Source organism: Chiloscyllium punctatum, chromosome 11 (assembly GCF_047496795.1).
Source record: "Chiloscyllium punctatum isolate Juve2018m chromosome 11, sChiPun1.3, whole genome shotgun sequence".
Lineage (NCBI taxonomy): Eukaryota > Metazoa > Chordata > Chondrichthyes > Orectolobiformes > Hemiscylliidae > Chiloscyllium > Chiloscyllium punctatum.
In genome coordinates, this window is record NC_092749.1 from 68,720,811 (window position 1) to 68,849,417 (window position 128,607).

Consider the following 128,607-nt stretch of genomic DNA (forward strand, 5'->3'; position numbering starts at 1 on the left):
TCCCTCCTTGCCTCAGTGTGTACAGTTATGTACATAGTCTACCAGGATTGGTAAAAGCAAGGAAGGAACACTGACCTGTCCCACAAGGGTCATCCACAGATTGGCATGGTCATTAAGGGACACCCCGTCTCTGACTACAGTCTGCGCTCCTCCGCAGGAGTGTCTCCCTGTAAGTCACATATCTCACCCAGATCTGCCATACCCATCCACATGTTTCGTAACTAGGTGTTGCTGTGAACCCGATGTGACCAGGAAAGTGGGGTGTAAGGCTGCCTGCTTGGTGGCGGTGTCTACCTGCGCGCTGCCCTTGAAGACCCTGTCAGTTGCACCAGCGTGAGCTGAACATTTGATGACCGCTAGGTTGGACTGTCACTGCAAAGCCTGCAAGAGATTATATTCAAATACAGCATTACTGATGGGTTGTCCCGTGGAAGTTAAAAATCCCCTATGCTCCCATAAAGTGCCATAATCATGAGCGACCCTGAATGCATAACGAGAGTCTGTTTAAATATTGGTTGATTTCCCGTCTGCAAAAATGCAAACTCGAGTCAGGGCAAATAACTCAGCCTTCTATGCTGATGTAAGGTTATAGTTGAGGCTGCCTGCACGAGGACACGTATAGCAGGAAAGTGGGGTGTAAGGCTGCCTGCTTGGTGGCGGTGTCTACCTGCGCGCTGCCCTTGAAGACCCTGTCAGTTGCACGGTGGGATGCCAGAGGCCACTGGATCCAGTCTTGTTGAGTAATGTGCCACCAGTCGCTTCCTGTCACTCTGCGTTTGGGCGAGGATGGCGGTGGCACATCCACCTTTGATGGTGACATACAGCTGGAATGGTCAGCTGTATAGGGGTCAACCGAGGGCCAGTACTTGCAGAAGGCTGTTTCTTAGCTCCGGAAACACTGTCAGCTGATCTGCTGCAAATGTAAAGGTGGGAGGAGCATTGGTGGATGCCAGTGGGGTTTGTAGGTGAGTATACAGGGCAATGTCCAGTACCCATTCCCTACAAACATTCAGAGGCCCGAGGAAAGCCTGCATTTGGCTGCACGGTGGCTCAGCGGTTAGCACTGCAGCCTCTAACAGGGTCAGTATGCCAGACCTGAGCTCAGGATCCCACGAAGTGCTGAGATGCTCTGTAGCATGCAGATGTTTTGACCCTTCCTGTTTATCATTGAGCACTTACGCTTCCTGTTCCCGCTGCCTTTTTTGTCTCCTATCTACCCACTCACATTCTGCCTTCCACACCTCCCAAGTCATGGGAGTGCCCTCCTTTGTCAATACCTCTACTCCCCTGTCACAAGCATTATTTCTCCAGCTGGCTAGTAAGGTGTCATGCCATTTACTATCAACCCGCACCATCCATCCCTTTATAAGGGACTTCCAACTCTTCCCACAATTTTTACTCCATATCAGGTTCATTGCCTGCTCGCAGGAGTCCACATCCCATGTCCCACCTGGGGTCAGATGCTATCCCCTAATCATTTGTGTAGTGCTGCACTTAATGCTCATAAAGCATGTTCCTGATCAGGCAGTCTCTTGCACATGCTCTGAAAAGGTGGGGGTGGGTGTCCTTCCCAGCCATATCCAGCAATTGTCCCATGGTATCTTCATGCTTGAACAAATTTCCACGGGCCATATTAGGTCTGCTGGGTGAGAAATTTCAGTGAGCCCAACGTCTTGCCTTTCCCTGCTTTAATTTCCACCGGCCATATTGGTAAGAGGCAGCTCCTGTTTCCGACTCCATCAAGTAGCGGCAACTCTGACTGACATTCCCAGTCCCGACCGACATTCCCAGTCCCGACCTTTTCCTCAGGAATAATACAGAGTAGCCAATATCAGCATGCAGCAATTTAGAGCAATGGGACAAGCTATTCCAACCTTACACGCTAAGTCCGGGTGGTCCATTCAGCCTCTTCAAGGTACCAGTTCCACCAGGCGAGGGGCAGACTGTCGGGCTGAACACCAGGAGTGGCCTGGGGTAAAATACCCCGGGGCGCCCTGACCACTCTGTTCTGTCCGATGCAAACTTTTGAGCTGCTTACTCAGCCCAGTGTGATGTTCCCTATATTGAGGGATGAGTCACGGCACCAAATGTTAAAGTAAATTATGGACAACACCAGTTTCAGATCCTGGATACTTTATTTCTGAAAACCGCAGGAGAGATCCAGAGTGCCACCAAAGGAATCTGGCAGCTTTCTTATGGAGGCACTCCCCGATGAATCGCTGAACATTACAAGTAAATAGCATTTTTTAATATTTGTTTGAGTATTATTGATACTTTGAAATATCTTTGAAAGTTGCCACCCAGGTAAATAGTGCTGTGAAGAAGGCATATGGTGTACTGGGCTTTATTGTAGAGGAATTGAGTTCCGGAGTCCTGAGGTCATGTTGCAGTTGTATAAGACTCTGGTGCAGCCTCATCTGGAGTACTGTGTGCAGTTTTCGTCGCCATACTATAGGAAGGATGTGGAGGCATTGGAACGATTGCAGAGGAGGTTTACCAGGATGTTGCCTGGCATGGTAGGAAGATCGTATGAGGAAAGGCTAAGGCACTTGGGGCTTTTCTCATTGGAGAAAAGAAGGTTTAGGGGAGATTTGATAGAGGTGTACAAGATGATTAGGGGTTTAGATAGAGTTGACAGTGAGAACCTTTTTCCGCTAATGAAGTCAGCTGTTACTAGGGGACACAGCTTTAAATTAAGAGGTGGTTGGTATAGGACAAATGTTAGGGGTAGATTTTTTACTCAGCGGGTTGTGAGTTCATGGAATGCCCTGCCAGTAGCAGTGGTGGACTCTCCCTCTTTATGGCCATTTAAGCGGGCATTGGACAAGCATATGGAGGTTATTGGGCTAGTGTAGGTTAGGTCGGCTTTGGTCGGCGCAACATCGAGGGCCGAAGAGCCTGTACTGCGCTGTATTTTTCTATATAAAAAAAGGATTCTGACATCACAGGGCGGAATGCAAATCTCTTGAACAATACGTGTTTTTCACTCTGACAACAGTTGGAGATCGCTGCCTTTCTGTGATAATATTAAACCATTCACAGAAACTTGTGACTGTACGGTTCTTAACCTCATGCTAATTGATAACGAGGTAGATAATAGGTTTTAGTATCAGTAGTGTGGTGAGGAACAGAAAAAGGCAACACATGGTCTATGCAGGAGAGAGGGAGAAAGAAAGCCCCACTGCTAACTGACACAGCAGTGAGCCTGCGCAGTTACTGCCTTTGCTGTTTGAATTGATGCATTGCTGGACATCGGAATGCATCCGGGAAAATTAATAAACAGTGAAATTCACATTTGATCTTGGAGGAATCTGTTCGGGAGAGGTCACAGCACAGAAACAGGTAAGTGAATAATTTTAGGTATGGCCTTACTGTAAGTCTGCAGTAGTGAGCAGAGTGGGCTCTTTCTTGATTATATATTTTATTGAGCTAAGCCTTTTGATTAAATTAAAAAATTTAAGCCATAAGTATTAAGTTAGCCTAGAGCAGTTTTTTTTAAAAGAATAAGGCAGTGCTATTTTCTGGTTCTAAAGATTGGAAGAAGCAAAAATGGCCCTTAGTTGCGTGACATGCTCTTCTTGTCAAATGTGGGAGTTTAGGGAGAGGTTATGTTACTGAAGATTATATCTGCAATAAATGCCGTTGGTTGCAAATCCTATCAGATTGAATGGATCGGTTGGAGAGACCGTTAGAGGCAATGAGGAATTTACATGAGCAAGGGGGTGTGATGATGGCAGTTATAGGAAGGGAGAAAAGTTGCAGACATAGTCACATAGATGGGTTAACTCCAGGAAAGGTAAGAGAGGTAGGCAGGAGTCTTCTGTGGCTATCCCCATTTCAAACAAGTATGCTGTTATGGAAAATTAGGGGGTGATGGATTCTCAGAGGAATGTAGCATGAACAGCCAAATTTCTGGCATTGAGACTGGCTCTAACGCAGTGAGGGTACGTTGGGTTCCAATAGATCGATTATGTCAGGGGACTCTCTAGTCTGAGGCACTGACAGACGTTTCTTTGGTCAGCAGCGAAAAATCAGAATGGTGTGTTACCTCCCTGGTGCCAGGATCAAGGTTGTCTCAGAGAGGATGCAGAATGTTCTCAGGGGGGAGAGGGCCCAGCAGGAGCTCATTGTACACATTGGAACAAAAGACATAGGAATGGAAAAGGATGAGATTCTGAAGGGAGAATATACAGACTTCGACAAGAATTTAAAAAGGAGGTCCTTGAGGGTAGTGATACCTGGATTACTCCCGGTGCTAGGAGGATAGAGCAAATGAATACATGACTGAGGTGTTGGCATATGAGAGAAGGATTCACATTTTTGGATCACTGAAATCTTTTCTTGGGCAGAAGTGACCTGTACAAGAAGGACAGATTGCACGTGAATTGGAAGGGGACTAATATACTGGCAGGGAGGTCTGAGAGCTGCTTGGGAGGATTTAAACTAGTAAGGTGGGACCCAGGAAGATAGTGAGGAAAGATTTCAATCGGAGACTGGTACAGTTCAGAAAAGCAGTGAGCCAAACAGTCAGGGCAGGCAAGGACAAAGCAGAGAACAAGATAAATTAAACTGAATTTATTTCAATGCAAGAGGCTTAACAGGGAAGTCAGATGAACTCAGGGCATGGTTAGGAACATGGGACAGGGAAATCATAGCAATTTCACAAACATGGCTTAGGGATGGACAGGACTGGCAGCTTAATGTTCCAGCATACAAATGCTACAGGAAGGACAGAAAGGGAGGCTAGAGAGAAGGGGGAGTGGCATTTTTGATAATGGATAGCATTACAGCTGTACTCAGGGAGGATATTCGTGGAAATACATCCAGGGATGTTAGTTGGATGGAACTGAGACATAAGAAAGGGATGATCACCTTATTAGGATTGTATTGTAGACCCCTAATTGTCAGTGGGAAATTGAGAAACAAAATTGTAAGGAAATCTCAGTTATCTGTAAGAATAATAGGGTGGTTATGGTAGGAGATTTTAACTTTCCAAGCATAGACTGGGATGGCCATAGTGTTAAGAATTTAGATGGAGAGGAATTTGTTAAGCATGTACGATAACATTTTCTTATTCAGTATGTGGATGTACCTACTAGAGAAGGTGCAAAACTTGACCTACTCTTGGGAAATAAGGCAGGGCAGGTAAGTGAGATATCAGTGGGGGAGCACTTTGGGGCCAGCGACCATAATTCTACTAGTTTTAAAATAATGATGGAAAAGGATAGACCAGGTCTAAACGTTGAAGTTCTAAATTGGAGAAAGGCCAATTTGACAGTATTAGACAAGAACTTAACGTTATAGAGGTTTACAAAATTATGAGGGGCATGAATAGGATAAATAGGCAAAGTCTTTTCCTCAGGGTCGGGGAGTCCAGAACTAGAGGGCATAGGTTTAGTGTGAGAGGGGAAAGATATAAAAGAGACCTAAGGGGCAACGTTTTCACACAGAGGGTGGTCCATGTATGGAATGAGCTGCCAGAGGAAGTGGTGGAGCTGGTACAATTGCAACATTTAAAAGGCATTTGGATGGGGATACGAATAGGAAGGGCTTGGAGGGATATGAGCCGGATGCTGGCAGGTGGAACTAGATTGGGTTGGGATGTCTGGTTGGCATGGACGGGTTGGACTGAAGGGTCTGTTTCCATGCTGTGCATCTCTATGGCTCTATAACTTTCAAAAGCTGACTGGGGACAGATGTTTGCAGGTAAAGGAACGGCTGGAAAATGGAAAGCCTCCAAAAATGAGATAACGAGAGTCCAGAGACAGCATATTCCTCTTAGGGTGAAACGAAAGGCTGGTAGGTATAGGGAATGCTGGAAGACTAAAGAAATTGAAGGTTGGGTTAAGAAAAAGAAGGAAGCATATATCAGTATGGACAGGATAGATTGAGTGAATCCTTAGAAGAGTATAAAGGCAGTAGGAGTATACTTAAGAGGGAAATTAGGAGATCAAAAAAGGGGACATGGGACAGCTTTGGCAAATTGGGTTAAGGAGAATCCAAAGGACACAAAGATAACTATGGAGAGAATAGGGCCACTCAAAGATCAGCAAGGCGACCTTTGTGTGGAGCTGCAGGAGATAGGAGAAATACTAAACAAGTGTTTACTGTGGAGAAGCATATGGAAGATATTGAATGGAGGAAAATAGATGGTAACATCTTGAAAAACGTCATATTACAGAGGAGGACGTGCTGGAAGTCTTGAAATACATAAAGGTGGGTAAATCCACAGGACCTGATCAGGTATACCCTGGAACTCTGTGGGAAGTTTTGGAAGTGATTGCTGGGCCTCTTGCTGAGATATTTGTATCAGCAATAGTCACAGGTGAGGTGCCGGAAGACTGGAGGTTGGCTAACGTGGTGCCACTATTTAAGAAAGGTGGTAAAGAAAAGTCAGGGAACAATAGCCCGGTGAGCCTGACATTGGTGGTGGGCAAGTTGTTGGAGGGAATCCTGAGGGACAGGATTTATGCGTATTTAGAAAGACAAGGACTGATTAGGGAGAGTCAACACAGCTTTGTGCATGGGAAATCATGTCTCACGAACTTGATTGAGGTTTTTGAAGAACCGAGAGGATTATTGAGGGCAGATTTTTGGATGTGATCTACATGGACTTCAATAAGGCATTTGATAAGGCTCCCCATCAAAGACTGGTTAGCAAGGTTGGATCTCATGGAATATAGGGAGATCTAGCCATTTGGATACAGAACTGGCTCAAAAGTAGAAGACAGAGATTGGTGGTGGAGGGTTGTTTTCCAGACTGGAGTCCCGTGACCGGTGGGAAGACACCAGAATCAGTGTTGGGTCTACTACTTTTCCTCAGTTATTTAAATGATTTGGATGTGAACATAGGATGTATAGTTAGTAAGTTTGCAGAAGACACCAAAATTGGAGGTGTGATGGACAGCAAAGAAGGTTACAATAGGATCTTGATCAGATGGGCCAATGGGCTGAAGAGTGGCAAATGGAGTTTAATTTAGATAAACGCGAGGTGCTTCATTTTGAGAAAGCAAATCTTAGCAGGACCTATACACTTAATGGTAAGGTCCTGGGGAATTTTGCTAAACAAAGAGACCTTGGAGTGCAGGTTCATAGCTCCTTGAAAGTAGAGTTGCAGGTACATAGGATAGTGAAGACGACATTTGGAATGCTTTCCTTTATTGGTCAGAGTTTTGACTATAGGGGTTGGGAGATCATATTGTGGCTGTACAGGATATTGGTTAGGCCACTTTTGGAATATAGCATGCAATTCTGGTCTCCTTCCTATTGGAGAGATGCTGTGAAACTTGAAAGGGTTCAAAAAACATTCACAACAATGTTGCCAGGGTTGGAGGATATGAGCTATAGGGAGAGGCTGAACAGGCTGGGGCTGTTTTCCCTGGAACGTCGGAGGCTGAGGGGTGACCTGATAAAAGGATTATAAAATCATGAGGGGCATGGATAGGGTAAATAGGGTAAATGAGGTGGGGCAGTCCATAACTAGAGGGCATAGGTTTAGGGTGAACAAGGAAAAATATAGAAGGCACCTAAGGGGCAACTTTTACACGCAGAGGGTGGTGCATGTGTGGAATGAGCTGCCAGAGAAAGTGGAGGAGACTGGTACAATTACAACATTTAAAAGGCATCTGGATGGGTATATCAATAAGGAGGGTTTGGACAGCTATGGGCCAAGTGCTGGCAAATGGCACTAGATGAGGTTGGGATATCTGGGCAGCATGGACGAGTTGGACCAAAGGGTCTGTTTCCGTGCTGTACATCTCTATGACAAAGTTAATAATGGTGACAAAGGGCATTCAGCAAGCCAGTGAAATGATTCACCAGACCTCTACCAGCAGGTGGAACAGTCAAATAGAATTTTGCTGGAAGAAAAGGGGTGTTTGGTAGAAAGAGGGCTGAAGAACTAGATACAATATTCCAGTCGGAGCTAAACTTGTGCTCGCAATCAGTTTAGCTTCCTGTTTTTGCACTCTATACCTCAAATTAAAAAGCCCAGAATCCCATAAGTTTTACCAACTACTTTATTAACTTGTCCTGTTATTTTCCAAGGCATTAAGATTTCTCCTCTTGCTCTCTTTTTAAAAATTGTATTGTTCTCCATTCTTCCTACTAAAATGTATCATCTCACCTCTATAACAGAAACAGTCCAGGAACTGAAATCTGACAAACTTCAGTGTGACTTTAATTTTTATCTTTTAGCACTGTTGCATCCAGGTTTCTGCTTCCTCTTATATATCCTGAGTTTCAATTTTGTTAACAAGCTTAATGTATATGGTACACTGTCAAATGTCTCCTGAAACTGTATATATAACATCAGCTGCACTGCTCTCATTCACCCTTTATGTAATGGTAACAAGAAAATTAAATCCAGTTAGTCATGCACAGCTGGTGCATCACAAATTTGTGCTGGCTCTCCTTTACTACTCCTTGCTGTTGAGTGACTATTAATGTTCTACCAGATCACTGTTCCTAATAGTTTCCTCACTGCCAAAATTAAAAACACAGTCTGTAACGACCAGATTATCCTTCCCCCTTTTTTGAGTTAATGTGTAATACCTGAAATGGAAGATTGAGACCAAGAGCGCTTCAATTTCTAGTCTGGCTTCCCTTAATCACTGATCAAATCAATATGGGACAGTTACAAACTTTCATTATTACAACTATCGTTCTATAATCAGACAGGTTCGATTGGCTTATCCAGTTTGGGCAATACCAATCTTTCTGATACTTTTTAATCTTTGCTACCTTCGCTTCTACTGCAGAGTTAACAAAGTTCTCTCCCTTGGTGAACACCAATATAAACTACTGATTCAGGATAGTCAACATGGCTTTGTGTGTGGGAAATCATGTCTCACAAACTTGATTGAGTTTTTTGAAGAAGTAACAAAGAAGTTTGATGAGGGCAGAGCAGTAGATGTGATCTATATGGACTTCAGTAAGGCATTCAACAAGGTTCCCCATGGGAGACTGATTAGCAAGGTTAGGTCTCATGGAATACAGGGAGAACTAGCCATTTGGATACAAAACTGGATCTGAGCTACAGAGAGAGGCTGAACAGGCTGGGGCTGTTTTCTCTGGAGTGTCGGAGGCTGAGGGGTGATCTTATAGAGGTTTACAAAATTATGAGGGGCATGGATAGGATAAATAGGCAAAGTCTTTTCCCTGGGGTCAGGGAGTCCAGAACTAGAGGGCATAGGTTTAAGGTGAGAGGGCAAAGATATAAAAGAGACCTAAGGGGCAACCTTTTCACGCAGAGAGTGGTACATGTATGGAATGAGCTACCAGAGGATGTGGTGGAGGCTGGTACAATTGCAACATTTAAGAGGCATTTGGATGGTATATGAATAGGAAGGGTTTGGAGGAATATGGGCAGGGTGCTGGCAGGTGGGACAAGATTGGTTTGGGATATCTGGTCGGCGTGGCCGGGTTGGACCAAAGGGTCTGTTTCCATGCTGTACATCTCTATGACTCGACTCATTTTGTACCTCAGCATGACCGGTGCCTGCACCAATAGATCTTAATTCTCGTCAGGAACTGGCTTTTCTGACATCCCTCTCATTGTTTTGATATTTTCAGAAGACATTTGGATCCCCTTTAATCTTGGACTCCAAGCTATTCTCATACTGTCCCCCCTTATTTCTTTTTCCACTTCTCTATATATTTTATATTCAATTTGATTCTCCCATAGAGTCAAATTGACATTTGTCATGCACCCCTTTGTATGCTTCAACCTTTTTCTAAAAATATCACCACCCCAAGCAAATGATCAACCTAATTTTTTTTTACCAAAACAAAGAGATCATTAAACACACAAAAATAATTAGATATACACTCAATTATCTAGATATGCACCTTCATTCCACAGGTGCAAATCTTCTGAGTTGGGCATGAGAAAATACCTTTCTTCTGTTTCAACAAATTCCTACATTGACCAAATTCCCAGCCTCCATTCTGCTTGTGATGCACGCGGGTTTGTCTCCAAGCCTTTGTACTGTGCTTGCTGACACTTTATTTATAAAATGCCCGAGCTGGACAACTCACCATGTGGGGAACTGTGGAATAAAACTATGCCCTCAATTGTTTCTAGTACCAACATTCTGCATTCAACCTAAATTAAATTAGTTTAATAATATGACATTTGGATTAAATAAATAGTCTCCATTTGAGAAGCTTCCTAATTTATTTGCAAAACATACAATAAAGTAAATTGCACTGAAATGTATTATTGCACCATTTTTGCAAAATACCATTATCCTTGCTTTTTTGGCTCATTTCTATCTACAAACTAAAACCTGGAAATTGATTTGAGCAAGTCTACTGTACAAGCTCTTAACAAATTTCATTCTTTACTAATTCATTGGAAACATGAGCCCATTTAAAATAAGTGGGCTAATGCCCTTGTCAGATAACATTATGTTACAGTTATTTCCAGACTTAAAATAGGCTTGCTAAACATTGTCCCAAAGATAATGCCCTAAATGATTATCATTACTTATATTGTTGACAGATTTTTTTTTGGTTTTAGGGTGTAACCTCTTCTTGTTCCATCTATATATTGTTTGCATAAAGCAATTCCACCAAATAGAATTGGTAGGAAGATTGCTGGTTCTTTAGATATCATAATTGCTAATCTAAAATGATGCACTGTACAGCTTTACTATTACCATTTTAGTAATTAGCAAAAAACACATTTGAAAACAATACTGCAGTTATTTAATTCAGTCTGTGAACACTGACATATTTGCAGTCATGTGCAAGTACAACTGTTATCTATACCTCATTAATTGTTTGACAAATTCATATAATTGTACATGTAATCAGAATTAAACTTTGTAACAAATACTCATACTTGTACACACATTCAGAATTAAATTTTGTAACACTTTATAGCTTTCCAGAAAAGGTAATAGGTTTTTGGAATGGTGGCATATATTAAAACTCAATTTATAATATGCTCCAGCCTAAGCAATTCCCCTCCAGGAACAGAGTTTTACACAATCACACATTACGTCTGGTGCACATTTAAAGTTTTGTTCAATTCATTACATTAGATTAGATTACATTACATTACAATGTGGAAACAGGCCCTTTGGCCCAACAAGTCCACACCGACCCGCCGAAGCGCAACCCATCCATACCCCTACATTTACCCCTTACCTAACACTACGGGCAATTTAGCATGGCCAATTCACCTGACCTGCACATCTTTGGATTGTGGGAGGAAACCGGAGCACCCGGAGGAAACCCACGCAGACACGGGGAGAATGTGCAAACTCCACACGGTCAGTCGCCTGAGGCGGGAATTGAACCCGAGTCTCTAGCGCTGTGAGGCAGCAGTGCTAACCACTGTGCCACCGTGCCGCCCCAATACATTGTCTATTTTCATGTTTGGCATTTAACATGGCAAGAATTCATAAAGTTAATTAAAATGCACCAAATTTTCTCTTCAACTTTCTGGAAATATCTTTCTGCTGACTGAACCAATCAAAACTAACAAAGAAAGAGGTAATTCAAGTCATTGTTGTCGCACCAGCTAAGAAAGGAAAAGAACTGGCTGACTGTTCTAATCTGAGCTTCTAGCACTTGGTCCATAGCCTTATAGATTACAGCATTTCAGGTGCAGAGTCGGGTACCTTTTAAACAAGTTGAATATTTCTAATTCAATCACTAAACTGGGTAGCAAATTTCAAACACACTGTGTTAAGATTTTACTTCATGACATTTCCTAACCCTTTGACCATTTTAAATCTGTTTTCCTTGGTAAATGACCTCTCCACTCGGTGAAACAGATCTCTCCTGTCTCCTCTAACTAGGTCCCTCACAATTTTGTACCCCTCAGTTTCCTGTCCCAAGACATTCTAATCTTTTCAAACTAGCTCCAGAGCAATTAAAGGTAAAGTCACCAGAGGACAATAAGACAATGGTGAGTTTAACATGAGGATCACCTCATCTCAAGCAAGGGTTAAGGTTGAGAAGGTTGGATCTTCATGGAAACCTCAGCCAGTACAAGAACTGAACCTGTGCTTTTGGTGACACTCTGGATCATAAACCAGCTCTTCAACCATTGTGCTCTACCTCTAATACAGTGCAGAACTGTACACAGAACTACAGCTGTGATCTAACCAGTGTTTATATAATTCCAGCATTTCATCCTATTTTTGTATTCTGTATTTTGTCAAATAAAGAACAGATGCACATTTCGCACCTTACTACCTGTCCTGCCACCTTGAATAACCTGTGGACTTGCACTCCAAGGTCTCACATCCTCTACCTCTTTCAGTATCATTCCATTTGATGTGGTTCTGTTCGCCGAGCTGGGTATTTGTGTTGCAGACGTTTCGTCCCCTGTCTAGGTGACATCCTCAGTGCTTGGGAGCCTCCTGTGAAGCGCTTCTGTGATCTTTTCTCCAGCATTTATAGTGGTTTGAATCTGTCAACTTGCAACACAAATTCCCAGCTTGGCGAACAGAACCACAACAACGAGCACCCGACCTACAAATCTTCGTACAAACTTTGATCATCCCATTTATTGTGTATTCACAGCTTTGTTTACCCTCTCCACGCACATTTCCTCACACTTCTCCAAATTTCACTATTAATCACTTTTTCACCCATTCAACCAAACCAGTGAGTGACATCATTCTGAAGTTGATAGTTATCCTCTTCAGTATCAACTTCATGACCAGTTTTTGTCAATTTTCCAATCATGCTTCTTGCATTTAACTACAAATGATTAATATATCCAACAATCAGCAAGGGTCCCAACACTGAGCTCTGTGGAAAATCAGTGGAATAACAAAAGTAGGAACTGGAGCAATTCTGCAGGTTGGCAGCATCTGTGGAGAGAAAAACAGAGTTAACAATTTGAGTTGAATAACTTCTTCAGAACAGCACTTCAAACTGCCTTCCAGTTGCAGAAACATCTATTGACTATTCCCTGTATTTTCTGTCTCTAAGTAATTTTTCAATTCACATTCGCCTCTATCTAATGGACTTTTAATTTTCTGACCAGTCTGCCTTGTAGAACTTAGTCAAATGCCTTATTAAAATCCATGTGGACAATATCCACTACATTAACCAAATCAATCATTCTTGTATTTCCTCAGAAAATTCAATTAGGTTAGTAAGAACAACACTGACTATCCCTGATACTCCATGCTGAGAGTTTATCTCATATCTCAGAATTGATGTTAATAATTTTCTCACCACCAAAATCAAACTTGACTGGCTTATAATTATTTGGCTTATCCCCTGCATCCTTTTTAAATAGTGGTACATGTTCACAGGCCTCCAATCCTCTGGTATTTTAACAGCGCCTAGTGCCGACTGGAAATGATATTCAGAGCATCTGGTATTTCCATTGTGGTTTCCTTTAACAGTCTGGGATACAAACCAACTGGCCCGAGTGATTCATTCACCTCAAAAGGATATGAGGTCCTCTAATACTTTTCCTCACATTGCGTTTATTATATGTGATACTAAACACTCCTCCTCATCCTTAGCTTTACATCAGCCCTCTATCTTGTGAAGACAGAAACAAAGTAGTCATTAAGAACCTTGCCTACATCATCTGCATCATGTATTTGTTGCCTTGTACATTTCTGGTGGACCTTACTCTTTCCTTGATTATCTCCTTATTCTTAATGTGGTTTTCCTTAACTTTACAGCCCATTTTTTTTCATATTCTCTCTTTGCTTTCCGAATTTCTGATATTACTTCACTGCTGCACTTTCTATGCTTCTCTATTTCTTTCTTTGTGACTGTCATAAACTTTCTTGATCTGTTTTCTTATTTATACTTTTGCTCCTGCTTCTAGATAATCGGGGGCTTTAAATACATGTATGACATGTTACATGTTTGACATGTACAAGGTGCCCGCAGAATCTTGTTTTTGAATGACTCCCACTGATTTATCCCTTATCTTCCTTCAAATAGCTGTCTCTAGTCCATTTTGCCAGATCATTTCTCAGCTTTGTAAAACTTGTAGCCCCCAACTTAGGATTCTTGCTCCTGTTCTACCTTTGTTCTTTTCCATAATGATGCGTTATTAGGGTCACTGTATCACACACTGCTACTTCATCCACTTGCCCAGCTTCCATTCCTAAACTAAATATGGAAATGCATGCCCTTTAACTGGGCCTGTTATATGCTTACTAAATAAATTATCTTGAAAGTAGAGTCGAAGAGATGTGTAACAAGGAATCAGACCCTTTCGTCCAACTTGCCCATGCTGACCAAGTACCCTAAGTAAATATAGTTCTATTTGCCAGCATTTGGCCATATCCCTCTAAACCCTTTCTGTTCATATACCCATCCAGATGCCTTTTAAATGTTGTAATTGTACCAGCTTCCACCACTTCCTGTGGCAGCTCATTCCATACACACACCATCCTTTGCATGAAAAGGCTGCCTCTTACATATCCTTTAAATCTTTCCCTTCACACCTTAAACTGTGAAAAGACTGTGTCTATTTACCCAATTGATGCCCCTCATGATTTTATAAAACTCTTTAAGATCACCCCTCAGCCTCCAACACTCCATGGTGGATAGCCCAGCCTACTCAGCCTCTCCCTATAACTCAAACCCTCTAATGCTGGCAATATCCTGGTAAAGATTTTCTGAACCCTTTCAAGTTTCGCAATATCTTCCTATATCAGGGAGACCAGAATTACACACAGTACTCCAAAGTAGCCTAATCAATGTCCTGTATAGCTACAACATGACATCCCAACTCCTATACTCAATGCATGGTTCCATAAAGGCAAGTATACCAAATGCCTTCTTCACTATCCTGTCTACCTGTGACTCTACTTTCAAGGCACTATGAATCTGCGCTCCAAGGTCTCTTTGTCCAGCAACACTCCCCAGGACCTTACAATTAAGTGTATAAGTCCTGCTCTGATTCACCTTTCCAAAATTCAGCACCTCATATTTATCTAAATTAAAGTCTATCAACCACTCCTCAGCCCAATGGCCATTGTACTCTGAGGGAACCTTCTTCGCTGTCCATGACAACTCCAACTTTGGTGGCATCTGCAAACTTACTGACATACCTCCTATATTCACATCCAATTATATAAATGACGAAAAGTAGTTCAAGACTTGTATTTCTTCTGTGACTTTCATAATCTTTATAAGTTGGTATTAGCAGAGTTGAATTATTATTGCACTTACTTTTCCACTCAAAAATTTGTCTTTGTATTTGCTCTTCCATCTCTCTCCCACAATTTTGGGGTCCGAAGTACATGTTTAAAAGAGAGGCTGCCCTTTTTTTTAAATTTCAGAGCGCAACTCATTTGGCCTAGTTTGATTATAATTTAATACATCAGTTCTCTTTGCTGTTGTAATTGACTCATTAACCAATAATGCTACATTCCCATTTTATTTGATCCTTCCTCTCTATCCTGCTTGAAAATGGATATCCAGGGTGTTAAGCAACCATTTTTTTGTTTTTTAAAGGCACTTTTCCATTATAGCAATATCAGGATGCCTTATGTGTCCTCAGATGATCAGATTTGTTATACTCCCTGCTTTACATGTATACCTTTTAATACTGCCATATTCCTGTACTATACAATTTGTAATCTTTGCCTATTCTGTCTTTCAGAGTCACTTGTTAATTTTCTACGTCCAGTTCCCTGCTCTGTATTTGTTCTAGCTGAATCTGAATAGCAACTCGCCCTGCAAGGTCCTGGGCTTTAGCTGTTGTGGCACCATGAACTCTGCTCTAACTGCATTCCTCCAAGGAACTAACACTCACTGTTGTATCCAAAATAGAGAACCAATCAGCAAGTGTGACCTCAGGGAATTCCTGGACTATCTGGCTGTCACCCACTTCCTTTCTGTCTCATGTTGAGCTGAGTTGAGTATGGTTGCCATTACAAAAGAGATAGTGCTAGAAAAGCTAAAAAGTCTTAAAATTGATAAATCTCCTGGCCCCGATGGGATACATCCTAGAGTTCTGAGAGAGGTGGCTGAGGAAATAGCGGAGGCATTGGTTGAGATCTTTCAAGAGTCACTGGAGTCAGGGAAAGTCCCGGATGATTGGAAGATCGCTGTTGTAACCCCCTTGTTCAAGAAAGGATCAAGACAAAAGATGGAAAATTATAGGCCAATTAGCCTAACCTCGGTTGTTGGTAAAACTCTAGAATCCATCATTAAGGATAAGGTTTCTAAATTCTTAGAGCAGAGTCTGATTAGAACAAGTCAACATGGATTTAGTAAGGGGAGGTCAAGCCTGACAAACCTGTTGGTATTCTTTGAAGAGGTGACAAGTAGGTTAGACCAGGGAAACCCAGTGAATTTGGTCTTTCCAAAGGCCTTTGATAAGGTGCCACACGGGAGGCTGCTGAGCAAGGTGAGGGCCCATGGTGTTCGAGGTGAGCTACTGGGATGGTTTGAGGATTGGCTGTCTGACAGAAGGCAGAGAAGTTGGGATAAAAGGTTCTTTTTCAGAATGGCAGCCGGTGACGAGCAGTGTCCCGCAGGGTTCAGTGTTGGGGCCACAGCTGTTCGCATTATATATTAATGATCTGGATGAAGGGACTGGGGGCATTCTAGCGAAGTTTGCATATGATACGAAGTTAGGTGGACAGGCAGGTAGTACTGAGGAAGTGGGGAGGCTACAGAAGGATCTAGACAGTTTGGGAGAGTGGTCCAGGAAATGGCTGATGGAATTCAACGTGAACTAATGCGAGGTCTTGCACTTTGGTAAAAAAGAATAAAAGCAGACTACTTTCTAAATGGTGAGAAAATTCGTAAAGCCAAAGTACAATGGGATCTGGGAGTGCTAGTCGAGGATTCTCTAAAGGTCAACATGCAGGTTGAGTCCGAGATTAAGAAAGCGAATGCAATGTTGTCACTTATCTCAAGAGGGTTGGAATATAAAAGCACTGTTGTGCTACTGAGACTTTATAAAGCTCTGGTTAGGCCCCATTTGGAATACTGTGTCCAGTTTTGGGCCCCACACCTCAGGAAGGACATACTGGCACTGGAACGTGTCCAGCGGAGATTCACATGGACGATCCCTGGAATGGTAGGTCTAACATATGAGGAACGGCTGAGGATCCTGGGATTGTATTCATTGGAGTTTAGAAGATTAAGGGGAGACTTAATAGAGACATACAAGATAATACATGGCTTGGAAAGGGTGGACGCTAGGAAATTGTTTCCGTTAGGTGAGGAGACTAGGACCCGTGGACACAGCCTTAGAATTAGAGGGGGTAAATTCAGAACAGAAATGCGGAGACATTTCTTCAGCCAGAGAGTGGTGGGCCTGTGGAATTCATTGCCGCAGAGTGCAGTGGAGGCTGGGATGCTAAATGTCTTCAAGGCAGAGGTTGATAGATTCTTGTTGTCTCGAGGAATTAAGGGCTACGGGGAGAATGCGGGTAAGCGGAGTTGAAATGCCCATCAGCCATGATTGAATGGCGGAGTGGACTCGATGGGCCAAATGGCCTTACTTCCACTCCTATATCTTATGGTCTTATGTTCTTAAGCTGTGGTGCAATCACTGCTCTGTATATGCTCAGCTGAAACCCATTCTTCAAGTTTCTGTAGTTGGCATCCCTGCCTACAAAGATGGTCATCTAGGTCACTGATGACATTTATGTCTTTGAACATATTACAGCATATGATTTCCACATTTTTCATTTTTATATTTTATCCAAATTTAAGTGCTTCAATACGTACATGGTACCATTCCTTATCCAAGATAACAGATCATTTTTGCTTAAAGGCTTTAATCAATATTGTTCAATGATGAGCCACTAAAATACAAACATGTCTGTTCAGGTATGACTAAACTGACCAATCAGCACAACAGTAACCTTTCCATGAAATGATTTATTATCTGGTCCTTTCAGAGTTGGTACATTTCTTGGAACTCTCATACTTGAAGGGTTTCTTGATTATTAATAAAAGCAGAATTATTCCTTCCAACGAAAGGCACAGATTATTCTTAATATTACTTTTTGGGGATGAGTGTTACTGGCAAGACCAGTGCTTATTGCCATGAGACAGTGACGTACCTTCTTGGACCTCTGCAGTACGCAGAACTCCCACAGCAGTCCTTCGAAAGGCCCAAAATAAACCAGAAAAACCTTGAAACAAAAACTGAACATCTTCAGAACTGGAAGTGTCACTGGACCCGAAACGTTAACTCTGATTTCTCTCCACAGATGCTGCCAGACTTGCTGAGATTTTCCACCAATTTCTGTTTTTGTATCAGATGTCTAGCATCCACAGTTCTTCTGGATCTTTTTTGCCCAGTAAAACCATATCTTGCTGGGGCTGAGCAGCATCTTTTGGGTATTTTTCTTCCTATCTCTTCTTGAACAATGATCTCACCACTGAACATCAAGACATTGTTTCTAGGCCTGTCACTGACATTAGCTCTTGGGGTTGTCCTATTTAGGATTGATTCCACAACTCTTTTTCCAGTTATAATTGAAGTTGCTTCCTGCTCATGTCCAGAACTGGAAAAATTAATCAATGCCTTTTGAACTTTAATCTACTCTCAACTTCACCTGGTCCATCTGACTTTTCCCTTCCTTTCCTTGATTTCTCTTCCACAGATAGCTAGCTCCTAACATCCATTACAAATTCATTGATTGCTAAAATTATCTTGACCACACTTCCTCATTCTCTGTTCCTATAAAGGATTCTGTTCAATTCTCCCAATATCTCTGGTCCCAATGCATCTGTTTTGATTATTATGATACCTTCTGCAATAGTGCTTTCAAAATGTCTTCCTTTATGTTCACTCAAGGATTCCCTAACTTTACAATGGGCAGAGTGTTGAACTGTGCCCAACCCATTTTCTGCACTTCAGGCTTTAACACTTCTGCTAACTCCCAGAATCACAACTCAGTTCCCCTTGTCCTCACTTTCCACCTCACCAGCCTCCATATTCAAAGGATCATCTCCATTATTTCCACCACCTCTAACCTGATGCTGCCACCAAACAAATCTTCAATATGGATTTTCAGCATTGACTTTATTGAGTATTAGCTGGCATCGCAACATAATTTAGCTCACTACATACATCAGACAATGTCTTATTAAATTTGAAGTCTTGAAATTACAATAAACAACATTGGTGGGAAAGAGAAAGATGTTCTTAAAGCTGTTTTGTCTTGCACTCATCAGACAGACACAAGAATGTCAAAATTCAAAAGAAACAACAACTTATGGAATGAGAATGCTGCACTGATTGATTGGCAGTCAGGCCTGAGATGTTGCTATGTGTAATACATCAGAGAAGTATTGTCCTTCAGGCTTTAGTTAATTTGAGATTGAGGTTCCTGCGTGTGAACATGTGCAGTTTGCTCGTGCATTTGATGGGGATTTAAATTAATTTGGCTGGAGGATGAGATACAGAGTAGAGGTAGGGGATGAGGTATAATAGAAGATCCAACTATATTTAGAAGGCTACATAGTCATCTTCTGATGTGGTCTAGAAATAAATGTTCGGAGTTAGGGAAACATTGATTTTCATAAGATAAGATTGACTCAAGTGGACTGGGAGCAGCTACTTGCAGGAAAATCCCCATCAGATCAGAGGGAATCATTTAAAACTGAGACTGCATGGTCTACATGCTTTTATCAAAGTGAAGGGTAGGATAAACAAGTCCAGAGAACGCTGGATGTCAAGCGACATACAGGATTGGTTAAGAAAACAAAAACAAGTCAGTCTACCATCAAGAAGGCAAAGATCAGGGGTGTGTTCAAAAAATCCCCACTTGCCTGGATGCGTGCAGCTCCAATAACACTCAAGAAGCTTGACACCATCCAGGATAGACATCTCATCCACTCTTTCTACCACCAATATTCAGTAGCAGCAGCATATACCATCTTCAAGATATGCTGCGAAAATTCCCAAGGCTACTTAAGCAGCACCTTCCAAACTCTCAAACACTTCCACCTAAAGGGGAAAGGACAGCAGATACATGGAAACACCAATATCTGCAAATTCTCCTTCAAGCCGTTCAGGGTCCTGATCTGGAAATATATTGCTGTTCCCAGTCAGATCTGGAGTCAGGCAGGGCTGCCCTCTCTCTCCTGCCTTCTTTGTGTGCTGCATAGAGCCATTTGCTGAATCCATCAGGAAGGATGCAAGCCTGAGAGGGGTGACAATTCCTGGCAGCGGGGGCCTGCAGGTCAAGGCCTCCCTGTACATGGATGACGTCGCCGTTTTCTGCTCGGATCAACTGTCCGTGCGCAGACTCATGTGCATATGTGACCAGTTCGAGGCAAGAGCGAGGCCATGCTCTTCGGGAACTGTGCCGACCAATCCTCGATCCCCTTCACCGTCAGGACCGACCACCTGAAGGTGTTGGGTATTTGGTTCGGGGGGGGGGGGGGGGGGGGCTGGGGCTTACGCCAAGTCTTGGGAGGAGCGTATTTGATTATTTGATTTGATTTGATTACTTACAGTGTGGAAACAGGCCCTTCGGCCCAACAAGTCCACACCGACCCGCCGAAGCACAACCCACCCATACCCCTACATCTACCCCTTACCTAACACTACGGGCAATTTAGCATGGCCAATTCACCTGACCTGCACATCTTTGGGAGTGTGGGAGGAAACCGGAGCACCCGGAGGAAACCCACGCAGACATGGGGAGAATGTGCAAACTCCACACAGAGAGTCGCCTGAGGCGGGAATTGAACCCGGGTCTCTGGCGCTGTGAGGCAGCAGTGCTAACCACTGTGCCACCGTGCCGCCCACAGCAAAGTGAGGCAGAAACTGGGCAGATGGAAGCTACGGCCACTCCACATTGCAGGAAAAAACCTGGTCATCAGGTGTGAGGCACTGTCATTGCTATTAAACGTGGCACAGGTCTGGCCTATTCCCAGAACCTATGCTGCTGCAGTCACCTGGGCCATCTTCCAGTTTATATGGAGGTCAAAGATGGACCGGGTCTGAAGGGACTCGCTGTACAAAGATCTGGGCAATGGGGGAAAAATACACCCAATGCCACCCGCACCCTGATGGCCATCTTTGTGTGTGGCTGCATCAAGCTGTGCGTGGATCCCCAGTACGCAAACACCAAGTGTCACTACGTACACCTGTCCCCGGTTTTGCGAAGGATGGGCCTGGCCTCGCTGCCGCCGAACGCTCTGAGTAGTTGGACCATTCCGTATCACCTGTCCTTCATGAAGAAGTTTATGAAGAAAAACACCTTTGACCACAAGTCCATCAGGAAGTGGTCAGCATGTAGTGTCCTTGAGACCCTTCTGGAAAAGGAGAGGGCGGATCCTATCGAGCTGTTCCCTGAGCAGACTGTCAAAGCCATTTGGCAGAATGCCTCATCGCCAGAACTTTCCAACAAGCACCAAGACATGGCTTGGCTGGTGGTGAGAAGGGCTCTGCCTGCCTCACACCTGATGACCAGGTTTTTTCCCCGCAATGGAGAGTGGCCGTAGCTTCCATCTGCCCAGTTTCTGCCTCACTTTGCTGATATGCTCCTCCCAAGACTTGGCGTAAGCCCCAGCCCCCCCGAACCAAATACCCAGCACCTTCAGGTGGTCATTCCTGACAGTGAAGGGGATCAAGGATTGCACGCCCAGACTCTCAGCCGCACCGCACGCTGCCCTCGAAGTGGGGGGGGGGAAACGAGACTGTCACACACCTCCTTCTGGAATGTGCCTACGCAGAAGCAGCCTGGAGAGGAACACAGTGGTGTTTGTTGAGGTTCGTCCCGATTAGTGCTGTGGCGTGGGACTCCGTGCTCTATGGCCTGTTCCCCGGGACGCACACCGAGACGAACATCAACTGTGCCTGGAGGATCATCAACTCGGTGAAGGACGCTCTCTGGGCGGTCCGAAACCTGTTGATCTTCCAGCTGAAGGAGTTGACCCCGACTGAGTGTTGCAGACTGGCACATTCCAAGGTCCAGGACTATGTTTTGAGGGATACGCTGAAGCTTGGGGCAGCTGCCACCAAGGCGCGGTGGGGAAAGACCACCTTGTAATGTCTGCCTGTCTAAAGAAGAACAGGGGGCCCACGCAGTCATTTGGGCTCTGCTGACGCCTCAGCTAAAAATGTAATCGTACAGACCTGTAAATAGGAATGATTACTCTGTTTCGGTATGCAAACAAATGGAATGTTTACATATGTATGGCATGTCCAACTGTACAGACCAAATTATTTTATGAATAAAGTATATTTTTGAAATTAAAAAAAAATTCTGTTCCCTCAGTATCACTGGGTCAAATTTCTGTAAATCCTTTTGTAATTCCATTGTGATCTACCTACAACAAATAGACAGCAGAATTTTAAGGCAGCAGCTCACCACGATCTTCTCAAAGGCAGCTAGGAATGGGTGATAAACGCTGGCCCAGCTAGTAACAATCACATCCTATCAATGAATAAAACCAAAAGACACAAGGGAGCATGGGAAGGTTAGACGGCATTTATTTTAATGCAAGGAGTCTTGCAAAAATGACAGATGAATTGAGGATGCTCCTTAACACAACGAGACATGAAGAAATTGTGATCATGGAAATATGGTTGGGGGAAGGGACAGGACTGGCAACTCAATACTCTGGGATAAAGAACCTTCAGGAGGGATGGAGTCACAATAAACAGAGAGGGATGGCAATTTAAAAGGTCCCTCAAATGTGGTCTTATGGGTATTAATTTTAGAAAAAGGGCATTTTGCACTATAGTCTCCCAAACATTCAGGGAAAGATAGAAAGATATGTGAGCAAATCTCAGATGCATAAAAATAATAATGGAATAATGTTAGAGTATTCAACCTACCAATGTCAACTAATACAAAATGTGAAAGGCTTGTGGGGGTGGGGTGGGGGGTGGGGTGGGGTGGGGGGAGGCAAATTTCTTGAAATGTGTCCAGGAGAGCACTTTAAGTTAGCATATAGAAAGCTCTACAAGAAAGGGGTTGGTGCTTGACCCAATTTTAGGGAATAAAACCAGGCAAGTTGAAGCATTTTGGTGATAGTGGCCATAATTCAGTAGGATTTAAGGTACTTATGGGGCAAGATAAAGATAGTCCAGAAATAAATGTTCTGAGTTAGGGAAGCATTGATTTTCACAAGATAAGACTGATTAAGTTGGACTGGGAGCAGCTACTTGCACGAAAATCCCCATCAAACCAGTGGAGTCATTCAAAACTGAGACTGCATGGTCTACATGCTCCTATAAAAGTGAAGGGTAGGATAAACAAGTCCAGAGAACCCTGGATGTCAAGCGACATATAGGATTGAATAAGAAAACAAAAAGAAAGCTAATGGCAAATACCATGGGCTCAAAACAACAGGTGTCAAAAGGGGTGTATAGAAAGTAGCACTTTTAAAAAATTTGGAAATCAAAGAGGGGACATGAAAAAACACTGGCAGGCAATATTAAGGAAAATCAAAGATGTTTTATGTCCACATGAGGGACAAGAGGGATAACCCAGGGGAAGAAATAGGGGGTATTAGGGACCTAAGTGGCAATCTGTACAAGGTGCCAGAGGTCATACCTTAGGTTTCAAATGAACATTTGCATCTGTATTCATGGTAGAGAAAGACGGTGTCAGTATAGAAATCAGGGTGAGGGAATATGATATTCTTGAACAAATTAGCACTCAGGAAGAGTAGGTACTAGCAATTTTAGCAGGTCTGAAAGTGGATGAATGTCCAGGTATTTTTGTGATTGGAAACCTGCAATCAGTGGTATATCACAGGAATCAGTGCTGGGGCCTTGGCTATTTGCAGTGTACATTAATGATCTAGAAATGAATATAGAAGGTATAATCAGTAAGTTCACAAATGACATGAAAATTGGTGGTGTAGTAAAATGTGACGAGGAAAAGTCTTCAACTTCAGAACAATATAATTACAATATAAAAACAGGGATTTACCTCTGAGGCTTTATAAGGCTCTGGTCAGACCACATTTAGAGTATTCAGAGCAATTTTAGGCACCATACCTCAGTAAAGATGTATTGGCCCTGGAGTGGGTCCAGAGGAGGTTCACAAGAATGATCCCAGGAATAAAAGACTCAACATATGAAGAATGTTTGAGGAATTTGGGACTATACGCGATGGAGTTTGGAAGGATGAGGGGGATCTGATTTGAAACTAACAGAATACTGAATGGCCTGTACGTGGGAAGATAGTTCTATCAGCAGGAGAGACAAGGACCCAGCGGCATATTCTTACAGTAAAGGAAAGACCTTTAGAACAGAGATAAGAAGAAACTTCTTTATTCAGAGTGTGGTGAATCAGTGGAATTCATTGCCACAAAGCCGTGGAGGCCAGGTCATTAAATACATTTTAAACACAGATAGATAAGTTCTTGCCAAGGAGATCAAAGGTTACAGGGAGAAAGCAGGAAAATGGGGTTGAAAAACCTATCAGCCATGATTGACTAGCAGAGCAGAATCGATGGGCCATATGGCCTAATTTCTGCTCCCATGTCTGATGGCCTTAATAAAGAGAGAGTAGTCATATGAGATGAACAGTGGCAAAAGGAATTTAATCCTAAAAGGTGAGAGGCGATTCATTTCAGGAGTAATAACAAGACGAGGGAATACACATTGAATGGTAGGAATCCTAGGAAATTCAGAGGATTAGAGGAACCTCATTGTGCATTACCATTGATCTTGAAGGCAGTAGGACAGGTAGATAAGGTGGTCAAGAGGTTTTTGGAATATTTACCTTTATTAGTCAAGGCACTGAATGCAAGAGCAAGGAAATCATGATAGAGTTGTAAACAACTTTAGTTAGGCCACAGCTAAAGTACTGTGTCCAATCTGATCTCCACACAAGAGGAAAAATGCATTGGAAGAGGTGCAGAGGAAATTCACCAGGATGTTGCCTGCGCTGAAACAAGTCAGATTGGCTGTGGTTATTTTCCTTAGAGCAGAGAATGCTTAAGGGGGAACTAATTGAGGTTTACAAAGTAACGAAGAGCATAGATAAGGTAGATAAGGAGAAACCTTTTCCCCATGGTTGGAACGTCAATAAAGAAAGCAAAATTTTAAGGTAAAAGAGCAGGAAATTGATTTGAGCAAACTTATTTTCACCCACAGGGTGGTGGGTCTGTGGAACTCATTGCCTAAAGGGTGATAGAGGCAGGAATCATCAAGACATTTAAGAGGTTTTGAGATGGATTGGAATAGATAAACGCTTGATCACCAGATCAGACATCATGGGCTGAAGAGTCTTTCACCATGCTGTAAAAATTCTATGACTCTAAGTGTGAGTGAGCCACATTGCAAGCCCTACTGATTTGTAACTATTGTGAAATTCTTCAGCTGCATCTCCTGGTAACACCAAAATCCATACATAGAAGGTTTTGCGCATGCACGCTTTGCGAAACATCAACAGTTTAAAATAAAGCCAGCACCCAAATAAAATACTAAACAAGTATTTTGCATCAATGTCTATTGTGTGGAAGGATATGAAAGATACAGAACGTGGTGAAATAAATAGCGACATCTTGAAAAATGTCTAGATTACAGGGATAGTCGTACTGGATGACTTAAAATAAATAAAGTTGGATAAATCCCCGAGACCTGATCAGGTGTACCCAAGAATTCTATGGGAAGCTAGGGAAGAGATTGCTAGACCCCTCACTGAGATGTTTGTATCATTGAGAGCCACAAACAAGGTGCTGGAAGACTGGAAGGATGGCTAATGTGGTGCCACTATTTAAGAAAAGTGGAAAGGAAAACCCACAGAACTATAGACCGGAGAGCCTGACATCAGTGATGGGTAAATTGTTGGAGGGAATCCTGAGGATTAGGTTTTGCATTTTTATTTGGAAAGGCAAAGACTGATCAGAGTTATTCAACTTTGTGCATGGGAAATCATGTCTCATAAATTTGATTGAGGTTTTTGAAGAAATAACAAAGAGGATCGATGAGGGCAGAGCAATAAGGTGTTTGACAAGTTCCTCATGGGAAATTGGTTAGCAAGGTTAGATCACATGGAATACAGGGAGAATTAGCTATTTGGATACAGAACTGGCTCAAAGGTAGATGACAGAGGTAGTGCTTTGTCTAATGCTTTTTGTCATTTATATAAATGATTTGGATGTAGGCATTGGAGGTAGTAAGTTTGCAGATGACACCAAAATTAGAGGTTAGTGTACAGCGAAGAAGGTTACCTCAGAATAAAATGGGATCTTGATCAGATGGGCCAATGGGCTAAGGAGTGGCAGATGGAGTTTAATTTAGATAAATGTGAGGTGCTGCATTTTGGAAAGGTAAATAGGAGCATGAATTTTAACTTAATGGCAAGATCCTGGGGAGTGTTGCTGAACAAAAATACCATGGAATGCAGATTCATAGTTCCCAGAAAGTGGAGTCATGGGTAGATAGTATAGTGAAGATGGCATTTGGTATGCTTGCCTTTAATGGTCAGTGCGTTGAGTGTAGGAGTTGAGGGGTCATGTTCTGGCTGCACAGGACATTGGTTCAGCCACATTTGGAATACTGCCCGCAAGTATGTTTTAAAACATGAAAGGGTTCAGAAAAGCTTTATAAGGAAAGTGCCAGAGTTGGAGGATTTGAGCTATACTGAGAGGCTAGACTGGGACTCAAGTGTCAGAGACTGAGGGATAAAATCATGAAAAGCAATGGATAACGTAAAGAAACAAGGTATTTTACCGGTCGTGGGGGATCCAAAACCAGAGAGCATAGGTTTAAGGTGAGAGAGTGGAAAGATGTAAAAGAGACCTAAGAGCCAACTTTTTCATGCAGATGGTGGTGCATGTATGGAATGAGCAGCCAGAGGAAGTGGAGGAGGCTGGTTCAATTACATCATTTAAAAGCCATCTGGATAGGTATATGAATAGGAAAGTGTTAGAGGTATATGGGCTAAATGCTGGCAAATGGGACTATTTTATTTAGGATATTTGGTCAGCACAGACAAGTTGGACCGAAGGGTCTGTTTCCATGATGTGTATATTTCAATGACTCCAAGTACAACAATATATGGGCACATGGGAACAGAGCTAGATCTAGAACAGTACGGGAGAGGTACTACATGAGCACAATTTGTACTTGCTTCATAAGTGTGTTTTGAGGATGTCAGCCAACATTCTTCAGTTGTTACCATACTAAGGACTGTTGAATAAGTGCTGTGCAATCATAATTTAACACTTTGTTGGACTGGAGGTCTGTGGCCAACGATGTGCCACAAGGATCGGTGGTGGGTCCACTTCTTTTTGTCATTGTTATAAATAATTTATATTTGAAAATAGGAAGAATGGTTAGAAAGTTGGCAGATGACACTAACATTGGCAGTGTATTAGATGGTACAGAAGGTCATCTCAGAGTATAAAGGGACCTTGATCAGATGGGCCAATGGGCTGAGGAGTGGCAGATGGAAGTTAACTTACATAAATGCGAGGTGTTGCATTTTGATATTGCAAATCAAGACAGGATGGATACACTTAATGAGAGGGTCCTAATGAGTATTGCTGAATAAAGAGACCTTGAGGCACAGGGTCACAGCTCCTTCATGGTAGAGTCACGGATAGACAGAGTAGCAAAGGTGGTGTTTGGTAACTTCCCTTTATTAGTCAGTGCATTGAATATTAGAGTTGGGATGTCAGTTGCAGCTGTACAGGACATTGTTCTATTCTGGTCTCCCAGCTTTAGGAAGGATGTTGTAAAACTTGAAAGGATTCAGAAAGATTTACAAAGATGTGCTGGAATTGAAGGATTTGAGTTGGAGGGAGATGCTAAATAGGCTCGGGATATTTTCCCTGGAGTGTCAGAGGTAGAGGGGTGACTTTAAAGAATTTCATGAATCATGAAGAGTATGGACAGGGTGAATTGTCAAGGTCTTTTTCCCAGCATAGGGGAGTCCAAAACTAGAGGCCATAGGTTTAAGGTGAGAGGGTAAACATTTAGAAGGGATGTATGGGGCAACCCTTTCGCACAAAGGGTGGTGCATGTATGAAATGATTTGCCAGAGAAAGTAGTACCAGTTGGTACAATTACAGCATTTAGAAGGCATCTGAATGGGTGATGGGATAGGAAGGGTCTAGAGGGATATGGGCCAAATGCTAGCAAAAAGGACTAGATTAATTTAGGATATCTGGTCGGCATGGACGAATTGGACCGAAGGGTCTGTTTCTGTACTGCACAGTTCTATAACTCTATTTAATGTTAGACATAATATTCCAAATTTTCCAAGTCAGTATTCTGTCTATTGTGAACAGCCTAATGTACTTACTCCATTTGACGACAGTAAAATGAGCAGTTATTTTGGACAACTCACCCATTTCCGAGAGCAGAGAAGTTTTATACAACAAGGGCAGCACTCCATTGCAAAACACTGATGTGTCAGCCTATTTTCACTCAACTCAGGAACAGAGCTTAAAAGCATAATTTTCTGACTCAAAAACGACAGTATTACAATTGAGTCATGACTATTATCTAGAACGCTGATTTGTCTTGACACTAAATGCTGATGCTATGAAGTCCAATTCCCTACTTTTACACTCGTTAGGCCGATAAACACCGATTAATTGAGCCTCCCCCGTTCCCTGAGACGTTAGAGGCTCGAGCATGCGTACTGTATGAAATGACTCGCGACGTTGAAATGTTTGCGCCGGTGCAGAATGACGTGAGAGCTGGAGCACTGCATGTCGGGACAGCTCGGCCGCCATGTTGGCGGTGGGTCGGTATTTATGAGATTTCTGGGGAGCTACTGAAATAGTTTCGCCTCCTGACTGGATATATTCTGGAAAGAAAAGAGACTAAACCGATAAATTGGGAGGGTTAGCTGTTTGCCGTGAGGAGATGAAAGAAATGTCAGCGTAAGTGATGGATGCGTGAGTATGAGTCGGGCTGGATTTCCGGCTTTTGCTGTTGGGTTGATCTGTGGCCACAGCTCTTCATGTGGAGGGAGGCTCTGGCCTGTCCTCCTCTTCATAGCTTGGGCCTGAGTCTTTGATGGGAAGATGACAAACCTTTGCGATGTCTGGATGGATTCTGGACATTTTTGTATTCTTCCTTTCACGGGAGTGGAATAGCTGATTAGGCGTCAGCCTCTTCCCGTACCCTCGTTTCCGATACGCCCAGGATAAACTAAGCACTGTTGGCTGTAATATCCAGTTGTTAGTATTTCAACCTATTTAACTTGTTCTGTGGTACTTTTTACATTATGATCATTCACGCAATAAGCACGAGAAAACTTGTGAAGTGTTTTAAACTAATTTTAGCGCAACTCTGGAAATGTAATTTTAATGCTGTAGGCTATATGTTGATTATTTTTGGATGAGTACATTTAACTTTTGATCGCATTTGAAAAAGTATTGTGATATACGCCCTGTGTCTTTTTGGAAACAACATGCTTTCCGGGAAAGCGCATCTAGCTGGTGATTTAAAACAAAAGTTTGAATACCGCCTCTTACGCGCTTATTCCGTTTACGTGGGAAATCTAATCTCATCAATTTTTTTTATCCAAGTACTTTATAACTGCAGACCTTTTCATGCCCAGTGAACAATCATTTTAGAGGACAGAGGTTTTTGATGGACTCTGAAACTCTTCTAAAATATTTGATAAGCCTGTCCAGAAATTCTTGTCTGAGGTTATTGCTTGCATACCGCATTGGAAAAGAAAACGCCTGAAGTCAATTGTATAATGCATCTAACTTTGGATGCTTGAATCTAAAGTCACTGGCACTGGCGCATTAACTTTTTTGATGTTAATGGGGAAGGGGATAAAAGTTGCGCTGGGCATTTTTTGCTTGAATTTTATTCAGATCAAATGAGACCAGCTAGTGTAAGGATTGTACATTATGTAAAAATGCATTCTCCTCACCTGCAACAATTTGTCCAGTTATTTAGTTTTACCATATTAGAGTATGAAACTCTGCAATATGTGTGTGCTAGTAATGCATAAAAATCACTTTTATCTTTGGTAGTAAAGAGGAATTAGACAGTTTTTTTTAAAAAAGCAATAATGTGTGGGGAGATGATGGAGACTTCTATATTTCGATCTGTCCAAATTCCCACGCAGTGGGATCCAGCTTACTTGTTCCGAGATAGATACAAATATGTTCTGAAAATCAAAGTTTGAAACTTCCTATGGTGCGGGTTCCTGCGCTCAGCTGATTGGAGAATGTTGTCTTTGGTATGTGGGAATCCTCCAGGCACACCACATGGCTAGTCCAGCAAAGCTGAGCCTGACAAGCATGCTCTCAGTACCAGGTATGCGGCACCTTTGGAAGAAGTCTGTAAGAAAATTTAAAGTCAGCTTATTTTTAAAATGCATAGGTTGAGAGCTGGTCAGATTAAGTCAATTTCTTTTCACATTTTGTGGAATCTTAACTGGGTCTGTCTCCCAAACCAGAAGTACATAGGACTTCAGTTTATAATTTACTTAGTTTTTGAGCTTCATTAACCTTTGCTAAAAGTTGTCGCTGTTGCAAATTTTTTTAAAAATGTGAAATGTATTTGAGATGTAGCCAAAGTATTCCTTGCTGGAAAAGGATGAAAGTATCCTCCTGTGAGTATGTTGCTTTTGGTAGGTGTTTCTATCATGTTGTTATCTACTGTTTCTAGAAAGAATGTACTACTGCCAAGAGGTCTACTACAATATGTGATTGCAGAACTAACTGAAGGTGCAATTCATAGTTTGAATTTCAGATTAAATAATAACTTGCAGAAAAAATGTTCAGTAGCTAATTCTGTCTGTATCATTGGAATTTTCACAGTCCTGTTAAATGCATTTCTCCTCTGGCTTTGTACTGTTGGTTAGGATTTTGCAGCAGTAATAAAATTGCCAGCACTCATTGTCCTTCCTGCCCTGAAACTGATATGAATGTCTGGCTACATGTATGTGTGGTTGAACCCAGAATAACTACTCTCAGCTTCTTCATTGAACTCACTGGAGTCCGCATGGGCTCCACTTAGTTAGATATTGCTGAACTGATGAGGACATCCAAATTTATAAAAACTGTTGTAGTTACACCTTCGAATGAGCTAGAACTGTGTTTTTAGTGTGTTAACTTCATTAATGTGCAACTTTTCTGGCACTGGAAAAATTACTTGTTGAAAATTAAATTTCTCCAAATTTTTTTTGAAAGAAAAATAATTAAAGATTTAAGCAAAGACCGAGATTGCTGGTAGCAACTGTAAGGAGAAAGAGCGTTAATATTTCAAGTGTGGTGACTCTTCTGTCAGTTCTGATGAAGAGTCATGAATTGAAACATTAACTCTGTTTTCTCACCACACATGCTGGCAAAATATATATTTTTTAAACTGTAGCATCCATAGTTCTTTTAATAAAACGAAGATTTAAGATTTAGTCTTAAGTCATTTTTGAGTAGTTTATGAAGAGATAGACAGGAAAGGAGAAAGTGAGAACTGGAGATCAGAGTCAAGAGTGTGGTGCTGAAAGGCACAGCAGGTCAGGCAGCATCTGAAGAGCAGGCGAATCAACATTTCTGGCCTAAGCCCTTCAGACAGGAAAGTATTTCTCCTATGATAGATAGAGGCGGCTTACTGGTTCCAAAAGGCAAATGAGCAGAAGAAGCCAATTTTCATAGCTGGGTGTGATGGTCTGTTCTATCTGTAGCCACCTTCTCATCTGTTCTTTTTCTCCCAACCTGACTGCAGCATTTAGGAAGCTCTTTGTCCCAGTCTTCCTCTATCTGATGTGGACTGGTCAGCATAGATCACTTCAAACAAGAAAAGATTTTGATTTTGTTTTTTATTTTACCCCTCACTCCCACCGCATCTCTTGAATTTTTTTTTCAAAGTAACGTTTTCCGACATTTGATTTTCAAATGGGTCAAGAGTTCCAACCTTGTGTAGAATGTGTGTTGTAGACACATAATTAACACAGATAACAATTCCACTATATTTTTCATTGTTGCTTGTTATCTTTCTCAATCAAGATTTCCTCCACTGCAAACATAATTGTTTGCATAGCTTGAACATGTCCATGACCTAACTACTGGAAAATCTGACAATTATCTGTAGCAGCTCAGTCCTTTTAAGGTACTGAACAGTCTTCCCACATAGAAGACTTCAAAGGGGGAAAAAAAAGGTTGGGAAGATTCAGAAATACTGTCCATGAGCATCAATGAAGAATGAGTATTCTGCACTTTATAGTATGGCACTGTTGCTACCACAGTAGTTCTGCACAGGGTGCAATGCATGTGAGGATTGTCCAAATTTAGTGTTACAGAAAATGCATAAAACAAATTTATAATGATGTAACACTGAGAAACCTCGCACTGAAGATTTGAGGTCCCGAGAAGAAATCTTTTACCAATGCGTATTGTTAATTGTAATGATCTCCATTAAAAGATGTAAATCTGATTTGGAGAGAAAACTTCAGCAAGATCAGTTAAAAATGTTTTGGCAGTCGCAGGAGCAAATTCTGCTTGTATATTAAGTACTGCCAGAATATAAAATATAAATAGTATGTGACTGCAGAAGCCACACAATAGAGAGTGAAGCATGTTACGTTTAACTTCATTGAGTTTAGCCATATACAGAGTAACCTCTGCCCTTGCTGTAGTGGCCACCAATGCATGGACATTTTCTAATCACCTTTCTGGTTGGTGGCTGGAATTCATAATATGGGGATTCAGTGAGTTTGTTTTATGCTCCAACAGTTTCCCACAAGTTACGTTAGTTGGACATCCAAAGGTTGGATCCATGTAATCGTACCTTGAAAACGAACTGTTTCAATTCATGTTTTGTCTTTGTGGACAGTTTTGCTATATGACTGTTTAGCTCAGTTGATAACAAATGGGACTGTCAATCCGAAGAACATGTAGTTAAATCCCACATTGGGTATGAATGTTTCTTAATAAATATTTTCAAATTATTTTTCTTTCAATAACCTATTTTTCTAAATCATCCTGTTCAGAGATGTTATTACACACCTCAAGAGCAGTCCAGGCATAGTATTCCTACAATTGCATCACAGAAGGGCCACTAAAAAGGAAAGTAAAGCAGACAGAATTGGAATAATAGCGTTATAGAGATGTACAGCATGGAAGCAGACCTTTTGGTCCAACCTGTCCATGCCGATAACTTCTGGTTCTGTTTCAGATTTTCAGCATCCGCAGTTTTTTTTGACATAGCGAAAGACTGTGATACTGGTCGAGGTTGCAACTACACAGGAGGTCCTCTTCATATGTGGCCCCAATAAGCAGCCATCTGCATCTACACTTGAATTATCTTTCCAGTAGTCACAGTTCTATTTTTATGAATAAATAAACGGCTGTTTTGTGATCCTTGGAAATAGACTGTATTTTAAAGTGTATGTCAACGCTTGCGAATGGCAGTGGAGCAGTAATAATTGAAATAAGTAAACTCTTGGGTATGATTCTATCTGTGCAAGTAAGATGTTACTGCTTTTACTCATTAACCTTCAACTTAAGTCCATAGTTTTCAGCATGATTTTGATTTGAGCTGCTGGGATCACTGTACAGTATATAATACTATTTTACTTCCTGTTACAGCAACAGTGTTATGCTGGGGCCTCAGCCTCAGCAGGCTCAGAAGCATTATGGGATCACTTCTCCAATTAGCCTGGCTTATCCCAAAGATGTGGATGATATTTCTGCTCAGAGGTTGATTGAAGCCTTGAAACCATTTGGAGTATTTGAAGAGGAAGAGGAATTAAACCATAGGTGATAATATCGAAATGGTAGTTTTTTGCATATACTAACTTATCGTTTGGATTCTGGTTGAACAGTTTTAATGGTTTCTTTTTTAATATTACAGATTAGTTGTTTTGGGTAAATTGAACAATTTAGTTAAAGAATGGATAGCAGAAATCAGCGAACTTAAGGTAAAAATACTTTTATTGCTTCAACTGAAATATTTTGTGACTTTTAAGTTTTCAATGGATATCTGGGTGGATTGGATACTTGGTATTGTAATAGTACTTCTCAAGGAAGTTATCAAAGAAGTGCTGCAGTAATGCTGTTGTATCTTATTATCCTAGCTGATGATACTATTGGGCAAGTAGGTTTCCAGAAGAAAATTCAAATTCCTGATCATTTGTTTTGGTTCGTATTTTAGTTGGTGGTCAGTCACCAAAATACAGTCAAACAATGCTGCGTGATACATTTTCCATTTAAACACAGTGTAAGTTTTTAAAACAAAAGACAAAAAGAAAACATGTATCAAGATGTAGAATAGTTAGGAAAAAACATTTAAAACATCCAGCAAAACAAAGTTTCACTGCACCTTTGTGATGAAATCCAGGTAAATTACCTGACTGTATCAAATCTAGCTGCTGATTCTCCCCAGTTCCTTCATAGAATAGTACAGCACAGTAACAAGCCGTAGGAGAAAGTCTGGGCAGGTAGGACAATCGGAGGGCGATGCAGAGTTGTTGTATCTGGGCTGAGGTTGGGGGGTGTGTGGTGGGGTGAGAGAGAGAGAAAACTGATGAAGTCAACGCTGATGCCATGTGGTTGGAGATTCCTAAGGCGGAAGATGAGGCATTCTACTTCCAGTCAACAAGTGGCTTGGACTTGGCAGTGGAGGAGGCCCACGACTTGCATGCACTTGGAGTGGGAGGGGGAGTTAAAGTTGTCGGCCACAGGACAATGGGGTTGTTTGGTGTGTGTGTGTGTCCCAGAGATGTTCACTGAAACGTTCTGTGATTTAGCGTTCTGTGTCCCCAATGTAGAGGAAACCAAATTTTGAGCAACAGAACACAACTCGCGGAACGTTTCACTGAACATCTCTGGGGATGTTTGATGCACGCCCCCCCCTGCTCCTCAGATGCTGCCTGACCTGCTGTGTTTTTCTAGTACATACTTTTTGACACAGTAACTGGCCCATTGACCCAGCATGTCTATGCTGAACGTGATGTCATGCTGAACGTGATGCCATTCTAAACTAGTCCCATCTGCTTGCATATGGTCCATATCCCTCTATTTTCTGCCTGATCATGTGTCTGTCTAAATGCCTCTTAAATTTTATTGTCTGCGTCTGCCTACTTCTGCTTTCTACCTGGCAGCATGTTCCAGGCATCTACCACCCTCTAAGAAAAACATTCCTCTCTCGTCGCCTTTTTAAACTTCTTCCCTCTCCCCTTAAACCCATTCCCCCGACTATTTTAGCATTTCCACCCTGGGAAAAAGACTCTAACTATCCACGCTATGCATGCCTCTGATAATTTTATTTTTTTTTGTGTGAAGCCTTATATGGATATTCTTATCTGCAAGTTTCAACTTTTCAATCACCTGCTGACCTCCAATCGAACACTCCTGGTCTGGAACATGCTCAAATTAAACTCCTTTACTGAAGTAACTGTGCTTTCCTTGAACTGTTCTCTCATCCTTTTTTGGTTTTTTTTCAGGAGAGAAACGGTTTTCTTCTGATTCCAGCCTAGTCTTATCTAAAGCTCCCAAAAACGTAGCTCAGTATCAACTACTTCCATTATCTCTCCAGGGGTACCTGCTCTCTGACATATACTGGATTAGGCCCGGAAGTACTATCTGACCTAGATTTTTTATTTACGACACTTCAAAAAAGTAGCCAACTCTGTATGCCAATATTTTCAAAATCAATCAGACACCTTTCATAATTTTCATTTCAAATTTCCTCCATTGAAATAGTGTTTTCTTCTGTCAAATGCTCTACAACTTTGTAAAATTTGATGTTTTGTTTGGTGAAGGTTGTATTTCCCTCAATAGAGGGGGTATTTTCACGCATCAAATTAGATTCAAAAAATGACATAAAAAGGCAGAAAGGCAAGAGGTGAGGATGAAGGCGTCTGCTGAAGACTATAGACTGGTTAAGTGAGAGGGCAAAACTTGACAGATGGTGTTTAATGTGAAAAATGGTCCAGTTATTCACTTTAACAGGAAGAATAGAAGAGCTGACTATTATTTAAATGGAGAAAGACTGTAGAAAACTATGAAACAGAGGGATTTGGGAGTCCATGAATCTCAAAGCATTAGCATTCAAATTTGGTGGGTAGTAGGGAAGGCAAAGGGAATGGAGTATAAAGGTAGGGAGTATTGCTAAAGTTGTACAAGGCATTAGTTAGACCACAGCTAGAATACTGTGAAAAGTTTTATTGACTTTACTGAAATGAACAAGATTCTTAGAGGACATGACAGGGTATTGGAAATGTTATTTTCTCTTATGGGAGAATCCAGGTGCAGAAGTCCTAATCAGAATAAGGGTCAAGAGCAAGAGTAGGTGGAATTTGTTTTTACTGCAGAGGGCTATTGAGGCTGGGTCTTCAAGGCTGAAATAGACAAAATTCTAGTTGATAAGGGAATCAAGAGTTATGGGGAAAAGGCAGAAAAATGGAATTGAGGATTATTATTTTTAACCATGATCATCTTGAATGGCAGAGCAGACTCCATGGGCTGAACAGCCTAGTTTGGCTCTTCTGTCTTATGGCTCTCATGATGAAAGCATAGTTTAGCTTTGATAGCTTACTTGTAAATAGTTTAAGCAGCTGCTGTCACAAAAGTAAGTTTGTTTTCTGCAATTGAGTGCAAGCTTAATTTCAGATATTCAATAAAATTAGTGTTTTCCCTAATGTCATTTACAATAAGGAGCAATGAGGCTGCAGCCTGGTAACTTGAAAGGGCTCTTTTCAATGGGAGCATTTGATTGTTAAATGTTTTTGTATTAAAAGGCTTCTTGTATGATTTATATTTTAGTCAATTTTATTTAAATTACAAAATTAAGTTTCTAAAGCAGACTTCTTAAAGAATTGGAGAGGCCAGTAAAGTTGTAAATTGGTTTAAAAAAAACTATTATTTTGCTGAAATAAACAGTACAGATATATTTGAACTCATCAAAAAGAATATTTAGTTATTGGGTGTGCATAATTCCTGTACCAAGTAGATGGGGATTGAATGTTTGATCTCCTTTTTGAGAATAGAAGTTGTGTTGACTGGTTTTAATTTTCATTCTCAGAATCTACCAGCATCAGTCATCGTAAATGTTGGTGGAAAAATATTTACATTTGGCTCATACAGGCTAGGAGTGCATACAAAAGGTATGCTTCAATTATTTTATCTAATTGATGAAATAGTATAAACTCTTTAATGCAATTGTCAAACTTCCTGACCTGAAAAAAATGTTTGCACTTTTTTGGGTGCCCACGTAACTTGCAGGTGCTGATATTGATGCACTGTGTGTTGCTCCACGTCATGTAGAAAGGAGTGATTTCTTCCAGTCATTCTTTGAAAAACTAAAGCAGCAAGAAGGAATCAAGAACCTGAGGGTAATATATTTCATAAGTACAATATTGACTCTTCCCATAGTATTTTTACGGGCTGTTAGATTGATATGTAAAGTACACAAATGTGTAAGAGTTTTTGCTGAATAATGATAGGAGCTCCTTAATTCGTATGCTTAAATACTCAGCCTTACCATTCTAAATCTTTAGTATATTTGATGTGATTCGTTTGCTTAAAGTTTTGCATGCTCTATATTTGAATTAGAAGTTGAACGTTGCTTTGTCTCTCTGGCAAATTTAGATTCTTTTTATTTAATTGCTGTTTCCATGGACACCATCTCACTCCCTTAAAATCTGTTTTTACACCCCTACCTTAACACAAGTTTACTTTCCACCTCCAGCTTTTTCGGTTATTTCATACATGAATCCCAGAATGGCATCCATATTATGCATTGTTCCTCCATGCTGTTTGTCACACAACTTTGCCACCTTTTTCCTATTCCAATTTTGAAGACAAGCCGTTGGACATGAAACATAAAACTGTTTTTCTCTCCACAGATGTTTCCAAATACTGTAACATTTTCTGTTTTATCTCAAATTGCCAATGTCAATAGTAATTTTGCTTTTATCTTTCCCTATTAACTTGCCTCCATCCTTCATAGGAATTTTATCATGGAAGAGAAATCCTAAGCATCCAAAACTAAACAGCTAGAGTAATAACTCAATTTCTTGCACTGTGTAGTCCTTTCCAGACCCTCTCTTTGCATATTACACTTTTTTTCTCTCTCTCTCTTGCATTCAATTCCATACCACTGAGCACTGCACAGCCACTATCTCTGAACACTGTAGTGATCTTTCTGTAGATTTAAGCACTTATCAGATAAAACTGTAACAAAGCTTTGTCTTTGCTTTGCTTTTTGTCACTCAACTTGTCTTTTTCTGAGTCTGTCATTGTATTTCACTATAAACTTCGGAATTCCTGTTTCCAGCTGGGGCTTGTTGGGGTGGGCAATGCAGAACCTCTGAACTCTGAGCTCGAGCTGAACTTCAAGAATCCCTGTTAAATCACTGAAAAGTTGTTTGCTTCCATCCTCTGCTCAATTGTCACTGTCTTTTAGTTACAAATAATCAAGGTTTCAAAAAAAAGTGTAACTTCACATTTACCCTGGATAAGCCTTTTTCTAAAAGTTATCTGCCCATACATACTATGTCCCTATGTTTATCGGCACTCATCATTTAAAGAGTAAATTGGTGTTCCTCAGTGTCTCAATCAGGGTTTGGCAATATCTTTGGTTGAGTAGATATGTGTTACATGGAAGCAGTCACTCTCTTGGTCCTGATAGATGCCCAGTCTGCCTAGGGATACCTAGGAGAGTAAAGTGTCTCAAAAAGTTGAATAACAGCTGAAGCTGACTCTTTGTTTCATGCTGCTCCTGTGCAGTATTATTATTGGTGATGTTTGTCACTAACTGGTGGCTGCCAAAAAGACCTCTGCCTATTGCACAAATTATTAATGCACTGTATAATTTCTTTGCCAGTGTAATGCACTGTATATCGGCTAATTATCCCAAAGACTAGTGAATCTTATTGCACAGCATACCACTTTTGGCTGATTGCACTTAGCCAAGGTATTTAATGTACCTAACTAGCACACCCTTGCAAAACCTGTAAAATAGGGTCTAATATTATTATGCTTCTGCAGTTAGACAATATTAACTGGATAATCCCGTATGTGCAAAGAATTTCACTGACACGCAATTTAGGATTGAGTCGAATTGTCAGCTTGATGTACTTGTATGTACGAGAAGCCTCATGTAGTAATACACCTACTAAGCCTGGCAGTTATGAATGAAGGCGTATTAAGTGCATATTTTCAATGGGAATGCCTCTGCCAGAGTTCACTTGCCAGTTAATCCGCATTCTTCACTCATGCAGTATAAATGTTTGTTTGCTTTCCCCCTGAATTGGTACTCTTCACAAATGTCCTGTGGGAGATGAAAAGTTTTTGACAAAATGTCTTTTTTTTTTCAGCAGTACTCAAGTTCTGTACTATGAATTTTTTTTTAACATATTGACTATGGATATTGGAACCTGATACAACTTTATTTTCCTTTTGTTTCACAATGATGTTTCATAAATAGATTGAGAACAAATTTCTACTTTAAAATGACCATTTGCCAAAGCAAGACTTTCCCATTTTATTTTTTTTTTACATGCCACTGAACTGAAATTAGTAACTTAAAAATTGATTTCCCCATCCTCTCCACCCTTGTTTACTCATACACCAAAAAAAGTCTTAAAAATAAAGGAGCAGCCTTACCTAGAATTTCATGTTTTTGACCTCCACTCTTGTCTGTACGTAATAGAAAAAATGTGAAGGCTGCCCAGTTGTATTGAGATGTTAGTAATTGTGATTCATGATCCACATCAATCTTCTGTCCTTTTGACTTTGCAGGCTGTTGAAGATGCTTTTGTTCCAGTTATAAAATTCGAACTTGATAATATTGAGGTAAGATTTCCCTTGCTAATATGGTTGCACATATTTGTAAAGAGTACAGTGTACCTTTCTGTTTATATACAAAAATTATAGTCTCAATTGCATCAATGTAATTAAATGTAGGCTATCATTGATCTAAATCTGACTTTCATTTGCTTACATTACAATGCCATTGTGATGGACATCTTTTAACTCTTTCTTTCTTTCTTTCAGATTGATCTTGTATTTGCTAGGCTAGCTTTGCAAACCATTCCAGACAATTTGGACCTCCGCGATGATTCTCGTCTGAAAAACCTTGACATTCGATGTATACGAAGTTTGAATGGTAACTTGATCTTGAATGTTACTTTTCATTGTTCAAATTAATGGGTGTATCTGTTTTGTTCTGGATGTTTCCTAATAAACCGACTAACAAATGTTTCATGACTTCTTTTACTTAACTTCACTAACTTATTTTAGTAGTAAAGTCGCCATAGTCCTAGCAGAACATAAGGCTGCTCTCTTTTTGAGAGATGACTGCTGGTGGTTTAGCCTGAAGGTCACCACTCCTCAGGCAAAGGGAGAGTCTGAGAAGTAGAGTGGCAACCTCAACTGGTGCAGGAATTGAATCCACACTCAGCATCACAAACCAACCAGCTATCCATCCAACTGATCTAAATAAATCAGTACCAAGTCATTCAACATTTAAATAAGGAAGGCTTAAACAAGAGTTCACATCGGTTTTGTAGTATTATGGAGCAGCCAGTTAAAAAATCTGACTCTTTTCATACTTATTACATGAACGCAACATTAACTGGAATGACAGGTCTAGCATATGAGGAACGGCTGAGGATACTGGGATTGTATTCGTTGGAGTTTAGAAGATTAAGGGGAGACTTAATAGAGACGTACAAAATAATACATGGCTTGGAAAAGGTGGATGCTAGGAAATTGTTTCTGTTAGGCGAGGAGACTAGGGCCCGTGGACACAGCCTTAGAATTAGAGGGGGTCATTTCAGAACAGAAATGCGGAGACATTTCTTCAGCCAGAGAGTGGTGGGCCTGTGGAATTCATTGCCACGGAGTGCAGTGGAAGCCGGGACGCTAAATGTCTTCAAGGCCGAGATTGATAGATTCTTGTTGTCTAGAGGAATTAAGGGCTACGGGGAGAACGCTGGTAAGTGGAGCTGAAATGCGCATCAGCCATGATTGAATGGCGGAGTGGACTCGATGGGCCGAATGGCCTTACTTCCACTCCTATGTCTTATGGTCTTATAACTTGGTGTAAATTTTGGATAGTCCAATACCTGATTATGAATATTTGCATTTTGTTTAAGAGTTGCATTTAACACAACTTAAAACATTTTGTGTTTGACAGGTTGCAGGGTTACAGATGAAATTCTTCATTTGGTGCCAAATAAAGAGAATTTCAGATTAACTCTTAGAGCCATTAAGCTGTGGGCAAAAAGTAAGTAGTACAGATACTTTTATTTACTAATTATAATGCATATAGATGTTAAAAGAATGCTGAATGCTATTGTAAAAATCTATTCCAGGACGTGGAATATACTCTAATATGCTTGGATTCCTTGGCGGTGTTTCATGGGCCATGTTGGTAGCAAGAACCTGTCAGTTGTATCCTAATGCAGTTGCATCTACTTTAGTCCACAAGTTTTTTCTAGTCTTTTCCAAATGGTAAGTAAAACTGTTGGGAACTTGCAACAGATGTTATCGCAGAAAGTTATTGTATGTTTTTCTAGTTCTATTTTAGAGGATGAATTGTATAAAATTATTCAAGTATGCATTTTGATGTAAAAGAAAAATGCTGCAGATGTTAGGAATTTGAAATGAAAACAGTGGCAGTATTCAGCTGGTCTGTCAGCATCTGTGGAGAGAGGCACAGAGTTAACGTTTTGTGTTGTGTATATATTAACTCTTCTTTAGAGAACCACGTAGTCAACTCTGTGTTAACTTATTGTTCCTCTGCATAGATACTACCCGGCATGTTGAGCGCTTCCCTGTTCAGTTTCCATGTGTGGAATAGATTACGTGCAGAACACACTAAAGGCAGGACTCCAGGAAAACTCTGAACAAGTGAAAAATTGTCATGTAATAGCAAAAATAGCATTTTTGGCTAATGGTAGTGATATTGAATATATGCATTTAATTTTGATGTCCACAGGTAACACCTATGCTAAAAGTTTATATATAAAGACAACTTGCTTGTTCTGAGCTAATGTGCTAATATTCTAAAGATGTTTTTATTCAATTTGAGCATCCAGGTAACAGAAGAAGTAAATGAAAAAAATCCTCAGTATCCTGTGCTGTATTGTTCTATGTTCTGTAACAACACTGAAAGCAGTATTCCAGTGCAGACATTTGTATTGTCGTTCTATTACCATTTCAACTACACTATTTTTCATTTAGTCTGAAAATCAGTACAGGGAAACCTCTATTATCTAAACGGCATGGTGGATGGGGAGCAGGGAGTATTTTGTTCGGCTAATTGAATGTTCAGATAACAGTTTAACCAAGCATCGGGTCCTTGACATCTTATTCGGGTAATTCGAAATTCGCATAATAGAGGTTGCTCTGTATTGCAATGTCATGACTTTGGAGTAGAAGTTAATGCAAAACTAAACCAAATTCCTGTTAGCTCTTGTTTAATTTGAATATTTGATACACATTTATAACACTTTTAGTGGATTCTGATTAGTTGAGGTGCGCTGGACAAATCAAGGCATGCAGTACAGGACTGCTGTCACCGACTAGAAATCCAAGATGGTGTTAAACCTAACCTTAGCCAGTATTTTGAGGATTCTTTGAACCTCCTAAAAACTTTTGTAAACCTACTTTAAATTGCTCCCACCTATTTTCTAACTGTCAATCTTTAAAATTATATATGGAAGAGTGTGCCCTGGTGCCTGTTGGCATAAAGTGCTCCCTTTAGCAAGAGGGCCAGACAATCTAAAGGGATATTGCCTGGCTGCAATAGAGAGCAGTTACCATCGAGTATGAATTTAATGTTTCACTGTTAGGGCAGAATTGAATCTGAGTGAGTGTTGCCATTTCATTTTTAAGTTAATTCAATCAAATAGTTGTCCTGAATTTTTTTTTTCGCTTTTAGGGAGTGGCCAAACCCAGTATTGCTTAAACAACCAGAGGATAGCAACTTGAACCTGCCAGTTTGGGATCCACGGGTATGATTTAGTATTCAAATTATACCCAATCTGATTTTATGTTTATTATATGTTCTTACATATAACATTTGTGTCACAGGTAAACCCATCTGACAGATATCACCTGATGCCAATAATAACTCCCGCCTACCCACAACAAAATTCCACATTCAATGTGTCCTCGTCAACTCGAACAATAATGATCGAAGAATTCAAGCAAGGTTTACTTTTTAATTTATTGCAGAAAATTGGTTTATTTAGTTTCCTGTAATCTTCCAGATTTTTATTTTAAGTCCAAGCACGTTCTGTATGAAGGAATCTTAAGTCAACAAATTTAATCCTTCTAAAAAGGGTTTGATAATTTGTAACTGTCAACAGCAATATTATTTTGCGCAGTAATGTCACTCATTATTTTAGAAAGTTGACCTAACATTTTACTTTTCAAAAAAAAATCTATTGGTATTGCACTTAACCTTGAGATTCTTAATGAATAATAACAGTATTGTTCACATGTACTTCTTTCTTGGTTCCTTACAGTCAACATTAGGCATGTATGAATTCCCACAGGTTGTTGAGCTTTTTTTTCAGTTTAGTAGCACTGAATACATGAAATAAAATTCTGCAAGTTACGTAATAGTTGTCTTTTTAAGATGCTTTCTATTATTTGTACTATTAAGTTGTGGTTTTATTCCATTTCCATACTAATTTAGCTTTGTATATTCAGGTCTTGCCATTACTGATGAAATACTACAAAGCAAGACAGACTGGTCTAAGCTCTTTGAACCACCCAGCTTCTTCCAAAAATATAAGTAAGTGTATGCATGCTTCACAATGTCACCTACATTCTTCTTTCAATTTGTTTCTGTAGAAATCTATCCCAATTTGGCAAAATATCTATGAGAAACTTTGGATTTTAAACCAATACTGATTAAGTTTTTTTTTCCCCCAATACTAATGTGATGCAACATTGGTCAGGAGCAATTAGTATTCCAGTGTACTGCCAGTACTGGATCCTCTTTGTCATTGTCAAAGGTAGACTGTTGAAACTGTATTTCTATATCCAGCACCTGCTATCCCATGATCAGTATTATTGGGTGTACGTTGTATGTGTATCTACTGCTAATATGGATAGCTATCCTTATTCTATTGGTTCCTAACGAAAGTCATAGTGACCAAACCCTCCTGCCACTTCAATTCTGTAGGGATCATTGGATGTTATTTCACAGGTGCCAAAAATATGAAAATGTTTTCTGTTTTGAGCCACCAGTACATTTTTAGTTCATATTCTCAAAAGTTGAAGATCTCCGAGTTCTATTCTGTACCTACGATATAGTTGTTGTTTCATTCCACATTTTTTTTTCTTCCCGAATCTGTTACATTCTTTTGAACTGTGAAACTACTTTAGATATTTTCTCAATTATTGGCCATTCCCATAAGTGTGTGTGTAATCTGGAGTGCACTCTTTCCTACAGAACATGTAATTACATCTGCTGATCATAATGCAGCATCCCTACTTCATATAGCAACACCCCAATTATGTAATGTATGTTGCCTCGTGAATTCTACATGTAATGAAAAGGGTGCTGAATAAACCCTATATTGAGACAATGAATAAAGCAAAAGTTGTGAAGTGACTTATTTACAACAATTAAAAAGCATATTGTGCTGAACTATGCACTTTGTGAAATGTCTTTTTCTTAATCCAGAATGAAAGTACTCTATTGGGGTGAGGGGAGATTGCAGTTGGATTTTCTAGCTGTGAGGTCATTTTGAGAAGTGAGCTATGACTTGGTATTCTCTGGAGATTAGAGCTGGGTAACCAAAAATAATGACTAATGGGTGAGGCCTCAAAATTCAGCTTCCTGCAGTAGAACAAGTTCACTGAATTGTTGGTGTGAGAAAATAGCAGTACCTTCTATAAGAAGGTGAATTTTCTGTTGAGCAATTTTTAAGAAAAAGGGCTCATAGTGAAGCAATGTGAATGGTTAATGCTGAAGAGCTGAATGTTTTTTGCTTCAGGTGAACAGATTGTGAAATGAGGTGTTGGTAGGTTGGTCAGTTGAAAAACCTCTAGGAAGCTACCACATTAGCATTGTTCTGAACCACTGGTGTCTTATTGATGTTTACACAATACATCCTGGGTGAAATTTGAATGAAATAAAGCTGCTGATGACAGCAGCTCAAAGGCTAAATCTAGTGAGCAAGAATTTGAGAGGTGGCAGTTGAAAGACCATTGATACAACAGTGGTGCCACATATGTTCTGGGAATGTTGCTGGAATAGTTGAAATTTAGCTTGGTATGACTGAGTGTTTAAGGTGAATGTCCTCTGTTTGAATGCTGTTTTGGTTTTACTACATGATTTATTTTTTCTTGAGTTCAACAGTAAAATATTTTAAAGTGAAACGTTGGCTGTTGATTCCTGTCATTTGAAGGTTTAATATCATTGGTTGTTAGTGGGATTGAAATGGAATATTATCTCCAAAAATTAGAATTTAAAGAAAGAATATGACAATTGGAGGCCATTGGGTTTATTAAGTCCATACTGTCTCTGTCGAGCAATTCTTTGAATGTGGTTTAATAATCTTAAATAGTTTTTTTTTTCCTCTTGCGCACCCTTTCTTGTACATAGTTATAAAAAATAAAGGTTCAACTTATAACTTTTTGGGAAACCATCTTTTTGCTTATGACTAGGCTGCTGAATATGTGCTCCGTATCAGTAACTGCCTCATGTTTACTGCTCATTTTGTGTGATAAGAGTGAAGCTCATTTAATGAGTTGGTACCTAATTTTGAAAATTGTAATTAAGGCAGTGTTTATGATTTTGAGTTATTTCAGTGCACTGTTGCTTTTAAGCACTTTGTTTTTTTTGGGAAAAGCAATGAATGCCTCATAGTGCGGTTGTTTTAACTTTTTTATTTTGAAATATTGTTTTCTAATGTTCTTGACTAAACAACATTTGAAATCAATCTTTCTTTGTTTATAGGCACTACATTGTATTAACAGCAAGTGCATCCACTGAAGAACATCACTTAGAATGGTAAATAATCCAGTAAAAAATGACTTACAAGGATACTGTCAATATTGGCACGGTGGGGCAGCACGGTGGCATGGGGTGGCACAGTGGCACAGTGGTTAGCACTGCTGCCTCACAGCGCCAGAGACCCGGGTTCAATTCCTGCCTCAGGCTGTGTGGAGTTTGCACATTCTCCCCATGTCTGTGTGGGTTTCCTCCAGGTGCTCCGGTTTCCTCCCACAGTCCAAAGATGTGCAGGTAGGTGAATTAGAACATGTTAAATTGCCCATAGTTTTAGGTGGATTAGTCAGCAGTAAATATAGGAGGGTGGGTTGCTCTTCGCAGAGTCGGTGTGGACTTGTTGGGCTGAAGGGCCTGTTTCCACACTGTGGGGAATCTTAAAAGAATTGCAAGATCATTATCAATTCAAGTGAAATATCACACAGCTGAGTCTTTCTCTTGAATGTGGTGTAATAAGCTTAAATTTTGGTGATTTTCATAAAGACTGTGGGAGAAGAAAAATCCGGAGATCAAAAGATGATAGTCACTACAAAATGAGATAAGGAGTTCAGAAGAAACTTCTTCTCCTGCAGAGTAATGCTATTGTGGAACAATGTCCCACAGGTTGAGGCAGATGTGATAGATGCAATTAAGGCGAAGTATGATAGGATGTGGTGAAGAGAATGTAAGGTTGCCAGATGGGAAAAGGTTTGGATGAATGCTGAACATTGATACGGCTAGTTGGATCAAATAGCTTATATCTGTGTATTTTATTTTGGAATTTGTTGCTTTAGTTAACTTCCAAAGTAAAAATGTTTTCCTTTTCAGGGTTGGTCTTGTTGAATCAAAAATCCGTGTACTTGTTGGCAACCTTGAGCGAAATGACTACATTAATCTTGCCCATGTAAACCCACAGTCTTTTCCTGGCTTAAAAGAACATCACAATTTGTAAGTTAGGTTTTTCATTGACTTGAATCCTTCATATTTTAAACATGGTAGAGCTGATGTTTAACTGGTTTGAAATTAGCTGGTTAAAATCACCTATAACTTTGTGTACAATTTAACAAATATTGGAATCGATGCATGATGATAGTTGTAAACCTGATCAACCATGGTGTACTACATATGAATTTTTTTTGTAGAAATTTGAAGGAATGTTTTAATCACTAACCCAGTTGCAGCACTCCAATACTGAGACTAATTTGAAGATGCTAAAGTAACTGGCATATTTTTGTTTTAGGTATGTCTATATCCGAGCACAAATCACAGCAGACATAGATGTAATTTGCACTGTTCGAATACAAACGCTCTCTTTTAATTTCAAATTTAATTTTAATCTTTACAGTCAACATAGACTCTTCCTTACGTTGGCTAAGAAAAGTTGATACTTCACTAGTATGTCTGTGCTTTGTACTAATTTGAAATTACTCTGTATCCTAACCACATAGGCACCTTGGAGGTATTAGTTGAGAATGATTTCTGTTAAGTGTTGTATTGAACGTTAAGTGAAAGAAGCCATTGTATTTTCAGTAAATACATGATTTGGTTTAAATGCTTTAGTTATTGCAGATCATATCTGGTAGAAGTTGTTCTTTAATTAAACTTCCAAAAATCTCCACAGTTAATTATTTTAAGCTGCATTTAACCTCAAAAACATTTTAAAATTGCATTTATTAGCATCTCTATAGAAGAAAAGTACACAACACCCAGATGTGTAACTAAAACAAAATCACCCAATTATAAGTTTTGATTTTGACTTTTTTTTTCTATCTTTCACATTTGTTCCATTTGGCCTAACCATCCCTTGCACACTAATTTTTAAAAATTCATAGTTTTTGCTGACAGTAATTTTCAGCAGGTATACTAGAGTAATGATGACTAAAAGCCTTTGTCTTCAGTCATATGCTTAAGATAAGACTGCAGAAGAGCTTACCAATTAGAATTCTTCAAAAATCTTTAGCTACTCTAAAGTATGATGGTAATCTGCAGATTTTACCTACAACTTGCTGATTCAGTTTGTATCTTTCAAATCGTATTTGGAGGTAGGAGAGACTTTGGCAATGGCTTGCAATACAACCATGCTTTTAAAATGTAGAACTTTGAGTTTGTAGATAATTTTTAAAATCATTACTTTCATTAATGTACTAATACGGATGTTACATCTTTTCATGATTCCTATTGATGTGGTTCTGAACCTTTTATTGTGTCACAACATTATTCAAATTTAGCTCCTGTACCACCACTACTACTTAGTTCTAAAATTGCTAATACATGTAAGTCACGCTGAGAGAGTGATTTAGTTCTTCCTGTCATTAAAACACTTCCTGAAGATGGTAAAAACAGAATCCTTTGAATATTTTTAAGGTAGAGGTAGATTTTTCTTACTAAGCAAGGGGGTGAAAATTAATTGTGAATAGGTAAGACTGTGGAATAATCTGATCAGCATTAATCTTGATGAATGGTAGAGTTGCTTTGAGAGCACAAGTGAGCACCATTTGCTTCTAATTTGTATCTGTGATCAAAATTGTGAATAATCTCAACTAGTGTAGACCAAAGTATGGATATTACCCTATAGAAGTTTCCAAATTAATATTTTTGGAACAGTGTCAGTATTGTGGATACTCAGTAATTCAGATGAAAAGTGTAGACTATTGAGTAAGCTGCATAATTCCATTTACTGCCATGCTCAGCAAGTGGATCCATCTGAAAATTAGTTCTATTGCATTGCTTTTAACTAACGGCAAATTGACCAGCTTCTTTTTCAAAATTCCCATCACTTTTGATGTCAATTCATCATTCTTCTAAATATGTGCTTCAGTGATGTACTGGGGCTTTGTGTAAAGTTCAGCAGAAATTAGGCACCTGAAGAAAAGTTGTTGTCTGGAGGCTGAGCAGAATGTGCGTTGTTTCAGCCTGGTGCTTTCTGAAATACTGTGATTGTTTGCCTCTGCACCTAAGGGGCAACTTTTTCATGCAGAGGATGGTGTGTGTATGGACTGAGCTGCCAGACGAACTGGTGGAGGCTGGTACAATTATAACATTTTAAGAGAATGAGTACATGAATAGCAAGGGATATGGGGCCAAGTGCTGGCAAATGGGACTAGATTACTATAGAATATCTGGTGGGCATGGACGAGTTAGACTGAAGGGTCTATTTCCGTGCTACATATCTCTATGACTTGATTTTCAAAAATTTTTAATTTAGAATTTATATTTTGTGGGATTGAATTTTACATCGGAATAGGGAAGTATACTGCAACTTTGAGAGAGACTTTCTTGCTTCAGTGACATGCTCCAGGTTACCTTTTGGTGGTGAGAGTTAGACTTCAATGGAGGAAGTCCCACCCTGGAGAGCTGAAGCCCCAGAAAGCTAGTGGGCAATGCTGGAACTGCAAGTGGATCCATACATGCCAGATCCAGTAAAAATGACCAGGGCATTTTTGGTGTAGAAGCACTGAGGAGCCAATGCATGAAGGACTAAATCCCACCCCCGGTTGGATCCAGGTTGCAGGGTGGGTGGCAAGATTCTGGGCCAGTTATCCAACTTATTACATGCCATTCTCCACTGAGCGAGCACCCTGCAATGTGGCATAAAATCAAGCTGTTGGTGCACAAAATGAGAATATTTCCAGTCTAAGATGGCAGCGGAATAGAGCTTCTGTGCTGGAGTATGTCTGCTCTGACAATTTTTCTTCTCCCTCCTTTTTTTTCCTTTTTGATTTAATTACTTGTCCTGATCTTGGGCAGCACTGGTGGCAGCAAGAGCTCAGCACGTAGACCTTAAGCCAGACCTAGTGTGCTGGTCTCGAGTCAGGCTGGGGGCACAGGAGAGTGCCCCCTCATTTACTTTTCCAGAGACAGCACAGGATCTGGAATCGGTAGCTGCTACATTGGCAGAGGCAACATCAGCAAGGTAAGCCCAGTGGCAAAAGGTGGTGCCCAAGGATCAGCAACTTTGGTTAGGTCTGGTGCTGCTGGTGGCAGATCGTTGGTGGAAGGGCATTATAGCAATAGCTGTGAGGTGGACCCAGCAGCGAGAGACGTGACTCTGACGTTAGTTAATCTGGCACAGGATGGTGGTGGATGGCGCCTGAGGATCAGAGACTTGGATATTTGTTGGGTCCAGTGTGGAACTTGAAGTGGTTACAGAGGGATGGTGGCACAGGCATCACTGGTGATGAGCTGACTTAGAACTAATGGACTCTCTTCAATTTATATCTTTTATTCCCCCCCCCCCCCCCTTATTTTTAATTTTTTCAAATTTGTGCCATTCTGTGGCACCACAGTGAAAAGCTTTTCACTGTATTTTATTATATTGCTGTAAAATACATAACAATAATGGGAAAATCATTTAGTTTTCTATAAAAGGCTATAATTATAGAACTCTTAGTGATCAATAAGGCTTCAAAATGGTGAGAAGAAATTGCCAAATTGATTATTCGACCTGTCTTACCATTGTCAAATACAGATTTTTGTCAAATTTTGTCCGAAGCTTTTTCTACCATAATTAGGATTATGAATTCTGCTGTATGCTGTCCTGTGGGCTGAAAGGCTTGTGCACTCTGCAAAGGTATCTCAGAGGATCATGAGGATCATCCCTTGAGCTTGTTTTGCTATCAATCAATTTAACCTATACCTCCATTTCTGCAGGCATCCGTGTTCAGGGGCTGTTCAAACGTATATCACCGACTTGCATGAACAATTTAGTTGTAAATCCAAATTTGCAAAAGGTACCAGGTTAGGATGCACAATAACTTTTTTAGGTAAGAGCAGAACATTGCATAGACTTATCTTATGAGGGTGACTGACAGATGAAATTCAGTTTGGAGACATGTAACATCATCCACTTTAGATCCAAGCAACATAAATCAGGAAGTCTTCTGATCAATGTGACACGAGAAGCAAAAAGACCTGACTTATTCATAAATTGCTAAAAGTTAATGCACCAGTACAAAAGGCAATTGTAAATGAAAGGAGTGTCGGTCTTAACTTCCAGGGAGTGCAGACAGAATTTGGTCAGATCCCAACTAGCACGTTGCTTTAAATTTTCAACACTTATACTTTGGGAAGAATATATTGATTTTGTTAATGGAGATTCAGCAGAATTATGCTATTATTTGCCTCCTCAAGCTCTGATGACAATTACGTAAACTTGTTTAATGTTACTTGAGTAAGATTGAAGAGAGTTTTAAATGACATATTTTAAAAGATTAAGTATTCAATAGGGTAGATGCAGGAAAGCCTGCCTTTTGGTGGGTGAAGCCAAAGCAAAGCTATTTATGGGCGAAATCAGGAAGCTTTTTTTCTTAATGGAAAGTGAAAATTTTGAATTCAGCATTCTGAAAGGCCATGGCGAATGGGTTTGTTGGAATTCTCAAAATAGTTTTTATTTGTTAGGCAAGGAATATGGAGCAATGGCTAATAAATGGAATTGAAGTACAAGGGATCCATTACCTAACTGGCCGAACAGGTTCAGTGGACTGTTTGTAAAGGCATCATGTGTCTGTACAGTCTTGGTGGGTCAAAGGGCCTGTTCCTGTGCTAGTCACCAGGTGAAGTGACGGAAGACTGAAGGTTGGCAAACGTGGTGCCACAGTTTTAAGGGTGGTAAAGACAAGCCAGGGAACTATAGACCGGTGAGTCTGACCTCCGTGGTGGGCAAGTTGTTGGAGGGAATCCTGAGGGACAGGATGTACATGTATTTGGAAAGGCAAGGACTGATTAGGAATAGTCAACATGGCTTTGTGCGTGGGGAATCCTGTCTCTCAAACTTGATTGAGTTTTCTGAAGAAATAACAAAGAAGATTGAGGGCAGAGCAGAAGATGTGATCTATATGGACTTCAGTCAGGCATTCGACAAGGTTCCCCATGGGAGACTGATTAGCAAGGTTAGATCTCATGGAAAAAAGGGAGAACTAGCCATTTGGACACCGAACTGGCTCAAAGGTAGAAGACCTTTGGTGGTGGTGGAGGGTTGTTTTTCAGACTAGAGGCCTGTGACCAGTGGAGTGCCACAAGGATTAGTGCTGGGTCCTCTACTTTTTGTCGTTTTACATAAATGATTTTGATGTGAACATAAGAGGTACAGTTAGTAAGTTTGCAGATGACATCAAAATTGGAGGTGTAGTGGACAGCGAAGAGGGTTATCTCCGATTACAACAGGATGTGGACCAGATGGGCCAATGGGCTGAGAAGTGGCAGATGGAGTTGAATTCAGATAAATGCGAGGTTCTACATTTTGGGAAAGCAAATCTTAGCAGGACTTATAAACTTAATGGTAAGGTCCTAGGGAGTGTAGCTGAATGAAGAGACCTTGGAGTACAGGTTCATAGCTCCTTGAAAGTGGAGTCGCAGGTAGATAGGATAGTGAAGGTGGCATTTGGTATGCTTTCCTTTATTGGTCAGAGTATTGAGTACAGGAGTTGGGAGGTCATGTTACAACTGTATAGGACATTGGTTAGGCCACTGTTGGAATATTGCATGCATTCTGGTCTCCTTCCTATCGGAAAGATGTTGTGAAACTTGAAAAGGTTCAGAAAAGATTTACAAGGATGTTGTCACAGTCGGAAGATTTGAGCTTTAGGGAGAGGCTGAACAGGCTGGGGCTGTTTTCCCTGGAGTGTCGGAGGCTGAGGGGTGACCTTTTATAGAGGTTTACAAAATTGAGAGGCATGGATAGGATAAATAGACAAAGTCCTTTTCCCTGGGGTGGGGGAGTCCAGAACTAGAGGGCATAGGTTTAGGGTGAGAGGGGAAAGATATATAAAAAATACCGAAGGGGCAACTTTTTCGCACAGAGGGTGGTACATGTATGGAATGAGCTGCCAGAGGATGTGGTGGAGGTTGGTACAATTGCAACATTTAAGAGGCATTTGGATGGGTATATGAATAGGAAGGGTTTGGAGGGATTTGGGCCGCCGTGCTGGCAGGTGGGACTAGATTGGGTTGGGATATCTGGTCGGCGTGGGCAGGTTGGACCAAAGGGTCTGTTTCCATGCTGTACATCTATGACTAATATGTTCTTACTGTTCTCTTCAATTGACATGAATTCTCTTTTTTTCATCTGTCAAAATCCTTGAGAACAAATTACACCTTGTTAATTGAACGAGAACTAAATTAATAAATTCAGAAGAAAAGCCTTTCTGGTTCTGAAATATTTTGTAATTGTGGAACTTCACACTTCTTTTGATAAAATTTTAAAATATTAACATCCACTTCAACTGTGTGTGTTTGTTTGTGTATTCCAATCTAATTTACTTTTTTGTGAAGAGAAAGGTAATTTTAATGTATTTTACTTCCTGGCTTGTTGCCTGTCTCTTAAAAAGAGCGGAAAGGATCATCTAAGTGACAGACCAGTTATCTTATGATAGACAGTAAATCTGAAGGGAAAGCAAATTAAAGGGCAGTATAAATCTGAGCCATTCTGAATGATTATTTATCAAGGACCATTAGCATTGATTTGTTAAAGAATGGTTGGTTGTGTTTGACTAATTCAAGGCAGACCACCTGAGGGTAGCATAGAGCATGTGTGGTTTTAAAAAGTCCTGCATGACAGGCTCCTCCAAAATTGATGCAGTAGCAAGAAACTGAAGATTATGGTTACTTTTGTGACTGCCTGTTTCCAGTGGGATTCTGAAAAGCTCAATATTAGCTCCCTTGCTTTTCGTGGTATTTTTTCAGTTTTGGGGACACAAAAGGAAGTTAGCCATGTGGGTGATGATGAAGGAGAAAGCTGTATATTGCAGAAAGATATCAATGGACTGATCAGATGAGAGTAAAATGGCAGATTAAAATCAGTAAGCAGTGGGGGAGATAATGCACTTTGGATCAACAAGCTATGCTGGGGTGGCATGGTTACGCAGTGGTTCATGCTTCTGCCTCTCAGTACCAAGGACGTGGCTTCAATTCCAGCCTCTAATGACTGTGTTTATGCAGAGTTTGCATGTTCTCCCTGTTTGTCTGTATGTGTTTCATCCAGGTACTCCAGTTTCCTCACACAGTCCAAAGTTGTGAGAGTTAGGTGGATTGACCATGCTAAATTGTCCATAGTGTTCAGAGATATGGAGAATAGGTGGATTAGCCATGGGCATGCAGGGTTACAGGGATAGGGTAGCGGGGGTGGGTCTGGAATGCTTTTCAGAGGGTTGGTGTAGACTCAAAGGGCCAAATGGCCTGTTTCTATAGTGTGGGGACCCAAGAGATCTCAGAATAGTGAGAAATGTGCTTCTTAATGTCCTGTGTAAGTCATTTAACCAAAAAGACGCTGTGGAGAGTAGTCAGGTAACAGTTGAGTCTGCATCCTGTTGTGTTGGTCTAGGATAATTTCAGGCGATTACAAAGCTGTCTAACAAGTATCAGATAACCTTTCAGCCGGTCACTCCGTCATCTGCAGGGTCATGGCTTTACTAGACTGTGTAAAGCAAATTCTAATTTTAATTGGAATTTTTACAGGTGTTTCAGGGCCATATTCTACAATACGATCCACTTTTCTTTCTGGGGGTAAAAGAATAAGGTTCTTAAGTATGAATAACAAGTATCATTAGTAAATGTCCTAGCAGTGGTGAATTTGAATGATAAATAGGCAAAAAGAACTAGAAATTAGATTAGATTGAATAGCTCTTTCAATCTGCACAAACATGATGGGCCAGATAGCTGCCTCTTGCACTGTTAATTTCTTGTTTCTTTGTAAGAACTCTGACCTGATTTGCTGGTTAGCTTAATAGTATGACCACTGCGGACTACTTTAAGCTGAAGCCAGAATTGACTTCAATATCTTGACATGTGAAGTTCAGCCCACGAGAGATCACTTGTGATGAAAAGACACAAGAATTGCATTGATAAATATATTGGCCATAATTGCGTGGTGGAACAAAGTCGATAGACCTTATTCTGATCCTATATCCTCTGCTCTAAATCTTTGCAGGAAGTTTCTCCAATTTAAATTGTTGCTATCACTTTGCTGAATGCAAAGTCTGCCTCAAATGTAGTTTACCTTTTGTAAATCCTGTTGAAGTAAAATCACTAGCAATGTTCTAACAAGTAAATACCTACTGAGAGATCTATTTTTCTCTTTTTTTTATAGGGGTGATTATGTTACCATCTGGTTTATTGGAATAATTTTTAAGAAGGTGGAAAATGCAGAAAGTGTAAACATTGATCTGACACAAGATATTCAATTATTCACTGATACAGGTAAAAAAAAATGTACAATTTGATTTAAGCTCAGTGGCTTTGACAGTTTTTGAGATATTTGCTATGTAGACTTATTTTAGACTTAATAGGACAAGAAAAGATCTTAGAGGAGAAAGTGAGGACTGCAGATGCTGGAGATCAGAGCTGAAAATGTGTTGCTGGAAAAGTGCATCAGGTCAGGCAGCATCCAAGGAACAGGAGAATCGATGTTTCGGGCATCAGCCCTTCTTCAGGAATGAGGAAAGTGTGTCCAGCAGGCTAAGATAAAAGGTAGGGAGGAGGGACTTGGGGGAGGGGTGTTGGGAATGCGATAGGTGGAAGGAGGTCAAGGTGAGTGGGGTGGGGGCAGAGAGGTCAGGAAAAAGATTGCAGGTTAGGAAGGTGGTGCTGAGTTCGAGGGATTTGACTGAGACAAGGTGGGGGGAGGGGAAATGAGGAAACTGGAGAAATCTGAGTTCATCCCTTGTGGTTGGAGGGTTCCCAGGCGGAAGATGAGGCGCTCTTCCTCCAACCGTCGTGTTGCCATGGTCTGGCGATGGAGGAATCCAAGGACCTGCATGTCCTTGGTGGAGTGGGAGGGGGAGTTGCAGTGTTTGGCTACGGGGTGGTTGGGTTGGTTGGTCCGGGTGTCCCAGAGGTGTTCTCTGAAACATTCCGCAAGTAGGTGGCCTGTATCCCCAATATAGAGGCCACATCGGGTGCAGCGGATGCAATAGATGATGTGTGTGGAGGTGCAGGTGAATTTGTGGCGGATATGCAAGTGTCCTTTGGGGCCTTGGAGGGAGGTAAGGGGGGAGGTGTGGGCGCAAGTTTTGCATTTCTTGTGGTTGCAGGGAAAGGTGCCGGTAGTGGAGGTTGGGTTGGTGGGGGGTGTGGACCTGACGAAGGGAGTCACGGAGTTTGTGGTCTTTTCGGAACGCTGATAGGGGAGGGGAGGGAAATATGTCCCTGGTGGTGGGGTCCATTTTGGAGGTGGCGGAAATGACGGCGGATGATATGCTGTACATGGAGGTTGGTGGGGTGGTAGGTGAGGACCAGTGGGGTTCTGTCCTGGTGGCGGTTGGAGGGGCGGCGCTCAAGGGCAGAGGAGCGGGAAGTGGAAGAGAAGTGGTGGAGGCCATCGTCCACTACGTCTGGGGGGAAATTGCGGTCCTTGAAGAAGGAGGCCATCTGGGTGGTACAGTTTTGGAACTGGTCCTCCTGGGAGCAAATGCGGTGGAGACAAAGGAATTGGGAATATGGGATGGCGTTTTTACAGGGAGCAGGGTGAGAGGAGGTGTAGTCTAGGTAGCTGTGGGAGTCGGTTGGTTTATAATAAATGTCTGTGTCGAATCGGTCGCCAGAGATAGAAATGGAAAGGTCTAGGAAGGGGAGGCAGGAGTCTGAGACGGTCCAGGTGAATTTGAGGTCGGGGTGGAAAGTGTTAAAGTGGATGAACTGTTCAACCTCCTCGTGGGAGCACGAGGCAGCGCCGATACAGTCGTCGATGTAGCAGAGGAAAAGGTGGGGAGTGGGGCCAGTGTAGCTGCGGAAGATGGACTGTTCCACATATCCTACAAAGAGGCAGGCATAGCTGGGGCCCATGCGGGTGCCCATAGCTACTCCTTTGGCTTGGAGGAAGTGGGAGGATTGGAAAGAGAAGTTGTTCAGGGTGAGGACCAGTTCAGTCAGTCGAAGGAGGGTGTCGGTGGTAGGGTACTGGTTGGTACAGTGGGAAAGGAAGAAGCGGACAGCTTTAAGTCCTTCGTGATGGGGGATGCAGGTGTTCAGGGACTGGATGTCTATGGTGAAGATAAGGCATTGGGGACCGGGGAAGCGAAAATCATGGAGGTGGAGGGCGTGGGTGGTGTCCCAAACGTAGGTGGGGAGTTCTTGGACTAAGGGGGTCAGGACCATGTTGAGGTATGCCGAGATGGGGGGCGTTGGGGACCGGGGAAGTGAAAATTATGGAGCCTCCTCCCACCCTGCCCCCTGATGCCCGAAACGTCGATTCTCCTGTTCCTAGGATGCTGCCTGACCTGCTGCGCCTTCCCAGCAACACATTTTCAGCCCAGCAAGAAGAGATCTTAGTCCAGATCTTGATCTCCAGGTAACCTGAAACAGGACATGTGAAAGAGGTGTGCTTTGAAATTCCTTACGTATCCCAATTTGACTGCACAGGAGGTTTAAGCTCCTGATAGGAAATTACACTCTGTCCATAAGCCTCCAAAAATGTCTGAAGTTCTGCAGAGTCTGAGACTTTTTTCAAGAGCTTTGACTCAACCTGAGTAGCTACCCAGGAAAAGTTTAGAGTGAGATTAGATTTTGCCTGGCTAACAATATAAAACTGACCTCCACCCTGACTCCTCATTTCATGGTCTCTCCAACACTGATCACCCGCACCAATATCCCTGTTTTCACATCTTTTAACCCTTCCCTGAACTACTTTTCACCTTACCCTCTCACCCACTTGCCTTTTTGGTAGCTTACAAAGAGGCTTCGGGACTTTTTTTTAAAAAAGATTTTGTGCATTGCTGTAATACGTTAATAAAGTCGTCAATAAAAAAGCGCTTGGCTTTTGAGAGTATTCACTCCAGTGTAGTCTGCCTGGTTTACTGGGCTGAGATTCTTACGGTGGACTCTTCAGAAGTCAGGCCTGAAAAATCTTGGGAAGGTACGTGACTTTTTGTCTGATCTGGATTAGCAATATTAACTCTGACCCAATTAGGAAAGTTTGAGTCCTAGCAATCTTTTCATTTTATAATCCGTTTTGTGCAATATAACAGGTTTACAGAACCCATGCAAAAAATAGATTGCATGAACTAATTTTAGCACCTTTTCAAAAACTGCAGCTTGACTTTGGATGTGTTGCATTTTATGACTAAAGGTTTTGATGATGTTATGGCTTTATCATTGAAATGTGCTTAATGCTATCAGTTCAGATTCCTCAGTAACTATCCAGTTTAGGTCAGAGAATGACTTTCTTCCACTTTTGGAGTTATGGGTCCTGAGATGATAAATCGTCCAATACTGGATCTGCATACATTGTCATAGATGGTGTTTGTGAAGTAGGTTGATGCTCAGATTTTCGCACGCCACTTCTGTTGATTTCACTTGAACTGCTCCTGCATCTGTCAACACTCTATGGATGGTATCTTCCCATAGACTGTTTGTTTCTCCAGTTTGAGTGATCCCATAGAAGGGAGTGCTATGAGTCATTAGTAATGTTGCGTTTATCAGAGAGCTTCATAGAACTGAGGTGGAGTGTTGTGATGAGGAAGATAGAAGAGCATTTGGTGTGATGGCAGAACCTTGCTTTACCCCAGTTTGAACTCTTACTGAGTCTGTATTTGATCTGTCAGTGAGGATTATGTCTTGTCTTGTGTTCTGCAGACACAGGTTGGTGATGAATTTCTATGGGCAACCAAGGTGGAGGTGGACGCAACATAAAGTTAGAGATGTACAGCATGGAAACAGACCAGATGTCCCAGATTAATGTAATCCAGTCCCATTTGCCAGCACTTGGACCATATCCCAACTAACCCTTCCTATTCATATACCCATCCAGATGTCTTTTAAATGTTGTAATTGTCCCAGCCTCCACAATTTCTACTGGCAGCTCATTCCATACACACACCATCCTTTTGCGTGAAAATGTTGCCCTCCGAGGTCCCTTTTTAAAATCTTTCCCCTCTCTCCCCAAACCTATGCCCTCTAGTTCAGGACTGTTTGCTCCTCCCCCCACCCCCAGGGAGAAAGACCTGGTCTATTTACCATATCCATAAATCTCTCTAAGGTCACCCCTCAGCCTCCGACACTTCAGGGAAAACAACCCCAGCCTGTTCAGCCTCTCCCTATAGCTCAAATCCTCCAACTCTGGCAACAGCCTTGTAAATCTTTTCTGAACCCTTTCAAGTTTCGTCTGATAGAAGTCTGCAATTCTGGTCTCCCTATGTTCTAAAAGTGGCCTAACCAATATCCTGTGCAGCCACAACATGATGTCTCAACGCGTATACTCGATGCTTTGACCAAGAAAGGAAAGCATATCAAGTGCCGCCTTCACTATCCCATCTACCTGCAAGGAGCTATGAACTTTCACTCCAAGGTCTCTTTGTTCAGCAACACTTTCTAGGACCTTACCATTAAGTGCATAAGTGCTGCCCTGATTTGTCTTTCCAAAATGCAGGACCTCATTTATCTAAATTTAAACTCCATCTGCCAGTCCACGGCCCATTGACCCATCTAATCAAGATCCTGTTGTAATCTGAGGTAACTTTCTTCGCTGTCCACTGCACTTCCAATTTTGATGTAATCTGCAAAATTACGAACTATACCTCCTCTGTTCACATCCAAATAATGTGTATAAATGACAAAAAGCAGTGAACCGAGCACCAATCTTTATGACACATCACTGGTCACAGGCTTCCAGTCTGAAAGGCAGCCCTCCACCACCACCCTTCTTCTACCTTCAAGCCAGTTATGTATCCAAATGGTTACTTTTCCCTGTATTCCACGTGATCTAACCTTGCTAACTAGTCTACCACGAACCTTGCCGAACACCTTACTGAAGTCCATATAGATCAAGTCCACCACTGTGCCCTCATCTTGTTCCCCCTTGATTACATTTTCAAAAAACTCATCAAGTTTGTGAGACATAATTTCCCACGCACAAAGCCATGTTGACTATCCCTAATCAGTCCTTGCAAGTAAGTCCTGTCCCTCAGGATCCCTTCCAACAACTTGCCTACCACCAACGTCAGGCTCACTGCTCTGTAGTCCCCATGCTTTTCCTTACCACGTTTCCGAAATGTCAACCATAATTTGTCCCTGTTGATAGTCCTCATTCCACTGAGTGCTGACAGCTTGTCTGACCTCATGCTTCCATTCCATTCTTGGCTTTCAGTGGAATAGCTATTTGGATGCTTAGCAGTGGATGCTCTTCTGTGCACTGAAGAATCTTATCTAGCTCATGGCTACACTGTTTCTAACAGTCATTTGTTCTTTTAAGTCACCTTTTTCTGTGTTGAACCTGCGGACATCTTGTGGTTCCTGCTCGTTCAAACTAAAGAAGATAATTAAAGTGCTAACTGAGCAGGACTCTCATTGCAGGTCTTTGAGTTTATTGCCACAGGATATTCATTGTCAGAGCTTCTGCCACTGCTATTTTGGGTCTAGTTGACTGGTTTAGGTGAGGTTCGATCCTGCAGTTGTCAGCTCTTGTCATGGCATGTGTGGTGCAGACATCCTTGTGATCACTCATTCAGGCAATGACTTAGTCAAGCAAATGCTAAAGTTTGGGATGTGAGTGATGCCATAAGATGTATGTCTCTGTTGAAATAGAATGTGTAATGACCAGATCATATTCAAGGCATTTTGTCAGAAGATGGGATGAATTGTTCTGTGTTTTCACTATGCCTTTCTTGCTAATTATGATTTTTCCAGAAGTTTGTGTGCATCAAAGACAATTGTAAATATCTCTCTGGGTCGGGAGAAAACCATTTGATCACAATTGGAATGGAATTTGTTTTTGGCCTCATCTGTTGCTTGTAGGATTAAGGTGTATATTCTGCTTCTGGGTTGTGGTGAGCCGAAAGGTCATGAGATATTTGTTCATTCCACAAACGGACCCACCTGAGATGGTCGACTAGTTCGTAATTTTTGATGAAGCCAACTTCGTTGAGTCAGCATTCTCCACTAACTATATTGCATTATCAAACAGACTATTCGCTACAACAGTAATTTAATTTTATATTTTTTTTTTCTTTACTATAATGCTCTCAAGTGTTTTCTCTCTCCATATTATTTTAAGCAACTTCTTAAATTGCCTGTCATCTAAGGACAGTACCTAATCTCCTTTCCTTGTGGATTGTAGCTCCATTTTAACTAACTTTTTATTCTTCTCGGGCCCTTTGAAATGTTCCGGGAAAAAAAGGTTAACCGATGTCTTCTGTCAAATACCATTTTTCAGCATTTAAGACAAATTTGCCAGTATCCCACATGCTTTATAGACGTTCTGAAATTCAGGAATTTCTTTGTCCAAACTTATCATCATCACTAACTCTTTCATATCCCATTTGTTGTTTTCATCTTTTTTTAATGACTATGCTTCTAATCTCTCAGTTTCTGATTTTATTGTTACAGCTATGCCCTCTTTACAGAATAGGAACAAGCATGCAATTAAATTCAAATATTTGCCCTTCACAAGATGAACCATGTTTGACCTCTGAAGTCAGGCCACCGTGGTACAATCATGGATAATGTCTTCCAGAATAGCTCCATTTCAAATGCTGTTGAACTATCTAATTGGAGATGGACTATTTGGAGTAATTACACCCTGACCAATCTAAAGTTACAAGCTTAATTATAAAACAGGTGATTCACTGAACAATGTGCTTGGCTCGCATTGAGAGTGGGGTTTTAATTTCTTTACTTTTAAAATTTACTTTGCTTTATCTTGTACCTTGAATCAAATAGCATTTCCTTTTTGTACTCAGACTTTTTATTTCCCGTCTGGGTGGTGCTTGAGAGTCTCTGTTATCAATGCTGGTAAAGTGTGAAGCCAAACACCAAGTTAAATGTAAAGTGAAGATTCTTTCTAAAACTATTGGATATCTAATAGAAGTGTTTTTTTAAATGGTTTTCAGGTGTAGTAATTTCTCTTGTAGAACTAAATTTGAACCCAGGAACTTTCTCTGAAACTGAATGACAATACTTTTTCAGATGTAGGGCTATAATTCATACTTGAGGCTTTGCAGTGATTAGTTCTGTATTGTACAGTCCCATACAAGATGTAGATAGTTGGACAATATGCTTACGAAATACTGGTAACTGCAGGAAGATGTAGTATGTTACAGTTGGCTGGTGATATTTTGTATTAATGTTTTTGATTTGATCCTGATTATGCTACTACTAATGCTATGTCCGAGATCATAACTATGAAGATTTGGCTTAACCAGTAGCAGTCATCACACTATTCCTTTTTATAGATGATTTATGTTTGTGTTACTTAACACATTATCATTGAATGAAATAACATTAGAAGTTGGTTTTCTTTCCAACTTGATGCTATGGCATTTTGTTGCTAAATTGATATAGTCTAGGGAAAGGACAAATTATCAATAGTGACTAATGCCAACTGCAGGAAGCACATACAGCAAATCCCTACAGCAAAGCATACCTGCATTAATCTGATTAATGTGGTACCTGACATTACAACCTGAAAAATAGTTTGATTAATTTCAGGCAACTCTGAGCAAATTTACATTTATAGTCATAAAAAGGATGTTGAAATTAACTTTTTTTTTCCTTGTTCTGTAAACACATTTCCATCTCCCATAAAATGCAAAGTTCAAACACAAAGGAAAATGTTTATCAGAGCCACTCCTCATGCTGAATGTGGGAATCTTTTTTATAAGAGTGACACAATGTGCCCATATTTTAAAAGTTATGTCCTCCTGAATTCCACACTGATAATCTCTTGCTTTGATAACATAGTGCAATCAGGGCATCTAAACTTGGCAGACCACAAATAAAGTCAACTTTCCACTAACTGTTGAATTACAGCAGTGATCCTATTAAAAATTGACGAAGAGAACTGATGATTGGATCAGGCTGGTAATGAATTTAGTAAGAGGGCCGCTTCATATATGTGAAAGAAAATTCACAAATACAAAAATTTGGCATTACAGTCACTATTGATAATTTGCCCTCTCTAGCCTATATCTGTTTAGTAACGGAATGCCATAGCACCAAATGCAAAGAAAACCATTAAAATATAATGTTATTCCATTCAATGATAATGTGTCAACTAATCTACTTCAAGGTACTCCTTTTTCTAACATTGAACTCATCTATAAAGAATAGTGTGATTGCTACTGGTTAAGCCAAATCTTCATGGTTATAATCTCAGACCGAGCATTAGTAGCAGCAAAAGCAGGACCAAATTGAAAACATGAACACAAAATGTCACCAGCTAATTGTTACATATTATATCTTCCTGCAGTTACCAGTATTTCATAAGTATATTGTCCAACTAACTACATCTTGTATGGGACTGTACAATGCAGAATAAATCATTGCAAAGCCTCAAGTATGAGTTATAGACTTTTGGAAACTTGTTGCAAAATTAGGGAGTTGTTTAATCGCTCCCATTATGTGCTTCCTTTGGTTACTGATCTTTGAATATACAAATTCTGTAACTTTGATCTCCAGTTGTGTACTGTTCTTACTGTGATTTTATTTCTTCTGATTTAAAATTTGTAAGTGCTGGGGCTGCAAAGATCAGGCATCGTCTATGGGGAATCATAAATCTCAGAATATAGGGCGAACTAGTCATTTGGATGCAGAACTGGCTCGAAGGTAGAAGACAAAGGGTGGTAGTGGAGAGTTGCTTTTCAAACTGGAGACCTGTGACCAGTGGATTGCCACAAGGAACAGTGCTGGGTCCACTGCTTTTCCTCATTTATGTAAATTATTTGGATGTGAACATAGGAGGTTTAGTTATTAAAGTTGTAAATGACACCAAAATTTGAGGTGTAGTGGACAGCGAAAAAGGTTACCTCTGATTGCAGTGGGATCTTGATCAGATGGGTCAATGGGCTGAAGAGTGGCAGTTGGAGTTTAATTTAGATAAATGTGAGATGTTGCATTTTGGGAAAACAAATCTTAGCAGGACTTATACACTTAATGGTTGCTGAACAAAAAGACCTTGGCATGCAGGTTGATAGTTCCTTGAAAGTAAAGTCGCAGCTAGATAGGATAGTGAAGAAGGCATTTGCATGCTTTCCTTTATTGGTCAGAGTATTGAGTACAGGAGTTGGGAGGTCATGTTGCAGCTGTACAGGACATGGGTTAGGCCACTTTTGGAATATTGCGTGCAGTTCTGGTCTCCTTCCTATAAGAATGATCTTGTGAAACTTGAAAGGGTTCAGAAAAGATTTACAAGGATGTTGCCACGGTTGGAGGATTTGAGCTATAGGGAGAGGCTGAATAGGTTGGGGCTGTTTTCCCTAGCATCGGAGGCTGAGGGGTGACCTTTATAGAGGTTTACAAAATTATGAGGAGTATGGACAAGATAAATAGACGAAGTCCTTTCTTTGTGGGCGGGGCGACTTGAGGGCATAGGTTTAGGGTGAGAGGAGAAAGATATAAAAGAGACCTAGGGGGCAACATTTTCATTGAGAGTGGTGCCTGTATGGAATGAGCTGCCAGAGGAAGTGATGGAGGCTGGTACAATTACAACATTTAAAAGGCACCTGGACGATACAAGCCGGGTGCTGGCTAGATTAGGTTGGGATATCTGGTCGGCATGGACAAGTTGGACTAAAGGGGCTGTTTCTGTGCTGTACATCTCTGACTCTTAAGTGTTTGAGGTCACTGACCTTCGTCAGATCCAGGAATAAACACTTATAATTGGCATTGATCAAGGGCAGGTGAAGCAGGATAGTAAAAGGGTCGAAGACAGGGTCGAAGACAGGAGAGATTGAACAAAAGAAGAAATTTTTAGTTTTGTTGGGCTATTGATGTGGGAATATTGATGTGGGAAGGAAAGAAACTAAAACATGCGCTGCTGACTGAAAGCAAAAAGAAAATTAAAATGTGCAAACCTATTGGGGGGGGGAGGGAGTTAACAGCTTTCTCAGAAAATGAGGAATATTGATTTGTCAAGGCTATAAAATGGGTCTAATTGAGAAGATGAGTTGTCCATGGTCAAGTTTGCTTTGAACGTCACTAGAATAGTGCACGAGGCTAAGGACAAAACTATCAGCATGAGAACAAAGGGAGAGTTAAGATTAGAGGCTACTGGAATATCAAGGTCGTGATCATTGACTTTAACAATGCATTTTGCAAAGTGGTCCCTCAAACAATGGTAGCTCTCACCAATGTACGTCAACATTTCCATCATCCATAGTATAAGAATTCTATGACTATTAACAGCTTAGATATTACATTATTTAAACTGTAAAAATAATTTCTTTTCATTTCATGACTTGCTCTTATCAGAACAATTCTGGTTTAATTCCAGTGTATAGACAAGCAAATAACATTAACATGCTGAAGGAGAAAATGAGAATCGAAGCTACACATGTCAAGAAAAAACAGCTCCATCAGTATTTGCCAGCCGAAATCCTACAGAAAAAAAAGAAGGTAAATATGGACTGCTAAATTGACCTGATCCAGCACTTTACCTTGGATTTCATTTCTTTAATGTCTCATTCTGTTTTTGCCTTCCAGCAAAGCATACCTGACATTAATCGGAACTCTTCTGGAAATGTTGGAAATCTAAATCGCACATCTTTAGAAGGAAGTCCTTTGGACAGTTCTAGGGATACTGATGTTGGCACCCCTTTTGGTTCTCCTGCATTGTTACAAAAATCTTCCAAACCAAATACTCAGGGAACAGAGGACTTGCAGAAGTATGTGAAACTTATTTGGAACATGTTGACCACATTGACATTCATGTTGTAACATTTATGGCACTGAAGACTTCTCTTTTTTTTATATATAGACACAGTATTTCACCTGGAAAAATACAAACTTCAGATATAACAAAACAAATTCTTAATGACGGCAATTCTCCAGAAACTCAGCTTGGCCAAGGGAAGTCTCGGCCTGTTATTGCTGCAAGTACGTCAACTTACTGTAACAGCTATTCAACAAGGTTTCATGTTTTGATTTCAAAGACATTAAATAATAAATGTTTCATTGCAGAGAATGATTCTATTTCCACTACTACAAGTTCCACTCCTTCTCAAGAACTCTGTTCTATTCCTACTGTTGTTGGGCGCAGTGTAATACCTCGTTTGACATCTGCATGTAACCAGCCACAGCCAAATGGGACCAAGTTAACAACTAGCCCGAACAGCTCTTCATCAAAACGACCTCATTCACCTACGTTGGAAGAATCTCCAAAACGGCTTAAAGACCTCCCCATCGTAAGTACCCAGTAAGGTTTAATTTACACTGTGTAGGTATATAAATGCTTCAAACAATACTGGAACAGTATTTAAGGACTGCAATATGTATTAATTGGTAGCAGTTGATAGAAAGTGATTTATTTTTAATATACCATACAGGAAAGGTGGTTATCAAAACCTACCTGGTTATCCTTTTCCTTAGTCTGACCTTGACATAATTTTCTTTTTCCATTTCAGTTTATTGTATTTCTGATCTGCTGTGGTGCTGTAGAGAGTCAGTTGCAGACTCATTAGAATTAGAAGCTAATTGTGTATGTTTAGACTATAGTGTGTACTCTCTCATTTGCTTTTTGATTAAAAGAATATGGTTACATCGCACTTAATTTACTGCCCAATTTTTAATATCTAAATGGAGGAAAGCTTATTTTGCAAATCAAATAGAAAAGAGAACTGTTCATGCCCTTCCTTTTTTTGTAGTTTGGGGAATAGCAGACCACAGTGATTTTTTTGTTTGAAAATATTTCTCTTGACCACTTGCTGTAAACTTTTTTAAGAATGCTTGTATTATGTTCTTTCAGTTAAGCAGTTTACGTTGAAAGAACAAGTTTGTTTCTGGATTACCTAAGTTAGAAATGGTCATTGGTTTTTCAGACAATACAAAAAAGCTGCTTTTTTTTTGGAGGGCAATTATGATGTGCAACTGATTCATGCATTTGGGAAATTGTTGCATCATGATTGTAAACATGAAGTACAACACAAGTAGTTGGCAAGTGTCACTAAAGTATATTATTATTATTTGTTCTCAACATTTTTCCAGTTTGGACATAGTGAGCCAAGGAAATGGCAAGGGACTACAAATACTGAGTGTAGGTTTTATTTTGAATTATTGAATCCCTTGTGACACAGATGTTCTTAAGGTTCCTGATTGAAGGATCAGTAGGATATTGACCAAGTGACTTTGAATAAATAGGTAACATGCTTATGTTAAAGTCTTCCACTTTGAGAAGATGGTGTAACTGTGATTTCATTGCTTTCCCTCTCCGTCACAGATGAGGGTAATTGTGTTGTAAAGTGAACCTGCTGAGTTGCTGCAGTGTATTTCTAAATTGTCCTTGGTGCAGCTATAGTGGTGGGGAGAGAGTGGATGTTAAGCTTAGGGTAGTGGTCTGTCTTGAATGATGAATGTTGTTTTTTTGCATCCAAATGGTAAGAATGCTATCACATTCCTAACTTGATCTTCACAGATAGTGGAAAAGCTTTTCTAGTCTGCACAACACCTGACTCAGTTTGTTTGTAATGCAAATGTCACAAGAACGTATTCTTTTGCAGTGATGTTAGGATGTGAAATGTGTTCATTTCAGAAAAAAATTGGGCACATATTTTTCTAGGAGCCAGTAGGCATTAACTTTAGTGGACTTTCATATGCAGCGTCTTTTGATCTAACTCCTATTAAATTAAAATGTTTTATGGCATTAATAATATTTTGGAATATTGTTTTAAATATTTTATCTATCCTGTCCTTCCAGATGTGTACTATTGAGCCAGATGATTGTGCTTTCAAACAATCGTACTCATCAAATGAAGAGGATGCACAAAAATCTCAGAAAGATGGACAGGTAGTGGTAACTACAGCTGAAGGTTGACTACAAGGGTCTCGTGTCTCACTGGTTAAAATGTAGCATACACTTGCATCTAAGATTTAGACTGCACAGCTTTACCCTTAAACTGATGATCCTGTCAGTAAATATTCATTTTTCTATAAACCTCAACACTACTGTAAGTCAGTTCTCTCAGCTTGATTATCAATATTCAATATTAACACATTTTAGTATTAATGAAATATTTTAGATGTAATTAACATCTTGCCTGTGTAGAATATTCCTGAAGTTGAAGCATTCTTGTGTCTGCACAATGTATAGTTGCTACTTAAATGCTGTCTCTTATACAGGAAAGGCAGTTTGTGCAAGATGTGCTCTTGCTTTAAATACTGCATTTTACAGTCTATGCCATGGTGATTTGGGCTTCTTTTATACCTTGTACAAAGACTTCTAACAAGCCTGTTTGCAGATGTCTATTTTATTTGACCATTTGACTTTTACAGTAATGCAGACCATCGACACAAATTAAGTGCCATTTACATGCAGTTTTTCCTGTGGCTTCTTCCCCTGAAGGGAAGTGCTTGTTGTGGTTCAGCACTTCATACTTGTTGTCACAGCTGATATTAATCAAAGTGAGGACTAATTTTTGATACAACAAACATGGGAATAGCCCAGTTACCACAGTGGATATTCCACTCCCTTTCAATGTCTGCCTGGTTCAGTTGTTTCCATTTCAAGTAATAGTTATCCAGCTATTGAAAAATATTTTAAAATAATCCGTGACTGTAAATATAATCACATTTCGAGTTTTTTTTGTAGTGGGGAAGGGGGTTAGTGACACTTAACTTCACCTATCTGATTGTAAAACTTGTTTTGCTTCAATTGATTAAATTGTTGTCTGTATGTAACAGGACAGCCAAGGAGAAGTGAAATCCATGCCCATTCCAACAATTGATACAAGATCACAGGTACTACCTATTAAATATCTTTCTTCACAGGAAACGATGATTCTACGAGTAATATCTGCACTCAAAACTTTCTGAAGATTCTGAAGAGTGAATTTTCACTCTTAAATTAAAACACCTCTTGTACTTCTAGAAATCACCTTTTTAATCAGTGCAATTTAACATGCTTCTTTCTGTCCTTCTTTTGGTGCTGATTTTCTTTACAGAGACTACCCAGCAAGGAGCTACCAGATGCATCATCTCCAATTCCCACGAGTAGCATACGTGTCATAAAAAATTCCATCAGACTAACCCTTAATCGGTAGCAACACTGACTTGTCAGGTAAAAGTCATTTGTAATTCTTAAACTATTCAAGCATGTCAGCTGTATTTTGTTAAAATTTGCCCAGACGTTGAAAGTGGAGTTCTGCTATATTATTGTTATCCTGACATGGTGTTGAAGCCAGAAGGTGGGTTAGTCGAAACTACTCCACTATATGTTTTGCAGACAAGATGCAAGAGGTACCAGAAGTATGTTTTGGTTTACATTTCAAAACATGTACTGATGACTGACTCTGGTTAACCAATATCCATAAATCTGAGGCCTTGTTATAGAAAATGAGGAAGGAGGGGGGAGAAAATCAAAGCCTTAAATGGATGGAATAGCTTCTGGCCTCTTAAGATCAACCAGTGTCTCTGGACATATTTGTCTCTTCGCCCTGAATTATGCATTGTATGTGTGTAAATACTTGTGAACAGCCTTTTATTGAAAAACAATCAGTATTGCATTGACAGTTCTTTTCAGAAGGCTGATGTGTAATTTTAATAATTGTAAAATAACAAAAAAAACTTGTCCTGTGTATTTTTATGTTACCCCTCCCCATTAATGTTTTGTGTATATAACAAAAAACAAAAAAAAGTAGTCATTTTAGTTATTGGTATTGGGTTTTGAGGTTTAAAATCTTTACAGTTGGAGAATTTCATCACTTCAGGAAAGCATTTATAGGTAATTTGTTTTTGATTACTTCTAATGGCCAATGACAAGTCTGCAGATTTTTCTAGTGTGTGTGTGTGTGCGCGTGTGTGTGTGTGTGTGTAAATATATATAGCACTGCATATAAATGTCTACAAAGCAGAATGAAAAGTTTAGTAATTGCCTAAAATGTCTTTTTCTGCTGTAACTTCATTGTCACTGTGATTTACATTTTCCAGTGCATTCAGTTGATTGTTTTGTAGGCCTAAAATCCATATGTATTTGAAAGAATATTTTTGTATTTACTGTATAAAAAAATTAGAGTAAAAAACTTTAAAAGCTTGTGTGTTTTGTGTTGCAAAACATTTAGTCACAACTGAACATACTTTGGAAAGTTGACCCTCCCAGTAAGATCATTTGAAATTTATAGCCCCGTCTCCATTAATCCTCTGCCTTTAAGTTATCATAAAAAAAGGATTCTGGAAGGCTGCTGTTCATTAACCAATGAAACATTTGAGTTTGAATTTATACTGTGATTAAAGAAGGCAGATTTAATAATATTTGCTGGGAGCTGGCTCATGAATGTTGATCTTTGACTTCGAAACGTGAACGAACACAGTGTATATTGCAACATCACAATGTCCTTGGAAGACCTGCTTTTCAAAATTGGGACCGAAGCTATTTTTGATCTGTAATTGGTTGGAAGTTGTAACTGGCAAAGATTTGAAAGCTGGCTGTTAATTTTGCACTTCTACTTGTTATTTGCAACAAAATTGGAAAGTGCAAGAATTATGGAGTAGTTATGGGACTTTTTACCATCTCAGTCTTTACTAAGATCATGGTATAAGAGGTAGAGAGGGACCACAGAATTCAGGAGAACTTACTACGTTGGTTTCCTATACAACAAAGAAGGAAGCGTTGTAGGAAGGTAAACCATTCGTAGTAGAATATTTATAGGGGACAAGTTTAGATTAGCAGTGGAAAAAGGCAAGGAGCTATTCAGAGTTTTGGAAAAATTGGGGAAGTGGGAAGCCAACTTTAATGGAATAACAATGGAACTGATGCAGGTAAATTTGAATCATATATTGACAGGTAAAAGCAAGTAAAGGACCAATGGTATGTATGATTGAAGTTAAATAGATAATGCACCTGAGAATCAGGCTGCTGAGGATAAAAGGAAATGGTGAACAGCCCTTTTCTACATGGAAAGAAGGAATCTCTTTTTCTTGATTTAACTCATCTGGACTTGGTGTGCGAGATTTGGCAATGATACAAAATGTTTAAATATAAGGAACTGAGAAGGATGAGGATAAGCATCAACGAGGACATCGAAATGCTGGTGAAATGGGCAAACAAGTGGCAGCTGAAGTTTACTGCAAGTAAATGTGAAGTGATCCAGTTTGGTAGTTTCTTCTGTTAAGTCAAGGCTATAACACTAAAAGCAGATATGCAGCGCAGAGGGACTTGGGAATGTATGTGTTCATATTATTGTAGGTGACTGGGCAAGTTGAAAAAGAAATACATTTAAGGTGGCATGGTGGCTCAGTGGTTAGCACTGCTGCCTCACAACACCCAGGGACCTGGGTTCAATTCCAGTCTTGGTTGACTGTCTGTGTGGAGTTTGCACATCCTCCTCGTGTCTGTGTGGGTTTTCTCTGGGTGCTCCGGTTTCCTCCCACAGTCCAAAGATGTGCAAGTCAGGTGAATTGGCCATGTTAAATTGCCCATAGTGTTAGGTGTATTAGTCAGAGGAAGGTGGGTCTGGGGGGTTGCTCTTTGGAGGGCCTGTTTCCACACTGTAGGGAATCTAAAAGTATTCAGGCTTTATAAATGAGGCATAACATTCAAAAGCAAGAATGTTATGTTTACCCTGTAAAAAGCACTGATTGGTATAAGTAAAGTCATTAGTGAGGGCAAAAATTATTAACAATGGTTCCAGGAATGAGGATCTTCAGTAACTTTATGACTAAGTCCTAAGGGGTGAATAATTTCTCTTTGATTTTGAAGTTGCTTTTTTTTTGAGTTCCGTATATATTGATCATTTATAAAGTTAAAAAGAAACAAACCGGCCAGATTTCACGTTGATTAAAATTGAGCAAGTCTTATAAACTCATTCCACTAAGAGTAAAAATTATTACAAGGGAGAACCTGTGCAGAATCTTGTGACTTAAAAGGATTGGTGTGGAATTAAACAGGACAAGTTACTGAGGGGTGGGAGGGGGGAGAAGCGAGAGAGAATTAAAGGTAGAAGTCTATAAGAGAATCTGAGTGGCATGGTGGTTCACTGGTTAGCACAGCTGCCTCTCCAGTATCAGCGACTTGGGTTGGAGACCACCCTTGGCGACTGCCTGTGTGGAGTTTGCACATTCTCCCCGTGTCTGCATGGGTTTCCTCTGGGCACTCTGGTTCCCTCCCACAGTCCAAAGATGTGAAAGTTAGGTGGACTGACTATGCTACATTGCTCATAGTATTTAGGAATATATATGCTATGTGGATTAGCCATGAAACATGCAGGGTTAGGGGGATAGGGTGTGTCTGGGTGGGATGCTCTTTGGAGGGTCAGTGTGGATTCAATAGGCCTAGTGGCCTGCTACCACAGGGTAGGAATTCTATGAAAAGGAAATATATCTGATAATCTTTTAAATTTTGTCAGTGTGTTACATCCTGTCTGTAACAGACACACAGCCTTAGGTTAATTATTCTGAACTGGGGTAATCCTATAACAACTGGCTACTGGCACACTGGAAATAATTTTAATTTTGAAGGAGTTTCAATCTCCCACTGTCAAGTCCATTGAGGTACCATGGAAGTAGAATCCTCAATATCCTTTTTCTGTGGTACATTGAAAGCAAAATAGCAAATGATGGAGATCTGAAATAAAAGCAACACGCTAGGGAAACTCTGCTCGGGTGTCATCTGTGGAGAGAGACAAAGTTAAGATTTTGAGTGTAATGACTTCTATTTGAAATTGGAAAAACATGTGGAAGTAATTGGTTTTGTAATCTTTTAAAAGGCAGAGACAGCTGGAACAAAAGGTCAGGGAAAGAAGATTGAAGATCAAAAATCAGTCCTATAGATCTATAGAACAGCAAAATGCCCTTTTGGCTCATGTCTGCACCAGTCACAAACAACCACCTAACTATTCTAATCCCATTTTTACAATACCTGGCTTAATATGCCTTGACATCACAAGTGCACATCTAAGTACCACTAAAATATTCTAGTCTCTATTATCCTTTTTTTATCAGCAGTGAGTTCCAGATTCTCCCACTCTCTGGGTGGAAAACATTTTTCTCCAATCTCCTCTAACCTTCTGTCCCTCATCTTGAATCTATACACCTTGGTCATTTGATTCCTCCATCGAGTGGAAATTTTTCTCCCTGTCTTCCCCATCTATGCCGTTCTGTTTTTTTTTTTTATTACATCTTCATTATGTTCCCCCTCCATCTCCTCTGCTGTAAGGAAACAATCCCGGTCTGTTCGATATCTCTTCATAGCTAAAATTTGCCAGCATAAGCAGCATCCTGTCTAGTGCATGATATTCCTCCTATAATGTAGATTCTAGAACTGCACACAGTAGTCCAGCTGTGGGCTAACCAACATCCTCTACAGTTCCAGCACAACCTCTCTGCTGTTCAACTCTGTACCTTGGCTAACCGAAGCAAGTATGCCGTCCTAACTACATTATCTACCTGTCCGACCACGTAAAGGAACTAGTGTACATGCACACTTGGGTCCCTCTGTCCCTTGGTGCTCCCCAGATCCATCATGTACTCCCTTGCTTTGTTTGTCCTGGCCAAGTGCATTACCTCATGTTTATTTCGATTGAAAACCATTTGCCACTGATCAATCCGTCTGACCAGCCTGCCTATATTCTCCTATAATCTAAGGCTACCCTCCTCACTATTTACCACCTCACTAAGTTTTATATCATCTGTGAACTTATTGATCAGCCCTCCTATATTCTCATCTAAAGCATTTATTTCTATCGCAAACAGCAAGGGCCTCAACACCAATCCCAGTGGACCCCACTGGCCACCAACTTCCAACTGGAAAAACATTCCTCCAACAGCACCCTCTGCTTTCTGCCACTCAGCCAATTGTGGATCCAATTTGTCAAATTTCCTTGGATCCCATGGGTTATCACTTTGCTAACAGTCTCCTGTGTGTTACATCATAACTACTTCAGAACTGTCATAGAGTAAAAGACAGAAGGAGTGGTAATATATGGTGGAGAAGGTGTGGCATAGATTCAGAGAACATGCTCATCTCAGAATAAGGATGACCTTTTAACTGAAAGCAAAACTATGAGAAACTAGATGCAAATACTAGGTGGGGAGGGGAATCTGAACAGAGTTAAGGGTCTGAAATTGTTGGAACTCATTATTCTTTGGTCTTTCCAGACATCTTAAACCAGAGCAAGTATGAAATTCTGCATGGGCTGCACAAGCATATTTGTTAATCCAAGCTGGGGATTTAGGAAGTTTGGCCTCTGAAAAGGCCAGGTGACGTCTGCCATTTTTAAACTACCTGGGCTTATTTGAATGTATTAAGTTAATCAATGGGATTAATAGTCCGTACACTATAACTTCATGATAGATGGGAGAAAGTGGGGGCACTGTCCTTTTGATCAAGAGATATGATTGTGCACAAAGTTGAGGGGACTGCGCAGAGTAGATGAGGAGAAATGTTTCCCTTTGGGAGAAGATTCGCGAATCGGAAGGCAAAAAGCAGAAAAAAAAAGTAATATGGAAAAAAATCTTTACACAACATAGTTAGGAACTGGAATGTAATACCTACATGAGTTTTGGAGGTAGTTTTCAATCAAAGTCTTCAAAAGAGAACTGGACAATGAACTGAAGACAAGAGTTTCCATGGTAAGTGATAGTTGGTAAATTGCTCTTAGAGAGAAGTGGCATGGCTACGCTGTAACCATATATGAATTCTTTCGCATGAATTTTCAGTCCACAAACGAGCTTTCTCTTTACCACTTTTGAGAGTCATTAAATTAATACTGGATGTTTCTGACATGCAGACTTTAGCTCAAAACACTTTCTTGAATTTGCTGAACAATTCTGACCTGATCTTGGGTTTACTTCCTTGACTTTGCAGAGTCAGAGCTTCATACTTGCAGCAGCATAATACTGTATCTGCTTTTTGCAACAATCATGCCTTAAAAATGCATATTATTAAAGTAAGTGAAAAGAAGGGAACTGCTAGTGAAAGTAAAGCAAAAATGTTGCTTGATGTTCTTGGAATAAGTGTCAAACAATATAACAGACTGACAATTTCATGTACATTGGGCACACTTTCCTTTTGGAATATAGCAGTTGAAGTGGAAACTTTTGCCCTTGTAACGTAGTTATGGGGGAGCCTGTCAACATGTGGTGTGCATGTGTGGGCTGTTTGTCTCCCAGATCAAGGGATCTAGTATCAGCAAGTGGGATGCCAACTTGGAATCGTTCCCTGTCTCTGCTGCCAGTGCCCCATCAACACTATCCCCACCCCAAAATTCTGCTACACCCACCCCGTGCAATCCCTCAAAACATTGCTTACCTGCGATTTGAATTATTTCACAATCCTGGGACTCCAGTGCCTGACGGGTCAGCAGCTAATAGTCTGTGGTAGCCAATAATTCTTTGCAGCTTGGGCCTCTGGCACCAGAGTCCATTCTTCATGACAAAATCAGCAGCTGGTCTCAACTGCCTAAATGGCTTTTGATTCTTTTTCCAGGGTGTAGGTAATGCTTACACAGTAAACCTTTGTAGCTTACACCTAATTTCCCTTGAGTAGTGATGGTGAGCTGCCTAAACTAGGCAATGTGATTCTCACTAGCTCTCCAGCTGCCGGATGAGATTTGCCCTGCTGATTTGACAAGATTGTGCACAAGGTTGCAAACTCTTAAGAATTGCCAACAACAAAGTTCAAAAAACCAAACCAAATTGGCAGTCTGCTGCATTAAGGACTTTTAAGATCAATCTGAAATTTCTTTGAAAATTGCTCACTCAAGAAACAAGGTTTGTAATAAGGCACAATTTGCACAATTTGGATGGAAAGATGTGATCTCTACAATTGTATTTTATGTTGCAAATTAGCTTGATGTTTTGTCAAAATCGTGTGGTACCCAGAGCAGACAATGTTAGTTGACTAAAGACTAACTGGAAAAGCAGAAACTACCTTGTAAATATGCTTCTAACTTCTAAATTCTTTTATGGTTAACCTGAAGAATGACCATTCACACAGCGTGCAAGAATTTGTTAATAAATAGTAGGAAATCAGTTTAAAAATATAAACTTTTCCAAGATTTAGTAGCCTTTACCTATGCTTTCAGGGTTGTTTGGTTTCTTTTGCACTTGTGATAAATTACACAACTGTTGTGTTAGAATTCAATAACCTTGCAGCTGACGGAACGTTAACCCTTCAACATTCACTGTTGTATGTTCTTGGTTTTCTGCTTCCTACCTAATAACCCCATTTTAAAGTTTTTCTCTTTTCAAAGTCTTTACTTTGTCGAATCAAACCTTTTGTATATTTTTAATAAAGTAAATCTTTTTTTTCAAGAAATGATGCTTAACCATCTGAATTTTTGTTTTTATCCTGAACTCTGGAATTCTGAAAAATCTTGTTTTTACCAAAATACTGACTGTACTATTTTAGTGCACTTGTGTTATTCATTAATATTGAGTAAGTTGAATTGTCGTTACTGGAACTAATTTCTCTCCATTATTTCAAGAAACCTTTGTGTCTAGTCAAGGTTTTAAATGTTTTAAAATTTAATGACCCACTGAGGTAGCATGCTGGAAATCCAAGCCCTGTTATTTACAGTATCATTGTAAATGTGAAAGAACTTGATTCCCACAAGATTGCCCAATTTACCTAACTGTCAAATTCAGATTGAAAATCTATATACCACTTGGTTTATGATCCAAAACAGAAATTTTAAAGAAAACTGCAATTTGAGCAAATTGTCCTTTTCTACTGAGTAAATCCTAGGGAATAAATTCATCTCATTTAATGATGGAAATAGGATTTATGATTACATTTGTTTGATTTGAAACAATAAACTAGCTGAAGAAACAAAAAGCCACCATTAAAAATCGCTGGATTCTCATTTTTGGGGGAAAGCAATTCATTTGCAAGAAGTGAATAATGTCTCCAGTATAGGCAGCATTTATTGCCCTTTCCCCTTTTGAGATGGTGGTGGGAAGCTACTTTCCTGATTATAACTGGATTTCACAAAGCAGTTAAGAATCGATCATTTTCCTGGACATTAGTTCACTAGTGAACTTTTATGAGAATTCAGTCATTTCAGTAGGCAGTATTTTTCAGGGGCCAGCAGATAGGCAACAATGGACCACACACTTGTATGAGACTCCCAACCTTCAAATCTGCAAGCAGGTGGTCATAAGATTTCAGGAATGATCTCCATTACTGATTTTTAAAAAAAAAGAAACAGAAATTAGTTCCGTAGCATCCGTGGTGGGATTTGGACTAGTTCAATAGCATACTATATCCATATAAATTTAGAATTATTCAGTGACTGAGGTGAGGGAAGTATATCTGCTGCTGGTAAATTCTGTTTTTGGCAGAAATTTGATTGGGGTTAGGAAATATGTGTTAAGTGGATTAAAAATGAAGAAAACCTACTGAACAAAAATAAACAAACTTTACAATAACATATCTCAAGTGTGAGGATGAGGTGACCGGTAATATGAAATACAGAATCTCGGAATGTTTTGTCCGTATCTATAGTTTGAAAGTAAAGTCTCCAGGAATTTGGCTTGAAACAAAAATAATTGGTGCCAAGGGTGTTGTAAACTTTATATTAACTATTGAATTTTAAAATTTAGTCTTTACGGACCAGGCCAGACCCCCTCAAAGCATTTCAAGAAGGTAGGCCAGACCCTAACTTTTTGGCTGGTTGTTTTCAGCAGGTGTGAAATGGATATTCCAGGAATGATGCTACTGGCCCAACCACTCAGTTTTAAACAAAACAATTTATACATGAGAAAAAGAATCCCAAATTTAGAATAACATAACTATTTGAAAACCCAATTGATACTTTTGCAATTTAAATGATGCTGTTCCAAATAATTTCAATATTTCCATAAACGCCCCCTTTGCAAAAGAAATGTAGAATTAAACACAGGTTCTTACAAGATAGATGTCAGAGAGAGAGAGAGGATTAGCATGGATCTGCTTCTTTGGGTCCCTAGCAGATTCTCTGGGTTCCCAGCTAAAACTTGACCAGCAGCTACAAACAGAACAGCTTGCTAAAAAGCGAACCAAACCCTGAACTGGGAGAACTGGTCACTCCCCTTTCATTGTACATGTGTTTTAAGAAAACACTTAAAAGCTTTGAGTAGATAAACCCAGACATATTGGAACGTCTGCCTTTATTGGTACTCTGAAAACAAAAACCATGGACAATGTAACCTTGTTAAAGGAACATCAGCATCACAACAGTGATATCTGTTTTATAGAGTACACAATTGCCCATAACAGTAGTAAAATAGTTCTGTTTTGTTTTGACCTTGTTTACAGAAAAAAAAAATTGCCAAACCACTGGGTGAAGGAGCGACGCTCCGAAAGCTAGTGCTTCCAATTAAACCTGTTGGACTATAACCTGGTGTTGTGTGATTTTTAACTTTGTACACCCCAGTCCAACACTGGCATATCTGAATCATGACTTTTGAATGTTACAATTGGACTAACCTTCACCACTTCCTCTGGCAGCTTGTTCCATACATGTACCACTCTGAGTGAAAAAGTTGCCCCATGGGTCTCTCTTATATCTTTCCCCTCTCACCCTAAACCTATGCCAAAAGTGAGGACTGCAGATGCTGGGAACCAGAGTTTCGACTAGAGTGGTGCTGGAAAAGCACAGCAGGTCAGGCAGCATCTGAGGAGCAGGAAAACCAACGTTTCGGATAAAAGCCTTTCAAACGTAGATTTTCCTGCTGCTTGGATGTGCCTGACCTGCTGAACTTTTCCAGCACCACTCTAATCTAAGCCTATGCCCTCTAGTTCTGGACTCCTTCACCCCAGCGAAAATACTTTGTCTATTTATCCTATCCATGCCCTTCATGATTTTGTAAACCTTTATAAGGTCACCCCCTCAGTCTCTGATGCTCCAGGGAACCGCCCAAGCCTATTCAACTTCTCCATATGGCTCAAATCCTCCAACCCTGGCAACATACTCTTAAATCTTTTCTGAACCCTTTCAAGTTTCACCATATCTTTGCAATAGAAAGGAGACCAAAATTGCAGGCAATATTCCAACAGTGGCCTAACCAGTGTCCTGTACAGCTGCAACATGACCTCCCAACTCTCGTACTCAATATTCTGACCAATAAAGGAAAGCATACCAAACGCCGCCTTCACTATCCTATCTACCTGCAACTCCACTTCATCTGAAAGATAATGCCATCAATTATACTGTAGTAGCTTTGGAAGGTACATCGTGCTGTATTGCTAAAATGGAGCTTGATCCTGTAAGCTTCTTCTAACACTTGTGTACTAACATCTGTGAATATAGGGACTAAAGTCTCTGAAAGCTCACTAAAGTCTCTGTTTGATGAAGGAAATTACATCTACACAATGCAACTTCTCAGTCTTTCTCCTTTTTTGAAAGTCTGAATGGATTAACCTGATCAAAGGTGGTTTTCCTTGAAGGATATATTTTGAGTTCAGGATCGAAGGTTTGAGTTTGCTGTCCTGATATTTAAATGGGAGAAAACAATATTGCAATAAAATTTATATTTAGGAAAATTCCCAATGGATTAAAACAAATCCTGAAAGATAACATCATAAAGACAGAATTTTAGTTTAATATCTACTCTAAAGATGAGCATCTCCCATATAGTATTATCTCCACAGTGGTCTGTAATTCAAATTCCCAGCCTTTTAATTTTGAGACAAAGCTGCCGACTCAAACATGAATTGATTTTTCAGAATTTAGTGAATCTCTTTCTGATCAGATAACATTTTCTCAATCATCTCAGTCATGTGCCTGTTATTGATGGGTTTCCACGTAATATTGATTTCATGACTAAATAGTCAATAATAAATCATAATAACAACAAGTGCACCTTCACCAACACTTATTCGCTTAGCAGAACTGGTCCTCACCCTTAAAAACTTTTCCTTTACATCCTCCCACTTCCTGCAAACCAGAGGGGTGGCTATGGGTACCGGCATGGGTCTGAGCTATGCCTGCCTCTTCATAGGGTATGTGCAACAGTTCCTCTACTGCAGCTACACCAGCACCATCCCCCACATTTCCTCTGCTACATTGATAACTATATCAATGCTGTCTCGTGTTCCCACAAGGAATTCAAACAGTTCATTTACTTCACCCACACCTTCCACCCTGACCTCAGATTCACTTGGACCATCTCCGACACCTCCCTCCCCTTCCCGGATCTCTCTGGCAATTGACTTAGCACCAATGTCTACTTCAAACCCACTGACTCCCATAGCTACCTTGACTATACCTCTTTCCCACCCCCCCCTATCCTGCAAAAGTGGAATCCAATACTTCCAATTCCTCTGCATCCAGGATGAGTAATTCCACTCCAGGACATCCCAGATGTTGTCCTCTTTCAAGGACTATAATTTCCCCTTTCCCATGATTTAACAATGCCCTCAACTGCATCTCTTCCATCTTCCACACCTCTGCCCTCAAACCCCCCCCCCCCCCTCCCCCCCCAACCACCAGGAAGACAGAATCCCTCTTCGTCCTCTCATTTTACTCCACTAATCTGAAAATCCAGCTCATTATTCGCTGCCATTTTTGCCACCTCAGTCTGACCCCACCACCAAAAAGAGATTCCTTCCCCACCCCCATCTATAGGGACCATTCCCTCTGTGACTCCCTCGTTATGTCCACTCCCCACTAACCTCTCCTCCACACCTGGAACCTTCCCTTTAGCCATAGGAGGTGCAAAACCTGCCTCCCAAACCTCCCATCTCACCTCCGTCCAAAACCTCAAAGAAATTCACCTGCATTTCCTATAATCCGATTTACTATATCCATTGCTCCTGATGTGGTCTCCGCTACATTGGAGAGAACGAATGGAAACTCAGGGACTCCTTTGGGGAATGTCTGGTCCATATGCTCCAATTAACCCCATCTCCTACTTGCCAGCCATTTTAACCACCCCCCCCCCCCCCCCCCCCCCCCCCCCAAATTACACGTCCATCTTGGCTGTCTCCACCATCGACATAACACAAACTGGAGGAAGAACACCTCATCTTCCACGTCAGGAGCTTACAACCTTAAGGTCTCAACATAAAATTCACCAACTTCCAGATCTCCCCACACCCTCATTTCATCCCAGGTCCAACCCACCCACTTAGCCCTGCCCTGCCCCCCCCTTGAGCTAACCTAACCTGTCCATCTTCCCACCTATCTGTTCCACCTTTCCCACTGACCAATCTCATTCACCTCTTATCTGCACCCACCTATCGTCATCCCACCTACCTTTCCCTGAGCCCCACCCCCTCCCTCTATTTATTTCTCAGCCTCCTTCCTTCTCTCCAGTCCTGGTGAAGTGTCCTGCCTGAAATATGAAGTCTCCTGATGCTGATGTTCTTCTGATCCTGCTGTGCTTTTTTTTCCCAGCTTCACATTTTCTTCGACAATAACAAAGCACAGCCAGGCTTGAAAATATGTTCACCCACTGATGACTACACTACCCTCAACCAATTGTGCTGGTGGTAATCTAAACTCTTCTGTCCTGGCTGAGGCCACACACCAGGAATTGCACAAATTCATTCTGACTCATATGGCCACATCCTATGGTGCATTTATTCACAAAGCCACCAGAAAATCTCTTGCTTTAAACTGATACCAGGAACTTATGCATGGCCTGGTGAATCGTAGAGTTTTGTGTTTCGTCATGACAACATTTATTTCATGAACGTGTGGCAAACAAATTACATTGTGTTTTAAAATTATATGCAAATTGGAAAAATGGTTTATATAATAATCCTCAGATTGAGGATATTGGACTGTAAAGTGCTGCACAGGTTACCTGAATTAATCCTCTAGATGATGTACTACACAGGGAATAGAAATGGCCAGAGCACCAGTTGAGTAGAATACTTTGTCCTGGATACTGTTTTATCATTGAGGCTGCAACCATCTTGGTAAGTGATGGACATTTCTATCCTTGCCCTGTATCTGGTAAGAGAAACTTTTCAGGTTTGGGAATCAGTCACTTGTTACCAAGCCTTTGCCCTAGATTTGTCAATAATTATCGCCAATCTAGCTGCGTGTTGTTGGTAAAGTACTGCATAAGCTTCTTGAAACAGACCGATCTTCACACTTCCTTGTACAGTTTGACAACTCAAAACCGTTCAAAACCAGGCATCAATGAGATGCTGTGGGTTATCAGTAGCTGCAGAAATGTATTCAACCACAGTCTGTAAATTTGTTGCTGAGTATATCTGCTTTTACCATTTATCTAGTAACAGAAGCAACCCTGGTTCAATGAGAAGTGTAAAAGAATATAGCAGAATCAGCAGTAGTTATATCTGAAAAAGGTGCTAACCTAATGAAGCTACAACACAAGATTGCTTGCACATTTAGCAGTGGGCAGCATGTAATGGACAGCAATGCAATCCCATGATGAAAGGATCAGCTGGAAACCCAAATCCACTCCTATCTTGTTGTGAATGCTGGATAATTGTATGGCAAATTATTATTTATCAAATGTACATTACTGAAGCTGAGTGATAGCACCTTAATTGATTGATTAATTGATCAATCTGAGGTGGTTAATCTGCCACTTAGCCTATGGAGGCAACACTTCTTAGTAATGCATACCATTGTTGGTGTCGTCCACAAGTGCGTAAAGGGTTTCTACTGAGTCCCCAGTTATTTTTTATTTCAAAAATATACTTTATTCATAAAATAATTTGGTCTGTACAGTTGGTCATGCCATACATACGTAAACATTTACATATAGAGATCAGAATTTATCATTTGTATACACAGGTCTGTACATTTATCAATCATATGTCCATATATTTAGCTGAGGCGTCAACAGAGCCCAAATGACTGCATGGGTCCCCTGTTCTTCTTAGGCAGGCAGATGTTACACGGTGGTCTTTCCCTTGGCGGCAGCTGCCCCAAGCTTCAGCTCGTCCCTCAACACGTAGTCCTGGACCTTGGAATGTGCCAGTCTGCAACACTCAGTCAGGGTCAACTCCTTCAGCTGGAAGATCAACAGGTTTCGGACCGCCCAGAGAGCGTCCTTCACCGAGTTGATGATCCTCCAGGCACAGTTGATGTTCGTCTCGGTGTATGTCCCGGGGAACAGACTGTAGAGCACGGAGTCCTGAGTCACGGTGCTGCTTGGGACAAACCTCAACAAACACCACTGCATTCCTCTCCAGACTTCTTCTGCGTAGGCACATTCCAGAAGGAGGTGTGTGACAGACTCATTCTTCCCCACCCCACCCCCCCACCCCCGCAGCTGCTTCGAGGGCAGCGTGCGGTGCGGCTGAGAGTCTGAGCATGCATAAAGGATCTCACAGGCAAAGCCCTTCTCACCACCAGCCAAGCCATGTCTTGGTGCTTGATGGAAAGTTCTGGCGATGAATCATTCTGCCAAATGGCTTTGACAGTCTGCTCAGGGAATCGCTCAATAGGATCCAACCCTCTCCCAGGGTGAGGGTGGCATTGGGTGTATTTTTCTCCCCCGTTGCCCAGATCTGTGTACAGCGAGTCCCTTCGGACCCGGTCCATCTTTGACCTCCATATAAACTGGAAGATGGCCCGGGTGACTGCAGCGTCACAGGTTCTGGGAATAGGCCAGACCTGTGCCACGTATAACAGCAATGACAGTGCCTCACACCTGATGACCAGGTTTTTTCCCGCGATGGAGAGCGACCGTAGCTTCCATCTGCCCAGTTTCTGCCTCACTTTGCTGATACGCTCCTCCCAAGACTTGGCGCACGCCCCAGCCCCACCGAACCAAATACCCAGCACCTTCAGGTGGTCGGTCCAGACGGTGAAGGGGATAGAGGATTGGTCGGCCCAGTTCCCGAAGAGCAAGGCCTTGCTCTTGCCTCGGTTTACCTTGGCCCCTGAGGCCTGTTCGAACTGGTCACATATGCACATGAGTCTGCGCACGGACAGCGGATGCGAGCAGAAAACGGCGACCTCATCCATGTACAGGGAGGCCTTGACCTACAGGCCTACGCTGCCAGGAATAGTCACCCCTCTCAGGCTCGCATCCTTCCTGATGGACTCAGCAAATGGCTCTATGCAGCACACAAAGAAGGCAGGAGAGAGAGGGCAGCCCTGCCTGACTCCAGATCTGACTGGGAAGCTATCTGATTCCCACCCATTGATTGAGACTGCACTGACAATGTTGGTGTAGAGCAGTCTGATCCAATTACAGATTCCCTCCCCAAAGCCCATTTTGGAGAGAGCATCTCTGATATACCTGTATGATATTCTTTCAAAGGCTTTTTCCTGGTCCAGGCTGATCAGGCAGGTGTCCAACCCTCTGCCCTGCACGTAGGCGATCGTATTCCTGAGGAGTGCGAGACTCTCGGCGATCTTCCTGCGTGGTACTGCACAGGTTTGGTCAGGGTGAATCACCGACCCCAGAGCAGACCTCACCCGGTTGGCGATTACCTTTGACGGAATTTTGTAATCCGCATTCAACAGTGAGATTGGTCTCCAATTTCTGATTTCCTCCCTCTCCCCCCTTCCGCTTGTGGGTGAGGGTGATGATGCCTTTCCTCATGGATTCACTCATGGTATCTGCCCGAAGCGTACTGCCATATACCTCCAGCAGGTCCTGGCCAATCAAGTCCCACAGAGCAGAATACAGCTCGACCGGTAGGCCGTCGCTTCCGGGAGTTTTATTCTTTTCAAAGGACTTAAGGGCCTTGGTCAGCTCATCCAGAGATCGCGGCTGGTCCAGCCTCTCCCGTGTTCTTTTGTCTAAGACCTCCGTGATAGAGGACAGGAACGACTGGGAGGCCGCGCTGTCGGTCGGCTTCGCGTCATACAGACTGGCATAGAAGGATTTGCTGATCTTCATGACGTCAGTTTGAGATGACGTTATTGAGCCATCTTCTTCCTTCAGGCTGCTGAGCACGGAGCTCTCTTTGTGCACCTTCTGGAAGAAGAAACGTGAGCACGTCTCGTCCTGCTCCACCGAGCGGACCCTGGACCGAAAGATTATCATGGAGGCCTCTGAGGCAAAGAGCGAGGCTTGCTGGCCCTTCACCTCCTTGAGGTCCTCCGTGACATCGATCCCCATCGTCTGCAGCCGGAGCAGGTTCTGCATACTTTCCTGGAGCTGGGACAGTTTTCCCTGCCTCTCTCTCGCCTCCTGAACACCTTTGAGGATGAAGAACCTCTTGATGTTCCCTTGTATGTTTCCCACTAGTCCACTGGGGACTCAGAGGGGCTTCACAGTTCTCTAACCTGCCTAGTCCCTCTTGAGCTCCTCAATGTTTCCTGGGGTCAAAAGCTTTGTGTTCAGCTTCCACGTTCCCTTACCAGCCCGTTGCTCATCCTGTAGGTGACAGTCGGCCAGCAGGAGGCAGTGGTCAGATGAACACCGGCTTGACTTCAGTGGATCTGACTGAACGTGTTCGGGACACAAACAGGTAATCTATCCTTGAGCGGATAGACCCGTCTGCCCGTGACCAGGTGTATCTACGCTGTGCTCCATCTGCAGGGGTGCTGAAGACGCTGTGCAGCTTGGCATCTTTTACCATGTCCATCAGAGCTCTGGACGTGGCGTCTAGTTTACTGTCTTCCCCCCCCCGCCGGATCGTCCATCTGCATCAATGATACAGTTGAAGTCTCCGGCCAGAATGACCCGCCTGGACATAGCCAGCAACAGTGGAAGCTGCTGCAGGACGGCCAACCGTTCACTCTTACCCACTGGGGCGTACACATCAATCAGTCTCAGGGGAGCATTCCTGTACATGACGTCGGTGACGAGGAGGCTCCCGCCCACCACCTCCTTAACTTCGGAGATGGTGAAGTTGCCTCCTCGCAACAGGATACCCAGACCGGAGGCGCGGCTATCGTTGCCCCCCGACCAAACTGACGGCCCATGGGCCCACAAGTTCGACCATCTCCTGTAGCTGCTGAGGTCCGATATCCCACACTCCTGCAGAAACAGAATGTCGGCTTTAACGTTGGCCAGGTAGGCCATTGTAGAAACACATCGCGTAGCCAATTTGATGCTACGCACATTGATGCTGGCAATTCTTATCCCCATTTTAACAGTTTACAAGGTTACCAGTGTCCACTTGCTGCTGGTCTTGCCTCTCTGGGGTAACTGTGTGCATCCCCGTGGTGACAGCAAACTGCTGGACCCTCCCAGGGCTGAGGTGGCTGGGGCCATTTCCCCGCTCTGGTGTCTTCGGGTCAGGCCCATGGTCTGCACAGTCCAGTTCTCCATCTGACAGCGGGGCTGTCACAGGACCACTGCACCTGGAGCTGTGGGGCGGTGAGTACCTCTTGGTTCTCACCGGGTGGGGGGAGGCCTTTACCCATCCCCTCAGAGGGATTGTCTTTTCTTGTTTGGGCGGTGCTGCTCTCCTTTTTCCCCACGGCGCTCTGTCTCATCCTCTGGTGACAACCCTCCTTGCGCCCGTCCTCACCGTCAGAAGAACTGCCTGTATCCTCGTCTCCTCGTCGTGTAGTTGTCGCTTCCCCTTTTGCTGGGTGGCTTTGGGGGCCTGGTGAGGTTTCCTCTTCCTGCTTTTGACAATAATCCAATCCTCTGCCTCGTTTTTTCCCTCCTCCTTCCATTTCCTCCGTCTGTCTTGAAGGAGCTTGGATCGGCTGCTGCACTTCCCCGCTGTCTGCCGTCTGCTCCACTACAGCCTGCCCTTCCTTCTGGGTGCCTCCAGATACCATTCCCGTGCTGGTTTGTGGTACCTTGCTGGTCTTAGGTGGTCCACGGCTCGTGTTGCCCCCTCGGGCCATCTGTGCATAGGTGGTGACCCCTTGTCTTGGGCAGGCCTTGTACATGTGGCCCGCCTCTCCGCACAGATTACAGTTCTTGGCCTCCTTACATCCTTGGTTAGGTGGCCTTCCTGCTTGCAGTTCCGACAGACGGTCACCTTACAATCCGCCGCCATGTGGCCTGACCTCCCGCAGGTTCGGCACACTTTCGGCTGCCCTGTGTATGTCTGTTTCCTCTGATAGTAAAGCTGGAGGGTGGGTGGGTGGAAGATGGTCCCATTGGCATCGACTCTCAGGGTTACCCTGACCTGTCGTTTGCTGGTGCTTTCTACCTCAACCTGGATGTATCTTCTCAGGAAGGTCAGGACATCCGCTGCTGGGACGTGAGGGTTGTACATATGGATTGTTACAGCCCGACTCCTCTGCACAGGAAGCACACACAACGGGACTACCGACAAGATGGAGAACAGAGGTTCCCCTTCCTTCTCCTTGAAGACCTTCAGGAGCCGCTCGCAATTCTTCACACTCCCGAAGGTCACGTCGAAATAGCCTGCCGCAGGGAAATCCTGCAGGCAGTACACATCCTCTGCTTCGAACCCACAGCACTCCAGCAAAATCTTCTTCACACACACTGTCCGATCGACCGGTGTGCGCTCCTCCACCTTCTTCACAGTCCCCAGTTGTAGAGTTTGGCTGAATAGGGGCCCTACCTTGTCCTGAACCTGTTTTACAAGGATCACAAGGAACCTGTCACAAGTAACTTCTTAGTGACTTCCTGTGTTTCCTATTCCCTGTTCCAAATTTGGGGGGTGGGGGGTGTAGATCTTTCAACAATGATGAGATTCAATTAACCTTCTGATCTCTGACAATGATGGAATCCATAAGCATCAAAAATAAATCTGAACCACATAAATCCTGTAGCTGTAAGGACCACTGTGAGGCCTTGTGTTTTGTGACGAGTGATTCATCTGACTCCCTTCAAACCACCTACAAAGGACAACTTTGCATTGCATTGGAATACTTTCCATTCAGTTCCAACAACATTTAGGCAGTTCAACATGATCATATTGCTTGATTGAAAACCCCTCCATGAGAGCGCAATGATGACAGCATGTACTCTCTAGAAGTTGCATTACAGCAACTTGCCAAAGGTTTTGTGCCAGCACTGGCCAAACCTGGGCATTCTACCATCTGAAAAGACAGCATGGGATCACCGCCTCCAACTAACAAACCTTCCTAATTTTGAAATATATCAGCACTATTTTGTTGCCAGGTCCAAATCCTAAAACTCTGTCTTCACTGCAAAGACTGCAGCTGTTCAACAAAGCATCAGCCATTACATCACCTTCGACAAAGGCAATAAAAAGGAATAAAAACAAAAATGTTGGAAATTTTCCGGCACGTTGGTGGAGAGAGAAGCAATTAGTGTTTCAGGGCCTTTGAATTTTCATCAGTAGATTTAAGCAATTAAAGGGGAAGGAGTGGGGAAAAAGAGAGACTATACCTGTGATAATGGTCAAATTGTTATTGGTGCAATAATGTCCCTGATCAGCATGGATAAACTGTTTGGTCTTTTCTTTGGAGAGGGGAGCATGTGATAGGTTACCTGATGAAACAGATGTCATTGTGAAGGAGCTGAAGGTGCTTGGTGAAGGCTACCCCCTAAGAAGCTTCTTTTACTGATCATTTGAGATTACAATGATTAGTCTCCCCAGAGAAGCCTACTATCTTCCTGTACTGAATAGTTTTCCCTTCTTTTGATGCTACGTTTGATTTTATACAACCTTTATGCCAAAAGCAGCAACAATAATTTCCCATCCAGCATTCGCCTCTGACAGTGAAGGCCGAGAATGAGGTCTGAAGTTGAGTAGTTCTTTTGAAGGAGAAAGTGAGGACTGCAGATGCTGGAGATCAGAGCTGAAAATGTGTTGCTGGAAAAGCGCAGCAGGTCAGGCAGCATCCAAGGAGCAGGAGAATCGACGTTTCAGACATGAGCCCTTCTTCAGGAATCTAATGAAACCGAACGGAACAGTGAGTCATGACTTGGAGGTGCTGGCGTTGGACTGGGGTGGACAAAGTTAAAAAGCACATCACACCAGGTTATAGTCCAACAGGTTTATTTGGAAGCACTAGTTTTCAGAGTGCAGCTCCTTCATCAGGTGGTTGTGGAGAATAAGAATTGCTCACCAAATTTATAGCCAAAGGAGTCCACTGTCATGGAGGTGTGATACAGTAAGCAATCTTAGATTAAAACTTTCATCTTTTCTAATGGAATTAGATTACTTACATTAGGTTACTTACAGTGTGGAAACAGGCCCTTTGGCCCAACAAGTCCACACCGACCCGCCGAAGCATAACCCACCCAGACCCATTCCCCTACATTTACCCCTTCACCTAACACTGCGGGCAATTTAGCATAACCAATTCACTTTCATGCACATTTTTGGACTGTGGGAGGAAACCGGAGCACCCGGAGGAAACCCACGCAGACACGGGGAGAACGTGCAAACTCCACACAGTCAGTCGCCTGAGGCGGGAATTGAACCCGGGTCTCTGGCGCTGTGAGCCACCGTACCACCCACTGTTCTTTGGTATATAAATCCCAGAGCTTTTTTTAAAATTACATTCCCATGATAGCTCAGCTGATGAAGGAGTGGCACTCTGAAAGCTAGTGCTTCAAAATAAACCTGTTGGACTATAATCTGGTGGTGTGATTTTTAACTCAACAGTGAGTATGTGTCTTTTTGACAGAAGTTATAGAAAGCTCACCATGCCTTGCACACATCTCTCAATAGACCATGTTATATATGAAAATGTACGAATCAGTTTTGCAGATATAGGTCAGCTGTTATGTCAAGTTACTTTTAAATATGAATCTGCTAGATGTTCTTCTTCAGTAAAGAGTTAAAAATGACATTGAGGCTTTAACTCTACTTCTCTGTCTGACCCCATAACACTTCTCTCCCTTGCAAATCAAACATTTGTGTAACTCAACTATGAATATATTCAATGACAATTGCTCTCTAGAAGAGAATTCCAAAGACATATGATCCTAAGAAATTCCTCCTTATTTTGTCTGAATGCCCTGCCTCCTCCCCCACACCCCCTATATTGAAACTGCCTGCAACTTGTAGGTATTGCCGTGAGGGGAAGTGTCTGATCAACATCTATACTGTAATGGCCTTCAGGATCTTTTGTGTTTGGATAAGCTTCCCTCTCATTCTTCTAAACGTCAGTGAGGAAAGGCCTAAAACTATGGATATGGAAACTCGCGTACACCTTCAGCAATAAATACAATTAAGTCTCCTATTTTGAATGTGATCTGGGATCTGCAGTTGTAAAGGTGGGGTGGGAGTCATATAGAAGTTTAGGTTTGAAATTTTAGGAGGTATCTTGAAAATTAAATAAGTAGAATGTTTTAAGCCTGTCAAATATAAACGTAATCAACTGGGAATGAAACGAGATTGAAAGTGAGAAATGCTTAACATTTTTAAATCTTTGGGTGAAATCGTGTGCCTTTTCCTGCTATATTGGTCATCCGTAAATGCTCTTGACATCACATAGTGGCCAAGATGCAAAGAATCTCTGAACCAATACCTTTCAACCCAGCATAATAATTGAAGTTGTTTAGTCTGATTTTAGGTCTATCAGTTGGTTTGTCAGAAAGTAGTTCTTTTTCAAACTTTTCTGAAATACTTTGTAATCCAGAAATCCGTTTTTTTTTTGGCTAAATCCAGTAGACAATTTGGGAACCAGCTAGATTGGGAATTGTAATGTCAGTGTGGGGAGACAGGTTGCATTCCCCTACAGCTTGCATTTGGTACACGGTGCAGCTCCAGCCTGCTCACGGCATACAGCCATCTGCTGCTGATTACCTCAGTGACCAGCAGTCGGCGCTAATAGATTACAACTAAACACATGGTTCGTCGTGACAGTGACAATAATGAGTAATAATTATAAAGTCTTTGGTTAATTAGAATATCCTGTTGCGTGTAGCCATTGAAGTGGGCCATTTTTCTTTAATTACACTTAAAATTTGTATAAATTGTATCTTTAATAAAATAACTTGACAATATTCTGAAGAAATTAGTCTCCTTTCCTATCTCTACATCAATATCTATTACCATTCCATATTGTTCAGCGGCCAGATGCTCTGGATTCAAGCCTACATTTCTGACTTATTAAATCGTCCAGTTAATATTTTATTGCTACCAAATCTAACAAGCAACACTGTGAAGCTGTAAAATCAGGAACTGGCTTCAACTAGGTTAGAAACAAAAAGAAACTGCAGATGCTGGAATCCAAGGTAGACAAACAGGAGGCTGGAAGAACACAGCAAGCCAGGCAGCATCAGGAGGTGGAGAAGTCAATGTTTCGGTGTAACCCTTCTTTGGGACTGGAGTGGGGATGGCGGGTTGGAGGTGGGCATTGAAGGGGAGCTGCAGATAAAGGGGGTGGGTGGAGGCAGGGTGGGGGTGGGGGTGGGGGGGGTGGGGGGAGGGCTCCTCTCAAAGACCCACTCCTCTCACGGACCAGTCTTTCTAGCAACCAACTGGATTAATTCCTCCAACTGACCAACCAGGTCATACCCTCTACATGTGTTCACCTATCCACACCTCACCATCCTGACCCGCAGCTCGCACTACACTAAAGAAAATGTACAAGATAACAAATCTGATAATACGAGATGTGAGAAATGTCATGGTTACTTTAGTGGAAGAAGAATTCATCAGCAAGTGATAATGATGTTAGAGATAAGCTATAAATCTATGAAATAAGGTTGAAGTACAAACATTTGGAGAAGATTTAAAGAAAAGCTATGTAATAGTGACAGGGTGCTGCAGAAAAGCCACTTCCTTTGCTTGCATTCACCCTTAAGGCCAACATTTTAAAATGTTAATTTTGGCAGTAATAACATTCTTAAGTAGCTCTAAGTTTGACTGAATTGTTTTGAACATGGTTTCTAAACAAGACGTACAATTATTTAAAATATGTTTAGTTCTACTTGGTAATACTGGTGTATGAAATCCAGGATTACAACAGTGCTTCTAGCAATTCCAGTTATTTGCTGCTTACATAGCTTCCATGTGAATATTTGAAGTAAATCTGTAAGCCCTCTGAGAATTACTAGTTCTTGCTTTAGCACAAAGATAAAGGGGACTGCATCTTTTTTTTCACTTTATAACCACTTTTGACAGGTAAATTAGACTTTAGCAAAAAAACACTGGAGTGAAATAACTAATGCAGCAGGGGGATGGGAACCTGAATAGTAGTTCCATTGTACAGGAGGTTGAGGGTAATGAGGTCAGGGATAGGTTTACAAGGTCGTGAGAGGACACCAGCAATTAGGATGTTGGTTTGAAATGTGTGTACTTCATTGCCAGGAGCATCCGGAATAAGTTGGGTGAACTTGCAGCATGGGTTGGTACCTGGGATTTCGATGTTGTAGCCATTTCAGAGACATTGCTAGAGGAGGGACAAGAATGGTTGTTGCAGATTCTGGGATTTGGATGTTTCAGTAAGAACAGCGATGATGGTAAAAGGTTTGCTGGGGTGGGGGTGGGGTGGGGAATGGGGTGGGATGGAGGTGTGGCGAGGTTAATTAAAGGTAGTATTACTGCAGCTGAGAGAACTTTTGAGGACTCATCCACTGAGGTAGTTTGGGCTGAGGTTAGAAACAGGAAAGGAGAGGTCACCCTGTTGGAGTTTTCCATAGGCCTCTGAATTGTTCCAAGGATGTAGAAGAAAGGATAGCAAAGATGATTCTCGATAGGAGCAAGAGTAACGGGGTAGCTGTAATGGGGGACTTTAACTTCCCCAATATTGACTGGGAATATTATAGTTCAACAAGTTTAGATGGGTCAGTTTGTGTTCAATGTGTGCAGGACGGTTTTCTGACACAGTATGTAGACAAGCCAACAAAGGGAGATGCCATATTGGATTTGGTACTAGGAAATGAACCCGGCAAGGTGTTAGATTTGGAGGTAGGTGAGCACTTTGGCTATAGTGACCATAATTCGGTTATGTTTACAATAGCAATGGGTAGGGATGGGTATATAACACACGGAAAGAGGTATAACTGGGGGAAAGGCCATTATGATGCAATTAGGCAAGATTTAGGATGCATCTAATGGGGAAGGAAACTGCAGGGGATGGACACACTTGAAATGTGGAGCTTACTCAAGGAACAGCTACTGTAGGTCCTTGATAATTATATACCTATCAGGCAGGGAGGTAGTTGTTGAGAGAGGGAGCCATGGTTTACTAAAGAAGTTGAAGCTCTTGTCAATAGGAAGAGGAAGACTTATGTGAGGGTGAGGCATGAAGGCTCAGTTAGAGGGCTTGAGAGATGTAAGTTAGAAAAGATCTAAAGAGAGGGCTAAGAAGAGCCAAGAGGGGTTATGAGAAGTTGTTGGCGGATAGGATCAAGGAAAAGATAGGATCAAGGAAAGGCCTTGTAGACATATATCAGGAATAAAAGAATGACTAGAGTAAGATTAGGGTCAATCTTAGATAGTAGTGGAAAGTTGTGTGTAGAATCTGAGGACATAGGGGAAGCGCTTAATGAATACTTTTCGCCTGTATTCACGTTGAAAAAGAGAAATGTTAGTGAGAATATGGAGATACAGGCTACTAGATTAGATGGGATCGAGGTTGACAAAGAGGAGGTTTTAGCAATTTTGGAAGATCCCAGGGCCAGATGGGGTTTATCCTCGGATTCTTTGGGAAGCCAGGGAGGAAATTGAAGAGCCTTTAGCTTCAATCTTTATGTCATCATTGTCAACAGGATTAGTGCCAGAAGACTGGAGGATAGCAAATGTTGTTCCTTTGTTTAAGAAGGGAAGTCGGGACAACCCTAGGCTAGTGAACCTTACTTCGGTTGTAGGTAAGGTTTTGGAAAAGGTTATAAGAGGATTTATAATCATCTGGATAGGAATGATCTGATTAGGGATAGTCAACATGGTTTTGTGAAGGGAATGTCATGTATCACTAACCTTATTGAGTTCTTTGAGAAGGTGACAAAACAAGTGGATGAAGGTAAAGCGGTTGATGTGGTGTATATGGACTTCAGTAAGGCATTTGATAAGGTTCCCCACGGTAGGCTATTGCACAAAATAAGGAGTTTTGGGATTGAAGGTGATTTAGCAATTTGGATCAGAAATTGGCTCGCTGAAAGAAGACAGAGGGTGGTGCTTGACGGGAAATGCTCATCCTGGAGTTCAGTTATCAGTGGTGTGACGCCAGAATCTGTTTTGGGACCACTGCTGTTCGTCATTCTTATAAATGATCTGGATGTTGGGTAGAAGGATGTGTTAGTAAATTTGCAGATGACACTAAGGTAGGCAGAGTTGTGGATAGTGCTGAAGGATGTTGTGGATTACAGAGGGACAGATATAAGATGCAGAACTGCGCTTAGAAGTAGCAAATTGAGTTTAATGCAGAAAAGTGTGAGGTAGTTCACTTTGGAAGAAGTAACGGGAATGCAGAGTATTGGGCTAATGATAAAATTCTTGGCAGTGTAGATGATCAGAGACATCTCGGTATCCAGGTGCATAAATCCACCCAGTTTGATAGGATTGTTAAGAAGGCATATGGTGTGTCGGTGTTTCTTGGTAGGGGTATTGAGTTTTGGAGCCACAAGATCATGCTTCAGCTGTACAAGACACTGGTAAGGCCACACTTGGAGTATTGTGTGCAGATTTGGTCACCGCATTATAGGAAGGATGTGGAAGCTTTGAAAGGGGTTCAGAGGAAATTTACTAGGATGTTATTGGTATGGAAGGAAGATCTTATGAGGAAAGGCTGAAGGAACTGAAGCTGTTTCATTGGAGAGAAGTTTGAGCGGTGACTTAATTGAGGCCTATAAGATAATCAGAGGGTTAGATAAGGTGGACAGTGAGAGCCTTTTTTCTCGGATGGTGAAGGTTAACACGAGGAGACATGGCTTTAAATTGAGGGATGATAGATTTAGGACAGATAGATTTAGGGTAATTTCTTCACTCAGATTAGTTGGGGGCAGGAACGGCCTGCCTGCAACAGATGAAGGGCTTTTGCCCGAAACGTTGATTTCGCTGCTCGTTGGATGCTGCCTGAACTGCTGTGCTCTTCCAGCACCACTAATCCAGTGCCTGCAACAGTAGTACACTCGCCGACATTAAGGGCATTTAAATGGGCATTGGATAATAATGGAATGGTGTAGGTTAGATGGGCATCAGATTATTTTCACAGGTTAGCGCAACATCGAGGGCTGAAGGGCTTGTACTGCACTGTAACATTCAATGTTTTATGTTCTATGAAATATAAACTTGTGCAGCTGTCACAAGTTGAAGTCGGTAAGGACAGATTTCCATTTTCTTTAAGTTACCGGGATGTCTCCCAGTCAAGTAATTATAATGATTATGGTAGTATATGATATTAGACTAGTTTACGTTACAATGTCTTTAATGAAAACAGGGTCTGGCAGGTGCATGGGGAGAAATGGGATTGCCCGGGGTAGGGGGGAGGGGGGGCAGTGGGGAGGTGGCAATGCAAACCTGAGGAAAAGAGCACTGAAGCCCAACAGGTGAAAACAGCAGGGGGAGTCAGCAAGTCAGTTTGTGAAAGTCAGTGAGAACACCGACCAAATAAACAACGTATTGAGCATTATGAATTCTCAAGTAACTGATTGATAGTTCAAAGAGCGCCACCAAGAGGAGTATGTAGCTGAGCTCTGGGACATATTAACAGAATAGTAAACATGATGTAGAGGTGCAGGTGTTGGACTGGGGTGGACAAAGTTAAAAATCACACAACATCAGGTTACCTGATGAAGGAGCAGCACTCCAAAAGCTAGTACTTCCAAATAAACCTGTGGAACTATAACCTGGTGTTGTGTAATTTTGAGCATAGTAAACATCAGTGCCAGGGAGCAAGGTTAAAAACAAAAGTATTATCAGCATGAGAAGGATGAAGTAAGCAAATGAATAAGAATATTAAAACATCTATTGTAGGTGCAGTAATCAAAACAGTTTAAAGAAGGTAGACAGGAAAGAGATTTCGATTATAAATGGAAAGCTAGAACTGTTGCTTTCAATTTCTGCACCATGTGGGAACTTCAGAACACTTCATGCGTCTTCGGGAACAGATGTAAAGGAAATATATCCAGCTCAAGCTCAGGATTTTTGAGTTTGAGGGAACAGCTGGAGTCACTGCGGACCGTCAGAAAGGATGAGTGTTCCCCGGATCACAGCAAGGAGAAGGTCATCCCATAGACAGTAAACATTCAGGAAAGTAGATGGGTGGCAATCCCAAAGAGTAGGAAGAGGCAGGACATACTGGAGTTGTGCCGAATTCAAATTGATACTTCGCAATGGAAACCGCTGGGAGTGATCAAACCTTGAATGAGTGCAGTCCTGACCATGACAAAAATGGGACTGCAGTCATTATAAAAATGTTCATAGTTAGATGACAGACAGGCTTTTTTGTGACTCACGAGTCCTATATGGTGCATTACCAATGTAAAGGGCAGCATAAAGAGGGTGTGGAATATTGTGTAAGAAATAGTGAGCCATGGTGCATGTTGGTACCAATGTCATAAAGAGGCACGTGTTTAAGTCGGAAACTCAGATTTTCAGGAGCTAAAAAAGTACTTTAAAAAATAGGATCTTGAAGGTTGTAATCTCTCAATTGCTCCCAGTACCATGTGCTAGTAGAAGTAGAAATAGAAAATTAGGATGATCAATGTGGTGCAGGGGAAGGCATCTGGATTCTTAGGGCACAGGCACTAGTCTGGGCCAGGAGTTAGGGGCCAGATTGTGGTACTGGAAAGGCACAGCAAGTCAGGCAGCATCTGAGGAGCAGGAGAGTCGACTTTTCAGGTGAAATGTCTACTCTCCAGCTCCTCTGATGCTGCCTGACCTGCTGTGCTTTTCCAGCACCACACTCTTGACTAATCTCCAGCTGGAGTCCTCACTTTCATCTGGGCCAGGAGGTCGCTCTTCAACAGGAATGGACTGCTTAACAACGTGTCCCCCTGGGTGGATTAACGTGTATAGTTGGGGAGGGTTTAAACCAAATTGGCAGGAGTCTGGGCACTCACATATTGACGTAGAAGAGAGATTAAGTGTATCAGCCAGAGAGGGTTGGATGGTGCAAGGATGACAGTGGTACCATATCAGACAGAAGTAGACTAAGAGGAACTACGTGGTACATAAAGACAGGTTTAAAATGTATGTACATAAATGACCATGAGCTAAGAGCAGAAAAAGTTCCCTCAGTCAATCATGTCTGCTCTGCCATTCAGTGAGATCATGCAGATCTCATTTATCTCCAACTCCACTTGCCAGCTTTTACCCAAGCCCCACAATTCCTTTACTGATTTAAAAATGCCTCTATTTAAAATGCCTGTGTCATCCTTGCATATTCTAATGACCCAACAGTTCTCAATGGTAAAGAATTCCACAGATTAACCACCCTTTGAGGGAAGAAATTCCTCCTTATCTGTATCTTAAACAGATGACCTGGTTATTCTGAGATAGTTGCTTCTGGTCCTAGATTCTGCCACAAGGGATGCAATTTGATTCCATCTACTCTGTCAAGTCTCCAAAAATCTTTATAGTTCAGTAATATTGCCTCTCATTCTTCTGAGCTCCAGCAAGTTCAGGCCTAACCTACTCAATTTCTCCTCATAAGAAAACCTCTCCATACTAAGATCAACTTTTTGAAATTGCTCAGCAGTGCCTACCATGTCAATATATCTTTCCTTAGAAAAGGGGATTAAAACAGTTCACATATTCTAGGTGTGGTCTGATTGATGCCTTATATAATTTTAACAGACTTCCTTATTTATATACTTCATTCCCTTTGAAATAAGGGTCAAAATTCTATTTGTCTGTCCTAATATCTACTGAAAATGTATGCTTATGTACCCAAGCCTCCAAATCCCTCTGTGTCAGCTTTCTGCAGTTTTTCATTTAAATACTATTTTTCCTGCCAAAAAGCATAACCTTTAATTTTTCCACATTGTATTCCATCTGCCAAGATTTCGCTTGCTCACCTGTCTATACCCCTCTGCAGACACTTTGTTATCCTCTCTATTTGATGTTCCACTGATATTTGTGTCATCTGCAAATTTGGTAGTACATTCACTTCTCTGATTAGTCATTAATGTGTATTGCCAGTAATTGCAGCTTCAGCACGGTCCCTGTGGTACTCCATTAGCTATAACTTGCCATCCATCTCTCATCTTTTGTTCGTTAGCAAGTCCCTTTTCCATGCTGATCTACTACTATCCCCCCCCCCCCAACAACACCATGGACTCTTATTAATTAATCAGGAGAAAGCTCTCCTTGTATATGTGGCAAGTGCTACAATCCAGACAGGACTGTTTGACGCCCAATTCCATATATGAGAATTGGGTACAGGAGGAAATGGTTAACTGTAAAATAGTAATTGGTCCTAATTACAAACTATAACCTTTATTTATTTTGTGTTCACTTTTGCTGATTGTGAATCTTTGCACATGTCCGAATGCTTGCCTATATGTGATGTTCCCTTATGGGCCATAACAAGATAGGTGTCTCCAGTTAACATTGGAAACGTGGTAGCAGTGACTTGAGATTATGACGACTTGGGATGCAGCTAAACTAAACTAAATAACAATTAAAATGTATAGCCTGGTGTTAAACACTGAGTAAGATGAGAGAATGGAGTTGTATGGGGGAGAGAATGTCAGCTATTCAACCTATATGCTGTGAGCAGCATGAATTTGTGGCAGCTGTGCCTTTATGTTGCTGGAGAAGGGAATCATTGGATTGACAACATTTGTCCAAGTGGAAAGCAGTCTGAAAGATTACACTGATGCTAGGAATGCCACTGTTTCAGCAGACATCCTTGAGTGATGAGTTCTTCTTGCAACAGTGGGCAATTGAATGAGGCTAGAATCAAGAAGGGTGCTTTAAGGTTAAGATAGGTAGATAATGAAGCAAATTTGGTAAATTGCACCAAGAGTTCTTGCCAGGCTTCACAGAAAGAAACCCTCCATGAAACTCAACAAAACTGACTCTTAGCCAGAAAAAGTAAGATTCAGCCCTACAAAATGGTGGTCAGCCTCCCCTAATAACATCCCAACCATAATAACCATAGAAAAGAGCTCCACCAATGTTGTTGCAGATATAATACATCCAGTACTCTGCTGTGATCGGTGTAAATCACCAATTGGCTATACAGCCACTGATCAGAGTGATTTATTGAACTTGGTGAACATGTAATAGAGCAATACCACAGGAAGCAATGTGAGAAAGTTTATGATCTAAAAGACCAAAATTAAAACGCAAAAAACAAATCACATACCAAAACATGAACACAATTCTTTGTTTATATGGAATTCTTCAATTGCAGAGAAAATGAGGTACTAGTTATCCAAAACTAAACAACGCAGAACATACACAGTTCTCTGCAGCAAGTATTGAAGTAAAGCATAGGAGGGGTCTTGTGGTGCAATGGTAGTATCCCTGTGTCTGGTCTAGGAGGGTAAGTTTCAAGTCCCACCTGCTCAAAAGGTGTGTTACAACATCTCTGAGCAAGTTGATTTAAAAATATCTAAATAAAGCATGTTGTGTGATTGTCCAATTATAAACTGATATTCAGCTGCAGCATATTGCATTCAATTGGTCAATGTGTTCCACAAATGCTACTTCATTAGCTGTAATGGTTTATTTAATTGTTGATGGTGACTGTGCACTAGTCTCCTTTGGATATTTTCCTCATCAACCTGTTTAGGAATTTTACTACACATCTCTGAAGCAGGTGGACCTTGGCATGCAGGTCTTCTGACTCAGAGGTGGGAACACTTCCACTATGCCACAAGTGGCCTCTCTACTAGTCTCTATTATTATTCATGATGGTGATACTCTCATTTAAGGAACATTACACAAAGATTTCTGTATATGTCTGTAAGGTAATAGGAGACCGGCTGCAATTTTGTTGTAATATCCGTCTATGAGTTCAGCCCTGCTGTCTTCTAGAACTCTAATGTCCATGGATTTTCCAATAAGTAATTAAGTAGTGATCATAACATTGATTCCTACAGCTTACAAACTTGACTAGAAATATGAGGCATGTACTGAATGGGTAGATCTCTTCCTCTGAGGTCTGGTGAGACCAAATTTCTCCACTATCTTAGCTTCTTGATAACTAAGGTATTAATTTGCACAAATGCTTGCAGTATTATGGGTGAAGCCTATCTATGTCGATCACCTCATGAGAAGTCTCAGTCATATGCAGTCTGACTTTTTGTTAATATCTAGCATTAGGGTGAAGTCTGACCAGGTCTACAAACCTGCCCACACTGGCTGATGGAGCAAACCTGACTGGGACAGGCAAGTGGGCCTGAACTCAAAAGTGGGCTCAACTCAGAAGGCCATTTTTTCTGGTTGTGTCCTTCTCCTATTCTGAGATATCAGATGTGCATAGATCTTGTTCTGACGAGAAGTCAGTGTCCTAACTGTGCATAAGTTGCTGAATGATGTTGTGTCTTTTATGTTTTAAGTCTGAACCCTGGAAGGTGCAACAGCGGAACTACTAAGATGCCACTAGTGCTTCATTGGTAGCTGCAATGAAGTGACAAATATTAAATGCACGTGAAGCATTAGATGCAGATGTCTGGCACTCAGTTTTGTTTGTAGCACTTTACAAAGCTAGCTCAGGCAGGATCATGAAGCATTGAGTAAATGGTGGTTTATGACTTGGCGAAGCGCAGTAGATCATTCATTGTCTTGCAGCACTGGAGCCAGGTTCTCTCGAGCTGCCCAGGAACACTGACCTCTACAGTCACTCTGACCAGCCTTCCTTTTAATGTCAGATTGGCCTCCTGTTGCAATTTAGGGGGTTGCTTCATCTTTTTTATGCCAACCACTTTAAATTTGTGTCCTTCAGTTCTTGACCTTTCCTTCACTGGGAACAGTATCTTTCTATATATTCTGTCTCGACCCCTCATGGCCTTGAGCACCACAATAAAAATTCTCTTACAGCCAGAAGCTAGATTCTTCAACCTATCCATGTAACGCAAGTTTTTCCTCCTTAGGACCATTTTCATAACTCTATTCTGCACTGACTTTAAAGTCTTTGCATCTTTCCTATAGTATAGTGTCCAAACTTAGACACAATAATGTAGTTAAAACCAAACTAGAATTCTATAATTTTCCATTATAACTTCTTAGTTTATTTTTGGGATTTTATACTTCTACTTATAAAGCCGACTGCCTTAACAACCTTCCCAACCTGTCCTGATATCTTCAACTGTTTGTGCATATATATCCACTGTTATCTCAGTTCCTGTGCCCCTTTTAGTATTTCATTTTTTTACTCTCCTTATTCTTCCTACCAGAATGTATAACTCTGAACTTATACGACTGGAGTTTCATCTACTGTATGCCCATTCATTCCACCAGCTTGTCTATGGTCTCTTGAAGTGACCGCTCTCCTCACAACTCACATCATTTCATCTGAAAATTTCAAAATTGTGTCCTGTATAGCCAAGTGTATCTCTAATGTATATCAAGAAAAACAAGGATCTTACAACAGTACTGATCCGCAGAACTTTGCTGTATACCTTCTTCCAGTCAGGTAAAGCAACTTCTCACCTCAATTTCCTGTTACACTTCCGACTTAGTTATCCATACTGCCAATGCTCTTTTTCATTTCACTGGCTTCAACTTTTCAGGCAAGTCAATAATGTATTGCTTTTCAAATTATTTTTGGAAGTCTTATCTATATCACATCACCTAATTAATTGGCATCTAATCCACGAGTCCAATGTTGCAAATATTTTTGAAAAACATTTCCACCACTGAGCTAAGCCACCTGACTACAATTGCTACTGATAAACCACCCCACAAAGACATCACTCCTGCTTCTCTATTCCTGTCTAAAGCCTTCATTTCTGCACCATGTATCCAGGTACAACTTCAACAGTTCTATCCTCCTATTACTGTACTCACTGTCATGTAGTATTGGAAGCAATCTGGACCTTAATTACTTTTTAAGGTCCTATTTATCAATCTCTTTCCAGCTGCCTTAAATTGTGTCTGTAGGACTTCATACCTCATTCTATCTATGAAACTTCTGGCATTTTCAGTTATGAAGAGACACTGGCTAGGCTGGGGATGTTTTCCTCAGAGGAGGTTGATGTGGGAATTTGAAGTGTGCAGAGTTCTGAGGGCATAGACAAGGGAGATTGAGATAAACTTTTCCCCTTAGTAGATAATAACCAGAGGGCACAGACTTAAAGCAGGGAAGAGGAGATTTAGAGAGAATTCGAGGGTGAAATAAAGTTCACCTAAAAGGTTTGGGTATCTGGAACTCACTACCAGTGAAGGTGATAGGGATGGGAACCCTGAGGGCATTTAAGAAGTATTTAGATGAATACTTGAAACACTATAGCATACAACGCTACAGGCTAAGAGCTAGAAAATGGGAACTAGAAGATGGATATTTGATGTCCATCAGTAGGCTGAATAGCTCACTTCACTGGTTTGCAATGCAGAGTGATGCCCCACCAGGGGTTCAGTTCCTGCAACCACTGAGGTTCTGTGAGGAACCCTCTTTCTCAACCTCTCCCCTTGCCTAAAGTTAAACCACCAGCATCTCTCTCTGATGAGAGAACAGGACTATAGTGACTTAGCTTTGCGTCTTTTATTAATCAGATCACAGGTAATTACATCAAAAAAATGATTTGTGTGTTTGCTTCCTATCCACAATTGTTTGATGCCCTTGCAATTTTCAGGTCTGAAGAAGGGTCAAACTAAACCACAAATGTATGTTATCTCTATAGATGTTAACTGAGCAGCTGTAGATTATTCTGTTTTGCCTGATGATCATCTCCGCTAGGCTCTATTGCTCTTACTTCTCATTGAGGTATTTCTGATTGGCCTGAATGTTACTGGCACTGAGCCTTTGTACTATTTATAGAGTAGGAAGTTCTAGACAGGAAACAGAACAAAGCAAAATGTTAAGTGACACATATTTAAAAACACAAGATGTAGAACTGTTATTAAAGATATATGACTACTAAATAATGATTTAAACATGTACATACAGCACAAGTGAATTTGCAAATTATTATGCATCATTTTAATCTGATGATATTAACAATGCAACTGTGTATAGCTGAGTCTGTTTAACAATGTGAATTGAACCACACTTCTCAATACTTACAAATATTGCTGTACTGCCTTTATGGGCAACAAAAGCAAAAGTTGTTGGAAAAACTCAGCAGGTCTGGCAGCATCTGTGAAAAGAAAATTAAAGATAATGTTTTGGGTCCAGTGATCATTCTTTAGAACTGATTGTAGCTAGGAAAAGGTTGGTATATATGCTGAAGGAGGGGCAGGGGTGGGGAGACAGGAATAAACATAGGTGGAAATGGAGCTCAGAGAGAGAGAGAGAGAGAGAGAAAGAAATTCTCCTCCCTATAGTCAGTTCTGAAGAAGAGTCTGTAGATCCAAAATGTTAACTCTGGCTTTCCAAATGCTACCAGATCTGTTGAGATTTTTCCAACAGTTTCTTTTTTTTGTTTCTAATTTCTGGCATCCACACTTCATTGGTATTTTTGCTATTATGGGTATTTGGACATTTTAAGGAAATTATCTAAAATAAATTGGGCAATTGTAGAATCAAAAATCCAGAGGGTTATACCAACTGCTCGTTGAATTCTCAAATGTTAATTTTCTGAAATCAAACTAGCAATGACAACCTGTATTTGTTTAGTAACTTTAACATCCCAGTTGCTTCATGGGTTTTTTAAAATTCATTCACAGGATAAGGGATTTGCTGGTTAGGCCAGCATTTATTGTCTGTGGGCAGTTAAGAGTCAACCATATTTTTGTGGTCTGGAGTCACGTACAGGCCAGACTATGTAAGGATGGCAGTTTCCTTCCCGAAAGGATATCAGTGAACCAGATGTTGTTTTTTCCTGACAATCAACAATGGATTCATGGGCATCATTAGTTTCTTAATTCCAAACATTAATTGAATTCAAATTCCACCATTTGCCATGGTGGGATTTGGAGCTTGATCCCCAGAACAATACCTAGGTCTCTGGATTAACAATCCAGCAATAATACCACTAGGCCATTGCCTCCCCATATAATATATAATACTAAATTTGATGTTGAGCTGCATAAGGCGATATTAGGCAGTTAACCAATGTCATGATCTACTGGAGTAGTATACCGTAAATTGAGCCCCACTGTTCATAGAGGTGCACCAAATCTTAAAGCTTTTTTTAAAAGTACACATCACCCCAATTTGCCTGCCTTCAGACATAGGATAGCAGAAAGCATGGGCCAGGCTTCTGCGCTGAACAAGAAATATTATTTATTACCAAGTAATTAAACTATAGGTCCATGCAAACAGATATAAACAATTGGCACATTGCATTGCTAACTAAAATTCAAATCCCCTTCTTAGCTCCCCCTTGTACATAGACAAATAAATGGAGAAGGTATATTATTGGCAGAGGTAGAAAAATTGAAAAGTTGGTTTCATGCTCTTTGCTTCTTGGTTCTGATGTTGAGGTGCTCCTTCTTTGACCAGCCAGACCCCTCATTATTCACATGGCCATTTCCTCTGGCTGCCTCCCCGATTTGTAAGAAATCTGATTCACTTGGAAAATGTCTCTGATTTGTCAATTCATTCATCCCAGTTTACCACAATTTATGCAGAAAAGGTAACTTGTTTTCTTCAGGTTTAAACTGAGTTTCTGACTACACAGAACGGGCAGCTTCTTGATTGGAAAACGATCTGCACACTTTTTTTTTCCTCTCTTTGTCTCTGTAACTTGTTTCCTACTCCAAGCTGCTCAGCTACTTGAGAACCAGTCATACAGTTGTTGGCAGGCAAAAGAACTGTGTCATTGATAACTGCTACTATTCCACAGATTAAGAGCTACATCAATACGCACCCTCGGTTTCAAATCATTTGCAATCTGAACTTCAATTACTGTGCGTTCAGTCATTTGTTTACATCGCCTGCCATAATGCCAGGTTACTTGCTTTTTTAACTGAAGCCACTATTTCAAGCATTGGTTTTTAAAATGGCTATTTCTCATTTCAATCTTCAGTTTTTGGGAACACAAATAAAAAGACACAGACCTTACACCAAATCTAAGTCAAAGAGTTTGACTTTAAGGAGTTTTTTTTATAACAGATGTAGAGGCACATCAGTTTCAGGAAAAAGACAAGAGAAGCCTGGGTAGTTGAAGGCAAAGGAAAAGCTTAAGACGTCAGACATAGAGGATGCAGATATTTGGAAGAGTTGTGAGATTGATGAAGTTTATATAAACAAGGAACAAGGAGAACATGGATTGATTTGAAAAGGATGAGGATTTTAATTTAAAACTTTGTTTAACTGGGAATCAGGGTAGATCCGTGAGTGCAGCTGGGGATATTGGGTTGAATGGAATTTGGTTCCAATTAGGACACAAACAGCAGCGCTTTGAATGATAAAAACTTTACAGAGGAAGAAATGTGGGAGGCCCTTCACCAGTTCACTAGAATAGTCAAGTCTAGAGATTGCAACGGCATGCTGAGTGTTTGAGCAGCAGAGAAGCTGAGGTGCACCAGGGTTAAGCAAGTTTATGGAAATGGAAATAGGTGGACTTAATGATGGCATGGTAATATTGTTGGTAGCTCAGAATGGTTGCCAACATTCTGGTTCGGCCTCAGACTGTTGACATGGGGAGAGACAGTCAGTTGCTAGGAAACATTGTATGTAGCGTTGGTCTTCCCCAGATTTAATTGGAGGAAATTTCTGCTCATCTGGTATTGGATGTGGAGTAAGCAGTGTGACAAGAGAGGTCATGGTGCAGAAAAAAACTGGGTGAGATAAATGCACATATGAAAGCTTTGCTGGCACTTTAGGATAAAAAAAATCTCAGAACAGACAGGTCAGGACTTAAGGAAATAATTTTTCGCAGAGATTGGAAATCAATAGCCAACCAAATTGAATGTCTAATACATTTGCAGGTTAAACTTGTCTACCATATTACAATCTGCTTATTTAATTTGGATGTCTTCAGATCTCCCTCGCACCTTCTGATGGTAGTCCTGAGCATGTAGTTAGATATTCCATATGTCACTTGATTCTGTTGTCCAGTTTTCCAGGTGAAGATTATGTGGAGAATCCTAACCATTGTGATTCTCCAAAAGTTAGAATTTAAACTAAAATTTCCAAGTTTCCAGTGTTTTTGCTAACGAGACAGATAATCATTTTGGTATTAAAAATTGAAATAACTCCTTTCCCCCTCAAAGCCAGAAAATAATTTTAGTGTTTCAGAGTAAACACTGTGGAATGAGCACTGCTCAGTGCCGACAGTGCTTTACTTTCACTTCCTGATGTATTTAGAGTCAGAGAGACATAAAGCATGGAAACAGACCCTTCAGTCTAACCTGTCCATGCTGCCCAGATATCCCAACCCAATCTAGTCCCACCTGCCAGCACCCGGCCCATATCCCTCCTAACCCCTCCTATTCATATACCCATCCAAATGCCTTTTAAATGTTGCAATTGTACTAGCCTCCACCACATCCTCTGGCAGCTCATTCCATACATATACCACCCTCTGTGTGAAAAAGTTGCCTCTTAGGTCCCTTTTATATCTTTCCCCTCTCACCCTAAATCTATGGCCTCTAGTTCTGGACTCCCCCACCCCAGGGAAAAGACTTTGTCTATTTATCCTATCCATGCCCCTCATAATTTTGTAAACCTCTATAAGGTCACCCCTCAGCCTCCGACGCTCCAGGGAAAACAGCCCCAGCTTGTTCAGCCTCTCCCGATAGCTCAAATCCTCCAACCCTGGCAACATCCTTGTAAATCTTTTCTGCACCCTTTCAAGTTCCACAACATCTTTCCGATAGGAAGGAGACCAAAATTGCATGCAATATTCCAACAGTGGCCTAACCAATATACAGCCATTTTGGTAAATGGCTCTCCTTTACTCTTGTGTGGGACCCAGCATTGGCACAACCTTGTAGCTTTAGGGCTCGGTCAGTACCTGGGAAATATCAGAGTTATCACATGCCATCACAAGGAAGCTGACCTCAATGTGCCCTTGAGTCTCTAACTAACCACAGGAGCAGGGTTGCACAAGAGATCGATGGATTGAAAAAGTCCTTTGCTGTCTAATTATTGTTCTCCAACTTAATCAGCTTGCTGCTTCCAGGAAGCGCACTAAAATGTAATACATTTATCTAATGGCATGATATCTACTGGCAAACTCCTCCTACCACTGACCGACCATGCACTAGAGAAGGTTTCCCATGAGCTCTTCCCCTGACTAGAGGCATCAGTGTGCATGCAGTTTCTGCCAGCTGGATGGTGAATGTATAAGTGATGTTTTGGTGTCAACAGTTTAACACTGCAATTTCATTATATAAATGGAATGTCAACTTCAAATTTGGAATACTTTTTCTTCTGATTTATTGGATATTCTGATTGAAAGTCAATTCTCCCCACCTTAATAGCACAACTATTCAGGCAGGTTATCTTTGAAGTTCTCAAGTGTATCAGATTTGATGAGAGTAAAATTGCATTCACCACTTTCCAAGCACTTAAAAATATGTCAAGATGTACATAAGAATGTGTATCGTAAAAGAAAAAAAAATTGGAAGTCTGAGGTGGAATTGAGATCTCTCTTTGCATGTATCAACTCTAAGATCATCCAGATTCAGTCAGGGATTCGTTTGTTATCTATTTTTAACAGTTTACTCATTTTAATTTTTACTTTTAACTATAATCAAACTCTGCTTTCGTTCCTTTCAATGATGCTACACCCCCTTTCTATTTTACCGTAGAATTATAGAATCCCTCCAGTGTGGAAGCAGGGCATTTGGCCCCCCTAGTCCATACCAACCCTCCAAATTGTGTCCCACACCCCTCCCACCCTATCCCTGTATCCTTGCATTTCCCATGGCTAATCCACCTAACCTACAGCCCTGGACACTGTGGGCAGTTTAGCATGGCCAATCCATCTAATTTTAAGAATATAGCAACCAATTTCCTAATTCAGCGAGGCAGGACACTGCGACCGTGCTTTCCCTATTGTTAGTCTCAATAAATGCAGCCTTCTCTTTCAGGGCAGTGAAAGCAACTGGGACATTTCCAAGTTCATCAATTTTCCAATTTCCTTATGGCTCATTTACAAGTACACATCTGTGTAAATGTCTGGGTAAAGAGTAATCCTGGTCTTGGCATACAGCACAATAAAGCACCGGTAAATATAGGGTGATTCCTTATATCTTTGGGAAATGTTCTATTGTCGAAGATCTTGGACTGAAGCATCTTCATTGTCTAAAGTGGTGATTGTGCCAACAGAGAGTAATATAATTGGTGCCTGGTGATTTGTTAAAATGGTGAATAATGTTCAGTTTATGTTTGTTGCAATCTTAAACAAATAAAATATTTAGCAGGGTGCATAATAAGCTATGCATGGAACATTGACAGGTAACAGACTGCTGTAAGCAGTACTGTACATTGATCAGAAAGCTTGAAATGACATTCAATAAATTGCTTATACATCATTCAACAAAGTTCTAAATATTAACCAGGGCAAAGAAATCTCCATGCCCAGTCACATACACAAGAGATTGCATTTTGAATACTCAGGCATTTCGTACTTAGCTTCCAGAATTGACCCACAAGTTATTCCATGCAATTTTTGTTTGCTACATTGCCTCATCACAAAAACAAAATGGCAGTTATCAATTGTCATTTTGGTTTAGCTGTTTCTTTGGAGAATACAAATTCAAATGTGCTGTATGTGAGGTGCTATGCTGGTTACAATGAGTCATGGGAGGATAGTAAAGTTACTTTCGCAAAAGGATACACGTAATCTGTCTTTGGGAAGCAGAGGAAAACTCCTAGAAATAGTGGCAAATTACTGCAGATGCTGGAAACAACAAATGATGGAGATCACTGCAGGTCAGGCAGCATCCATGGAGAGAGAGCAAGCTAATATTTTGCATCTAGATGACTCTTCATCAGAGCTTAAGTGAAGTGTAGCGGGAGCAGCATTTATGGCTTTAGTTGGGGGGATGATGGGGAGTAGAGTTCTTGGGGAGAAAAGATATTGATAGTATCCCCTAGCATTCTACACAATCCCACTCCCACCACTGGCCCCCACACCTCCCTCACTACCACAGCCACCAAAGCATAAATGCTGCAAAAGCTGCACTTCACCTCAGCTCTCTGAAGAGTCATCTAGACTCGAAACACTAGCTTGTTCTCTCTCCATGGATCTGTCTGATCCTCTGTGATTTGTTGTTTTCAGTTCCAATGGTAGAGCCCAGACAAGATACTTGGCAAGAACCTGAAAGATTCAACAGTAATTTAAATAAACAGAGTAAATGTGCGACATATCAATGACCTTCAAATAAAAATGGAGGAATTATAGTGACAAACAGATTACCTGTGGTTGTTCCATATTTATTTCAGTGAGTGGTAGCTGAGAGCAAAAAAGGAGCTGAAGACTGTTTACAATAATTGAAAGTAGAAAATGCACCTATTTTCATTAGAAAGGCACGAAACCTACATCATTTGAAAGGATTGCCTCTTTAGATCAAACTAAATGTTATAATTAAATATCTGCAATTGACTATAAAATGGTAGAGTGTGTGCATTTTTAAAAATTCCCTCATGGGACATGGGTGCCAGTGGCTAGCCAGTATTTATTGGCCATCCTTCGTTTCCCGTGAGAAGGTAGTGAGTTGCCTTCTTGAACCACTGCAGTCTATATGCTATAAGTTGACCCACAATTCCCTTGGCAACAAAAGTCCAGGATTTTGACCCAGCAACAGTGAAAAGTCAAAATGGTGAGGGTTTGAAGGAAAACTTATAGGTGGTGGTGTTCCCATGTATCGCTTGCTGCCCCTGTCTTTCGAAATAGAATTAGTTGTGTGTTTGGAGGGTGCTATTTGTGAATCTTTAGTGAATTTCTGCAGTGCATCTTGTACATGGTAATATACACTGCTGCTATTGAGTATTGATGGTGGAGAGAGTAGATGCTTGTAGATATGTTGCCAATCAAGTGGGCTTCTTTGTCCTGGATGGTGTCAAACCTTTTGAGTGTTGCTGAAATAGCACTCATCCAGGCAAATAGGGAATAATCCATCACAATCCTGACCTGTACCTTGTAGATGGTGGACAGGGTTTGGGGAGTCAGAAGATGAGTTTCACACTACAGTATTCCAGACTGATCAGGTCTTAGAGCTGCTGTATTTATATGGTGAGTCCAGTTGAGTTTCTGCACAATGGTAAGCCCCCAGAATGTTGAACGTGTGGGTTTCAGTGAAGATAACACCACTGATAACACCACTGATCACACCACTGATAACACCATTGAATGTCATGGGACAGTTGTTAAGTTGTTAGAGTGGCACGGTGGCTCAGTGGTTAGCACTGCTGCCTCACAGCACTGGGTCCCAGGTTTGATTCCAGCCTTGGGCGGTTGTCTGTGTGTAGTTTGTATATTCTCCCTGAGTCTCCGTGGGTTTCCTCCCACAGTCCAAAGATGTGCAGGTCAGGTGAATTGGCTTTGCTAAATTGCCCATAGTGTTAGTCAGAGGGAAGTCGGACTGGGTGGAGTTACTCTTTGGAGGGTTGGTGTGGACTTGTTGGGCCGAAGGGCCTGTTTCCACACTGTAGGGAATCTAATCTAATCTTATTGGAGATGGTCATTGCCTGGCATTTGTAAGGTGCAAGCGTTACTTGCCACTTGTCAGCTCTAGTCTGGATATTGTCCAGATCTTGTTGCATTTGAATGTGGACAGCTTCAGTATATGAGGAGTCACAAATGATGCTGAGCATTGTACAATCCTCGGTGAACATTCCTACTTCTGACCTTATGATGGAGGTAAGGTCATTGATGAAGATAGTTGGGCCTAGGACACAATTCTGAGGAATGCACAGAGATGTCCTGAAGCTGAAATGACTGACCTCCAACAACCACAATAATTTTCCCATGTGCCATGTGTGACTCCAATTAACAGAGAGTTTGCCCCCAATGCCCATTGACTCCAGTTTTGCTACGGTTCTTTAATGCCAAATTCTGTCAAATGTAGCCTTGATATAAGGTCTGTCACTCTCACCTCACTTCTGGAATTCAACTCTTTTGTCACTGTTTGAACCAAAGGTATAATGAGGTCAGGAGCTGAGGGGTCCTGGTGGAATCCAAACTGGCCGTCATTCAGGTTATTGCTGAGCACTGATAGCACTGTTGATAACACCTTCCATCCCTTTACTGATGATCAACAGTAATTGGGGCAGTAATTGGCCAGGTTGGATTTGTCCTGTACTTTGAATACAGGACATACCTGGGAAATTGTCCACATTGATAGGTAGATGCCAGTGTTTTAACTTGCTTAGATAGGGAGCACAAGTTTTCAGTACAATTTGCCAGACAATTGTCAGGGCCCATAGCCTTTACGATATCCAGATGTTTCTTTATATCACATGGAGTGAATCAATTTGGCTAAAGTTTGGTACCTGTGATGCTAGGGACCACTGGAGGAGGTAAAAACAATAACTGCAGATGCTGAAAACCAAATACTGGATTAGTGGTGCTGGAAGAGCACAGCAGTTCAGGCAGCATCCAAGGAGCAGCGAAATCGACGTTTCGGGCAAAAGCCCTTCATCAGGAATCCACTGGAGGAGGTTGAGTTGGATCATCCATTTGGCGCTCCTGGCTGAAGTTTATTGAGAATGCTTCAGCGTTATCTTTTGCCCTGATGTGCTGGGTGGTTCTATCTTTGAGGATGGTGATATTTGTGGAGCCTCCTCCTCCAGTGAGTTGTTTAATTATCCATTCACTATTGGATAGGTCTGAAGAGCTGAGATCTGATCCGTTCGTTGTGAGATCACAGAGTTCTGTCTATCATTTCCTGCTTATACTGTTTGGCGTGCAAGTAGTTCTGTTTGGCAGCCTCACTATTTTTAAGGTATGATTGGTGCTGCTAAACTCTCCACTAAACCAGGGTTGATCCTTTGGCTTGATAGTAATGGTTGAGTGGGGAATATGCCAGAACATGGAAGTTGCAGATTATGCTGGAATGCAACTCTGCTGCAGTTGCTGGTCCATGGCACCTCATGTGTGCCCATTGTTGAGTTGGTAGATCTGTTCGAAGTCGCCCCATTTTTGGATGATAATAGTGTCACACAACAAGGTGGAGGATATTTTCAATGTGAAGTGGGACTTCATAGCAATACGACTTTAAAATGCCATCTGGCTAATGGCTCAAATCATCAGACTTACAGTCAAACACAAATCTTAATTTGAATAATTAATTATATAAATATATATAAAATAACAAAGGAAAGGTATGTGTTATATAAGACCCTTGGGACCACGGGTCATCTGAAGCACATTATTTAGCAAACAGAGTACCATTGGAAGTAATGGGTGATGATGGAGGGATAGATTTTGTCCAGAACACAAGGGATAACTCTTTAACTGTCAATATGTTTTATATCCACTTGATCAGAGAGATGAAGGCTCATATTAAGGCCTTATCCAAAAGACAGCAACCTCTGACTATGTAGCAGTCTCGCAGCACTGTACAATAATGTTAGCTTGTCTTTTTTCATTCAAGTCCTGGTATAGAACTTGCTTCAGGTAATATACTTTTGTGGAGTTATAGAGTCATAGAGATATGCAACATGGAAAAAGCCTCTTCGGTCCAACTTGTCCATGCCAACTAGATATCCTAAATTAATCTGGTTCCATTTGCCAGCATTTGATCTGCGTCGATCTAAACTCTTCCTATTCATATAGCCATTCAGATAGCTGTTAAATGGTGTAATTGTGCTGGTCTCCACCACTTCCTCTGGCAGCTCATTCCATACATGCATAACCCTCTGCATGAAAAAATTGCCCTTTTGGTCCCTTTTAAATCTTTCCCCTCTCAGCTTAAACCTATGCCTTCTAATTCTGGACTATCCCAACCCAGGGAAAACTGTCTATTTAACCTTATCCATGTCCCTCAAGATTTAATAAACCTCCACATGGTTACCTCTCAGCCTCCAAATCTCCAGGGACGATCATCCCAGCCTATTCAGCCTCTCCCTATCACTCAAACCCTCCAACCCTGGCAACACCTTCGTAAATCTTATTAACCCTTTCAAGTTTCATAACATCCTTCCTAGAGCAGGAAACCAGAATTGTATGCACAGTGGCCTAACCAATGCCCTGTATAGCCATGACATGACCTTCCAACTCCTATACTCAATGCACAGACCAATAAAAGAAAGCATACCACATTTTTCACTGTCCTATCAACCTGCAACTCCATTTTCAAGGAGCAATGAACCTATACTCCAAGGTCTGCTAGTTCAACAACACTCCCCAGGATGTTACCATTAAGTGTATAAGTCCTGCCCTCATTTGCCTTTCCAAAATGCAGCACCTCGCATTTATCTAAATTAAACTCGATCTACTACTCCTCAGCCCATTGGCCCAAAGATCCCTTTGTATATTGGACAGCAACCTTCTTTGCTGTCCAATACACCTGCAATTTTGGTGTTCTCTGCAAATGTACTAACTAGACCTCCTATGTTCACATCCAAATCATTAATATAAATGACGAAATGATGTGGCACTCCGCTGGTCACAGGCTTCCCGTCTGAAAAGCAACCCTCCACCACCCTCTGCCTTCTACATTTGAGCCAGTTCTGTAACCAAATGGCTAGTTCTCCCTGTATTCCATGTGATTTAACCTTGCTAACCAATCTACCATGAGGAACTTTGTCAAATGCCTAACTGAAGTCCTTTATAGATCACGTCCATTGCTCTGCCCTTATCAATCCTCTTCATTACTACTTCAAAAAAACTCCCCATCTCTCATGCCATTCCACACATTGGTTGCCTTGCTGATCTTTAAAGGGCCCTAGTTCTTTCCCTAGTTACTCTTGTCCTTAATGTATTTGTAGAATCTCTTTGGATTCTCCTTAACCCTATTTGCCAAAGCTACCTCATGTTCCCTCTTTGCCCTCCTGAATTCTCCCTTCAGTATACTCCTAATGCCATTATGTTCTTATAGGGATTCGCTCAATCTTTGTTGTCTATATCTGACATATGCATTTTTCTTATTCTTCACCAAAACCTCAATTTCTCTAGTCATTCAGCATTCCCTATACCTATCAGCCTTGCCCTTCACTCTAACAGAAACATACTGTCACTGGACTCTCTACCTCCATTCTGAAGAATTTCCATTTTCCAGCCGTCCCTTTACCTGTGAACATCAACTTTTGAAAGTTCTTGCCTAATACTGCCTTACTCCAATTTAGAACTTTAACTTTTAGATCCAGTCTATCCTTTTCTATCACTATTTTAAAACAAAGAGAATTATGGTCTTGCCATAACAAAAGTGGCAATAGATTGTAGGAGGTCATTGCAATAGTCCTTTTGCAAGAAAGGGTCTTTTTAAGTGATATTATTCTGTCTATGGTCTACTGAACTGTCAATCTTCATGGCACCAGCTTCTTTAAGGGATGCCAACCTTTGCTGGTGTTGTAACAGCATTTACATAACAGCAGCGTGAGGACTTTGAAGCTGGGTAAAGGCAAACATCCTCTTAGAATCCTGCCAGGAGTCCGCCAAACTACATCCTGGCTTCAGGATCTGCTAAGGCATCCTGACTGTCTAAAAACTGCTGCTGGTAGGTGATGCACATGGGGACTCCTCCTCTGTGGGAGATTGTCCATTTTATTCATTAGACTTAGTGCCATCAGTATTGAGTAAAACACTCATTAGAGACTATTTCCTTCCTATGATTGCTTTTCTGCAGGATAATCCAGAACTCTGCCATTGCTGCTCTTCTCTTCATTAAGTCAGGTTTCGATAACATTACCTATAAACATAGCAACAGCCAGCAGCAAGTGAAAATTGAACTGAAAGAAGTCTAGGACTCCTTGGGGCTGTAAAAGCCAAGAGGTGTGCATTAGCTCAGGAAGAGTCACTTGAATCAAACGCAGCTATAGACAGGCTATCAGTATCGGAAAGGGTCAGGGCAGAAGTTAAAATGGCTGGAGTTAGGCCAATAATCATAAAACAAGAAAAGACCAAGGAAGATGGCAATAGATGACAAGGCAAAGCCAGAGATCTGGTTAACAGATACCTTGGTAGAATTACAGAAGCATGCGAGGATAAAGCCTCACCTAGCAGAGAAGTTACTGGGAAATATACCAGAACTTGAACACCCACCTGGGGGCAGTAGCGTTCCAAGAAACATGGCACAGTTTGGGGAAAGCCTATTCCCCCATGAAGGGAATAATGCCTCACAGCATACACCACTGGTGGTGACTACCCAGGGCATACGAGGAGGGGTGGGAGAGTGGCGATGGACTTATGGTGCTATCATATTATCGTTTGACTCTTAATTCATGTTCTGGGGACCTAGGCTTGAAGCCTGCCATGGCAAATGATGGAATATGGAATCCTTAAAAATCAAAATCTAGAATTAAATGTCTATTGGTGACCATGAAATCTACTCCTGAACCAGAGGGGTACCAATATCTTGGGGGGGGGAAATTTGCTAATGCTCTTCAGGACGGTTAAACTAATTCAGCAGGTGGATGGGAACCTGAATTGTAGCTCCAGTGTACAGGAGGTTGAGAGTAGTGAGATCATAAATAAGGTTTCAAGGTCACAAGTATGTACAAGCAGGCAAGAAGGTGGTTTGAAGTATGTCTACTTCAGTGCCAGGAGCATCAGGAATAAGGTGGGTGAAGTTGGAACATGGATTCGTATCTGGAACTTCGATATTGTAGCCATTTCGGAGACACGGATAAGGCAGGGCCAGGAATGGTTGTTGCAGGTTCCGGGGTTTAGATGTTTCAGTAAGAACAGGGAAGGTGGTAAAAGGGGGGGGGGGGGGGGGGGGGGGGTTGGCATTGTTAGTCAAGGACAGTATTATGGTGGCAGAAAAGATGTTTGATGAGGTCTCATCTACTGGGGTAATATGGGCTGAGGTTAGAAACAGAAAAGGAGAGGTCATCCTGTTGGGAGGCCTCAAAGTTTCAGTGATGTAGAGGCAAGGATTGCAAAGGTGATCCTGGATAGGAGCGAAAGTATCAGGGGAGTTGTTATGGGAGACTTTAACTTTCCAAATATTGACTGGAAATGCTGTAGTTTGAGTAATTTAGATGGATCAGGTTTTGTCCAATGTGTGCAGGAGAGTTTCCTGATGCAGTATGTAGATAGGCCAACAAGAGGCGAGGCCACATTGGATTTGGTACTGGGTAACGAACCAGGCCAGGGCTGTTAGATTTGGAGGTAGATGAGCACTTTGGCGATAGTGACCACAATTTGGTTACGTTTACCTTAGTGATGGAAAGGGATAGGTATATACTGCAGGGCAAGAGTTATAGCTGGGGGAAAGGTAATTATGATGTGATTAGGCAAGATTTATGATGCACAGGATGGGGAAGGAAGCTGCAGGGGATGGATACAATTGAAATGTGGAGCTTCTTCAAGGAAAAGCTACTGCGTGTCCTTGATAAGTATGTACCTGTCAGGCAGGGAGGAAGTGGTCCAGTGAGGGAGCCATGGTTTACTAAAGAAATTGAATCTCTTGTCAAGAGAAGGATGGATGCTTTTGTGAGGCTGAGACATGAAGGCTCAGTTTGGGCATTTGAGAGTTATACGTTAGCCAGGAAGGACCTAAAGAGAGAGCTAAGAAGAGCCAGGAGGGGACATGAGAAGTCTTTGGTAGGTAGGATCAAAGTGAACCCTAAAGCTTTCTATAGATATGTCAGGAATAAAAGAATGACTAGAGTAAGATTAGGGCCAGTCAAAGACTGTAGTGTGAAGTTGTGCATGGAGTCAGAAGAGATAGGAGAGGCACTAAATCAATATTTTTCGTTTGTATTCACACTGGAAAAAGACACTGTTATTGAGGAGAATACTGAGATACAGGCTATTAGACCAGACAGGATTGAGGTTCATAAGGAGGAAGTGTTAGCAATTCTGGAGAATGTGAAAATAGATAACTTCCCTGAGCTGGATAGGATTTATCCTAGGATTTTCTGGGAAATTAGGGAAGAGGAATGATGCCAGAAGACGAAAGGATAGCAAATGTTGATCCCTTGTTCAAAAAGGGGAGTAGAGACAACTCTGGTAGTTATAGACTAGTGAGCCTTACTTCGGTTGTGGGCAAAGTGTTGGGGGAAAGAATTATAAGAGATAGAATTTATAATCATCAGGAAAGGAATAATCGACACGGTTTTGTGGAGGGTAGGTTGTGTCTCACAAACCTTACTGAGTTCTTTGAGAAGGTGACCAACAGGTGGATGACGGTAAAGTGGTTGATGTGGTGACTATGATTTGAGTCGAGCATTTGATAAGGTTCGCCATGGTAGGCTTTGCAGAAAATATGGAGGCATGGGATTGAGGGAGATTTAGCAATTTGGATCAGAAATTGGCTAGTTGAAAGAAGACAGAGGGTGGTGGTTGATGGGAAATGTTCCTCCTGGAGTTCAGTTACTAGTGGTGTACCACGAAGATCTGCTTTGGGACCACTGTCGTTTGTCATTTTTATAAATGACCTGGATGAGGGCATAGATGGATGTGTTAGTAAATTTGTGGATGACACTAAGACCAATGCAGTTGTGGATAGTGTCGAAGGATGTGTAGATTAGAGGGACATAGGTAAGCTGCAGAGCTGGGCTGAGAGGTGGCAAATGGAGTTTAATGCAGAAAAGTGTGAGGCAATTCACTTTGGAAAGTCACAGGAATACAGAGTACAGGGCTAATGGTAATATTCTTGGTAGTGCAGATGAGCAGAGAGATCACTGTGTCCATGTACATAAATCTCTGAAAGTTGCCACCCATGTTGATAAGGTTGTTAAGAAGGCATACAATGTGTTAGCTTTTATTGGTAGAGGAATTGAGTTTCAGAGGTCATGTTACAACTGTAAAACTCTGGTGTGGCCGCACTTGGAGTATTGCGTATAGTTCTGGTTGCCACATTATAGGAAGGATGTGGAAGCATTGGAAAGGGTTCAGAGAAATTTACTAGGATGTTGCCTGGTATGGTGGGAAGGTCTTATGAGGAAAGGCTGAGACTTGAAGCTGTTTTCGTTAAAGAGACGAAGGTTGAGAGCTGACATTTTTTGAGACGTATAAAATAACAGAGGATTAGATAGGGTGGACAGTGAGAGCCTTTTTCTTCAGATGATGATGGCTAGCATGAGGGGACATAGCTTTAAATTGAAGAATGATAGATATAGGACAGATGTCAGATGTAATTTCTTTACTCAGAGAGTAACAAGGGTGTGGATCGTCCTGCCTGCAACAGTAGTAGACTCACCAACTTTAAGGGCATTTAAGTGATCATTGGATAAACAGATGGATAATAGTGGAATAGTGTAGGTTAGATGGGTTTCAGTTGATTTCACAGGTCGGCGCAACATCGAGGGCCGAATGGCCTGTACTGCACTGTAATGTTCTATGTTCTTGAAATTGGCTCCTTAATTGTGAACAGTAGCTACACACAAAAAAAGATGAAAAATCCCAACTGCAGCTTCCCAATGTGTTTAAACAGAGAGGAACTGATTCACCTTGTTGTAACATAGTCAGCAAATTCACCTCTGATGAGTGCCAACATATTTAAGAGGTTTATCTTTGAGGAGGCTGCTGCATTTCAGATTTTGTTCTTTCATAAAATGCCAAGAATGTGTCATAAGTAGTAAAAGTCAAAGATGTTGAGGTTATTTTCTTGATCGTTATAAGTTGTCCATGATTCACAGCCAGACTGCAAGGTGTTGGAACATTGTGTTTGTAAACAAGCAACTCATTCCTAACAGTCAGCTTGTTATTTGATGCAGGTTTAGTAAGTCAACCAAAGATGATAACTGGGGTACTTTTGAATACAAGGGCCTGTTTACAGTTGTGTTGTAAGTTAGGGTCTTGTTTAAATTCTTTTAGTATTCCATATGTAGTATTTCATGTGTAGCATGAGACTTTAATGTGTCACAGTAGTAACTAATCTTCTACAAAAATGTAACATGTCTCTCATGTACAAAAACAAAGGAAATGTCACTATAAGCACCAGGGTCATGAAGTTTCACTGCACTGCTGTCAAATGTTTTTCAGCCCCACAGTTCCTTTGCTGCGTTAAGAGAATAGATGTTTTGATCTTAGAAGAAGTGATAACTGACCTTCTTGTGGAGGTTGGACAGTCCTCACTTTCTCCTCCAAGGAACAATAGCCAGCCTAGCATTGGGAATAGCCACCTGCACTCATTAGCCAAGAGGATTCATACAGATTTTTGAGATAGTTCACATTTTGGAGGCTGCCAATCCACACTATCAGCAAAGGAAGATGCAAATGAGAGAAAGGGACAGAGGATCTAGGGCTTTTGGCCATCACAGAAAGTTTAGATTGTGAAAATGGGTACAGTTGGAAGGAAATATGTATTAGGAGTGGTCGAGAACTGTAATGGGAATATAGGAGATTCAGAAGGGTAAGACTAAGGTCTTTTTAAAATAAAAGGTCGAGAGTAAACGGGTCTGTGGTGCCCATGTACGTGTTTTATGGCTGTATAAAAAGAATAAGGGGTCTAGGGAAAAGTTAAAAATGGAAAGTGACAGCTTATGCATTCAGTTAAGATGGGAGCTAGAAACATGTAACAAGGCATGCTATAAAAATAAATAAATGGACAAAATATTAGATCAAAACACTGAGTTATGAGTAGCGAATGCAAGATTCAGGAGAGAACAAGAGAATTCAAAGGGTGCTCTGAGAGAATTAATTTGACAAAAGGTATTGCTTTCCCTGAAATAGAATACACCTAATGTACAACAAAAACTAAACATCTCCTGTATAAATTAGCCAAGAACAAGCATTTCTAGCTGCCCTCTGTCTAGTCGGATGATGTGGAGGTGCCAGTGTTGGACTGGGGCAGACAAAGTTAAAAGTCACACAACACCAGGCTAGATGAAAGAGCCTGGTGAAAGAGCAGCGCTCCGAAAGCCTGTACTTCCAAATAAATGTGTTGGACTATGACCTGGTGTTGGGTGATTTTTAACTTTCTCTAGTAGGATAAGTAACCTTCATACAGAATAGAAACAGACCCTTCAGGTCCAACCACTTCATGCCAAACATAAAATTAGTCACGTCTGCCTGCTCTTGGCCCATATCTCTCCAAATCTTTCCTATTCATATTCCTATCCAACTGTCTTTCAAATGTTGTAATTGTAGCCACATCCATTACTTCTTCAGGAAGCTCATTCAACATGTGAACCACCCTCTGTGAAAAAGATTTGCCTCTCATGTCTTTTTAAAATCTCTCTCCTCTGCCCTTTAAAACATTATCCCCTTCTCTTGAAATTCTCCATCTTAGGGAAAAGACAAGTGCCATTACCTCTATCTCTCATTATTTTATAAACTTCAATCAGGTCTCCTCTCAATCTCCTGTGCTCCAGTGAGAAGGTCCTGGCCTATCCAGCCTTTTTTTATAATTCAAACCTTCCATACCTGGCAACATGCTGATAAATCTCTTCTGAGCTCTTTCCAACTGGATAATATCTTTCCTATAACTGGGTGACTGGACCTGGACACAGTACTCGAGAACAGGCCTCACCAATGTCCTGTATGACCTTAACATGACATCCCAACTCCTATGCTCAAAGGGCTGAGCAATGAAGGTAAGCGTGCCAAATGTCTTTTTAATCACCCTGTCAATATGTGATGCAAACTTCAAAGAATCAGGTACCTGCACCCCTATGTCCCTTTGTCCTACAACACTACCCAAAGACCTACTATTAATTGAATAAGCCCTACTCTTGTTTGTTGTACCAAAATGCAATACCTCACATTTATCCAGATTGAACTTCATCTGCCATTTTTCAGCCCAGAGACCCATTTGATCAAGTTTCCTTTGTAATGAGATTTTGTAGTTCAGGTTGTAGATCAGGTGTAAGTTAGCTTGCTGAGCTGATAGATTTGTTCTCAGATGTTTCATCACCATGCTAGGTAACATAATCAGTGAGCCTCCGATGAAGCGTTGTGTTCTGTCCTGCTTGCTATTTATCAGTTTTTGTTTGTTGTGGTGGGTGATATCATTTCTAGTTCTTTTTCTGAGAGGTTGGTAAATGGGGTCCAAATCTATATGTTTGTTAATGGAGTTCTGGTTTGAATGCCAAGCCGTTAGGAATTCCCGTGTGTGTCTTGTTTAGCCTGTCCCAGGATGGATGCATTGTTCTAGTCAAACTGGCGTCACTCTTCTGTGTGTATGGATAGATACTAGTGATGGTTGGTCATGTCTTTTGGTGGCTAGTTGGTGCTTGTGTATCTTGGCGGCTAGTTTCCTGCCCATCTATCCAAGGTAATGTTTGTTGCAGTCCTTGCAGGGTATCTTGTATATAACATTCGTTCTGCTGGTTGTTGGTACAGGATCCTTTAAATTCATCAAGAGTTGGTTCAGTGTGGTGCTAGGTTTGTTGGCTACCATGATGCCGAGAGGCCAGAGTAGTCTGGTTGTCATCTCCGAGATGTCTTTGATGTATGACAGGATGGCTCGAGTCTCTAGTTATGTTGTGTCTTCATGTTTACGCCTGCTGTGCAGGAATCGATAGTCATCGTTCCTGAATAGGTGTTTCTCCTCTGCTTCTCATAGCTCCAGTGCTGCTTGGAAGTCCTTTTTAACTGTGTCCCAGTGGAATCCACCCTGAAAGACAACAACTTACGGAAGCAACCCAGCAAGCCATCAGACAGACAGTAATACCAACACTAAGCAGAAAGAAAGAAGGGAACGCGCTCAATACACTGGAAAGGAAAGGCCTGGAAGGACTCCGAAAAGATAGAAATATCATAATTCTCCAGCAGACAAAGGACGCATGACCGTCATCCTGAACAGAACACAATACGTTGAAAAAGCAAAGACACTACTCGCAGATACCTATCAACAGGTGGCGATGAACCCAACTGCACAGCTAGAAAACCACATTACAGCACACCCTGAGGAAATTAGAGTCGAGAGTGTGGTGCTGGGAAGTCACAGGTCAGGCAGGAACCGAGGAGTTGGAGAATCGACATTTCGGGCATAAGCCCTTCATCAGGAATAAGGCTTGTGGGTCAAGGGGGCTGAGAGATAAATGGAAGGGAGGTGGGATTGATGGAAAGGTAGCTCAGAATGTGATAGGTCGGAGAGGACAGTGGAGCGGATAGATGGGAAAGGCAATGGACAGGTCAAGAGGGCGGTGCTGAGTTGGAGGCTTGGGACTGGGATGATGTGGGGGCAGGGTCATGAGGAAACTGGTGAAATCCACATTGATCCCATGTGGTTGCACAGTCCCAAGATGAAATATGAGGCATCCTTCCTCCAGGCGTCGGATGGTAAGGGTTTGGCAATGGAGGAGGCCCAGTATCTGCATGTCCTTGATGGATTGGGAGGGGGAGTTGAAGTGTTCAGCCACGGTGCGTTGGGGTTGGTGGTGTCCCAGAGATATTCTCTGGAACGATTAGCAAGTAGGCGTCCAATGTCCCCAATGTAGAGGTGACCACATTGGGTGCAACAGATACAGTAGATGACATTGGTGGAGGTAAATTTCTGTCGGATGTAGAAGGATCCTTTGGGGTCTTGGATGGAGGTGAGGGGGGAAGTTCTGGGCACAGGTTTTGTATTTGCTGCAGTGGCAGGGGAAGGTGCCGGGAGTGGGGTATAGGCTGATTTGGGGCATGGATCTGATAAGGGAGTTGCAGAGGGAATGGTCTCTCCGAAATGCTGACAGAGGTGGGGAGGAAAATATGTCCCTGGTGGTGGAGTCTGTTTGTAGGTGGCGGAAGTGGCGGACGATGATGCGATGTATACGGACGTTGGTGAGGTGGAAGGTGAGGACCAGAGGGGTTCCGACCTTGATGCATTGGGAGGGGTGGGGTTCAAGGGCGGAGGTGCAGGAAGTGGAGGAGATGTGCTGGACGGTATCATTGGCCACATGAGAGGGGAAATTGTGATCCCAGGAGGCCATCTGTGATTTTCTAAGGTGGAATTGTTCCTCCTGGGAATAGATGCAGCAGAGATGGAGGAATTGGGGATAAGGGATGGCGTTTTTACAGGAGGTTGGGTGGGAGGAGGTGTAGCTAGGTAGCTGTGGGATTCGGTGGGTTTGTAGTAGATGTCCATGTTGAGTCGGTCGCCGGAGATGGAGCTGGAGAGGTCCAGGAAGAGGAAGGAGGTATCTGAGATGGTCCAGTTGAATTTGAGGTCGGGTAAAAGGTGTTAGTGAAGTTGATACGTTGTTCGACCTCCTGGTGGTAGCATGAGGTGGCGCCGGTACAGTCATCGATATAGCAGAGAAACAGGTGGGGGCTGGTACTGGTGTAGGTGCAGAAGATGGACTGTTCCACGTACTCAGCAAAGAGACAGGCATAGCTGGGATCCATGCGGGTGCCCAAACTTTGGTTTGGAGGAAGTGGAAGGATTCAAAGGAGAAGTTGTTAAGGGTGAGATCCAGTTCAGCCGGGCAGATGAGGGTGTCTGCTTGAGACGGCATGAAAGGAAGAAACGGAAGGCTTGGAGGCCTTCGTTGTGGCTGAAGGAATGTGTATAGGGACTGGAAGTCCATGGTGAAGATAAGGCGTAGGGGGCCAGGGAAATGAATGTCTTAGAGGAGGTGAAAGGCATGTGTGATGTCCCGAACAGAGGTGGGGAGTTCTTGGACTAAGTGGGATAGGACGGTGTCAAGGTATGCAAGGATGAATTCTGTGGGACATGAGCAGGCTGAGAAATTGGGTCAACCTGGGAAGTCAAGTTTGTGAATCTTTGGTAGGAGGTAAAATCGGTTGGTGTGGGGTATGTGGACAATGAGATTGGAAGCTGTGGACGGGAGATTCCCAGAGGTGATGTGGTTGTGGATGGTCTGGGAGATGATGGTGGTTTGGTGATGGGAGGTGAGGGGGCAGTAGGAGGAGGTGTCTGTGAGTTGACGCCTGACTTCAGCAGTGTGGAGGTCACCCATGCCCTTGAACCCCACCCCTCCCAACGCAACAAGGACAGAAACCCCTGGTCTTCATCTTCTACCCCACTAACCACCATATACATCGCATCATCTTTCACCACTTCCACCACCTACAAACAGACCCCACCACCGGAGAGACCATTCCTTCCACAACTCCCTTGTCAGATCCACGCCCCCAATTAGCCCACATCTCACTCCTAGCATCTTCTCCTGCTACCGCAACAAGTGCAAAACCTGTGCCCACACCTCTCCCCTCACCTTCCTTCAAGGCTCCAATGAATCCTCCCACATCCGACAGAAATTTATCTGTATCTCTATCAAAGTCATCTACTGCATCCTTTCCACCCGATGTGGTCACCTCTACATTGGGGAGACAGGATGCCAACTTGCAGATCGTTCAGAGGATATCTCTGGGACACTCGCACCAACCAACCCTACCACCCTGTGGCTGAACTGTTCAACTCCCTCTCCCACCTCGCCAAGGACATGCAGATCCTGGGCCTCCTCCATCGCCAAACCATTACCACCCGACTCTTGGAGGAAGAATGCCTTATCTTCCACCTTGGGACCCTGCAACCACATGGGATCAATGTGGATTTCACCAGTTTCCTCATTTCTCCTGTCCCCACATTATCCCAGTCCCAAGCCTCCAACTCGGCACCGCCCTCTTGACCTGTCCATTGCCTTTCCCGTCTATCTGCTCCACCCTCCTCTCTGACCTATCACCTTCTCCCACATCTTCATCTACCTATCACATTCTGAGCTGTCTTTCCCTCAACCCCACCCCCCTCCCATTTATCTCTCAGCCTCCCGACCCACAAGCCTCATGCCTGATGAACGGCTTATGCCTGAACCGTCGATTCTCCTGCTCCTCAGATGCTGCCAGACCTGCTGTGCTTTTCCAGCACCACACTCTCGACTCTGATCTCCATCTGCAGTCCTCACTTTTTCCTGAGGAAACTACACAAGACAGGTGAAATTAACAAGACAGACCTCCAAAGAATGAAACCTGAAGAATTCAACGCACCCTGTTTCTACGGATTAACAAAGGTACGTAAACAATGGGCCCCCTTCAGACCCCACAGTCTCACTTCCTGGTACACTGACTTACAGGTTAGCAAAGAAACTGCAACACAAACGGAAACACCTAGTAGAAGACTCAATCCACTCCATCCACTCCACCCAGGAATTCCTTAACATCAACAAAGATGCCAAGATAGAGGACGATGAGGTCATGGTCTCCTTCAAAGTGACGGCCCTATTCACATCAATAAATATTACCCTAGCCAAAGAAACACTGGCCTCACTGCTCGACGAATCAAGGACACAAACACCTGACAGCAACAACTCCATCAGCAAGGACAGCATCCTCAAACTAGGAGACCTGTGCCTTCCAATCCACTTCACCTTCAACGACAAGACCTACAAACAAATCAATGGGACACCTATAGGATCATCAATATTGGGACTTATAGCAGAAACAGTTATGCAGAGGTTAGAAGGAGCAGCCCTTCCCACGATGTAGTGGAAGCTTTTGGTCCGCTATGTGGATGACAACTTTGACATCATGAAAAGCAACAAATTAGAAGAAACCCACAGACACATAAAGAACATCCTTACTGGTATACAGTTCTCCAAACAGGAAGGGAACAATAATAGACTCCCTATCCTAGATGTCACAGTAGAATGAAAAGCCGGTGGAGAACTGCAGACCAGCATTTACAGGAAAGCCACATACACACTGACCGACACACTCAACTACAGGAGCAATCATCCCAGTACGACATACACACATAGATAAAGTTCTGAGGGCTAAAGGGATCAAAGGGTATGGGGATAAAGCGTATCCTGATTTGGATGATCAGTCATGGTCATATTGAATGGTGGAGCAAGCTCAAAAAGACAAATAGCCTGTTTGAAAATACAGCAAGAAATTCAAAAGCTAGGAGAGTGCATCTGGTTTGTCCTGGTATATATTGTCAGTCAGATCCCATGGTTGAGAATGTTTGCTTTATGTTTAGAGGTCGGTTAATACGTGATATTAATACTTCTTGTAGCTTTTATATGTTATCTGCGATGTATATAATCAAGAAATTTGGGAACCAAACATGTATCTTTGAAATAGTTAGGTTATTGAACAATTGTGAGAAATCAATAAGGATATTTCCTTCTCAAAGGAAAGACTGTTGGAAATTGGGGTTCCCTTTAAAACTGATGTATCTTAATATTTCATGTTTAGTAGTTTTTGTGTAACGTAAGACATATTAACTGTACCAACTACAAACTACTATATAGCAAACCTCGAGCAAATGAAAATGAAGGTTTCTCAAATCAAGGTCATGAAGTTTAGTTGACTGATGTCAAAGATTTATCAGGCTAATGTTACCTAGGTATCAATGTGATGTTTGCAAGAATAGATGTTTTGGTCTCGGAAGGAGTGACAACTAACCTTCAGTTGGAGGTGGGCAAGGGGACAGCAGTCATCCTGACATCATAGGTAATAGCCCATGGTAATTGGTTCAGACAGGTGACACAGCATAGATTGCCAGCCCCCAAACTATGATATATCAACAAAGGTGTGCGGGAAGTGAGAGACAGAAAGAGAGGATCCAGAGGAATGAGACATCACCTTGGGGGAAGACCGGGAGCTCCACCCCGTTCCCTACCCCACATCAGTCTGAGGGAAGAACAAAGACTGTAACCACTGAAGATGATTACCACAGATTGCAATATATCATGGATGAACTCTTCACCACTTCAAACCATGGGGATCCACCACCTTTGGTCCTCTATTCTACAGAACAGCTTCAAGATAGGTGAAGAGTTTTCAATTGTTACTGATTGTGTATTTCATTTCTTTGTCTAATTAACTCCATATTATATCTAAACTGCTGCTTCTTAACAGAATGTCTGAAAGTTGCTTACAAATTGTCAACTGCCTATATTAAGCGATGATGATTACAAGCTCCCCCAAAACCTAACAGTGGTAGGGGATCAACAGCTAGTGAGTTTTAATGGGAAGAAGCTCTTGTCTTACACAAGTTGTAGTTTACTGCATAATAGAAATTAGGCAAAAGCTAGTAGTAATGTTTATATGTGAAGATGTGTGGGTATAGGTCTGCACTCCATGAAATCCGAAGAAATTCTGCTTTGTCCCTATATGTTATCGTCAGATTGGGTGGAGCTTAATGCAGTATTCCACTTAACCCTTCAGAACCATTACCATGTACAATGTCTTCTCCCACTTATTTTTCCCATAGTAAACATTTGTACATTTATGTCAAAGTTACATGTACCACATGCCTATCTCCCCTACAACCCAGGACACTAACATCATAAATTCAGGCAATCTAGAACTTTCACAATCATTCAGAACCAGAAGATTGTTAGGTCACTGACTTGAGGACTGTTGACCTTGATTCTGATCTTTCATAGTCTGCAGGTTGTGGTCATCTTGATGTTCTCATTGGGTTTTTCGTAATCCATCATTGATGAATGATTTCTCTGGAACGAAAAATGTTTCTGATGTTCTCTGTATAGCCCCCTTAGCAATATGGACAAGATATCCTCAGAACTGGCCTGCTGCCTCATAAATGACTATACTATTCCTGTTAAGATTCCGAATCCATACCCGTTATCTTGGGCCCAAGTGCAGCAATTGTCACATACAATGACATCTGTTATAGTGAGTAACCTCCTGATCCTATAAGACTGCTCTTTCTTACAAACATTCTTGGAGCACCATGGACTCAGCTGTGGAATTGAGTCTTCAATTTTCTACTCTCAGTGAACTTTATTTGACACAATCACTTCAGGGATCCCACATGAATATTTCGTGCAAGGTCCTGAAAACTGTCTCTGTGATTGTGGTATATACTTTATTTACTGTTATGCACTGAGAAAAATAATCAACAGTAACAAAGTAAAACATCTGTCAAACATAAATAGGTCTGTTTCCCATTATTCAAAGTGGGAATTTATTAATAGCCTTTGTTTTCTATGATCTGTTCCATCCTTGTCAACAATGTGTCTCAAGAAGTGAATAGATTCCCTGGGAAATTCACACTTGTCATTGAAGGTAAGCACTAACTTCTCTTTCACCCTTCGTAAAAAGTGGAATGAAGTGCAATTATCCAATCCAGAGAGATAACTCCTGTATCTAGGGAATCACAGAATCCCTACAGTGTGGAAGCAAGCTATTCGGCCCATTGAATCCACACCAACTCTCCAAACAGTACTCCAACAAGACCCACCCCCTTATCCTTTCCCTGTAACCTAGTATTTCCCATGGCTAATTCACTTAAGCTGCACATCTTTGGAATGTGGGAGGAAACCAATGCACCCATGTGGACACGGGGAGAATGTGCAAACTCCACACAGACAGTCTCCCGAGGGTGAAATCAAACACAAGTCCTTGTTGCTGTGAGGCAGCAGTGATAACCACTGAGCCAGCAAGCTGCCCAAACTCTGAAAGGTTAGAGTTAGGATTCTACAATGTGCTCCCCTATTTCCTTTAACAGCGTTGGATGGAATCTGTCAGGTCATGGGGACTTGTCACTCTTTAATTTCATTAATTTCCCATTTCCAATGTTTTACTTACATTAAATTAATTTAGTCCCTGATCTCGATAAATTATTAATTTCCTTGGGACTTCTGGCAAGCTATCCTCCTTTTCTACTGCAAATACTGAGGAAAAGTAATGAGTCAATATGACTGTCATTTCCCAATAGTCTTTGAAAATATTCCCATTGTCAGTCTTCAGTGTGCCAACATTGCTCCTAGCCAGCATTTCCCTTTATATAACTATAAAATTTCTGCTTAGTGATTCTGATGTCCCAGTCAAGTTTCCTTTCGTAATCCCTTTCAATAGCACTTAAAAACTGCTTTGTGGCCCTTTGCTGCTATTTGTATCCTGGTCATTTAGCACGCTATGGACTGTATTTTATATTTTCATAAGCCATTTTCTTTAGTTTTTTTGCTGCCCCTTCTCTCAGTTTTTCACAAGCTGGTTTCTTCTGTGAAATAGAGCTTTTCTCTTAGCTTTTTAGAAATCCATGTCCTTAATCAAGCCATTTATATGTGAATATTAATTTTTTTATACCCTTAAGAAGATGGATTATAGGTTAATCTGCAGTTAGATGATTGACCTTTTTCGATTTTAGAACAGAAATGTTACATTTGCAATCTGTGCAAACGTTCATATCCCAGGATGTTAAAAGATCAAACTCTTGGTTATTTACTCTC

The 128,607-nt window shown here is 41.5% G+C and overlaps 1 protein-coding gene and 1 long non-coding RNA gene across 2 annotated transcripts; one reads left to right on the forward strand and one right to left on the reverse strand.

The window, feature by feature from the left end:
- Window positions 1–10,687: 10,687 nt before the first annotated feature.
- On the reverse strand, window positions 10,688–28,526 carry LOC140483069 (uncharacterized). Its single transcript, XR_011961880.1, has 2 exons — window positions 28,242–28,526; window positions 10,688–12,833 (listed from the first exon to the last, which is right to left on the reverse strand). It is a non-coding gene; the product is annotated as an uncharacterized lncRNA (long non-coding RNA).
- An 85-nt stretch (window positions 28,527–28,611) lies between these two features.
- Window positions 28,612–69,766, forward strand: LOC140483070 (poly(A) polymerase gamma-like). The gene is made up of 22 exons (XM_072580987.1): window positions 28,612–28,782; window positions 33,451–33,621; window positions 33,716–33,782; window positions 36,887–36,968; window positions 37,087–37,196; window positions 39,607–39,660; window positions 39,862–39,973; window positions 41,006–41,095; window positions 41,184–41,322; window positions 42,755–42,827; window positions 42,907–43,027; window positions 43,531–43,615; window positions 45,791–45,844; window positions 46,649–46,768; window positions 54,903–55,012; window positions 65,016–65,137; window positions 65,225–65,406; window positions 65,499–65,617; window positions 65,702–65,925; window positions 67,434–67,523; window positions 68,417–68,473; window positions 68,677–69,766. The coding sequence occupies exons 1-22, from the start codon at window positions 28,766–28,768 to the stop codon at window positions 68,773–68,775; spliced, it is 2,298 nt and encodes a 765-aa protein (XP_072437088.1). The 5' UTR covers window positions 28,612–28,765; the 3' UTR covers window positions 68,776–69,766.
- The last annotated feature ends 58,841 nt before the right edge of the window (window positions 69,767–128,607 follow it).

Bases quoted from the DNA above. Each gene is read 5' to 3' on its own strand.
- LOC140483070 (XM_072580987.1), top strand. The intron at 43,028-43,530 runs GTTTACTTTTTA...TTGTATATTCAG, and splicing joins GATCGAAGAATTCAAGCAAG to GTCTTGCCATTACTGATGAA. The intron at 65,407-65,498 runs GTATGTGAAACT...TTTTATATATAG, and splicing joins GGAACAGAGGACTTGCAGAA to ACACAGTATTTCACCTGGAA.